Genomic DNA, 144,179 nt, shown 5'->3' with positions numbered 1-144,179 from the left:
TAATTATGTTATGCATTGTTGTGTTTTTATGCAGGTGACTCCCCACTTATCTTGGGGTTACGTTCCGGGCCCCCTCATGCTTAAGTGAAATCACATAAGGTGGGGAGCACCCTTTAAACTCCCTCTCTGCCACTCTCTCTTCAACCCATACCAAAAATACTGTGTCCAAAAATATCCACAACTAGAATTGAAGCTCTGGGGTGGGCAGGAGGCTGGAGGACGTGTGGAAAAGTGACTGCTGCTGCTGCGCTGCCCCACACACCGTCTGTTAGGCAGGGAGGCTGAGCAGCCTAAACAAAGCCCCACTACACTTCTGGTATCTAAGGGGCTTCCTCTCTGGGCTCCGGGGATGGTCTACCCATGAGCCACAAGCACTCTCCAGCTCTCTCCCACCATTTCCTGGTTTGAATTGAATTATTTGATTATTTCCCAGCACTGCGTGTATACACAGTTGATTATATTGATCGTGTGTATGTGGAGGGGATGCCTGTACTGCAAATTGCCCCATAATCCTCAGCTGAAGGGCAGTCTAATAAATAAATAATAATGATTACAATACATTAGCTTATCTTCTTCTTTCTCTCCTCCAACCCAAGGCTGCAAGTGGAGTCGGGCACAGCAGCAGCAAGTGTGTTCGAATCCTGGCCAGGAGTTTTCATCCTTCCCAGGATCCCAGACTTAGTGACATTAGAGGGAAGGCAGGGGAACATTTGGCTCCACCCTATAGAGCACAGGTGGCCAACTCCCAAGAGACTGCGATCTACTCACAGAGTTAAAAACTGACAGTGATCTACCCCCTTTTTTAGGGTTCGGGTCAAAGTTATTGAGCTTTTTCAGGGAGGAGGTAAAATGTTGAGCTTGTTTTAGGGGAGCCACAATTGTTCAGCTTCTTTGGGGGGAGCCAGTGATCTACCAGTGATCTACTGCAGACATCCAATGATCTACCAGTAGATCACGATCTACCTGTTGGACATGCCTGCTATAGGGCAACGATTGACTGTTGGGTGGGACACCTCACTTGGCAATCACGTGGCATCATAATGAAGTCACACGATTGGTAGTTCTGCCAAGGTGCCTAAGTCACAACTTCAAGGAACATCACTGGGAGTAAGAAGTGGTTTTCACTGAATGGGGACTACTTCACCTTCCTTGAGCTAGGTGTGTGCCAACATCTGATCAGCTGCTGGACATTGGAAAGCAAACCTTCCTTGAGCAAAGGAATAATCAGGAGCCTGCTTTAATCTCGTAATAGTTCCTTTGAAACCGCACCCTTATCTGCCCCATAACTTATGCAAATATCACATCGTGTGTATGGTGGACAGGTGCAGCTTTTGCCGAAATGGTTTGAAGATCCCAATGGGAGCACCTGGAACACCACATTTGGCCCATATGTCAGAGATTCCCCATCCGTGTTCTAAAGGAAAAAGGTGACTACTACCCCACATACCTGGGAAAATACCTGGGAAAAAGTTTGCTCAATGTTCTCCATTTTCTGGGCATGTGTGTGAGAGAAAAGGTGCATTTTGTTTGTTTGTTTTTTAATAACCTTCTTGTCATATGACCCAATTTTGTATTTCTGTTTCTTTAACCTACCTCACATAGTTGTTGTGAGGGTGGAATGGGTAGTGGGGAGAACCATGCACAGCACCTTGTGCTCCTTGGAGGTAAGGTGGAATTTAACCCATCCAGTGCTTTTTTTTCTTGGAGTATACAGTGGTATGCATACTGCTAAACATTTTGTGAATCTAAGTTTGGCCTCGTTGAGGGGCAGTATTTCAATATGAGTAGGAAAATGAGAGTACTCCTAAACCTTTTTTTTTTTTAAGAAAAAAGCACTGACCACATCACCCTACAACTTGCCCTCATTCCCCAGGCAATTTGTAGAAGAACAAATCAAACCAATGACAGTTCGACAAAGGAAGAGCAGGATGGATCAACAAATTGCTTCATTCTCATAGTGTGAATTTTCTCTTCTTCAGACAGTCTTTGAAGGCCTCCTTGACCTTCTCATTCCTTAGACTATAAATAAAAGGATTCAGTAAAGGAGTAACTACCCCAGTAAGGACAGCAAGGCCCATCTGGACATCTTGGGAGTATCCCTGGCTGGGTAAAGAGTACATGATAATTGAGCTGCCATAAAAAATGGAGGCTACCGTGATGTGAGATGCACAGGTGGAAAAAGTCTTTTGTCGACCTTTGGTGGAATGCATGCGCAAGATGGTGCCAATGATGTAGACGTAAGAGAGAAGAGTGACAAACAAAGAGCCCAGGAGCATAACTGAGCACAAGATATTCTCCAGAGCCAGGAGGGCCTGCACATCACTGCAAGAAAGCTTTACAACTGGGGTGTAGTCACAGAAGAAATGGTCAATAATATTAGAGCCACAGAAGGATAGTGTGTAGAGTAAAATGATTGGGGCAACAGGAGCAAGGAAGCCACCGATCCAGCAGCCCAGGACCAAATCAATGCAGACCCATCCATTCATGATGATGGCATAGCGCAGTGGCTTGCAGATGGCGACATAGCGATCAAAGGCCATCACAGCAAGAAGGATGGTTTCACTGGCCCCAAAGAAGAAGTAGAAATAGCACTGGGCCACACAGGCCAAGAAAGAGATGGCTTTCTTCAGAGAAACCATGTCCACCAGCATCTTGGGGATAATAGACGTGACAAAGAAGACCTCCATGAGTGAGAGGTTGCAGAGGAAAAAGTACATGGGGGTTTGGAGGCGCTGGTCCAAGCATACCAGTGTGATGATGGTGATATTCCCAGATATTGTTATCAGGAAAACAACAAGAAGCACCACAAAAAGGAGGAGCTCCAAGTGCCTAGGAAGTTGGAAGCTAGTTAAGATGAACTCAGTCACCTGCTCCACGCTGCTCTGGTTCTTCAATCCCATGGCCAATGTGGAAGTATAGAACAATCAAGCAGTTGAAACATGTATGCTTTAGAGTTTGTGTGATTCAAGGCAGACTCTTTTCCCGCTCTTCTACTGTTCTGGGCACTAACAGGAGCTTCCTCGCTGACAAGAATTATCAAGGTGTTTTCTGTTGACACCACAACTAATTCTTTGTTCCTTTTGTTCTGTTGCTCATAAAAAAAAAATACAGAATGTTTTGTTTTCTTGCAAGCAATAGAAGTTTAGAACAGATAGCTCAAAGTAGGTTTTCCTCCAGATTATGATTCTGTAAAATTGTCATTGATTTTGTGGTACTCTGCACTTGGAAAATGACCAGCATTCTTCACTGTACATTGCATGTAAACATGTGTTGTTCAAGACGATCAGAACTTCACTGGACCTTATTGAAAGAAAGATAGCTGCTTTACCTTACCTCTAATTATGTGTTTGTTTTATTTCTATTGCTACTTTATAATATCATTTACAAGATAAAGTTGTTGATCACAAAGAGCCTTATTTCTCATCTATACCTTCTTCTCTTTTAAAAACAAACAAACAAACAAACCACAGCATCCTCAATCTTCCAACTAGGGATGGGGAAGAAATAGGAGAAATTTGCAATGAGATACTGACAATTTTTCAGGATGACTTAAACAACAACAACAACAACCACAATCCGATTTGAAAATGTGGAAAACCAAACTTCAGAATGTGAAAAGTGAGCAACAGAGAGAGATCAAAATTCACACAACCACTCATCCTTATTGTAACGGTTGTGAGGAGTTACTTGTGCGTAACCTTACTTCAGTTCAGTTAGTTTGCTTGCCCCAACCATGCCCAGGGTTGGAGCTTGCCCTCCGTGACCTGTTAGTCACTTGCAGAATCTGAGAGTGGGCGTCTCTTGAACCTCTTCCAGCATAAAAGCTGTTTGACCCCGAGTCTCCTTCTATGTTCTCTGCGCGGAACGCGTCTGCGCAAGTAAGGGGAAGGCAGGGGCGTCCCAGCGCTCTCTCCACTAGTGTCAGGGGAAGGGTCTTGGAGCCCTGTCACCAATTCCTCCATCTCCCTCTCTTCTCTATGGGTGTTACGCTGAAATCCTTCCCCCCTGCTCGTCCCCTCTCCGGCATCGCTGGGTAGCCCTGCCTCCGTTTCTCACTCTGATGGCAGTTCCCTGACACTTATATCCAACCAAATACAAAAAAATTAGCATTTGTACATGGAGCATTAAGGCTGCAATCCTATTCCCATTTTCCTAGGATTAAACCTTGTTGAACTCTAGGAGACAAACTTCTAAGAAGACTTTATACGATTTCATGGTATATCCCTTCCTGAAGAAATACACCCAGCCTCATATGTATAATTAAATAAAGACTTTGATAGTTAGATCCATAATATTAACAGTAATAGATTTGTGGTTCCATTTCCAACTGCTTTGTAGATTATTCTTTTGCGTTTTATTCTAACTTTATTGCCTATTTAATGATTTAATTATGTAGAAGTATAGTGTATTTATTTTCGGACAATGACTTGTAGAGTAGGTAGGAAGAAAACAGAATGCACAAAACACAAAATAATGTATTTATACTGCACTAGATGTCTTTCACACAAAAGATAGTCATGTTCAGCCCATAATAAAAAAATCTATAAATACATTTATAAAGAAAGCAAATCAGTATAATATTCTGTAATATGCCTGGCATAGCCATGGTGAAATTATATTTCATGTAGATTTCTAAATCCTATAATCTTACCACAGCTGATTGTCTTCATTCTGTTGACATAATATCAGTTGAGCAAGCTTTATTTAAAGATGCCTTTGGAGGATGGTCACAATGCTTGAATCAGCCTTCTACAATCTGTGCTCTTGTTATGTTTGGATTACAATTCCCAATAGGTCCTGCTCAGTTCAAACCATCCAAACATCAACCATCACAGACCCTCCAAGTGCCCCTATTTTCCAGGGACAACCCTGATTTTGAGAAGCCATCCTGGTTTCTGATTTGATCCCGGAATGTCCCACTTTTCCTTAGGATGTCCCTATTTTCGTTAGAGAAATGTTGGAGGATAGGGAGTTATCCAACCCCTAGGCCATTTTAAAGCAATCTGGTATAGGTAAGTTTTTTTTTTATAAAAAAATATGTTTAATGTTTTATTATATTTTTATATATGTTGGAAGCTGCCTAGAGTGGCTGGGGCATCCCAGTAAGATGTGTGGGGTATAAATAGTAAAATTATCTTTCTGGGATGGGATGTCCCCATTTTCAACAGAGAAATGTTGGAGAAAAATGGAACTGCCTTAAATAACCTGGAAGAGTTACCTCGAGTTGAGAACTTTGTCCCAGGATGAGAATGGAAATCGTGTGCTGGCGGCACAGCGTCAGCAAGAGGCCCCATTAGTGAAAGCACACCTCTAGTTAAGAACAGTTTCAGGTTAAGAACAGACCTCCGGAGCGAATTACGTTCATAATTAGAGGTACCACTGTATTCAGAAGCATGATGCTTCTGGTCCTGGAGATAGCATACAGTCATTATGGTGAGTGCTATCATTGGCTAGTAGTCATTGGCTAGTGGCCAATGGGTGGTGCAGTGGTCAGAGGGCCAGACTAGGACCCGGAAGATGAAATCACTAGGTGACTTTGGATCAGTCACTCTCTTTTCCTCGAACCCGCCTTGCAGGATTCTTGTGAGGATAAACAAATGCTAATTGATTTCCCCTTCCAAACCAACCTCATTATCTGCTTCCCCTAATGTACCAAGAGAACAAAAAGTTTGCTACTAACTCTTCAAAACTTTGTTGCCTGATTAAGTCCCATGCCTATAGATTAATTTTGTTCACATTTCTGCAGGATACCCCCCAAAGGCCTGCAAAACTTATTGAATTAATTAAAGTGTTCTACAATCTGAAACTTCTGCCAAGGGAGATGATCAAAAGGAATTTTCTCCTGCTATAAAAAGGTTTTTCTCCTGCTATAAAATTATACATATATAATGTTTGTTTGTGTGTGTGTGTGTGTGTGTACATATCAGGTGCTTTAGGATGTTTGATTTCATGTGCTCATCCTAACTTAGACCCCATCTGCGCTATGCATTTCAAACTGTATCATACCACTTTAAGCAGCCATGGCTTCCCCAAAAGCATCCTGGGAACTGTAGTTTGTTAAGGGCAAGGAGAGTTGTTAGGTGACTCCTATTCCCCTTTCTGGACTACAGTTCTCAGAGTGACTTAACGATCAAGTCCTCTTCCCAGGAGCTACGTCTCCTAAGAGCCTTGTCAAGCCTTTGGTCTCCACTGCACCAGGTAACAAGAAGAATTGGGCCAAACATTCAAAAGTAAAGTCCAATCCAGTTCATCTCCCTCCCTCCCTCCCTCCCTCCCTCACAGACACACACATACACACACTTCAAGTTGGGAAAGGGGACAACACAAAGGAAGGAGTAATTCTGAATTGCCACCAGTCTTCATAATGGTACAGCTCCAACCTATGTCCAAAGTTAGAACTGCACAACCTGAGGCACTCAATAGAGGCTAGCTGCTCTAAAAGTTGTTTCTAGGGGAAGGTTCAGGTTGAATTAGGCCTCATCAGATTTTGGTTGTGGAGCTGATTTTCCACACTAAGATTTGCCTTCAAAACATGACATACTTGTTGTGTGTCCCAGAAAAAAATGGGACATGCTTTTTTTCTCCGTGCAAGATCACAACAGCAATTTTGCGTGCTGTGAACTCTCGCTGTCTCACCCCCCAAAAAAGCACTTTTATCAGAGTAGAGTGAGCCCCCCCCTGATTTATAGCAGTAGCAGGAGACAAGTTTCTCAAAGTTGTAAAAGGGAATTGCAGGCTGGGAGCAAATGTTACACTGACCCTACATATTACAGAATACAATCAAGCTGCAAAAACACTAATTAAGAGTTGGTAAATAGTAAGATTTATTGTTTAACAGAAAATAATACCATGTGCCTCCCATCAGACTCTAGCCATATTTTGAAGCTGTTTTTACTGAGTTCCTTTTTTACTTTGCAAAGGCCTTTTCTTCTAAAAAGCTATCTATGTTATGTATGAGATTTGTTGGCTTAATGTAATTATTCAAAGGATTTAGAAAGTAAGAAATGTTAGATTCGTATGTTAGATTCTTATTTCATTGGTGGTGTGTGAGAATGTGAACCCAAGATCTCTGTTTAGATAGAATTTAATACCATGAGCCATTTGTTTTAGCCATTTGTTTTGGAATGCAGGGGCAACAGGGGAAAAGGTGATCTGGTAATTAAGGTGCCTTGTCGAGGCAAATGTAAGATATATGGCTACTTGTCTGCCATTTATGGATAGAAGGAAATATAGCTCTTTGTCTCCCATAAAAGGTAATAGGAAATGGGTGTATCTTTTATGATTGGTTCTAGCAAACAGCCAATAGGATTGGACAGAGGCAGCCAAAAGAGGAGCAAGGGGGCTGGGCTGAGGAAATATAAGTGCTGGCCATAATGGCTGGAGGGACAGAGCTTTGGTAACCATATACCACTGTGCCTATCATTTATTTGTCTGACAAATAAATTATTATTTTAATTTCTCTATTGCTGCGTTGAATATTTCATTGCAGCTAAGCGTTAACCACAAGCAGGGTGCTACAAAACCTTTGCAGAACTGCAATTCCCAGCACCCTCAGTAAACTGCAGTTCCCAGAAATTTTGGGGAAAGCCATGGTTTTTAAAGTGGTATAGGAGTGCATTAAATGTATGGTATAGGTGTGGCTAGGGACTTGTAACCACCCTGGCAGAATATATGAACAGGGGCACAGGCTTCCTGCCTCAGACAGTTGTTGTGCTGACAAAACTGCATAGCATTTCCTTATATTTGCTGCCCCCTGGGACGCAGGTGGCGCTGTGGGTTAAAGCCTCAGCGCCTAGGACTTGCCGATCGAAAGGTCGGCGGTTCGAATCCCTGTGGCGGGGTGTGCTCCCGCTGCTCGGTCCCAGCGCCTGCCAACCTAGCAGTTCGAAAGCACCTCCGGGTGCAAGTAGATAAATAGGGACCGCTTACCAGCGGGAAGGTAAACGGCGTTTCCGTGTGCAGCTCTGGCTCGCCAGAGCAGCGATGTCACACTGGCCATGTGACCCGGAAGTGTCTCCGGACAGCGCTGGCCCCTGGCCTCTTAAGTGAGATGGGCGCACAACCCCAGAGTCTGTCAAGACTGGCCCATACGGGCAGGGGTACCTTTACCTTTACCTTTAGTGGCACTTAAAGGGTTATTTAATATTCTAGAGTAAAGAGTTCTTCCTTGAAAAAGATACAGTGATTGGTATGTGTGAAAGGAATAAAAACACAATTTCCTCAAAAAAGCTTAAGTTTCCTTAGAACAAACATACTGGGAGTAAGAGAGATTACCAGTATCCAGTTATGTAGAACAGAGTTTTCTGTTGCTTGAAATTCAAGAGACACACATGATATGCCAAGTTCATTGACTTTTGGAAACCATTGATTATTTTAAAAGAAATTGGTTTATTTGGGCTTCAGATACACCACAAAATGCTTCATGAGTCAGTTCACTTTTCCCCTTCCTCCTGTTGTTTCAAACTCCAAGAACTTAAAATCATGTTTTCAGTCAAAGGCATATTTCAAAGCATCTTTCACCTGCTTGTTCCACAAAGCTGTACACAGAAGTGGTCATAAGAGGACAAACCACATTGTTGAAAATGGCCACAGCCTTATTGAAAGGCTGTACCGCTCTGGTTTCATGTACATAGAGATGCAGCTTCCATCGGAGCAAGGTGCTAAAGTGTTGTGGTGAATGCTTCCTACCATGAATGGCCACATATGTTCCAGGTTGGCTTGCTCTAGATTTCCAGCCCTGGATGCAGATTTGGCCTACAAGGCCTCAAACCAGGTTTTTTTATACATATAAATAATAATAATAAATTTTTATTTATATCCCGCCCTCCCCGGCCAAAGCTGGACTCAGAGTGGCTAACAACAAGTAAAAATAGTACAGTGTACATAAAATCACACAGTCAATTAATTAAAATACATACTAAAATGAGTTCAGAATCAAATTAATGGCAACCATTGGGTTAGAGTTCTATGAGGATTACAGAAGGAGAGAGGGGGATAGACTGTGCCTTGGCCAAAGGCCTGATGGTACAGCTCCGTCTTGCAGGCCCTGAAGAAAGATGTCAAGTCAGGCAGGGCCCTAGTCTCTTGTGACAGAGCATTCCACTAGATATGGGCCATGGCCGAAAAAGCCCTGGCTCTGGGCAAGGCCAGCCTAACCTCCCTGTGGCCCGGGATCTCCAAGATGCTTTTATTTAAAGACTTAAAGGTCCTCTGTGGGACATACAAGGAGAGGTGGTCCCATAGGTATGAGGGTCCTTGTCATCAAAACTCAGTTCTGGCACCTCTCAGGTAGGCACCATTGCCATTATAAGAGAGCAAGGGAAAGGTTCATGGTGAGTTCTGGCATCTCTTTTTATAGAAAAATAACACTGCCTAAAACTATGATTCTATGTTCTTCTGACTATGAAATAAGGGTCTGGTGATAATTCAGAGGTTTTCCACATCAGTGAAGGCTTTGTTTTAATGAGAAAACTATTTATTTGGACTTCTGAAACACCATAAGAAGTATCATGGGTCTATTTTAACCAGTTCATAAATCCCCTTCCTTCCATCATTTCAAACTGCATGAGTTTCTCTGCATTTTATTAAATACATACCTGCAGTCAAAAGCATTTTTCAAAGCATCTTGGACCTGCCTGTTCCTCAGGCTGTACACAAAGGGGGTCATTAGAGGACAAACCACATTGTTAAGAATGGCCACAACCTTGTTGAAGTTTTGCCCACCATCTTGTTCAGGTATGACGTACATAGAGATGCAGCTTCCATAGGTGACAGTGACAATGGTGATGTGGGAAGCACAGGTGGAAAAGGCCTTCTGCCTCCCTGCAGCACTTGGGATGTGGAGAACAGTTGAGATTATATTCACGTAGGACACAATGGTGATAGCTAAAGTCCCCAGTAGCGTAAACACCGAAAGAATAAAATCGGAGAGCTCCAAGAAATGTGTGTCACCACAGAGAAGATGGAGTAATGGTTTGCTGTCACAGAAAAAATGGTCAATGATGTTTGAGCCACAAAATGGAAATTGAACGAACAGCATACTTTGGGCCAAAATCACAGCAAGCGACCCAATCCAAGAGAACAGCACCAAAAGTGTGCAGAACTTCTCATTCATGATGGTGGTGTACCTTAGGGGGTTGCAGATGGCCACATATCGGTCAAAGGACATCACGGTCAGCAGGAAGAAATCTGTGGTGCCCAGGAAGAAATAGAAAAATGATTGGGTCATACATCCAGCATACGAGATTGTTTTCCTGCCAGATGCAAGGTTGAACAACGCCTTGGGGATGGCAGCAGTGGTGTATCCAATTTCCAAGATGGCATAATTCCGGAGGAAGAAATACATGGGTGTCCTGAGGCGGAAATCCATGAGAGTGATGGTGATAATGATCATGTTTCCCATTACAGTCATCAGGTACATGGTTAAGAAAAGGACAAAGAAAAATATCTCTATTTTGCTATTCTCAGTGAATCCCAGCAGTAAAAACTCTTTGATCTTTGTTTTGTTCTCCATAAAGTCTTGGCTTTCATGAGTTATCCGCTGGCAAAAGATGAGTATAGATAAGTATCATCATCCTCATCATCATTCAGTAAAAACTCATTGATCTTTGTTTGGCTGATTATGAAGTTAAGCCAAGCCTGCCTGGATCAGACCAGGTTCAGCCTCCTGTTTCATACATTGGCTCAGAGTCGGAGTCATAGAATCATGAAGTTGAAAGGGACCACAAGGGTCATCTAGTCCAGTGTTTCCCAACCTTGTGCCTCCAGCTGTTTTTGAACTACAACTCCCATCATCCCTGACTAGCAAGACCAGTGGCAAGGGATGATGGGAATTGTAGTCCAAAACCAGCTGGAGGCACAAAGTTGGGAAACACTGATCTAGTCAAACACTGATCTAGTTCAAGTGTGGGACTTGAACCCCAAGACCCTAAGATTAAGTATAGGTGGTTTCTGTAGCTGGAGGGAAGGTGACATCATGCCCTTTGCCTCAGGCTCCATAATACCTCATCTCACCATGTGTATTACATAATTTTGACTGCCTCTGTCCTCAAGGAGTGTCTGACTTCACTGTGACAATGGTTGGATTACCAAAAGCACAAGCTGAGCCAATGGGATTGTGGCAGGAAATTGCCACAACAGCTTTGCCAACCATCACAGAGCTTAGGTCAGAAAATTTCCATGTACGACATCTGTGGCTTGAAGTCAGAGTTCATAGAAGCTTTGATGCCCAAGATGGTTGTGAGGCAATTCTAAGATTTCAAAAAGTGTGTAACTGGAGTCCAGCCACAGTTCCTAAAGGACCACAGGGGGGAATACTATGAATATAACAGCAAAAGTGGTCAAATTCTGCTATAAATAATAATAATAATAATAATAATAATAATAATAATAATAATAATAATAATTATACCCCACCCAACTGACTGGGTTTTCCCAGCCAGTCTGGGTCACTTACAGCATATATAAAAATTGTAAAACATCAGACATTAAAAATTTCCTGATACAGGGCTGCCTTCAGCTGTCTTCCTTCAAAAGAGCATAGCTAGCATTCACCCCTCAAGCCTTTCCCCTTCAATCTGAGGGTGTGGTTTTTTTTTGGGGGGGAGGGGAGTATTATAGATGTACTATATGTAATTGAAATAGGAACAAGGAGATCTATTGATTTTGGCTCAAATCTCATTCACATGCCTTAATTCTGTTTCTACATCTATTTGATCCTTTAATAATAATAGTCCTGCCAAACAGATAAACACAGATATATAGATATGCTCTCACACACTGATGAAGCGCTTATTATGCAGTTAAATGTGTGTATTCCTGATATTTATACAGAGCTGGACAGATACCTGTTCATGACATCAGTTGTGCCCCAGAAAAGGCATGGTTTATGAGTGACTTTTTAGGGTAGGAAAATACATGTTGGGTGGATGGCAGGTTTACCATTCCATTCCAAATTGCTAAGGATTTCTGCCATAATTTTGTTTCTTTGGGCAGGCGGGGGTTGTAAAAGAAATAAGTTGATAGGGGAAAGAGGAAATTTTTAGCCACCACTCTGCTTTCTGGGTGCTGCTGCACTCAGGTCCTACATACAGCTTTCCTGTAGGCATATAACAGGTTGTAGGTTGCCTTGATATTGCCAGTTGGAAGATGGGATCTATATTTTTGTACCTAAGGAAAGGGCCATCAACCTACTACAAACATTGCTGCCACTAATTCTACTAATGCCCTACAGCCTCCCTAATTTGCCAGCCACTTTGTAAAAAAAGACCACACGTGTTCAGATTTCCTCATCTTCAGATAGTCTTTGAAGGCTTCATTGACCTTCTCATTCCTTAGACTATAAAAGGGTTCAGAAATGGTGTAACCACTCCAGTAAGGACTGCAACTCCCTTCTGGACATCCCAAGATGGGCAAGGAGTACATGAATATTGCACTGCCATAAAAGATGGACGTGGTTCTGCTGTGAGAAGCGCAGGTTGGAAATGTCTTTTGCCGACCTTTTATGGAGTACATGTGCAAGATGGTGGCAATGATGTAGACATCAGAGAGACCCATGACAGACAAGGAGATGACAAACACCAGTCCAGACAGAATGCCCTCCAGAGCCAGAAGGAGCTGCACCTGATTTCAAGGAAGTTTTATCATTGGAGCATAGTTGCAGAAAAAAATGGACTATGACATTATCACCACAGAAAGACAACCAAGTCAGCAAAAGCGTGCGAGCAAAGTTGTTAAGGAAAGCGTCAACATTCTTCACACTACATTATTGTTAAATGTGTGTTGTTGAAGGCTTTCAAAACTTCCTAATAATGCTAATAACACATAAACAGGGGGGGGGGGGGAGTGTCATTTTTCAAAAATTTCAGTTCTCGAAATTTTGGAATGCTGTTCTCCGGCCAAGTAGTGGGTGCAGATGTGCATATACTAGGATAAAAAGTCCTAAAAAATGCACACATTGGTGACAATAACATGTCAAATTTCATTATATTATGATAAATTGCTTAAAAAAAACATGTAGATTAGGAAGATATGTGCACATAAGGGGAATTTTTTTTCATGAAGACTTAAAAAAATAAGTAAATACAAGCTGATTTGCCAAAATTTTGTACTAGTTAACTATTTAATCATATAGCTTGGCACTGATACTACCCTAGATATCTCTCTCAGAAATAGGAATAATTGACATGTTTGCCCATAATGAAAATAAGAAAACTCTGAATACCTTTATAAAGCAAAGCAGTATAATATGCTATAATATGCCTCACCTTGGTATGATGCAGCTTTCAGCACCATATCTATAATATAGAGTTCCTGTGTCACTTAAATCTTATCATGGCTGGCTGTCTTCCATCATCTTCTCCATAGAATACTAGTGAGACAAGCTTTATTTAAGGGTCCCTTGGGAGGAAGATGTTCATTCTTAAGTGGAACAAAGCTGTCTTAATTTGCACAGATTAGCCTTCTCCAACCCATGCTCTCCACATGTTTGGACCACAGCTCCCAGAAGCCACTACCAGACTCAAAGGGTCCCAAATTCAATCTCCAGGTTAGGAGCTGATGATTATTCCAGACTTTCCCAGGCCTATCTGAAGTTGGTAGCAATTGAACCCAGGACTTTCTGTGTGCAAATCAAATGCTCTACCATTCAGGCCTCACTGCCCCCCACAGTGGAATATGTTGCATACATAAGGACAGGAAACAATTGGCCAAGTGCAGGAAGTCCCCAATTGTTTTACACACACACACACACACACACACACACACACACACACACACTAGACCTGTCAGCATGTTGAGCAAAGCAAGAAAACAACTAGAAAGAGTGGTTATATATGTTGCCCAAGGACCCTTTTAGAAGATGGCAAAAATGTATCATTCGATCTCTGTACATCAGTGTTGGTTAACTTTGGTAGGACCACAGGTTAGCTCCCCTTGCTCTGTCTATAGACATCACCCCTCTCCTTTGCCTGTTTAAGTGACGGTCTGCAGTGATTAAAAATGGGTCCATTTTCTACACACCTTCCTCCCAAATAAATGCTTTGCAGATATTTAATTTATTTAAATGAACTGTACACTTCCTTACAGTGGAGTTTACAGTTTTATGGTGAGTGTTTCCGTCCCCTGAAATAGCTGTTTTCCAGTTCTTCATGCTTGCAGTGGCCTGACCGCCATCAATGGATGCTAACTTTTCCTTGTAGTCCATCTCTCCTCTCCTCTCATTCCTTGAATGCTTTCCAAAAGTACTTTATAAGTATCTAAATGTGCACTCACCCAGATATGGCTAGCTGGTATCACTGAGAGCAATAGTAGGGAAGTGAGGGTGCCGACAAGTGGAGTTTAATTTTAATTTTAATTTTCTCCAGAATACTGAAAAGGTTGTCATAAAAGTGATTTTGTCAAAGTGGAAAGTGTTTGTTCATTTCTAAAGAGAGCTGCTTTTTTTCAGAAATGAATACAAATGACAAGAGTTTTGCAAAGGAGTGCTGATTTAAAAGGTATATCATTTTACATTGATGTTTAAGTTAGGGGACTTGGTTTGTTAAAAAACCAGCCATCCCAGTATTCATAGACTATCTAAAAGTACTGCAGGAAACTTTGCTATATAATAAACTTTAAACTTTATTATATATTTTCCTAAGCTCCAAGTCTACTCATTAACTTCTTAATAATAATAGTAGTAGTATCTATGCTGAAATACCTCTATGAATCAAGGTGTGCTTCTTATTCATTTTCTGGGTGGTAATTAATTCTCTAGGGATATGAATACAAGGAACAAATTTATTAAACTGTGACAGAATACTTTCTAACCTCCAGGACCTTAGTTGATTCTAGCAGATCAGAGTCCCTTACAGCCACCCAGATTTGACTGGTTGGCATAACTGAGGGCAATTGTGAGGAACTGAGAGTGTGGGCAAGTGGTGGGAATTTAAGCAAAAAAAGAGATTTTTTTTTTGCACAGTTAAAGTTGCCATAAGAGTGATTTTGACAGAGCTGGAAGTGGTTGTGAAATGCCATGAGTAGTTTCACCTCAACTCTAATCATGACATTCTACCTGTCAGAAGGAGGACCTTTGTCAAAGCATGTTGATTTTAAATATACAGTATGTCCTTTTACACTGATGTTAAATTACACTTTTACACAGGACTTTTAAAAATCTAGTTTTCATAGGCCTTTTCATAGAACATTGCTAGAAACTTGGCAGATAATTAATTTGAAAACTTTTTTAAACAGCTGATTAGTTCCCAAGCTCCAGTATACTTATTAACTTCTTAATAATTAAACCATCTAAGTTGAGATGCCTCCAAGGATCAAAACTTGCCTCTCACTTTAGGTTAATTAATTCTCTAAGGGATGATTGCTAGGAACAAACTTCTTAAACTTTTTTTAAAATAATAATGATGATGATGTTGACCTCTAGTAACCTTGGTTGATACCAGGAAATCAGAAAACAACTGAATGAATACCAGGTCTCCTTCTCATAGACCAGCATGTAGACAGTGGTGAAGTGGTCAGTTCTAAAGTGCAGGAACCTATCAGGACAGCCCACACCCCAACACGGGAGTCCACAAAAGTGGGCAAGTGTGGACTATATACATCAGTGGTAGCCAAAACGGTGCCCTCCACATGAAGTTGGACTGTTGATACTGCTGTCCCTGACCAATAGCTATACATGCTAAGGCTGATGGGATTTGTAGTCCAACAACTTCTGAGGGGCATCTTATTGGTAATCCATGATCTGCATACAGGCACATAGACATGAGGCAAAGGACACAGAATATATTATCCAATGTATGAGGGTCAGAAAGACTGCAATTCAATGAGAGCCAGTGTGGTGTAGTGGTTAAGAGCGGTAGTGTCGTAATCTGGGGAACCGGGTTCGCGTCTCCGCTCCTCCACATGCAGCTGCTGGGTGACCTTGGGCCAGTCACACTTCTTTGAAGTCTCTCAGCCCCACTCACCTCACAGAGTGTTTGTTGTGGGGGAGGAAGGGAAAGGAGATTGTTAACCGCTTTGAGACTCCTTAAAGGGAGTGAAAGGTGGGATATGAAATCCAAATCCAATGCACGGTTTCCTGGAAAGGAGCCAGGAGTGGTTCATCCAATGGGGCAGATTGCAACAGTGAGATCACTGCCACATACCAGGAGGGAGGGCAGATGATGATGGTGGAACTGTGTGGCCCCACCATTAGGGTCAATACAGCTCTCCTGCCATTGCACACATGCAGCCTTGACCTGACGGCCACCTTGCTCTTCCTCTTCTGGTAAATGACAGAGAGGCTATGATCAGCTCCACCTTACCAGGTCAGATGTTTGAGGAGTTAACTCCATAGGAATGAGCAGTCCTTACTTCTGACAGCTGTGGTTCAATGGTTCTGAAATGAAGGGAAAGAGAGGCAAGCAACTAGGCCTTGGCCCAGCCATGCCACATAGGCCCGTACTGTGTGCTTCCATTGGTTCCGGGCTCTGATATGACTCCTAGAAACATGCCAGTTGACCCAATAAAGAAGGAAGTTGTTTATTGGACAATAAACTAGTGTGATTTCATCTTCCTTCAGACTTATAAGTATGTTATGTACTTTTCATTTTTCTGGACAAAAGTACAGTGGTACCTCAGGTTAATTTGTTCCGGAGATCTGTTCTTAACCTGAAACTGTTCTTAACCTGAAGCACCACTTTAGCTAATGGGGCCTCCTGCTGCCGCTGCGCCGCCGCTGCACGATTTCTGTTCTCATCCTGAAGCAAAGACCTTGACCCGAGGTAATATTTCTGGGTTAGCGGAGTCTGTAACCTGAAGCGTATATAACCTGAATCATATGTAACCCGAGGTACCACTGTACAAAGATTCACAAAATGATTAGGGTTATGCGTAACCTTGTGTCCCCCCAGAAAAAAGAACTGGTAATGATGATGTTTCAAGATGGAGTGTAAGACTAATTTTTCTAGGAAGAACTTCTGCAAAGATGGATACTTCTGAAGAATAATATAATGCCCATTTCCTTTCACAGTCTCTTTTCAGATGATCTCTTTTCACAGTTCCTTTTCAGATGGTCCCTGGTCCCTTAGCAATGGTTTTGAGTTGCCCAAACAAATTTTTCAAGGCCTCCTGAACCTGTCTGTTTCTCAAGCTGTAGATGAAAGGGTTGAGCAAAGGGGACACAACAGTATTGAGGACGGCCACCATTTTGCCAAACTCCACTTTGCTGCTCTGTGTTGGTTTGATATAAAGGAAGATGCAGCTCCCATAGGTGATGGACACCACAATGAAGTGAGAGGCACAAGTGGAAAAGGCCTTCTGTCTCCCTGTGGCAGTGGGGAAATGTAAGATGGTTTGGATTATCTTGACATATGACATTACTGTAATTGTCAAGCTTCCCAGCACAGAAAGCACAGCAGTGATGAACCCAAAGAATTCCAAAAGTGATGTGTCCCCACAAACGAGTTTGATCAACGGTGTATTGTCACAGAAGAAGTGGTCAAGGACGTTGGACTTGCATATTGGAAACTGTAGGAAAAGCACCCATGGACCAATGATCAGGAGAAAACTGCCAACCCAACAAAACACAACCAGTGTGATGCATAAGTAATGGTTCATGATGGCTGGATATCGCAAGGGATTGCAGATGGCTACATATCGATCGTAGGACATGACAGCTAAGAGGAAGAACTCAGTAGTTCCCAGTTGGAAATATAAGAAGGACTGTATCATGCAACCAATGTAAGTGATGTTTTTATTGCCGGTTGAAAGATGGACCAAGGTTTGGGGAATTATTGCTGTGGTGAAGCCAATTTCTAAGAAAGAGAAATTCTGGAGGAAGAAATACATAGGAGTGTGTAGCCGGTGATCTATTTGAGCAACCGTGATAATCACAGCATTGCCTAGGATGGCCAGAAGGTAGGAAAAGAGAAGGGTGGTGAATAACAAGAGCTGCAGTTTCCGGATGTCGGTGAAGCCCAGAAGGATAAACTCACTGACTGTTGTTTGGTTGTACTTCATGCCTTCTTTAGAACTGGAGATGGGGTGGGAGAAGAAAGTGATGGACAGAAATAAATAACATTGAAATAAATAAATAATGTTGTGAACCACCCTGTGATCTTTGGATGAATGGCGTGATAAATATAAGCCAACACATAAATGAATAAATGTTCATAATCATTTTAGTCACTACAGAGCTGTCGACAATTGCATGTGCAACCCCCAAGTTAAAATATGCCAATTGAAATTACTTAATGGTGTTGATGTTGAGGATTGAGTTCAGTCAAGATAACCATTATCTCTACTGCTGGGCTATGGCCCCTACAAAACATGAGGAAAACACACAAAGTAGGTGACAAGTGGTGTTTAATTTTAATTTTTCCCAGAATACTGAAAAGGTTGCCATAAAAGTGATTTTGACAGAGTAGAAAGTGTTTGTGAAATACAGTGAGCAGCTTCACTTCATTTCTAAAGAGCTGCTTTTTTCAGAAATGAATACAAAGGGCAACAATTTTCATAGACTATCTAAAAGTACTGCAGGAAAGTTTGCTATATAATAAACTTTAAACTTTATTATATATTTTCCTAAGCTCCAAGTCTACTCATTAACTAACTAAATAATAACAAATAAACAAATAAACAAATAAATAATAATAATAGTATCTATGCTGAAGTACCTCTATGAATCAAGGTGTGCTTCTTATTCATTTTCCAGGAAGTAATTAATTCTCTAGGGAATGAATTTAAGGAACAAAATTATTAAATTGTGACAGAATAATTTTGACCTCTAGTAACCTTAGTTGATTCTAGCAGATCAGAGTCCAAGAAAATGAATTCTAGATCTTCTCCTCATAGACTAACACATAGTCAGTGGTATGGTGGTCAGTTCTGACCATCCCTGACCACTGGTCCTGTTAGCTAGGGATGATGGGAGTTGTAGTCCCAAAACATCTGGAGGGCTGAGTTTGTCTATGCCTGGGCTAGATCATGGCCTGGCAATGCCACACAGGATCATAGTGTGAAGAAGTTACAAAGTTGGTTCCTTCCATTGGTTCTGGACCCTGATAAGACTCCTAGAAACACGTCAGTTACCCAAAAAAAGCAGGACAGTACCCACCTTGCTGGACAGTATAGTGGTGTGATTTCCTTTTCCTTTTAGACTTATTTGTGTGTAATGCACTTTTTTAATCCCCTATATTATGATCTGGGAGACAAGGGCTCAAATCCTCACTCAACTTTGCAGCAGGTGACACAACTATGATTTAGAATGGAGTGCAGGAGCCGCTGAATTCTAGCATCGCACAGGGTGCCACTGAGATGTGAGACCCCAAGGTCTGCTACCGGTTGTTGTGAGGATAAAATGGGAAGAATGATATACAGTGGTACCTCTGGTTATGAACTTAATTCATTCTGGAGGTCCATTCTTAACCTGAAACCGTTCTTAACCTGAGGTACCACTTTAGCTAATGGGGCCTTCCGCTGCCACCGCACGATTTCTACTCTCATCCTTGGACAAAGTTCTTACCTGAGGTACTACTTCCGGGTAACCAGAAGTGTTTGTTACTCAACGTGTTTGTAACCCAAGGTACAACTGTACACCACAATGAGCTCCTTGAAGGAATGATGGGGTATTCATTCAATGAAAAATAAAACTAACAAAATGTCATTCACAGATTTTCTCTATAACTAAATAATATTTAGTTATAAATATTGTTTTTCAAACTGATTTAAGCCACTACTCATATCTCATCGTAGCTCTCTCTCTGCTAATGGCAAATATCAAGAACTTCAATGCCATAAGGCTTTACAAAGATATATATAATTTTTGCACCATCCCATTCATTTTCTACATCATTCACTCTGCTTGTTTTATATTGACCCTGCAGTTGCCCCCTGCCAGAGAGGGGAGAAGAGCCTCAAATTATTTCGACTCATTCCACCTCCTTAAACAGTCTTTTAAGGCCTCTTTGACCTTCTGATTCCTTAGAGTATAAATATTTTTTTTTTAAAAAAAAAAATTTTTATTGTGTTTCTTTTCATGATTTTATGCATTCCAAACGGTACAGAAAAAAGAAATACAAGAAACATTTTTTTTTTTTAACCAAAGAAAGAAAATACCCAAAAAGATTATAAATACTTAACAATTCAACTGTCCTTGAATCCCTTTTGGACTTCCCCACACCTTCCAGATCTGCGTTCTTTAAATTAACAATGTCAGCAAATTGTTACCTTATTTCAGACCTTATTGTAACTTCCAATCATTATGTCTTCAAATTCAATATGTTGTAACTCGATTTTTAACACCTTTATAATAAACATAATGTTTTAGTTCAGATTGTCTCCTTTTCTCTTTTATGACTTATTTTACCATTTACTTAGTCCTATTTGCTAAAGCATAACATTTCCTAATCGTGCACTAACTTAAGCTTCATACAACATATAATATTTCTGCAGATAATCTTTAAATTTTTTCCAATCCACCTCAATTGTTTCTTCTTCCAAATCTCGGATTCTGCCAGTCATTTCGGCTAATTCCATATAGTCCATCAACTGCGTCTGCCATTCCTCCAGCGTGGGTAAATCTTGAGTCTTCCAGTTCTTTGCAATGAGTATTCTTGCTGCTGTGCTAGCATACATAAAGAAAGTTCTATCCTTCTTTAACACTTTCTGGTCTACCATACCCAGCAGGAAGGCCTCCGGTTTCTTAGGAAAGGTATACCTAAATACCTTTTTCAATTCATTATAAATCATTTCCCAGAAGGCCTTCACTTTTGGGCAGGTCCACCAGAGATGAAAAAATGTCCCTTCTGCCTCCTTACATTTCCAACATTTGTTATCAGACAGGTGATATATCTTAGCTAACTTGACTGGGGTCATGTACCACCGGTATATCATTTTCATAATGTTTTCCTTCAAGGCACTACATGCCGTAAATTTCATTCCGGTGTTCCATAACCTTTCCCAGTCTTCGAACATAATGTTATGTCCAACATCCTGTGCCCATTTTATCATGGCAGATTTAACTATCTCATCCTGTGTATTCCACTTAAGCAGCAAGTTATACATTCTCGATAATGTCTTGGTCTTTGGTTCTAACAATTCTGTCTCCAATTTCGATTTTTCCACCTGGAAACCAACTTTTTTATCTATTTTAAAAACCTCTTGAATTTGAGCATAGTGTAACCAGTCCCGCACCTTATTTTTTAATTTCTCCAGGCTCTGCAACCTCCAATTGTCTCCAATTTTTTCAATTATTTCCCAATATTTCGGCCAGTAGGCCTCCATATTGAGTCTTTTTCGAGCCTTAGCCTCCATCGGTGATAACCACCTCGGGGTTTTACTCTCTAATAAGTCTTTGTATTTCAACCAGACTGCAAAAATTGCTTTTCTAACAATATGGTTTTTGAACAATTTATGAACTTTAACCTTGTCGTACCATAAATATGCATGCCAACCAAAAGCATTGTCAAAACCTTCCAGATCTAGGACATCAGTGTTTTCCAACAGAAACCAATCTTTCAACCAACAGAAGGCTGCAGATTCATAATATAACCTCAGGTCCGGCAGGGCAAACCCCCCTCTTTCTTTCGAATCGGTTAAAATTTTAAACTTTATTCGGGGCTTTTTGCCCTGCCAGACAAACCTAGATATATCCTTCTGCCATTTTCCAAAACATTCCACTCTGTCCACAATCTGTAGGGTTTGAAACAAAAATAACATTTTCGGCAATACATTCATTTTTATAGCTGCAATTCTACCCAACAAGGAAAGTTTCAATCTTGACCAAATTTCCAAGTCCTTTTTAATTTCCAACCAACATTTTTCATAATTATCTTTAAATAAATTCAAATTTTTGGAGGATAAATAGATCCCTAGGTATTTCACTTTTTTCACCACACTTAATTCTGTTTCTCTCTGAAACCCCTCTGCTTCTGTAGATGTCAAATTTTTAGTCAAAACCTTAGTTTTTTGTTTGTTCAACTTAAATCCCGCAACCCGACCAAACTCAGATATAAGTTCTAAAACTCTTTTTGTGCTGGGTTCTGGCTCCTGTAATGTCAAGACTAAGTCATCTGCAAAGGCTTTCAGTTTATATTGTTTCACTCCGACCTCTATCTCTTGTACCAACCGGTCCTCCCTAATCATGTTCAGTAGCACCTCCAGGACTGAAATAAATAAAAGAGGGGATAGAGGGCACCCCTGTCTTGTCCCTTTTTCAATTTTAAATTCCTCCGTCACCACATTGTTCACTATTAATTTGGCTTTTTGCTCTGAATAAATTGCTTCTATTCCATTTTCAAACCCCCGTCCCACTCCCATCCCTTCCAAGTTTTTCTTCATAAACCTCCAAGATATGTTGTCAAATGCTTTCTCCGCATCAATAAAAATTAACACCGCTCTTGTATTCCTGTTGGTTTGCAAAAGTTCCAAAATGTCGATGATGTTCCTAGTATTTTCATACAAATGTCTACCAGGGAGAAAGCCTGCTTGGTCCTTGTGAATTACTTCATTTAGTACCTTTTTAAATCTGCTTGCCAAAATGTCTGCAAATATTTTGTAATCCACATTCAGGAGTGAGATGGGACGGTAGTTCTTAAGCTGAGTCTTTTCAGATTCTAACTTAGGTATCAATGTGATGAATGCTTCTTTCCACGTTTCCGGTGCCCTCTTCCCTTCCATAATCTGGTTGCATACCTCCATCAAAGGTTGTATCAAATAGTCCTTCAAAGTCTTATAATATTTGGAGGTAAGCCCATCCGGGCCTGGAGATTTGCCGAGTTGCATATTCTGAATGGCACCCTCAATTTCCTGTGAAGTTATTTTACAGTTCAAGATTGATCTTTTATCTTGAGTTATTTTTGATAGTCCATTTGTCTTTAAGAATTGGTCTATCTCAAACTCTTTCTGAGGCCCCTGTGCATAAAGTTCTTTAAAGTATCTGTGGAAGCACTTCCTAATTTCCTCTGGTTTCTGAACCATTCTTCCTTCAATCTCTAGGTTTGTAACTGTATTTAACTTTTGTCTTTTTTTCAGCTGCCATGCTAGCAGCTTTCCACATTTATTTGCTGATTCAAACGATCTTTGCTTCATTTGTTTAATTTTTCATTCAATCTCTTGATTTATCAGTTTAGAATATTGTGCTTGATGGAATTTGATTTCTCTCAGCACCTCCTTTGACTTTGGTTTGGTTCTCAATTTTTTCTCTCCTTGATGTATTTTCTCCAATATTTTCTCCTTCTTGCTATTCCAGAGTTTTTTCTTAATTGTGTTTTGTTGTATCAGAAACCCTCTCATGACTGCTTTACTGGCGTCCCAGATCGTTCTTTTTTCTACTGTGGTGTTCAAATTTATCTCAAAGTAGTCCTTTAACGTTTTTTGGGCCTTTTTCACAATCTCTTGATCTCTTAGTAAGGTGTCATTCATTCTCCATCTGAAGGAACCGGTTTGAGTAAGTCTAAATTCTACTTTCAAAGCGTTGTGGTCGGAGCATGTTTTTGGGCAGATTTCCACCTTTCTGGTCTTAGGTGCCAGCCCTCTAGATGTCCATATTTGGTCGATCCTTGTCCATGACAGGTGGGCCTCAGAGAAGAAAGTTCCTTCTTTACCTAGGGGGTTCTTTGTCCTCCATATATCGATCAAGTCCATATTGTCAGTCAATTCGAAAAAAGTTTTAGGCAGTCTACCATCTGTTGTTAGATTTTGATTTTGAGACTTATCCATATATGTCGACACCACTCCATTCATATCTCCCATCATTATGATGTTGGCATAGTCCATGTAGTCCAGCAAAATCTCGTGCAGCTTCTTAAAAAATTCTGATTTCCCATCATTTGGCGCATATATTCCTAATATCAAAATTTTTTCTCCTTGTGTCTGGATTTCAATCGCCATGATTCTTCCTTGGTCATCCTTAAATAAAAATTTCGGTGACAGGTTCTCCTTAGCATATATCACCACGCCTCTTTTCTTTACCTTGTCTGATGAAATAAATTCTTGGCCTAGTCTTTTGTTGATTAAAACTTTCCTGTGGAGCCTAGTCACGTGGGTTTCTTGTAAACAAATAATGTCCAATTGTTCTTTCTTCAATATATGAAATATTCTCTTTCTTTTTTCCGGGGAATTTCCGCCATTTATATTCCAACTGAGTAGCTGCAGAGACATCCTGTACTATTTTGTTAGTTCTAGAGTGGTGTATCTTCTTTATCCTCTGGTCCCGAGGGTATAGGCGTTAATCCGCCTCCAGACGGTGTAGATTGAGGTAGAGGCCAAGATGCTGCTGCTCCTTTTTGGAGATCTTCTCCGTGGTCGTGCAGGAACTTTTGTAGGTCCTCTAATGTTCTTATTTTAACCTTCTTTTGTTTGTAGGTAAATGATAGTCCTTGTGGGAACTCCCACCTATAAGGAATTGCGTTATGTCTCAACAATTTTGCCAATTCTGAATAGGTGGCTCTCAAGTCCAATAGCTGTTTCGGAATATCCCGGTAAATTTCCACCCTTTTGTCCTGTATTTCCAATGAATTTTTAAAATGAAGGCCTAATATTTTGTCTCTCTCTTCCCTTGATCTCAAAATTATCAAACAGTCCCTGGATCTGTCCTTCCTTACCAATCTTCCCAGTCGGAAAGCCGATACTATTTTGAAATCACTTTCTTCTTTTATGTCCCAGAACTTTGAAAATTCTGTTGTCAAAAAACCAATCAAATCCCCTTGTTCAAGTTCTGGAATTGCTCTCAATCTAAGATTATTCTCGCGATTTTTCAATTCCACCATAGAGAGATAGGCTTGTTGTTCCCCTATCTGTTTGTGCAGAGGCTTGACTTCTTCTTTGACTTCCTCGACCTCTTTCTTCGCTAACTGTGCTATTTGAATGGCTTCCCCCGCAAGTTTACGATTTTCTTCTGTTGCACCCTGCAATTTTTCAATAGCTAGTGTATGCTGGGAAACCTGATCTGTCAATTTCTGGATCGAGGATGTAGCTTGGTCAATTTTTAATGATTGAGTATCTACCTTTTGATTTAAGGTTGCCAATTGATCCAAAATTTGTTTCAAGACTGCCTCAGATCCTCCTGCTGCCATATCTCCCTCTGCAAACTTGTCAGGCTTTTCGACTTCTACCTTTTGTGCCACTAGCACAGCTGGAACGGATGATCTGCGTCCTTGAGTCAAAGTTGTTTGTACAAGCTGTGCCTGCTTTTTTTCTTTTTCCTTTTCTTTAGCCTCCTTGGCTTTAGCTGCTCTTGTCTTTCCTGTGCCACTCATTACATATCAAACAATGTTCAAGGTCAAATTATTTGTTGTCCCATGGGAAAGACAGATCCAGTTTAAAAACAATCCTGAGAGAGAAGGTAAACATAAAAGCTGTTCCCAGGCCTTTATATTCCCAAAGTCCTCTAGGGGGAGTGCCACCAAAACTCAGAAAAAAGAAGGAAACTTTTCCGCCATTAAAGTCCCTGTTGTTCCAATTTAAAAACACAATAGTCCCAAAACAGTAAAATAAAGAGTCCTCCGGAGCTCTTTTGGACTTAAACAAAGTTTCAGAACGGTGTCTGCAACAATATCCACTCCAACTTGTTTATGCTCCAAAGTATCACTTAAATAACCGAAAGTTTGTAACAGTTCCGCAGTTAAACAGTTTCCCCCAGGCAGCCGATGATTTGGTATTTAAGTCTCGATAGCCCCTAAACAGGAGGATTGATCCGACTTACGTTTAAGAGTCTCTTTTACTTGCGAGTAGTTCTCTTTAAAAGCCAGTTCTATGAGTACGCGAAAGTCCCACTTTAACGCTTCCCTTTTCAAGCGCTTTCCGCTTCTCAAATCCTTTGCTTTGATCTTAAAAGCAGTGCCGGAAGGCGGACTTCCTTTTTCTCGTCTCCCGGTTTCAGCCAAATTCAGTAAAATCTTTCCCGGATTTAACGTCCTTACTCACGGGTTTGTTGTTTCAGCTTGATGTTTTCAGGAAGAAAGGTCGGCGCTCATCTGTGACAGCCGCGCGGCTTCGCTTCCGCAGAAAGAGCGATACACTCACAGCACCGCTCCCCCTCCTTCACTCCGGAGCCCCTTACGGGGTCCCTTCTGCGATTTCGGGGTCGCTTCAGGTGCCCGCTGAGTCCCACGGCCACGGGCTCACTCTGCCCGTGGTTTTTCTTGATGGGTCGCCGCTGCGCCGTAGCGAAACGACCCTTTCCTGCGGAGCCCCTCTTCAAAGATCGAAGAGAGCCGCCATCACAGTTTCGCGCCGCCTCCGGAAGTCTGATTCCTTAGAGTATAAATAAATGGATTTAGTAATGGTGTCACCACTGAGGTAAGGACAGCAAGTGCCATCTGGACAACCTGAGAACGTCCCTGATGGGGCAAAGAGTACATAAAGATTGAACTGCCATAAAAGATGGAGGCAACAGTGATGTGAGACGCACAGGTAGAAAATGTCTTCTGCCAACCTTTGGTGGAATGCATGCATAAGATGGTTGCGATAATGTAGACATAAGAGACAACAGTGACCGTTAAAGAGACAAGGAGCACCACTGAGGACAGGGCAGTCTCCACAGCCAGGAGAGCATACACGTCAGTGCAGGAAAGTTTTATCATTGGGGCATAGTCACAGAAGAAATGGTCTATAACATTAGAGCCACAGTAGGAAAGGTAAGAGAGCAAAATGATTGGGGCAAGGATAGAAAGGAAGCCACTCATCCAGCACCCCAGGACCAAATAGGTGCAGACCCATCCATTCATGATGATGGCATAGCGAAGTGGTCTGCAGATGGCAACATAGCGATCAAAGGCCATCACGGCAATAAGGATGGTTTCCCTGGTTGCAAAGGAGAAGTAGAAATAGCACTGGGCCACACAGCCCAAGAAAGAGATAGCTTTGTTCAGAGAAACCATGTTCACCAGCATCTTGGGGATGATAGATATGACAAAGAAGACCTCCATGAGTGAGAGGTTACAGAGGAACAGGGGGTTTGGAGACGCTGGTCCAGACATACCAGTGTGATGATGGCGATATTCCCAGCTAACGTTAGCAGGAAACTGAGAAGAAGCACCACAAAAATGAAGGGCTCCAAGCACCTAGGAAGTTGGAAGCCAATCAAGATGAACTCTGTCACCTGCTCTGGTTTGCTATGATTTCTTGGCTCCAGATTGAGCTACAAAATGGTCAAGTGGGCACACAGACAAATTAAAAATGGTAGAGTTTGTAGCATTCAAGGCAGGCCACTTCCCCCCTTTCCTGGGGTTAAAAGGATACAAACGCCTCTCATCTTCACCTTAAACATTCATATAAAGTCATCTTCTGCAAGCCAGTGATTATTATTTTTTTTCAATTATGAGAATACTTCACTTCTCATAAAACATTTTTTGTTGCTCCTACTCTTTTTGCACTGGAAGATTCCAAGCAGATTGTCCCAGTTCAGCTCTTTCTCTGAAGACTGCCTAAGAAATCAGTGGTGGACTGTTGTAGTCCTGTGCTGCCAGCCATGACAGAGCTCAATGGAGGGAGAAGTCAGCCAACCAGCCAAGTCTCAGAGGGGTACGTGCCTGGAGGCAGAGTCCATATACAAGGTCCAATCAAGTCCTAAGGTCAGGAGTATCTCAGTTCATGTAGCCAGACGATCCAGGAGGTCAAGAAAGCCGAGGGTCCAAGGCTGCAAGAAGCAGCAAGGTCTGTTCAGGAATGACAAAAGTTGTGTCCAGCATGTGATTGAGGCTGGAAACCCTACTTAAGAAAGCTGGAGCCAGCTGGTTCTCTTCAGGAGCAAGAAGGCTGATCAGCAGCAGGTGTAGTCACTTCACCTTCTGCTCCTTCAGGCTGCTGCTCAGCAGGTGAAGCTGACTCCTGGCCCATGACAGACATAGGAGCCCCACCCAATAAAATAATTGAGGGGGCACCCCCCAAGTTGATGGACATTGCCATTCAAATGGTGTGTGTGCACCATGTCATGTGATCAGTTATGTGGGGTGGGGCTGACCTACCACCCCCTCAATATTTTCTTCAAGTTGGCACCCCTGGTGGTGGAGACATTGTTTAATTGCATTGAACCATCACACTATGTGTAACAGGAATATAAGAGGTATACATGAATGATTAAATTTAGAACCGCCTGATGTGTATGTGGGGGGATTGTTCTTCTTTTAATTTTAATTGAATACCCCCCTTTAAAGAATCCCCATTAGTCTTCATGTCAAATGTCCATGTGTATTGAATACTCTACAACAAATTGAACATACAACATGCTTGGTTGTAGCAATCTCCTTTGTTTATACTCACAGAACCCCATTTTACCTGGAAGGGCATTCAAACAGCAGACTGGACAAAGGGACAGATATTTTCAATTCCGCTTCCACTTGTCATCCACATGTGGATCCCTGAAATATTTGTCAGGTGTAGATACTCCACTGATTCAGAAAGCCTTCTGTAGGTTGATGAACGCAATTCATTACAGCCTCTGCCTTCTCTCCTGCAGTCAGTGTTAACATTTATTGGCCATATCAAGGTAATGAAATGCAATTGGTTCTTTTGGTTCTTGTCATGGCTTGGTATAGTGTCTTTCTCCTTTACACAGTATGAATTATCAGTAAGATGAAGCTTATATGAAGGCACTTGGGGATGATCATTACTGAGTGCCTAGAAGATTCAGCTTCATACCTAATGCCAGGGGAACCCAAGTCTCATACCAAGACCTTCTGATCTCACTGCCATTACCCAGATAACCAACAATACAATGAACATCCTCAGTGGCCTCAGAATGCTGCCAACTGTTGTGAGTGTCGAAGGAAAACCAGTTTGTGTGGCAGTGGCAGTGGAATGGTGCCTCTTGAAGAAAGGGCATGGCATTTTCACACTTCATGGGACTATTTGCACCCTGCATATACTTAGGTCCACCATCATCTGATGACCCACACCATCAGACTTTAGCTACAGACAGTAGGTGTCTCTCAAAAGCCAGTTTCTAATCATCAGTGGTAAGACTACAGTACATGTGAAGTAAAATGCAACAACCCCCTTTAGTCTTACAGGGATTGTTTTAAAAAGAAACAGCAGCCACAGAAGAGGTGGGGAGCATCAAATTTTGGGGCGTAGGACACAGTGATATTGTTAAGTTGTGGGTGAACATATCAGACGACACAGTGATTCTTTAAACAGCTCTTGTTTATTCACAGGCCAGGACAGAACTGAACTGAAGGGCTCAGTCAGCCTGCTTATATAGAGCTCCAGTACTACGTTACTGTAACAACTGTCTAAAACTATCCAATCACTGAACGTCACTTTCGATCCTTCATTTGCATAACTATCTACAGTATCCCCCTGCTGGCCCAGGGTGAGAACTTCAGTACATAACAGATATTTCAAATCCTTTCCTTCGTGGCTGTAGTCACAATGGAAATTACAGTAGAATAGGCCCTCTGTCTTCCAGTGGCAGAAGACATTTCAGATTATATTGGTGCAGGGCACTACGGTAATGCTCAAGCTGCCATGCAAAGAAAGCATGGTAATAATGAACCCAAGAAATCCCAAAAGCCACATGTCATCACAAAGGAACTTGATCAATGGTTTATTGTCATGGAATAAATGGTTGAGATTATATATCTGTCAATATAGCCTATACCGAGCTGGTTGGACCAATGGCCTGTCTCAGTATAAGACAAGTTCCTATATTTTTATTTTGGATAAATTTAAAAGAGGTTCCTAGACTGGTGGTATCCCTCCCAAAAACCCCAAAAGAAAAGATGCAGGCTCCAGGTGAAAATATAGTCCTTTATTGAAATACTAATGCACATAGGGACACCCTCAAAAATAAACAGGCTGCAAAGAAACACATCCAAATCAATGTTTCTTATACACTTCCAGATTACACATGTGATTTCTACCCAACACTCAAAGGATCAAGGCAATCTTAATAGCTGCATCCCAATGTCATCAACCTGAACCAAACAAGATCATTTGGGTCTTCAGATCAGCCCTCCTCATAATATCATATGTTTACATAAATCATTTTTCAAAGTCTTTATTAAGTCGTTGACTATTTTTATTTAGCAATTAAATTTGTATACCACCCTTCATCTGCAGGTCTCAGGGCAGTTCAGAACATAAGAATGCAATATGAAAGCACAAAATACATAATAAAAGCAAGAAGTAAAAAGCACAAACCAATAAAAACCCTCCCGCACCCTATTTTCCTATTCATTAAATTTCTCCCCATATCCTGTTCTATGGGACGTGGGTGGCGATGTGGGTTAAATCACAGAGCCTAGGACTTGCCGATCAGAAGGTCAGTGGTTCGAATCCCTGTGATGGGGTGAGCTCCCGTTGCTCGGTCCCCGCTCCTGCCAACCTAGCAGTTTGAAAGCAAGTCAAAGTGTAAGTAGATAAATAGGTACCGCTCCGGCAGGAAGGTAAACGGCGTTCTGTGCGCTGCTCTGGTTCGCCAGAAGCGGCTTAGTCATGCTGGCTACATGACCCAGAAGTTGTATGCCGGCTCCCTTGGCCAATAAAACGAGATGAGCACCGCAACCCCAGAGTCAGTCACAACTGGACCTAATGGTCAGGGGTCCCTTTACCTTTATCCTGTTCTATTTACAAAACAATCCAAGATTAATGACAATTGCCATGGCTTTATTAATGCAGACAATGGCTGTCATGGATCCCAACAGTTACCGTATTTTTCTGTGTATAAGACGCCCTCATGTATAAGACGCCCCCTGTTTGGGGGGACTCCAAATTAAGAAAACACCCCTCAGCAATACGTGTGTATAAGACGAGCCCCAATTTTAAACCTAATTTTTTGGTAAAAAAAGAACAACCAACCTAGTCTTATACACAGAAAAACATGGTAATCATTTCCAGTGTTTCAGGACGAACATTTGCTACAAGCAGTGCCTAAAAGCAACTAGTTCTGTACTGTAAAAGGTCTGGAAGGGCCTCCTCCTTTCACCATTTTATTTAGGGATTGATAAAAGGTGATGCCATTTTGACTTCCCTCTGAAAAGATAGGAGAAATGTCTCAAATGATTTCCACTCATTGTGGGAATGCCCACTTCCTCAGACAGTCTTTGAAGGCCTCCTTGACCTTCTCATTCCTTAGACTATAAATAAAAGGGTTTAGTAACGGTGTTACAATGGCAGTAAAAACTGCAACTACCTTCTGTACCTGCCGAGAAAATCCTTGGCTAGGTAAAGAGTACATGAAAATTGCACTGCCAAAAAAGATGGAGGCAACAGTGATATGAGCAGCACAGGTGGAAAAGGTCTTTTGTCGACCTTTGGCAGAGTGCATGCGCAAGATGGTGACAATGACGTAGATGTAAGAGACGACAGTGACAAACAAAGAGCTCAGGAGCACCACCGAGGACAAGACATTCTCCAGAGCCAATTGGAAATGTACATCATTGCAAGAAAGCTTTATCATTGGGGCATAATCACAGAAGAAATGGTCTATAGTGTTAGAGCCACAGAAGGATAGGTTGAAGAGCAAAATGATGGGGCCAAGTGTAGAGAGAAAACCACCAATCCAGCAACCCAAGACCAAATGGATGCAGACCCAACCATTCATGATGATGGTATAGCGAAGAGGTTTGCAGATGGCAGCATAGTGATCAAAGGCCATCACGGCAATAAGGATGGTTTCAGTGGTTCCAAGAAAGTAGAAGTAGCACTGAGACACGCAGCCCAAGAAAGAGATGGCTTTGTTCATGGAAAGGAGGTTCACCAGCATCTTGGGGGTGATTGACAAAACAAAGAGGACCTCCAGGAGGGAGAGGTTGCAAAGGAAAAATTACATGGGGGTTTGGAGGCGCTGGTTCAGACATACCAGTGCAATGATGGTGAAATTCCCAGCTACCGTTAACAGGAAAACAAGAAGCAACACCACAGAAAAAAATACCTCCAATGGCCTAGGAAGATGGAAGCCAATTAAGATGAACTCAGACACCTGGTCCACGCTGCTCTGATTCCTCAACCACAGTTTCAGCTGCAAAATCGGCAAGTGAAGACACATGCAAATTACACACGTTGGAGTTTGTGTGATTCAATGTTGCCACTTTCCCCTTCTTCTGAGATTTCAAATATACAAATAACCATTATCTCCACCCTAAAAAGTCTTCTCTTGTATTCCAGTTACTTCTTAATTTTGCGATACTTCCCTTTTCATAAATTCAGAACATTATTCTTATTCTTCTTATTATTATTACTCTCTTCCTAACAATGAGAGGTTTCATAAGATTGTCCTAGGTTTGCTTTTTCTCAGATCAATGCCTAACAAGTGGGTGATAGAAAAGTCGATTACTGTATTTTTCTGTTTATAAGACTAGGTTTTGTTGTTGTTGTTTTTTACAAAAAAAGGTTTAAAATTGGGGCTCGTCTTATACATGGGTAGTGCTGTGGGGTGTTTTCTCAATTTGGAGTCCCCCAAAATAGGGGGCGTCTTATACATGGGGGTGTCTTATACATGGAAAAATACTGTATCTGTACTGGAAAAAATCACCACCCCATGCATGAAACAAATGAGTGTAACAGTAGTATAGTAGGCATGTTTGAATGATTCAGTTTAGAGCTGTCTGATGTGAGGAGGAAGATGAACCAATTGTTTTTCTATTAACTTAATTCACATACCTCTTTAAAGAATCCCCATTATTCTTAAAACCCAATGTATGTTTATAGTGAATAATCTAAAATAAACAGCCAACATTATTTGGTTTTATCCAGTGGCTCCCACTGAGCCCTCTTCTTTTCAGGAGAGCATTGAGTCAGTAGATTGGAGAAGGGGGCATATTCCCTTTCCACATTGCAGACCCATATGCACCCTAAAATCTTACTCAAAAGGTGTTGCTGGGGTGGGGTCAGAGCAGTATGGAAAGTGGTGCCAATAGAAGGGGAAATTCGCAAAAAAAACTGTATCTTCTCCTACTCCAGCACCAAAGATTCCAAAGAATTAGAAAGTCACAGACAAAAATTATTATATCCTCTGAATTTTCTTATGTAGCTAGCGGCCAAATCAAGATAATAAAGAAATAAAGTGTTGGTTCATTGGCCCCCTAATCTTACCATGACTTAGTGTCGTGTCTTCATTCTTTCTACAGAATGTGCTGTCATTGAGACAGAGTTTATATGAAGTTACCTGGGAATGATTAATACCAAGTCCTAAAAGCTCCCAGCTGCATACCTAATGTCAGGGGAACCCAAGTCTCAAGAAAAGTCCTTCTCATCTCACTTTCATTGCCCAGAGAGCCAAAAGTACAGTGAGCATGCTCCGTAGACATGAAATGCTGCTAACTCACTGTTGAGGGTGATAGTGGTGGATATGTGATGGGAGGGGTAATGGAATGACCTATCTTGCAAAAAGGGCATGGCCAACTCATTGACACCTCCACACTTCAACTGCCACAAAAGCATCCTCCTCTGCTTTCATTTATGTCCACCGCCACAACACTCACTTTCAGACCTTAGCTACAGACAATAGGTGTCTCTCAAGGGCTATTTAGAAACTGTTATGTACTAAGCTTGGATCCTAGAACAATAGGCAAATAGGATCCTAGAATGCAACAACTGATTGGCTTGCAGGAAAAGACCAATCAGGCTCCAGGTGGAAGTTAACCAGCCTATTAGGCTGGTAGGATCGTAGAGTGCAACAACTGATTGGTCTGCAGGAAAAGACCAATCAGGCTCCAGAAGGGAAGCAGAATCAGCTGTTTTGCAAGCTGCAATAAAGAGCATGAAATCACTACAGGACTCTGAGTATGTTTCAGAAACCAACACAGGTCATCCAAAATGTGAAGTTAAATGTATCTCTCTAGGTTTACAGGAATCATTTAAAAAAGAAATAGTAGCCACAGGTCAGGGAGACATCAGGTTGGGGACTATAGGATACAAGGGTGTGGGGTGCTAACCTTTCCCTTCTGGCTTTGGTCACAATGACTCAGGGTCCATTCCATGATTCTATGAGTCTATGAAAATCCTCTCCCCCACCCGCCAGTCTCTATTGGCATTTAGAAGAAAGCTCCCATTTGAGTCAAAGAAAGGGGCTGGAGAGAGATTTGGGTAAATAGCTGGGAGGGAAATGGTTACAAATCTTCCATTCCCACCATAGTTGTGAGCTGAATCATCATCATCACATTATGATGCAAGCATTTTAATATTTTTAAAATATTAACAATGTTAACCCTGATTTTTTTTTATTAAAAATATATCACTTAGACCTCAGTTATGAATTTTATAGCATTGCTATTTAATTCTTACATTCTTATCTCACCATTCCATGAATAGTTCCTGCCCCCATTTTATCTTCACAACAGTGAAGGATGTTAAGCTGAGAGAGAGTACCTGGCCCAAGGCAAGTTTTTGAGTTCTCTGGGGATATGAACCTTGCCCTCCTGGGTTTAATCTCACCATGCCCTGCCCTAGACGCAACATGGCCTCTTCATTTCACTCCCCCATTTCAAGTACGGAGTCTGTAGAATCAAAACAAGAGAGGATTAAATTAGTCATCTGTTACTCAGAATACATAGATCTTCTGGGAACCTATAATGTTGTGGGAACCTATAATGAGCCACAAATCTGACAAAACTAGATCTCCGTTCGTCAATATTTCTATACAGCTTTCAAATATAAACAAGAAAGGAGATATTAGGGGGCTAATCATTCACAAATGTTGTCCACGGTCCTTTACACTGCAGTTGGCACAGCCACAATATGGAAGGCATGAAATAATTTGCAAGGTAAGCTTTAGGAAGGAGAGGTGGCTCATATCCTTCAACTCCCACACTGCTTGACCATTGGCCATGCTGGCTGGGGCTGGTGGGAGCTGGAATCCAACAACCTCTGGAAGAACCTAGGTCCACCAGCCATCTTAATTTAAAATGGACCCCTATCTTTCTACCCACGATTATCTGGATATACAATGCACATTGTAATGCTTCTGCAGTTTTCCCTGATAGCAGGAATGCCATTTGGAACCTGACAGCCTGACTTCATAGTTCCTGCAAAGAGCTTAAAATGGTGCACATGGTTCTCTTGTTCCCATTCTTCATCACAACAAACCTGAGAAGTTGATTAGGCCAAGGTTCATGATTGTGTCAGGATTTGAACTCAAGCTTCCCAGGCCCTAGTCCAACACACTAAACACTGCACCATGCTGGTTCTTTTCCAAAGGTGACACACTTTAGAGTTACTGCAAGGATGCGGAGAAAAGATTTTCAGTAGCTTAGAATTTTATACCTATCCACCAAGATAAAAAGCAAACACAGGCTTAGATTCCTCCCTTTCTCCTCTTCCATCCACCTCTGCCTTTCTTATGCTTTACTCTTCTAGCCATATGTATGTGTGTGTGTGTTTGTTTGTCTGTCCGTCTGTCTAAATATAGTAAAGGTCGGCATCAATTTTCCTACTTTGTGTGTTTTCCTCATTATTTTGTAGGGGCCATAGCCCAGCAGTAGAGATAATGGTTATATTGACTGAACTCAATCCTCAACATCAACATCATTAAGTAATTTCGATTGGCATATTTTAACTTGGCGGTTGCACATGCAATTGTCGACAGCTCTGTAGTGACTAAAATGATTATGAACATTTATTCATTTATGTGTTAGCTTATATTTATCACACCATTCATCCAAAGATCACAGGGTGGTTCACAACAATATTTATTTATTTCAATGTTATTTATTTCTGTCCATCACTTTCTTCTCCCACCCCATCTCCAGTTCTAGAGAAGGCATGAAGTACAACCAAACAACAGTCAGTGAGTTTATCCTTCTGGGCTTCACCGACATCCGGAAACTGCAGCTCTTGTTATTCACCACCCTTCTCTTTTCCTACCTTCTGGCCATCCTAGGCAATGCTGTGATTATCACGGTTGCTCAAATAGATCACCGGCTACACACTCCTATGTATTTCTTCCTCCAGAATTTCTCTTTCTTAGAAATTGGCTTCACCACAGCAATAATTCCCCAAACCTTGGTCCATCTTTCAACCGGCAATAAAAACATCACTTACATTGGTTGCATGATACAGTCCTTCTTATATTTCCAACTGGGAACTACTGAGTTCTTCCTCTTAGCTGTCATGTCCTACGATCGATATGTAGCCATCTGCAATCCCTTGCGATATCCAGCCATCATGAACCATTACTTATGCATCACACTGGTTGTGTTTTGTTGGGTTGGCAGTTTTCTCCTGATCATTGGTCCAGCAGTGCTTTTCCTACAGTTTCCAATATGCAAGTCCAACGTCCTTGACCACTTCTTCTGTGACAATACACCATTGATCAAACTCGTTTGTGGGGACACATCACTTTTGGAATTCTTTGGGTTCATCACTGCTGTGCTTTCTGTGCTGGGAAGCTTGACAATTACAGTAATGTCATACGTCAATATAATCCAAACCATCTTACATTTCCCCACTGCCACAGGGAGACAGAAGGCCTTTTCCACTTGTGCCTCTCACTTCATTGTGGTGTCCATCACCTATGGGAGCTGCATCTTCCTTTATATCAAACCAACACAGAGCAGCAAAGTGGAGTTTGGCAAAATGGTGGCCGTCCTCAATACTGTTGTGTCCCCTTTGCTCAACCCTTTCATCTACAGCTTGAGAAACAAACAGGTCCAGGAGGCCTTGAAAAATTTGTTTGGGCAACTCAAAACCATTGCTAAGGGACCAGGGACCATCTGAAAAAGAACTGTGAAAAGAGATCATCTGAAAAGAGACTGTGAAAGGAAATGGGCATTATATTATTCTTCAGAAGTATCCATCTTTGCAGAAGCTCTGCCTAGAAAAATTAGTGTTACACTCCATCTTGAAACATCATCATTACTAGTTCTTTTTTCTGGGGTGGACACAAGGTTGCGCATAACCCTAATCATTTTGTGAATCTTTGTACAGTGGTACCTCGGGTTACATATGCTTCAGGTTACATACACTTCAGGTTACAGACTCCGCTAACCCAGAAATATTACCTTGGGTTAAAGACTTTGCTTCAGGATGAGAATAGAAATCGTGCAGCGGCGGCACAGCGGCAGCAGGAGGCCCCATTAGCTAAAGTGGTGCTTCGGGTTAAGAGCAGTTTCAGGTTAAGAACAGGTCTCCAGAACAAATTAAGTACTTAACCTGAGGTACCACTGTACTTTTGTCCATTTGCCGTATTTATTTTTCCCAATTTGAACTATAAAATGGTGATTTTCTTGAGTCAAAGCAAGAGTACCCCTAAACATTTTTAGGAACAAAAAAACACTGATCATTACTATTATTGTTCTTTAATTCTGTTAAATAAATGTATTATTTAATTTAATTTCATTAAACAAACAAACATATCCATATACTGCATACTGTTCTGGAAGATGTATTATATATTATCTTATATAGCAGAAGTTTTACTTTGAATTAGGCTTTGCCAGCATCCTGTAGTTGAGATGGTTTTTCATGCAATTCCATAATTTGAGATTGAGGAAAGTAACATTTCCCACACCTGCCAATGCCAAATGATGTGCTTGTTCCCTGCCACCAACCCCAAAGCTGATGGTTTTGAACATAGCTCTTCTCATTTGCAAATTTGGTAAGGAAACAGGTGTTGTGAAAGCCACCCATCATGAGTTGGTTCAGATGCTCTTGCTCTGGACTTCCTGAATTGAACAAGGATTTGTATTATTTGGCCTAAAAGGTATAAAGAGAGGTTTTGTGAACAAAGGAAGGTTTTCTTTTCCCCCTTTTTCCTTTTTCAAAACTTTTTTGACAGTTTTTGACATGCCACAAGAAGTATCACGGGCCTATTTGAGTTGGTTCACACTTATCCCTCCTCTCTTTCTTTTGAACTACACCAGTTTATTTGTCCTTTATTAAATAAATGTCTGCAGTCAAAAAGCACCTTTCAAAGCATCTTTAACTTGCCTGTTCCTCAGGCTGTACACAAAGGGGGTCATAAGAGGACACAACACACAGTTAAGAAATGGCACTACTTTGTTGAAATTATGCCTATCACCCTGATCTGGTATGATGTACTTAGAGATGCAGCTTCCATAGGTGACAGTGACAACAGTGATGTGGAAAGCACAGGTGGAAAAGGCCTTCTGCCTCCCTGCAGCAGTTGGGATGTGGAGAACAGTTGAGATTATATTCACATAGGACACAACAGTGATAGGTAAAGTCCCCAGTAGTGTAAACACTGAAAGAATAAAGGCGGAGAGCTCCAGAAAATGTGTGTCACCACAGAGAAGATGGAGTAATGCTTTGCTGTCGCAGAAGAAATGGTCAATGATGTTTGAGTCACAAAAAGGAAATTGAACGAATAGCATAGTTGGGGCCAAATCACAGCAAGTGACCCAATCCAAGAGAACAGCACCAAAAGTTGCAGAACTTCTTGTTCATGATGGTGGTGTATTTTAGGGGATTTCAGAGGGCCACATATCGGTCAAAGGACATCACAGAGCGTGTTCTCCCTAACAGAGAGCACGTGTTGCGGTTGGGGGAACAGGCCACTGTGTCATGACTAGGCAAATTTGGGAACCCAAACCTGTAAAGGGTTAATTGGGTTGCTGGGGATTTTTGAGTGTTGCCAATTCGGAGGAGGGGTCAGAATCTATAAATATTGGAGCCGGACGATGGGAAGTCCTCTTGGCTGTTTTGCAACGGATCAAGGAGCAGCTTGTGCTTGAGACGGTTGTATTGTGCCTTATTAATTTATTTCTTAACCTTGCTTTCTCATCCCTAGTTCTCCTCTCTTTTCCCCTTTATTCTTCCCCTCCTGTTTATTCCTCTTGTACCTTTCCTTATTCCCTTTCTCGCTTGATATTCACCCCCCCCCCATTTTATTAAAAGGCTATCGGGCAGAGGAGGACAAGGCTGTGGGTGGGGTCCCCCCCCGGCCTGGGGTCCCCCCCCGGCCTGGGGGAGGCTTGGCTTCCCTGCTTCTTGAGCCCCAAAATACAGTGGGAGCCCAGTGATCAGTCGGCGGCTAGGGAGTGTCCGCGCGGTTGCGCTAGGCCTGCTTGTGCCCCGCACCCCCCCTCTTTTGGTGATCGTTCTGCTGCTCCGCGGCTGCGGAGCGCGGCTGGAGACCCCCCTGTCCCCCCCTCCCGCACCCCCCATTTGGACTCACCTGTAAGGGGCTTGATTCCCCCGGCCCTCGGCGTTGCCGCGGCCTCCGTGGCGCTCCTGGTGCTCCGTTTCGGCTGCGGGGAAAAAAGCGGGGCCTTTTGGTGGTAGCGCGGCTGGTGCCTACTCTTCCTGGCCCTGGGGAGCGCGTACTGTGGAGGGGGTGCTGTCGGAGGGTAGCGGGGGGCGCGCGAGGCCTGCGCAGGCCTCCTAGGCCTTGGCACGGCCTTTGTTTCCTTACATAAATTTTCGCCGACTCACTGGGGCCCTCCATTTTGTCTGCACGTGGAGTGTTGGAAAGTGCTGGATATTCATTATTTTGTTTGCCGGCCCTCTAGTGGCCGTTAGGTGTTATTGCAGCTTGTTTGCTCACGAGCTCCCCCAGTGGCTCAGTCGGTATTGCAGCTTCCCCTGCTTTACTGGCTGGGCCTTGCAGAGCCACCTGCTGGTTGGCCAGAGTTGTGCACCTTTACTTATTACTGTTTGAGAAACATTTAATTCTGCCTTTTTTGTTGACTTTGTTTTTTCCTATTGGGCTTTTGGTTCACTGGTGTCTCAGCATAGTACTGCACCTCCTCTAATTGAACCTATACTGCTGACCCCTTCCTGTTGACTGTTGGTTGGCTGGGGGAGATACATTGAATTTATTACTCAAGGTTTTTTAGTTAGTTAGATATTGTTCTTTCTTTAACCATTTGGTAATTTAATTAAGTTGTTAATTGGGTAATAGTCATTTTTACCCAGTTGGTTCATTTCTGAGGTACCCATTGGAGCGACAGCAGCTCTTTTGTGGGGAAGGTGATTGGTCAGCTACTTCCGCTGCAGTTTTTACAGCCTTCTCCTTATTCTTTGGATTTAGTGCATTTCATTTGACTTTCGATTTTGCCTCCAATATAGCAGGTATGGCTCCAAAGAAGGATGCAGCCCGCCCTGGCACGTCTACCTCTGCAAAATGGCCAATCCGAGGTCCATCTCAGGCGCTGCGCTCACCTACTTCGATTCAGCCAGTGGGGCGGGTGCAGTCCTTGGTAGCAAGCATGGCTGGCGATCCAGTAGCTCTGTCTCGCTTTGCGGCCCAGATGGACGGTTTTCTGCAACAGTGCTCCAGTCAGCCGTCCACGTCTGCAGGGCCGCCTCATTCAGTGGGAGCGTCGTCGCCGGTCTTATCGTCATCTACTGATGATGGGGGAGAAGGATTGGCAGCTGGGGGTGGGGAGAATGAATCCCAGTTGACCCAGCAACATTTCTTACCTGCTGCTCGCGGTAGGGCACGGAGGTCACGTTATGCCTCCCGGAGAGCTTCTGGGAGAAGGGCCCATTCGGTGCCTTCTCCCAGACGGGGTGGGGTTGTGCTGCCTCCGGTGAATGCAGCGTCTGTTTCTGGCCTCTCACGTGTTGTTTCTTCTCCGTCAGCCCCAGGTCCTTCGAGCCAAATCATGATTCTGAGTCTTCTATTGAGGACAGCTTACCAGTTCCGACCAGGAAGTCTTCGGGCGGAAGGCGTCGCCGCAGGAGATCTTCCCGAAGGCATGCCAAGCGAAGGAAGGATGACTCTTCTACCTCCTTTACCGGTACGTCATCTTCCAGTTCTGACGATGAGGCAGGTAGTGCGCTGGAACTTTACTGGGGCTTTGGAGAAGCGGATTCGGGGCTTCCTAAGTGGGCTTGGGAGCGTAGGTCCAATACACATCGGGCCAGATATGGCGCCGTTCAAGAGTGTAGGGACGGCGTTTTGGTACCTGACATTAAGGTCTCCACCAATTCCGCCAGAGACGTCATTCCTGGGCTGCATTTGCCTTCCAAATTGCAGTCTAGGATATTAAATGGCCGTTATGTGGATATGTTTAAGTTAGCTCCGCCTTCGGAAGACCTGGAGAGAGGTGCCCCCTCCAAAAAACGCCCTGCTGCTTCCGCTACAGACAGAACTTTCGAACTTTGGCTCGATTGTTTCCAGATCTTTGCTGGAGTGATCATGGCGGCTTATCCTAGGAGATCTCTTCATTTAATGGTTTATTTATCCATTGTTCGCTTTGCATTCACCAAAGCTGGGGAAAAAGCTGCGTTGAAGTACGATGAGAACTTCAGGCGCCGTGCGGCCAGGATTCCCTCGGCACGCTGGGATCGTAAGGATCTTGACGTGTGGACCACCTACGTGGCCCCACTCATAGATTAAAAAGGTGCCGGAGCAGCAAAAGACCAAGTTAGGGGCTTTTAAATCCGGCCATTGCTTGTTGTGCTGGGACTTTAACAAAGGCTCCTGCCAGCGACCGGGGTGCAAGTTTGCTCACATGTGTGAGAGGTGCAATGGCCTGCATCCTGCTTCCTCGTGTTTTGCAGGTCGGCGGCCCTTTCGTGGTGGAAAAGGGGGTTCTCAGCAACCCCCCAAGCCCACCCCTCCCGCCTTGACCTCAGGAACGGGAAAATAGCACATTGACCTCATTAGCTTTTACTCCTGTTCGCCTGCAGGTTTTGAAGTTTTGGTTGCAGTCTTACCCCAATAGGGATGCTGCATGTTATTTGAGTAACGGTTTTTCATTTGGTTTTAGGATTCCGGTAGCCATGCCCCCTGTGGCACGGAATCCCGCTAATCAAAAATCAGTTTGTGAGCTGCCTCAGATTGCTCGCAAGAAGATTGCAAAAGAGGTGGCCATGCAGCGTATGGCTGGTCCTTTTGACACCCCCCTTTTCCTAATTTGCATGTATCCCCATTGGGTATCGTGCCGAAGAAAGCGCCAGGTGAATTTCGTTTGATTCATAATTTGTCACATCCCATGGGCACGTCAGTCAATGACGTTATTCCTTCAGAGCTTTGCTCTGTGAAGTACGCATCTCTTGATCAGGCGATCAAGATGATCCGGAAATTTGGCAAGGCTGCCTTACTGGCAAAATGCGATATTGAATCAGCCTTTCGCCTTCTGCCAATTCACCCAGAAGATTTTTGGCTGATGGGTTTTCAGTTTGAGGGCAAGTATTATTTTGACAAAGCTATGCCCATGGGATGTTCAATTGCTTGTGCCGCCTTCGAATCATTTAGTACCTTTTTGGAGTGGGCCCTCAAGTCTGACTGGTCTGGGCGGAGTCACTCATTATTTGGATGATTTTTTACTGGCCTCGGCCTGTGACACTGGTGAGTGCGCGGTGCTGCTGCAAGCATTCGCCGACCTCACCCAGGAGCTGGGAGTTCCGCTGGCCACGGACAAGACCGAGGGTCCTTCAACTAGGCTTACTTACCTGGGTATCCTTTTGGATACGGTTTCTCAAACTTCCAGCTTGCCAAGTGACAAGCTGTTAGCCTTGAAGAAGGTGATAGAGGAATTACTTCCTCTGAGGAAGGTGTCTCTTAGGCAGCTACAGTCACTATTGGGACACTTGAATTTTGCCTGTAAGGTGGTGGCGCCAGGGCGCCCCTTTTGTTCTCGCCTGGCCCGGCTCACGTCAGGGTTGAAGGCCCCGCATCATAGGGTGCGCCTTTCTAGTGAGGTAAGGGCCGACCTGTCCATTTGGTTGGAATTCCTTGAGGAATTCAATGGGGTTTCATTATGGCAAGACACACTGAATTTGCATAATGACTTTCAGGTGCAGTCAGATGCTGCGGGTTCCCTTGGCTTTGGGCTCTATTGGAAAGGTCGTTGGTGTGCAGAGCGTTGGCCGTTGGAATGGCAGGGGGAATGGCAGGGGGGAGAGATTACGAGTTTTTTCCCATTGCAGTGGCAGTGCATTTGTGGGTCGAGGAGTTCAGGAACCGTCGTGTCTGCTTCTGGACTGATAACCAGGCTGTGGTGACAGTGTTGGCCAAGCTGTCGTCACGCTCCCCCTGGGTGTCGGCTCTTTTGAGGGCTTTTGTGTTGCACTGTTTACGTTTTAATATAGTCTTTTCAGCTTGTTTTATTCCCGGGGTGTCTAACGAAATTGCTGATGCTCTGTCCCGTTTTCAGATGGAGCGGTTCAGACTCCTGGTTCCAGAGGCTCGGATACGTCCGGAATATTTCCCGGAACATCTCTGGAACCTTGGCAGCAATTAGTTTTGCAGGGAGTAGCGGCATCGGTATCCCCCTCTACCCTAAGATCATACACAAAAGTATGGGACGATTTTGTAGCATTTATGCGGCAGTCTGCTGGCGTAGGGAGTGGGGTTCCACCCACATCTTCGCAGGTGCTGAAATATTTAGCACATTTATTTCAATTGGGCAGGGCAGCTAGGACGATTCGGATGCAAGCTGCCGCTATAGCATTTTTCTGCAAGGTATTCTTCGATAAGGATCCTTGTGCAAAATTTATTGTTCGCAAAGCCCTGGAAGGTTGGAGTAGACTCTGTCCTTCCCAGCCAGGAAATCGACAGCCCATATCTTTTGACATGTTGTGCGAAATGCGCAAAAAGCTACGGGTGGTATGTTGGTCCGGGTATGAGGCTCGCCTTTTCTCGGCTGCCTTCTCGATTGCCTTTTTTGGTGCCCTAAGAGTGGGAGAAATAGTGGTGGAAAGTCATAAGGATGGCCGTATTCAAGGTCTTTTGATACAGGATGTGCAGTTGTCTACTGACGAACTACAAATCACTATTAGGCATTCTAAGACTGATCAAAAAGGTAGAGGTGCCCTCATTAGGCTCCCGGCTACGGGTGAAGCGGGCCCTTGCCCTGTAAAGGATGTCAGGAGGTACCTGGCTTTGCGCACCCACGGGGATGGGCCTTTGCTTAAGCATGAGGATGGGTCCCCCCTTTCTAGGCAACAGTTTGCGAAGGTAATGCGTAAAGCAATTCTGGCGGGTGGCGGCATGCCAACTGACTTTGCTCCCCACTCATTCAGGATTGGGCTGCCACAACGGCAGCACACTGGGGTTTGTCAGCAGCCAGAATAAAGGATTTGGGCCGCTGGAAATCGGACGTGTTCCGAAGTTATATTCGCTAGCTGGGTTCTGATATTGTTTTGTTTACCCATCTCAGGTTTAGCGGCTGTACGCATATGGATGGTGGGACACAGCATCGTCCACTGGGCTGGTGTCGCAGCACGGCAGTCGGGATTGGGTCCAGGTCTCGGCCTTCCTCGGCATATTCAGCTGTCTTGGCTGTCCAGAAGGGGAATGCGCTGGTCGGAGCTCCTGCCTCGGATTCGGAGGCAGTTGCTGTGGGAAGGTCCCCCATCAGCCATTGTGGTGCAGCTGGGCGAGAATGACCTGGCTACTATGGACTGTTTTTCCCTGTGTGCTGCAATTTTGTTGGACTTGGAGATGCTGCAGGCAATGGTGCCAACAGCTAAGATTTTTTGGTCCAGGCTGCTACAGAGGCGTGCTTGGAGGGGCAGTCGTTGCCCAGCCGCCACGGAGAGAGCCAGGAAACGCATTAACTCCGCAGTGTCGAAAAAGATCGCGGAGCTGGGCGGAGATGTGATTTTTCATACTGAGATTTCTTCTCAGAAGCCATCCTTTTTCCGAGTTGATGGCGTGCACCTCTCTGCTTCGGGTAATGAGGCATGGCTAGGTGCGGTGGTGTCCAAGCTGAGGTCTTGGCTGGGGCTGTGAGTGGTTTGGCGGTGAGCTGGAGTGCTCCTTGGCGGTTAGGCATTGGTTAATTGGTTCTTGGAGGGGTAAGTGCCTATCCCTCCAAATGATGCGGAAAGGGAATTCCGTTAAAGGAATCCAGGGGCTTGCCATTCTTTCGTCCTTGTCCGTGGTGCCGGACTTGGGCCGTGCAAGCCCCACCGGAACATGAGGGTGAGAAGTGTTGGACTGATTCCCGGCCTCATTTCTCTCCCAATACTTGTTTCCCATGCTGGCTTCCGGTGGTGTCCGGAAGGGACCAGCTCTGTCCTTGGGGGGCAAGGACAGATAGTCAAACCAATGCCTAAGCAACCACTCACATTTTTTGTATTGAAATAAAGTTGTGGCCAAAATTATGCCAAAAACCTAAACAAAAATTGAAGTGTGAAGTGTGAATTTTTGGGGGGTGGCACTGTGGGACTCAACACGCAATCAGCAGGAAGAAATCTGTGGTTCCCAGGAAGAAATAGAAAAACAATTGACTTATACATCCAGCATACGAGATTGTTTTCCTGCCAGTTGGAAAGTTGAACAACACTTTAGGGATGGCAGCAGTGGGTGTGTCCAATTTCCAAGATGGTACAATTCTGAAGGCATTGGCAGAATACCTGTGAATGTAATTTGGTTTATTTTATTTTTGCTTTAATGGCTATCCCACTTGTCCTCCAACCCCGATGCCGTATATAGTTCTGCCTTCTCTATTTCATCCATACAACCATTCTCTGAGGTAGGTAAAGCTGATACATTTTGAATGGCTCAATTTCATCCAGTGAGCCTCGAGACTGAGCAAGGATTTGAGCCCTCATCTCCCAGATCCTAGTCCAAAAAATGTCAAAGAAAAATGAAAAGTCCATTACAAACTTATAAGTCTGAAGGAAGAGGAAATCACACTAGTTCACTGTCCAATAATCAGCTTCCTGCTTTATTGGGTCAACTGGAATGTTTCTAGGAGTCATATCAGAGCCCGGAACCAATGGAAGCACACAGTACTTGCCTCTGTGGCATGGCTGGGCCAAGGCCTAGTTGCTTGCCTCTCTTTCCCTTCATTTCAGAACCATTGAACCACAGCTGTCAGAAGGAAGCACTGCTCATTCCTATGGAGTTAACTCCTCAAACATCTGACCTGGTAAGGTGGAGCTGAGCATAGCCTCTCTGTCATTTACCAGAAGAGGAAGAGCAAGGTGGCAGTCAGGTCACGGCTGCATGTGTGAAATGGCAGGAGAGCTCTATTGACCCTGATGGTGGGGCCCCACAGCCCCACCATCATCACCTGCCCTCCCTCCTGGTATGTGGCAGTGATCTCACTGTTGCAATCTGCCCCACTGGATGAACCACTCATGGCTCCTTTTCAGGAAACCGTCCATTGAATTACAATCTTTCTGACCTTCATACATTGGATAATATATTCTGTGTCCTTTGCCTCAGGTGTATGTTCCTGTATGCAGATCATGGATTACCAATAAGATGCCCCTCAGAAGTTGTCAGACTACAAATCCCATCAGCCTCAGCATGTATAGCTAGTGGTCAGGGACAGCAGTATCAACAGTCCAACTTCATGTGGAGGGCACCGTTTTGCCTACCACTGATGTATATAGTCCACACCTGCCCACTTTTGTGGACTCCCGTGTTGGGGTGGGGGCTGTCCTGATAGGTTCCTGCACTTTAGAACTGACCACTTCACCACTGTCTACATGCTGGTCTATGAGAAGGAGACCTGGTATTCATTCAGTTGTTTTCTGATTTCCTGGTATCAACCAAGGTTACTAGAGGTCAACATCATCATCATTATTATTTTAAAAAAAGTTTAAGAAGTTTGTTCCTAGCAATCATTCCCTAGAGAATTAATTACCCTAAAGTGAGAGGCAAGTTTTGATCCTTGGAAGCATCTCAACTTAGATGGTTAAATTTTTAAGAAGTTAATAAGTAGACTGGAGCTTGGGAACTAATCAGCTGTTTAAAAAAGTTTTGAAATTAATTATCTGCCAAGTTTCTAGCAATGCTCTATGAAAAGGCCTATGAGAACTAGATTTTTAAAAGTCATGTGTAAAAGAGTAATTTAACATCAGTGTAAAAAGACATACTGTATATTTAAAATCAACATGCTTTTGACAAAGGTCCTCCTTATGACAGGTAGAATGTCATGTTTAGAGTTTCACAACCACTTCCAGCTCTGTCAAAATCACTCTTATGGTAAATTTTTCTGTGCACAAAAAATAAAAATAATTTTTTTGTTTGTTTAAATTCCCACCACTTGCCCACACTCTCAGTTCCTAACAATTGCCCTCAGTTATGCCAACCGGTCAAATCTGGGTGGCTGTAAGGGACTCTGATCTGCTAGAATCAACTAAGGTTGCTTAAGTCCCCTAACTTAAACATCAATGTAAAATGATATACCTTTTAAATCAGCACTCCTTTGCAAAACTGTTGTCATTTGTATTCATTTCTGAAAAAAGCAGCTCTCTTTAGAAATGAACAAACACTTTCCACTTTGACAAAATCACTTTAATGACAACCTTTTCAGTATTCTGGAGAAAAGTAAAATTAAAATTAAACACCACTTGTTGGCACCCTCAGTTCCCTACCTTTGCTCTCAGTGATACCAGATCTGGGTGAGTGCACATTTAGATACTTATAAAGTACTTTTGGAAAGCATTCAAGGAATGAGAGGAGAGGAGAGATGGGCTACAAGTAAAAGTTAGCATCCATTGATGGCAGTCAGGCCACTGCAAGCATGAAGAACTGGAAAACAGCTGTTTCAGAAGACTGGAACACTCACCATAAAACTGTAAACTCCACTGTAAGGAAGTGTACAGTTCATTTAAATAAATTAATTATCTGCAAAGCATTTCTTTGGGAGAAAGGTGTGTAGAAAATGGACCCATTTTTAATCACTGCAGACCGTCACTTAAACAGGCAAAGGAGAGAGGTGATGCCTATAGGCAGAGCAAGGGTAGCTAACCTGTGGTCCTACCAAAGTTAACCACCACTGATCTTCTAAAAGGGTCCTTGGGCAACATATATAACATATATTCTAGTTGTTTTCTTGCTTTGCTCAACATGCTGACAGGTGTAGTGTGTATGTTTTTATATGTATAAATAACAATTGGGGACTTCCTGTACTTGGCCAATTGTCTCATGTCCTTAGTTATGGATGCAACACATTCCACTGTGGGGGGCAGCGAGGGCTGAGTGGTAAAGCATCTGATTTGCATGCAGAAAGTCCTGGGTTCAATTGCTACCAACTTCAGATAGGCCTGGGAAAGACTGGAATAATCATCAGCTCCTAACCTGGAGATTGAATTTGGGACCCTCTGAGTCTGGCAATGGCTGCTGGGAGCTGTGGTCCAAACATGTGGAGAGCATGGGTTGGAGAAGGCTAATCTATGCAAATTAAAACAGCTTTGTTCCACTTAAGATTGAACGTCCTCCTCCCAAGAGACCTTTAAATAAAGCTTATCACTAGTATTCTATGGAGAAGATGATGGAAGACAGCCAGCCATGATAAGATTTAAGTGACACAGGAACTCTATATTATAGATCTGGTGCTGAAAGCTGCATCATACCAAGGTGAGGCATATTATAGCACATTATACTGCTTTGCTTTATAAAGGTATTCAGAATTTTCTTATTTTCATTATGGGCAAACACGTCAATTATTCCTATTTCTGAGAGAGATATCTAGGATAGTATCAGTGCCAAGCTATATGATTAAGTAGTTATTGGCAATGATGCCCACCTGAGAGGTGCCAGAGTTTTGATGAACTTTGGCTGACAAGGACCCTCGTACCTACAGGACCATCTCTCCTGGTATGTCCCACAGAGGACCTTTCAGTCTTCAAATAAAAGCATCTTGGAGATGCCCGGCCACAGGGAGGTTAGGCTGGCCTTGACCAGAGCCAGGGCTTTTTCGGCCATGGCCCATATCTGGTGGAATGCTCTGTCACAAGAGACTAGGGCCCTGCCGGACTTGATTATACTGCTTTGCTTTATAAAGGTATTCAGAGTTTTGTTTTATTTTCATTATGGGCAAACACATCAATTATTCCTGTTTCTGAGAGAGATATCTAGGGTAGTATCAGTGCCAAGCTATATGATTAAATAGTTAACTGGTACAAAATTTTGGCAAATCATCAAGTCTTCATGAAAAAAATTCTCCTAATGTGCACATTTCTTCCTAATCTACATGTTTTTTTAAAAACAATTTATCATAATATAATGAAGTCTGTCATGGGTCTCTCTGATGTCTACATCATTGCCACCATCTTGCAGATGTACTCCATAAAAGGTCAGCAAAAGACGTTTCCAACCTGCGCTTCTCACAGCAGAACCACATCTATCTTTTATGGCAGTGCAATATTCAGGTACTCCTTGCCCAGCCAGGGATCATGTTGGTATGTCCAGAAGGGAGTTGCAGTACTTACTGGAGTGGTTACACCATTTCTGAACCCTTTTATAGTCTAAGGCAGTGTTTCCCAACCTTGTGCCTCCAGCTGTTTTTGAACTACAACTCCCATCATCCGTGACTAGCAAGACCAGTGGCAAGGGATGATGGGAATTGTAGTCCAAAAACAGCTGGAGGCACAAGGTTGGGAAACACTGGTCTAAGGAATGAGAAGGTCAATGAAGCCTTCAAAGACTATCTGAAGAGGAGGAGGAGGAGGAGGAGGAGAAGAGGAGGAGGAGTTTGGATTTGATATCCCGCCTTTCACTCCCTCTAAGGCGTCTCAAAGCGGCTAACAATCTCCTTTCCCTTCCTCCCCCACAACAAACACTCTGTGAGGTGAGTGGGGCTGAGAGACTTCAAAGAAGTGTGACTGGCCCAAGGTCACCCAGCAGCTGCATGTGGAGGAGCGGAGATGCGAACCCGGTTCCCCAGATTACGAGACTACCACTCTTAACCACTACACCACACTGGCTCTGAACGCGTGTGGTCTTTTTTTACATAGTGGCTGGCAAATTAGGGAGGCTATAGGGTGGTGAATTAGTGGCAGCAATTTTTATAATATGATGGCCCTTTCCTTTGGTACAAAGATACCGATCCCATCTTCCAACTGGCAATATCAAGGCAACCTACAACCTGTTATATGCCTACAGGAAAGCTGTATGTAGGACCTGAGTGCAGCAGCACCCAGAAAGCAGAATGGTGGCTAAAAATTTCCTCTCTCCCCTTTCAACTTATTTCTTTTACAACCCCCCCCCCCAAAAAAAAGCATTTTTATGGCAGAAATCCTTAGCAATTTGGAATGGAATAGTAAACCTGCCATCCACCCAACATGCCTTTACCTACCCTAAAAAGTCACTCATAAATCCTGCCTTTTCTGGGGAACAACTGATCTCATGAACAGGTATGTGTCCAGCCCTGTATAAATATCAGGAATACACACATTTAACTGCATAATAAGGGATTTATCAGTGTGTGAGAGCATATCTATATATCTGTGTTTATTTGTTTGGCAGGACTATTATTTTTAAAGGATCAAATTGCTGTAGAAACAGAATTAAGGCATGTGAATGAGATGTGAGCCAAAATCCTATTTCGATTACATATAGTACATCTATAATACTCCCCTTCCCCCCAAAAAAACACACCCTCAGATTGAAGGGGGAAGACTTGAGGGGTGAATGCCAGCTATGCTCTTTTGAAGGAAGACAGCTGAAGGCAGCCTTGTATCAGGAAATTTTTAATGTCTGATGTTTTACAATATTTATATATGCTGTAAGTGACCCAGAGTGGCTGGGGAAACCCAGCCAGATGGGTGGGGTATAATTTTTTTTTTTTGTTATTATTATTGTTACTATTACTATTTATAGCAGAATTTGACCACTTTTGCCATTATATTCATAGTATTCCCCCCTTTCCGCCTGTGGTCCTTTAGGCACTGTGGCTGGACTCCAATTACACACTTTTTGAAATTTTAGAGCTCTCTCACAGCCATTTTGGGCAGGAAGGCTTCTATGAACTCTGACTTCAAGCCACAAACGCCATACATGGTAATTTTCTGATCTGAGCTCCGTGATGGTTAGCAAAGCTGTTGTAGCAATTTCCTGCCACAATCCCTTTGGCTCAGCTTGTGATTTTGGTAATCCAACCATTGTCACAGTGAAGTCAGACTCTCTTTCAGGGCAGAGGCAGTCACAATACAATGGACTTGGTGAGATGAGGTATTACGGAGCATAAGGCAAAGGGCATGATGTCACCTTCCCTCCAGCTACAGAAACTGTCTATACTGTGGCATCTGACACTTACATCAACACTGGTGACACAGTGAAGTCCTCTGCCAAACTTTAGCTGAAGGAATATATGGCAGGGCTTGTGGTGTCCACAACTCTGTCCTCAACACTGCAGTAATACAGTTCATCTTCTGTTCCATAAGGTACGTAACTGCATCACTCAGCCTAAGTTAGGACCGACCATGATGATGTGCAAATTCAGTAACTGTCTTTCTCACAAACACTGTTATTAAGTCTTCATTAAGTGGAAGTACTAACCATTTGTGAAAATGTCAATTACCAATAAATATTGGTGGTCCCAATTAATTTCTTTGTAGATACGTTGTCAGACAAGGACTTTGCAAGTGATCAGTTCAGTGTTTGCATGTGTGCTTGACTCTTTGCATGTTATGTTATTCATGTACATCGTTTAATTTCTGGGAGTTAAGAATAGGACTAGGATAAATTGTGTTTGCTGTACCCGTATTTTATACAGTTTGTATATGATGTTTGTTTGTTAATGTGTGGTGTGATATGCCTAATAAAGGATTTTGAATTGAATTGACTCTTTGCATGTGTGCTTTGGATAAAAATGGCACTTGTAAATGGACATTTCCCCCCTATCTTTGCAGGTATGGTCAGTTGAATCCAGTTGTGTGAATTTCCACAGATTATTTAGCTCAGCTGGAAGAGCATGAGACTCTTAATGTTAGGGTCTTGGGTTCAGGTCAAACACTGGGCAAAAGGATTCTTGCATTGCAGGTGTTTTGACTAGATGATGACTAGATGACTAGATGACCCTTGTGGTCCCTTTCATATGACTCCGATTCTGAGTCAATGTATGAAACAGGAGGCTGAACTATATGATTCTGTGGTCTGATCCAGGCAGGCTTGGCTGAACTTCATAATGATATTGTTAATGATAATAATGCTAATTATCTATACTCATCTTTTGCCAGAAGCTAAGTCAAGACAAAACTTTATGGAGAACCAAACAAAGATAAATGAATTTCTACTGCTGGGATTCACTGAGAATGGCAAACTAGAGATATTTTTCTTTGTCCTTTTCTTAATCATGTACCTGATGGCTGTAATGGGAAACATGATGATTATCACCATCACTCTCATGGATTTCCGCCTCAGGACACCCATGTATTTCTTCCTCCGGAATTATGCCATCTTGGAAATTGGATACACCACTGCTGCCATCCCAAAGGCGTTGTTCAACCTTGCATCTGGCAGGAAAACAATCTCGTATGCTGGATGTATAAGCCAATTGTTTTTCTACTTCTTCCTGGGCACCACAGACTTCTTCCTGCTGACTGTGATGTCCTTTGACCGATATGTGGCCATCTGCAACCCCCTAAGGTACACCACCATCATGAACGAGAAGTTCTGCACACTTTTGGTGCTCTTCTCTTGGATAGGGTCGCTTGCTGTGATTTTGGCTCAAACTCTGCTATATGTTCAATTTCCTATTTGTGGCTCCAACATCATTGACCATTTCTTCTGCGACAGCAAAGCATTACTCCATCTTCTCTGTGGTGACACACATTTCCTACAGCTCTCCAGCTTTATTCTTTCGGTGTTTACGCTACTGGGGACTTTAGCTATCACCGTTGTGTCCTATGTGAATATAATCTCAACTGTTCTCCACATCCCAAGTGCTGCAGGGAGGCAGAAGGCCTTTTCCACCTGTGCTTCCCACATCACCATTGTCACTGTCACCTATGGAAGCTGCATCTCTATGTACGTCACACCTGAGCGGGATGGTGGGCAAAACTTCAACAAGGTTGTGGCCATTCTTAACAATGTGGTTTGTCCTCTAATGACCCCCTTTGTGTACAGCCTGAGGAACAGGCAGGTCCAAGATGCTTTGAAAACTGCTTTTGCCTGCAAGCATGTATTTAATAAAATGCAGAGAAACTCATGCAGTTTGAAATGATGGAAGGAAGGGAGAGTTATGAACTGGTTGAAATAGACCCATGATACTTCTTATGGTGTTTCAGAAGCCGAAATAAATAGTTTTCTCATTAAAACAAAAACCTGTGAATTATCACCAGATCCTTATTTCATAGTCAGAAAATCATAGAACCATAGTTTTAGGCAGTGTTATTTTTCTATAAAAATTAATGCCAGAACTCACCATGAACCTCTCCCTTGCTCTCTTATAATGGCAATGGTGCCCACCTGAGAGGTGCCAGAACTGAGTTTTGATGAACTTTGGCTGACAAGGACCCTCGTACCTACGCGACCACCTCTCCTGGCATGTCCCACAGAGGACCTTTCAGTCTTCAAATAAAAACATCTTGGAGATCCCGGGCCACAGGGAGGTTAGGCTGGCCTCGACCAGAGCCAGGGCTTTTCGGCCATGGCCCATATCTGGTGGAATGCTCTGTCACAACAGACTTGACATCTTTCTGCAGGGCCTGCAAGAAGGAGCTGTACCACCAGGCCTTTGGCCAAGGCACAGTCTATCCCCCTCTCTCCTTCTGTAATCCTCATAGAACTCTAACCCAATGGTTGCCATTAATTTGATTCTGAATTCATTTTAGAATGTATTTTAATTAATTGACTATGTGATTTTATGTACACTGTACTATTTTTACTTGTTGTTACCCACTCTGAGCCCAGCTTTGGCTTAAGCTTTTTGTGGAAATTGTGTTTTTATTCCTTTCACACATACCAATCATTGTATCTTTTTCAAGGAAGAACTTTTTACTGTAGAAGATTAAATACGGTAACCCTTTAAGTGCCACTAGGGGGCAGCAAATATAAGCAAACGCTATGCAGTTTTGTCAGCACAACAACCACCTGAGGCAGGAAGCCTGTGCCCCTGTTCATATATTCTGCCAGGGTGGTTACAAGTCCCTGGTCACACCCATACCATACATTTAATGCACTCCTATAGCACTTTAAAAACTATGGCTTTCCTCAAAGATTTCTGGGACCTGCAGTTTACTAAGGGTGCTGGGAATTGCAGCTCTGCAAAGGTTTTACTAGCAACCCTCATGCAACCTCCGTTCTGGGCTTCTGGTTGGAATACCCTATTGTGAAAAGTCCAATTTGTGAGAGAAACAAATCACATAAAATGGGTCACCATGTGCTTCTAATGCATACACATTTTTGCCAGCATCTACACAACATTGTTGGCATTCAGAATCCCCCACCCCCATTCAATCTGGATTTACCTTTTCAGGGGGAATTCTAATAAACCACACACAAACACACTTGCAATATCTGAACAACTCCTTTTGCAATACTAAGAGTTGTCTTCAAAGTTGGTCCTACTCAGAGTAGACCCATTGAAATTAATATAGCTGCCAATGTAGACCAATTAATTTCAGGGTAGAACTTAGTTGGCTACAGCCCTAAGCTCACATCCGCAGGAACCCAAAAGAGGCTCCTATCAGGTATCCTGGTGAAAAAATAGTAAAAATGGCTGATCTGTTGCTAGATATGGTTGCTTGTTACAATCTGCTTCATTGGGTCAACGCTGGAGAAACTTGATGAGCCTTTCTCCCTCTCATAGTTTTCTCATGAAATCTGCCAGTGATAGCTACTGTGTGAAAAATCAGCTATGGATGGGGAAAAGGCACTGGGAGGATGCAAGAAAACCACTCTGATGTCATACCCTCCAAATTTTGGAGATCTGATACCAGGACGTGTGTCTTTTGGGATGCACTCCCAGGCAAGTCATGTGACCCATGCCTCACTCTACTCTGATAAAAGTGCTTTTTTGGGGGGTGAGACGGCGAGAGTTCGCAGCACGCAAAATGGCTGTTGTGATCTTGCATGGGGGGGGGGGTGTCCCATTTTTCCTGGGACACACAACCGGTATGTGATGTTCCGAAGGTAAATCTTAACGTGGAAAACCAGCTCCACAATCAAAATTTGATGAGGCCTAATTCAAACTGAACCTTCTGCTACAAACAACTTTGAGAGCAGCTAGCCTCTATTGAGTGCCTCAGCTTGTGCAGTCCTAACTGTGAACATAGGATGGAGCTGTGCCATTATGAAGATTGGGGGCAATTCAGAATTACTCCTTCCTTTGTGTTGTCCCCTTTTCCATCTTGAAAAGTGTGTGTGTGTGTGTGTGTGTGTGTGTGAGAGAGAGAGAGAGAGAGAGAGAGAGAGAGAGAGAGAGAGAGAGAGAGAGATATGAACTGGATTGGACTTTACTTTTGAATGTTTGGCCCAATTCTTCTTGTTACCTGGTGCAGTGGAGACCAAAGGCTTGGAGAGGCTCTTAGGTGACGTAGCTCCTGGGAAGAGGGATTGATTGTTAAGCCACTCTGAGAACTGTAGTCCAGAATGGGGAATAGGAGTCACCTAACAACTGTGGGTAAAACCTCAGCGCCTCGGACTTGCTGATCTCATGGTCGGTGGTTCGAATCCCCGGGTGAGCTCCCGTCGTTTGGTCCCAGTGCCTGCCAACCTAGCAGTTCGAAAGCACCCCCAGGTGCAAGAAGATAAATAGGGACCGCTTACCAGCGGAAAGGTAAATGGTGTTCCATGTGCTGCGCTGGCTCGCCAGATGCAGCTTGTCACGCTGGCCACGTGACCCGGCCTATAGAGTGAGATGAGCGCACAATCCTAGAGTCTGGCAAGACTGGCCCGTACGGGCAGGGATACCTTTACCTTTAACAACTCTCCTTGCCCTTAACAAGCTACAGTTCCCAGGATGCTTTTGGGGGAGCCATGACTGCTTAAAGTGGTATGATACTGTTTTAAATGCATAGTGCAGATGGGGTCTAAGTTAGGATCAGCACATCAAATCAAACATCCTAAAGCTCTTGATATGTGTACACACACACACACACACACACACATTATATATGTATAATTTTATAGCAGGAAAAAAAACCTGTTACTGCATTTACAGTGAGAGAAAAGTTAGCAAAATCCTTTTGATCATCTCCCTTGGCAGAAGTTTCAGACTGTAGAACACTTTAATTAATTCAATAAGTTTTGCAGGCCTTTGGGGGTATCCTGCAGAAATGTGAACAAAATTAATCTATAGGCATGGGACTTAATCAGGCAACAAGGTTTCGAAGAGTTAGTAGCAAACTTTTTGTTCTCTTGGTACATTAGGGGAAGCAGATAATGAGGTTGGTTTGGAAGGGGAAATCAATTAGCATTTGTTTTGCTAGCTGCACACTCATCAGAGAATGAGGCAGAAAAGTTTTGTGTGTGTTTGTTTGTTTTTAATTGAAAAGCAACAGACTTAGATTGTCCATCAAGAGTCAAGTGGTAAAGTGGAACATCAAACTAATTCATTTGTGATAAAAAGAATATACCCCCCCACAAACAAAACCCAATGATTTAACATTCACATAGGTAAAATCTTATTCTGTTTATTTTATTGTAAACATTATTGCATTTTATATCCCACATTTCCTCCAAGGAGCTCATTATTCTCCCCCTCCCCCTTTTATCCTCACAAGAATCCTGTGAAGCGGGTTTGAGGAAAAGAAAGTGACTGATCTAAAGTCTCCCAGTGATTTGGTCTTCCGGGTCCTAGTCTGGCCCTCTGACCACTGCACCACCCATTGGCCACTAGCCCATGACTACTAGCCAATGATAGCACTCACCATAATGACTGTATGCTATCTCCAGGACCAGAAGCATCATGCTTCTGAATACAGTAGTACCTCTAATTATGAACGTAATTCGCTCCGGAGGTCTGTTCTTAACCTGAAACTGTTCTTAACTATTGATGTGCTTTCACTAATGGGGCCTCTTGCTGCAGCTGTGCCGCCGGCACAAGATTTCCGTTCTAATCCTGAGGCAAAGTTCTCAACTCAAGGTAACTCTTCCAGGTTAGCGGATTCTGTAACCTGAAGCATTTGTAACATGAGGAGTTTGTAACTCAAGGTACCACTGTACCAGACATGGGGAGTCAACTCTGAGAGAGGAATCATGGGCTTCAGAAATGAGTTGACCACTGTGAGGAAGAGGAGGCTGGAACAGATGGACCTTTGGTTCTGATGCAGTGGAGCTCTTTTTGTGTTCTTATGAATTCTCAAACATTACTAGAGAGAAGGATGCTTAAGTCTTACTCACTGAAGGGCCTATTTTTTAAAAAAACAAAACAAAACAATGGATAGCATACTTCTCTAGCAAATAGCTGAAATTTGGTTCTTCACACATAGTGCAAGATACACATAATCCTCCTGAGGAAAGCTTATGATGAATATTGCTGTAAAAAAAAAAAAACACATTGGAGAGGTAAAGTCAGTAACCATGCAATGGGAAAGAGGAATTAATTGACCATAGGACCTGAGATTCCTAATCTGAAAACTGCCCAAGCCACGTGAGCAACTGAATGGCTACAATCCACAGGGAATATTTTCGCTTTCCACTGCAGGAGGCAATACACCTCTGATTCCCAGACACTGGGAATCACAACTGGGGAGCAGGGGTGCCCTACTTCTGCATCCAAGCCTTCCCCCCCCCCCCATAAAGGCTGCCTCGCTTGCTAGCTGTGGAGGGCGGAGCTGAACTCCTTCTCTTTCAGAGGCAATACTGCTGCCATCTGCTGCCTTTTCTCATTGACTTTGTGGGTGCCTGGCCCCCACAATTATATTATTGTGGGTGCCCAAGCACCCCTGGCTCCCTGGATTTGGCTCCTATGTTGAGGAGAGTGCTGTTGTACTCAGGTCCTGTTTGGCGGCTCCCTGTGGGCACTTGTTTGGTCACTAGGAGTACTGGGCTAGATGGGCCATTGACCTGGTCCATCAGGTCTCTTCTTATGTTCCTTTTCGTACATAGCAATAGTTCTCAGATTGGTGGGGGTGACAAAGCAAGGGTAGGTGACATAGACTTTACATGTATGGAATGGCAACTGCGTTTTCTATAAATACAAACACTGAAACACAGAAGTAACTTCCATGAATTCTGGTTATGGCCACTGTTTTGGGTGGCTTCAATAGTGTTTTAGACAAATCCATGGAGGATAAATTATATTAATGGCTGCTGGGTCAATAAGAGCCAAATTTCCAGAGCTAGTGTGCCTTCATTGTTATGTTCTTGTGGGTCTCCTTGAGCCAACTCATTGGCCATTGAGGAATGTAGAATGCTGGAGCAGATGGATATTTGGGCTTGATCCATCAGAGCTCTTATGTTCTCATAGAATCTGTCCAGGTTAGGGGAACTTCACCTTGCCATTGACCCACTTGCTCTGTGCACCCAGTGACAATGTTGTACAGATGCAACAGCTGACAGTGTACTGTAGAAGCAAAGGACTCACAAAAAGATATTAGATAACAGGAATGGAAAATATGAAAGGTGATCCTCCATTGAGAAGCATCAAAATTGAGCCTGCATTGGGCTAAATGACCTCCAAGATCCCTTCCAATATGTCAGTGTCTTGTATTTTTCACTAATCTGAAAATGTCATTAGCTTCAGTCTTTGTTTGCTCTCTAAAAATATGAGATCATCATCAACAACAGGTTTCTGCAATCTGCTTTACAAGATACCATTTTGAGGCTCTCGGGCTTATTTTCAGACCATGTGGTTGCCGTTCTGAAACAACCACCTGTGGTTCTACACCAGCTTCCACTTCATTTGAATGCTGAATGCCGGAAGAATGGTAGCAGCTGAAACTGAGAAGCTTTGAAGCGTGGCCACCCATGAATGTTCAGCAAAGTGGCAAACCCCCACCTAAACTTGCAGATGTCATCTGGCTTGTTTGGAGCACTGGATGTAATGACTTAATTTTAGAAAAACGCAAGGTAGCCCTCTTGATAGAGAATGCAGTGAAAAGCTACACTGAATCCAGAGAGGCAGGAGGGAGTTGGGGGTTTCAAAGAAAGACCTGCAGACATCTGGTCTAATTGCAAATGCACTCTATGTGGAGCTACCCTTGAAAACTGCCTGGAAGCTGCAGCTGGGGCAGAATGCTTCTGTTGGGGCTTTTCAGGAGAATGGGACAATTTATCACAGGTCCTTCAAGCAGTACACTTCTATGTACTAATGGGCCTATTAAAAGTTTCGATACTAGAGTTCAAAGCCCCAAATGGGTCAGGGCCCAAGTTCCCAGCCCTTGATGTACAAAGCCCCTAACAAGTTGGGTCCAGGATAGCTTTAGGACCACCTGAACCCTTCACTCAAACATATATCACTGAGATATGTTTAAGGAATACTGTTAACTGAATGTGGCATCCTTGAAAAACCGAGCATCTAGCATAGCTGGCCCAGCAATGCGGAATGTCTTCCTGATGGCAATCTTCCAGGCACCCTCATTTGATACTTCCAGGTGCCTTCTGAAGACATCCATGTGTCTACAGCTCTTTTGAGCTGCATGGATTCTATGTGAATGGCTGGTGCCTTCCAATTCCCTCCATTGCTTTTATATTGTTCTTATTGAGTTAATTATTTATTGCATTTATGTCCTATCTTCTTGTCCAAGGAGCTCAAAGCAGCTTACATAATCCTCATCCTCTTCATTTAATTCTCACAATAATCCTGAGAGGTAGGTTAAGCTGAGAGGAAGTGGCTAGCCCAAGGTCACCCAGTGAATTTCATGGATGAGTGGGGATTTGAACCCTGCTCTCTCATGTCCTAATCCAGCTCTCTAACTACTGCACAACATTGTCTCTTTTTATATTTGCCATACACCACTTAAATATTTTCTGTATGAGGTCGTGGTATATAAATATTTGTAAAAGTAAAAAGTAATACTCTCCAACCCCTACTTTGATATATACCAGTCTATTCTGTGTTGGTCAGACCACACCTGAAGTACCGTGTCCAGTTCTGGGTGCCACAATTTAAGGAGGATATTGATAAGCTTTAACATGTGCAGAGGAGGGCAACCAAGATGATCAAGGGTCTGGAAACCAAGCTTATGAGGAACGGTTAAAGGAGCTGGGACAAGAGGAGACAAAGAGGAGATACGACAGCCATCTTCCAATATCTTAAAGGGTTGTCACATGGAAGAGGGAACAATATTGTTTTCTCTTGTTAGAGAGGGTAGGACCTGAACCAATGGCTTCAAGTTAGAAGAAAGGAGATTCAGAATAAACATTAGGAAGAGCTTTCTGACAGTAAGAGCTATTTGACTGTAGAGCAGACTCCATCAGAAGGTGGTGGACTCTCCTTGGAGGTTTTTAAGCAAAGGTTGGATGGCCATCTGTCATGGATGTGTCATCTGAGATTCAGTTGAAGGTTGACATTGATGCTGAAATTCAGCATTGCCTGAGCTCTGCAAATGCAGCTTTCTCCTGACTGAAGTGCAGAGTGTTTGAGGACCGGGATATTCACAGGGAAACCGAACTGCTTGTTTACAAAGGTATTGTACTACCAACCTTACTGTATGCTTGTGAAACATGGACCACTTATAAACACCATCTCGTAAGATTCCATCAACAGTGTCTCCGAAAAATTTTACACGTCACTTTAGAAGACAGGTGAACTAATGCCAGTGTACTGGAAGAAGCAAAAATCACCAGTGTAGAAGCAAGGATTCTTCAACATCAACTTCATTGGATTGGCCATGTTGTGCAGATGCCTGGTTATTGTCTTCCAAAGCAACTACTCTATTCCGAACTTAAAAATGGAAAGCGTAATGCTGGTGGTCAACAAAAGAGGTTTAAAGACTCTCTCAAGGCAAATCTAAAAAAAGTAGTATAAACACTGACAACTGGGAAACACTGGCCTGTGAGTGCTCCAATTGGAGTATAGCCTTTACCAAAGGTTTCATGGGCTTTGAAGATGCTCGAACTCAGGATGAAAGGGAGAAATGAGCTTGGCAAACCCTCACCGTGATCCACTCCTGCCCGGAAGCCTATGTCCCCACTGTGGAAGGACGTGTGGATCTAGAATTAACCTCCACAGTCACTTACGGACTCATTGTTAAAACCGTGTTTACGAAAGACAATCTTACTCGACTATGAGTGATCACCAAAGAAGAAGAAGTTGAGATTTCTGCATTGCAGGGAATTGAACTTAGAGGACCATTTGAGGTCCCTTCCAACTCTACGTTTCTATCATTCTATCTGTAGGGGAGGCTAATGGACAGTGACTCACAACAGGGCCTTCTCCATGATCACACTACATTAATGGCACTCTGTTCCCAGGTAATGCATCTGTCTATTACACTAAGGCCTGTTTGTTTATCCAGCCCTTTAAGATGTGAATGTCTATTGCAATCTCAGCAGCTGCAGTTAGGATATATTCTGAATTTTTTTGTTTGTTTGTTTTGCTGCTTGCTGGCCTGGTCTCCCATGAGAGGAAAAGCAAGCTAAATATGAAATTCATGCTAGTTCACAGTTAAAGGGGCTAAATTATGCAATTTTTGGTAATTGTAAGAGGGGAAAGCAAAAAAAACAGTTGTTTCAATCACAGCAATAAGCAGCAATAAAGCTATTATAGGGTTTAAAAGAGGAACCATAGAAAATGCGTTCTTAAAAAATATGCCAATTTTTGTTTGTTTGTTTGTTTTGCTTCTGTAATTTAATCTTGACTATGGCTATATACATATTAACACCTTGAAATGCCTCATGTTGTTTTCCCTATTGCTTTTCAAGTAACTTTTTAATGTTGTGGTTCATACGAGAAAAGGGGCAAGGTGGTATTCACCTGATGTCCATCAGCTGATTTGCTTCGAATTCACTGAAATTGTCATGTCCTATGTGAGTGCCTGAAGGCGGTTGGAGGATGGATGGCAGCTAACAGATTGAGGTTGAATCCTGACAAGACGGAAGTACTGTTTTTGGGGGGACAGGGGGCGGGCAGGTGTGGAGGACTCCCTGGTCCTGAATGGGGTAACTCTGCCCCTGAAGGACCAGGTGAACAGCCTGGGACTCATTTTGGACTCACAGCTGTCCATGGAGGTGCAGGTCAGTTCTGTATCCAGGGCAGCTGTACCAGCTCCATCTGGTACACAATCTGATTCCCTACCTGCCCGCAGACTGTCTCTCCAGAGTAGTGCATGCTCTAGTTATCTCCTGCTTGGACTACTGCAACACGCTTTATCTGGAGCTAACTTTGAAGGTGACCCAGAAACTACAACTAATCCAGAATGTGGCAGCTATACTGGTGACTGGGAGTGGCCGCCAAGACCATATAGCACTGGTCCTGAAACACCTACATTGGCTCCCAGTACATTTCTGAGCATCAGATGTCAAGGAAATAAACATCTATCTGACTTTTAGAAGACATCTGAAGGCAGCCCTGTTTTAGGGAACTTTTTAATCTTTGATATTTTATTGTACATTTAATACAATAAAGTGGCTGAGGAAACCCAGCCAGATGGGCGGGGTATTATTATTATTATTATTATTATTTACAATGGCTGCCTGACACATCTCAGTTCTACCATGGCTTCTGTTTTCTAATCAGATGGAAGCTAGTTGGAGAGTAAGGGGTCTTTCTAAAGGAACTACATAATACTGAACAATTGTGGTGAATGTCATGTGCACTTGGCTTCAAACACCAGTGGTTCGAGTATTTTATTATTAATCTGCACCTTCCCAGATACATGCAACCTCTAGCACACAAAATGGAGTCCCTGCATCCAACTTCTAGCATAGTCACCCTACTAACAAAATGGAGAATCCCAGAAATTGTAGCAAAACAACTTTACCACCATTACACTATGTTACAAATTGTTTTCCTGGATCATTGCCTTTCTCTGTGTATCCCCCCCCCACTTTCAAGCTCATTTGCAAGGATATACTAAAAATGGCCTTCAGTCTCTCGGTCACTGCTTTCAAGTGCAGTCACAATCGGCAGATGTTTTCGGAGCAAAGGAAACCAAACTGAATCATGTGCATCTAGGCTTGCATCTGTGGTCGCTTCCTGCCTGAAGCTCTATAGAGGGCTGACACCCCAGGCTGGAGAGAGAAATGATTAATAAAATTAAATGCCTTGAGAAAGACATTAAAAAATAAATGAGTGGCAATCCTTCTAGATGTGAGATGAGCAAATATTTGAAAGACATTCACAGGTCACTTCTCCTAATCTTTCTTTCTTTCTTTCTTTCTTTCTTTCTTTCTTTCTTTCTTTCTTTCTTTCTTTCTTTCTTTCTTTCTTTCACAAATCCCACTCTTCGTGGGAAACTGGTCTCATGAAGCAGCTTTTGCATCTCTAAAACACATGAAAATACCTTTACAAAATGCACGAAGAAGAAGAAGAAGAAGAAGAAGAAGAAGAAGAAGAAGAAGAAGAAGAAGAAGAAGAAGAAGAAGTTGTTGTTACAATTACAAATTTTGCAATGTGTAGCTGCTTTGGGGGGGAAATTGGATCTGATTTCAAAAATCTGAATTCCTCAATTAGTGTAGTGGTTTGAGTGTTGAACTAGGCCCTAAGAGACCAGGGTTCAAATATCCGCGTGGCCATGAAGCTCAATGGGTGAACCTGTCTCTTGGCCTATCCCACCTCACAGGGTTGAGGTGGGAATTAAATGAGGGGCAGGAGAAGGGTGTAAGCTCAATTGAGAAAAGATGGGATAAAAATGCAATTAATTAATTAATTTGTAACTCTCCCATGTCAACATCTACATTGTATTATGATTATTGAAGAGAAGCCCCTGGCACCAAGTGGCTGCTCATAGTTCCAACTGCTCAGGGATTCAAAAGGGAAAGAAAGTTGTCCACAGAGAAATAGCTTTGTGGGGCGGGCTGAGCACTGGGAAGCATTGCCAAGTTGCAGATATGCTAAGGGAGGCAAAGTTCCTAAAAACAAGGTGCTAGGAGAAAAGGTGTTCGGTGGGATTGGTAGGAACAAACAGAAATTTAGCCTAGCTAGAAGAGAAGGAACACAGAAGCAATGACTTTGAGACACAGTGGCTATGCCTTTGCTGCGAATCATGAGTGGGGAGAAGGCTGCTGCACTCAGGTCCTGCTTTCAGGCTTCTCATGGGCATCTGGTTGACCTATAGGCATCTGGAGGGTTCTGTCATGAGGCAGATTGAAGCGGTTACTTCAGTCAGAAGAAGCCCCCAAGATGGCAGCCCCATCGACATTCTGGGCATATCTTGTGGGGCACTTTCAGTGAGATCTCATCCAAAATTAGTGCTGATATTAGTGTTCTTTCTCGGCCAGCAGCAGAGACAGCAGGGTGGGGAAACAGTGCTGGTGGCTGCAGGCACAGTTGCTGCAAATCACCAGTGGGAAGAACACTGTAGCACTTGAGTCCTGCTTTGGGGCATCTCATACGCATCTGGTTAGCCACTTATTACTTTTTTAAATGCCATTGAATTACTTATTTAGAGAATTGTTGGCTTGAGTTTCTATTTTGTTTTGTTAAGCACACAGGAAGAGCCTGCAGGCCCATGACCATTCTAGTCCTGTATCCTGTTCTTTGTTTGGCCAACCAGATGCCTGTGGCAAGTAGGACCCAAGCACAAGAGCACTCACCCCTCCTCCACTTTCCAGGCATTCAGAAACATTACTGCCTCTAACCACGGAGGCTAGTAGTTTTTTATTGCCTTCGCTTCCATGGATTTATCAAATATCCCTTCAAAGCATCCAGGTTCTACATTGGCTCCCAGTACGTTTCTGAGCACAATTCAAAGTGTTGGTGCTGACCTCTAACGCCCTAAATGGCCTTGGCCCAGTATAGCTGAAGGAGCATCTCCACCCCTATCATTCTGCCCGGACACTGAGGTCCAGCTCTGAGGGTCTTCTGGTGGTTCCCTCACTGCAAGAAATGAGGTTACAGGGAACCAGGCAGAAGGTAGTGGCACCCGCCCTGTGTAACGCCCTCCCTTCAGATGTCAAGGAAAGAAACAACTATCTGACTTTTAGAAAACAACTGAAAGCAGCCCTGCTTAGGGACTTTTTAAATGTTTGATGTTTTGCGCGTCGAGGTCCCCAAGACACCCCCTCAAAGAAAAACAAAATTGACACTTAATTTTTGTTTAAGGTTTTTGGCATAATTTTGGCCACAACTTTATTCAAATTACAGCAATGTGAGTGTTTGCTTAGGCATTGGTAGCACTAACTGACCCCGCCCGGGGACAGCTCTGTCATTCGCACCCCCCGCGAAGTCAGCAAGGGTAAGTCACCTGGGGAGAGAGACGGGACTGGGAACCATGCCTCACCTCTCCCCAGAATGCTCCCAGGGGCTTGAGTGGCCCTAGCCCCTTGCCAGGGGGTTTCGGACAAAAGCATGGGGAGCCCCTGGGTTCCTTTAACGGAAAACCCTTGAAGCAGCAGCTGCAGCAGCATTTTGGAGGGGCAGGCACAGCCGAATCCATTCCCCTCCACCAACCAATTCCAAGACCATTGCCTAACCCCCAACTGAGCACTGAAGCTCACCGCCAAACCACTCACAAATGCAACCCTTCCTTCAATCCCAAAGCAACCGCATCCAGCCAGGTGTCATTCCCCATAGGGGAAAGATGCACCCCATCTGCCCTAAAGAGGGCAACAGCCTTGAAGGAAATAGCAGGGTGCAATATCACAGAACCACCTAAAGCAAGGACCTATTTTATTTTATTTTATTTGTTATTTTATTTTATTTTATTTTAATTAATTTATTTTTATTTTTATTTTTATTTTTATTTTTATTTTTATTTTTATTTTTATTTTTATTTTTATTTTTATTTTTATTTTTATTTTTATTTTATTTTAATTAATTTATTTATTTTTATTTTATTTTATTTTATTTTATTTTATTTTCCACCGCCTTATTAATATGCTTTCTGTGTGTGTATATATATATATATATATATGTTAGTTTTCCAATACAAAACAAAATTATACACTCCATACATCCTAATTACATCTTACTTCTCTTTTTTTGACTTCCCCCAATTTGTCTGCAAATCCTTCATATTTTTACTTTTTACACATTTCTACCAATTATTTACGTTTTTACTATAAACTTCATTCCATTTCTTAATACTTATTTTGACATTCTCCCATCACAGAGCTTCATTAAAACTTACAAACGTAATCTGGTTATCACTCAGTTTTTGCAAATATTGAATAAACTTTTCCCAATCTTCTGAAAATCTTTGATCTCGTCGATTCTGGATCCTTCCTGTCATTCTATCCAGTTCTGCATAGTCCATCATTTTAGTTCTCCATTCTTCTATCGTAGGTAGCTCCTCCTGTTTCCATTTCTGGGCCATCAATATTCTTGCTGCTGTCACTGCATATAGAAATATGTGAACTGCTACTACAATGGGGAAAAACTCAAGAAAAGTTAGGTCACATAATTGCTTCATCACACCGGGCTTGAGGCCATGGCTTTGCACACCAGCGGCCCCTGAAATAAAAAAAAACCAAAGGGCAAAGATCCAGCAGCATCAGCATGAACCTGAAAATCCCTGTGCAGGTTCAAGGTATCCTGCCATGACGAACTACTATTACATTCATTTAGGAATTGCAAACCATCGCATGAGATCTGCCTTGGTAAGCGTACATGAAGGTAAGGGGACCTCAGGCCGCAGGCAGCCTGGCCTAGCGGGAATGAAAGGGGCAGCCTGGGGCAACACTCTGCATGCAAGATTAATTAAATGACCCAGCAAGATGGGATCTGATGACGCATCACTTGCTTCAGTATTACAAAATAACTTCCTTCAAGGCAGACAGCTTCTCCATAGGCAAGTGGTATGTTTTAGCAATGATATCCATCTGGATCCCTAAATAAATGTGATTGGCTTGCCTTGCCAGGCTCAAGGTTGGTGTACATGATGATGAAGGGACCCCGGGCCATGAGACAACCTGGCCAAGCAGGAATGGAAGGGGCAGCTTGGGGCAACCACCCTGCATGCAAAATATAACTGACCTAGCAAATGAAAGGATCTGACAAGGCAACACTTGCTTCAGAGGAAGTATAACAAGAATAACTTCCTTCAAGGCAAACAGCTTCACCACAGCAAGCAGATGTTTGAGCAACAATATCAAGCTAACCCCCAAATACATTAAAAGGGGCAGTAGGACCCACTGTCCTCTATCCACTGCCAACAGAACACCCAGCTCCCAGAGGGAACAAAGGGTGTCCAGAAAACCTACGAAAAGGCTGGTGTCACATGAACCAGCCAGTAAAATAATCCAAATAATGGTACCCCCAATTAATGAGTCTTGACTCACACTGTTCAATCCAGAAAGGCGCTAAAGGACTTGAGTGCTGCACAGTATGTTGTGCAACCCATTGGCATCGCCTTATCAATATAAGGAGCTCCATCCAAATTAAAGCCCAACCACTTAAAATCTTGAGGGTGAACCGGCAGCAGCCTAACATCCGATTGAATATTGCATATTGGCAACAAGGCACCTCTTCCAATTTGTTGGTAAGCTCAACCACCTGATCCAGAGACGCGTATTTCACTAAACAATTCCGGAAGGATAGCGTCATTCACTGAGGTGCCTTTGGGATGCGATAAATGAGGATCAGATGGAATTATATGGAGCTTTCTTAGGAACAATCCCCGATGGGGATAAATGAAGATCAGGAATAGAAGGAGGATCAAAGGGGATCCCACCATACATCTCAATGCAAGCTCCTTCCTAACCTTCTTTCAGGCTACCTCAGGTAGCTCTCTAACTGACTTTTGATTTGCTGTATTCCAAGCCACTGGCTGAAGAGCCAGAGGAATCCTAAACCTTGAGAAAACCCTTTCCATAAGCACAAAGCTGCGATCCCAGCAAGCTGTGGGAATGATGGCAGCCCTGCGTCTAACATTCTAAAATACAGTAAGGCATCAGACATTAAAAGCTTCCCTAAACAGGGCTGCCTTCAGATGTCTTCTAGAAGTCTGGCAGTTGACATCTGGTGGAGGGTGTTTCACAGGAAGGGTGCCACCACCGAAAAGGCCCTCTGCCTGGCACCCTGCAATTTTGCTTCTCGCAGTGAGGTAACCACCAGAATGCCCTCGGTGCTGGACCTCATTGTCCAGTTAGAACAATGGGGGAGCATGCAGCTGTCCCATACAGGGACCAATCCTACAACCTAGACATTACTAGCACCACGCGCTGACCAGCTGAGCTATCCAGGATGATCCTTAAAGACCTGGAACAGCTTCACCCTGACCCCCGTAGAGGTCCAAGGTGATGTATGAATCCTCATCAGAGCCCAGGGATGATGTACCTGCGCAAGTAGTCCGCATGTCCCCATCCCTGCGAAGAAGTGTAAGCATCATCCCTGCTCCTCTTTGCCCTCCTCCTGGATTGCCACCTCCGAAGAGCTTCCTTCTGGAAGAAGGCACCTGGGGCATCAGCAAGTCATCCTCTGCAGGAGAGGCAAGCTCTGGATGCATCTGCAAAGGCCCTGCCATAGTCTGCAAAAAACTAAACAATGTGAGGAACCGGTGAAACCAATGCTTCGTGCACCACTTGGGGACGCTGTTCAGGCCAGAATCGCTGCACGAGGCCATTGAATTCTAGGGCAAAGCGAGCAAAGCCTTAGGATCACCTGCTAGGCCAGACATAAATAATTCCAATGAAATAACAAACTCGAGGTAGCCGACCGCCTGAACAGGTTGTTAGTTTGTTTGGGCAGCTCCGGCCCATCTGGAGCTGACACTATGGCTCATCTTGCTTTGAGCCCAGCAGAGCAGAATTCCAGTCCGCAGAACGAAAGGATAAGAAGGTATTGTGCTACATGCTAAGTTTTATTTACACTCTATGCTGAGAGAATACAAACATCCATCCTGCCTCTGTGAGAGCAGAGAAGCAACTCCCCTCAGAAACAAAGAACACCGAGAGAACACTGAAAAACAGGAAACCAGTATACGTCACATCCAGTCTCCCATTCCCGTGGGAACCCAACAGTAACTCTGACTGTGGAATGTAAACAATTGTCTTGTGACAAGCATTTTGCTGCTCAGTGAGGGAAATAGAACCCAACATCCTCCCCCATTCTGTGAACATCACTGGGCAGCATGTTCGTACAATATCAGTACAAACCCAACTTCTGCACATAGGTACAGTGTTGATCCCTTGATACAATCTTGGACAATACATCAGCAGGAATTTCATTACCTGGCATATAGGACACCGTTACGAGTCCCTTCTGAACACATTCTCTAGCATGTTGCAGTTTCAATTGCAAATGCTTCGTGCTTTGCTTACAACCTTCAAAATTCAGCAAAGCCAAACATGCTTTGTTGTCTTGATAAACCTGGATTGGACATTTGACAGGAATTTTCATGTCTTTTCACAATTGTAACAACCATTCACAATCTTTAAGTGAATAAGACAGTGCATTCAGTTCAGCTTCACAAGTGCTTAAGCTAACTGTTATTTGCTTCTTGCATGACCAATCAAATAGACCCTGATTGTACATGTAGCAAACTCCAGACGTACTTTCCCTGTCTGTAGTGTCACTTCCAAAACTTGCATCTGCAAATATCTCAAGACCTCCAGACTTCTGATTGTTAAATCTCAGTCTGTAATGCATAGTGCCTTTCAAATAGCGAGCTATGCGTTTCAGAGCTTTCCAATCCTTAACAGTAGGATTGTTGACTTGTCTGCTTAGCAAATTACAGCTAACAGCAATGTCTGGTCTTGAACATCTGGCAATGAAGTTTAGTTTGCCTAGCACACTTCTGTACAGTGTAGTATCAGAAAATGCTCCTTCAGTGTCATCTACCTGATAACCTGTTGTCATCGGTGTGTCTACAGGGTTAATAATAATAATAATAATAATAATAATAATAATAATTTATTATTTGTACCCCGCCCATCTGGCTGGGTTTCCCCAGCCACTCTGTGCGGCTTCCATAGAAACCAGAAAACACTAAAATATCATACATTAAAAACTTCCCTGAACAGGGCTGCCTTAAGATGTCTTCTGAATGTCAAGTAGTTGTTTATCGTTTTGACATCTGATGGGAGGGCGTTCCACAGGGCGGGCGCCACTACCGAAAAGGCCCTCTGCCTGGTTCCCTGTAGCTTTGCTTCTCGCAATGAGGGAACCGCCAGAAGGCCCTCGGCACTGGACCTCAGCGTCCGGGCAGAACAATGGGGGTGGAGACGCTCCTTCAGGTATACTGGGCCGAGGCTGTTTAGGGCTTTAAAGGTCAACACCAACACTTTGAATTGTGCTCGGAAACGTACTGGGAGCCAATGTAGGTCTTTCAAGACCGGTGTTATGTGGTCTCGGCGGCTGCCCCCAGTCACCAGTCTAGCTGCCGCATTCTGGATTAGCTGTAGTTTCCGAGTCACCTTCAAAGGTAGCCCCACGTAGAGCGCATTGCAGTAGTCCAAGCGGGAGATAACTAGAGCCTGCACCACTCTGGCGAGACAGTCCACGGGCAGGTAGGGTCTCAGCCTGCGTAACAGGTGGAGTTGGTAGACAGCTGCCCTGGATACAGAATTGACCTGCGCCTCCATGGACAGCTGTGAGTCCAAAATGACTCCCAGGCTACGCACCTGGTCCTTCAGGGGCACAGTTACCCTGTTCAGGACCAGGGAGTCCTCCACACCAGCCCGCCCCCTGTCCCCCAAAAACAGTACTTCTGTCTTGTCAGGATTCAGCTTCAATCCATTAGCCGCCATCCATCCTCCAACCGCCTCCAGGCACTCACACAGGACCTTCACCGCCTTCACTGGTTCTGATTTGAAAGAGAGGTAGAGCTGGGTATCATCTGCATATTGATGGACACCCAGTCCAAACCCCCTGATGATCTCTCCCAGCGGCTTCATATAGATGTTAAAAAGCATGGGGGAGAGGACGGAACCCTGAGGTACCCCACAAGTGAAGGCCCAAGGGTCTGAACACTCATCCCCCACCACCACTTTCTGAACACGGCCCAGGAGGAAGGAGCGAAACCACTGTATAACAGTGCCCCCAGCTCCCAGCCCCTCTAGACGGTCCAGAAGGATGTTATGGTCAATTGTATCAAAGGCCGCTGAGAGATCCAGCAGAACTAGGAAACAACTCTCACCTTTGTCCCTAGCTCGCTGGAGATCATCAACCAGTGTGACCAAGGCAGTTTCAGTCCCATGATGAGGCCTGAACCCCGATTGGAAGGGATCCAAATGGTCCGCATCCTCCAGGCGTGCCTGGAGTTGTTCAGCAACCACACGCTCAATCACCTTGCCCAAGAATGGAAGATTTGAGACTGGGCGATAATTGGCCATACTGGCCGGGTCTAAAGATGGTTTTTTAAGAAGCGGTTTAATCACCGCCTCTTTCAGCGGATCTGGGAATGTTCCCTCACAGAGGGAAGCATTCACCACCCCGCAGAGCCCATCGCCCAGCCCTTCCCGGCTTGCTTTTATTAGCCAGGATGGGCAAGGATCAAGGAGACAGGTGGTTGGTTTCACGCGTCCAAGCAGCCTGTCCACATCCTCGGGGGTAACGGATTGAAACTGATTCCATGCAACTTGACCAGACAGGGCTCTAGCACTCTCCCGCCCCAGCCCTGCTCCCACGGTGGTGTCTAGCTCCTTCCGAATATGAGTGATTTTATCTGCAAAAAACTTTGCAAAATCGTTGCAGGAGATCTTGGGGTCTTTACAAGGCCCCGGTGGTAAAGGTGGTTCCGTTAAATTGCGGACCACCTGAAAGAGTCTCCTGCTACTATTTTCTGCAGATGCAATAGAGGCGGTGAAGAAAGTCTTCTTCGCCGTCGCTATCGCCACTTGGTAGGCTCGACGTTGAGCTCTAACCTGTGTCCGGTCAGATTCGGAGCGAGTTTTCTGCCACTGACACTCTAGCCGTCTCAGCGATTGTTTCATCGCCCTCAGCTCCGAAGAAAACCACGGGGCTGTCCGGGCTCCATGCAATCGGAGAGGGCGCTTCGGAGCCAGACAGTCAATAGCCCTGGTTAACTCCGCATTCCAGCGGGCCACCAGGGAATCAGCTGAAAGGCCATCAACATGGGATAAAGCATCCCCTACCACTCTCTGGAAACCATTTGGATCCATTAAGTGGCAGGGGCGGACCATCCGAATTGGTCCCACCTCCCTGCAGAGGGGAAGGGTCGCGGAGAAGTCCAGTTGCACCAGGAAGTGATCTGACCATGGCACTTCTTTGGTTTCGCTTTTACTTAGTGTCAGATCACCCACGTCACTAGAGGTGAATACCAGGTCTAAGGCATGTTCATGACTATGAGTTGGGCCCAACTTATTCAGGGACAGCCCCATGGAGGCCATGCTTTCCACGAAGTCCCAAGCGGCCCCTTGTAAGGTCGTGTCGGCATGGATGTTAAAATCCCCTAGGACAACCAAGCTAGGTGTCTCCAGGAGAACATCCGCCACGACCTGAAGCAGCTCGGACAGGGAATCCTTGGTGCAGCGGGGAGGTCGGTACACCAAAAGGAATCCTGTACTGCCCCTATTGCCCAACTTCCAGAACATGCACTCAGAAAACTGGGTCTTCCCAGTAGGACGCCTGATGCAAACTAATGACTTCCTAAAAATCACTGCAACCCCCCCTCCCCGCCCACATGACCTGGGTTGCTGTGCGTAAGAGAAACCCGGTGGGCAAACAGCAGCAAGGACAGGCCCATCTGCTTCCTCCAACCAGGTCTCTGTCACACATGCCAGGTCAAATCCTCCATCCACAATCAGGTCGTGGATGGCAGTGGTTTTATTCATCATTGACCTGGCATTACACAGCAACACCTTCAGGTCATGTGGGTTTCCCCTGTTGATTCCAGTATCCATCCGGTCAAGGCCAGACCCGGAGGCAGGGATAGTCTTCAAACAACGACTAAACCTGCCTCCTCGGTAATGACACGGTCTGGTCTTAGCGTAACTCCGCCTCCTGCCCATGATCACCGAGATCGGATGTCCCAGTGCTTCCGCCCCTGTGGAACTTGTCCCAGCCATCGTGTTGGCTGGGGCCCCACTCCCAGGCAGCCCTGATCCCGCCCCTTAAAAACAAAATACAAACTATACAGAACCAATAAAACAACAGAAAACAAAAACAGAACAATTATACTAAAATTATCCCCAACCAAATATCCATATCAAATATCCAAAATATCCAAAATATTCTTTTGCCCTTCCTCTTTGACAAATACACATGGATCAGCTTTCCCTTGCTGAAAACCTAGAGAAAACAATACTTCAGTGAGTTTAGTGTGCCAGCACCGTGCACTTTGTTTTAGACCATAAAGGGACTTCTTCAGAGCACAAACAAATCCCTGTTTTACCTGTACGCCATCAGGTGGAAGCATAAAAAGTGATTCACCTAGAGATCTGTACGAAAACGCTGTATTCACATCGTGGTGACTAACGTGTAGATTCTCTTCTGCAGCAAGGTTGAGCATAAGCCTAATGCTCTCATACCTCACGGTGGGTGAGTAGGTCTCGTGATAGTCTTCACCTGGTACCTGTGAAAAACCTCTGGCTACCAATCTGGCTTTTTATCTGACGTGCCATTTTGATCTGTCTTCGCTTTGAAGACCCATTTGCTTCCAAGCAATTTCATTCCTGGAACTACTGGAACTAGCTCCCATGTTTTGTTCCTCTCTAAGGAATCAAGCTCAGCCTTCATGGCATTTAACCATGGCTCAGCATCCTTTGAATCCAAATCCTGGATTTCTTGGAAACTTGAAGGTTCAAATACCTTCTTGGAGCTTTTAACAGCTGCTACTGCTGTCTTAGCAAACTCATCAGCAAATCTCTTTGGAGGTCTGCCTTTTGTGGCTCTTTGTGACCTGCAAATTAGCCTTAGGTCTTCAACACTCTCCTCTTCTTTCTTATGAGAAAAGCGACCTATTGTGAACAAGGGTTCCTCCAATTCTTGATCAGAGCTTTCAGAAGGTCGTATAGAGGCTTTCGCACTCTTGAAATCCTCTGAATCATCTGATTCAGTCTCAGACTCAGGATCAGAACCTTTATCAGTGGGTGTGGGTTGCTGCGGCAGTTGTGGTTGTTGCTGCTGCTGTTGCTGTGGCTGTTGCCTATCCTCAGTCTCATCACTGTCATCAGGATAACATTGGAAAATTCCCACATTCTCCCCCCCACTTGGCATTGTACTCAACACTTCTTGTGAGCCTAATTGTTTTAGAGTCAGTCATCATTATTCTGTAAGAACCTTTCTGATAACCTAGAAAGATACCATGCAATCCACGCTTGCCTTACTTGGAGCTTTGTGGTGTGTGAACCCACATGTCAGAACCAAAAATTCTCATGTGTTTGATGTATGGTTTCTTGCCAAACATCTTTTCATAGGGGGTACAACAAATTGCTGAAGATAACCTGTGATTATAACTGTAAACAAAACAGGAGAGAGATTCGGCCCAATAACTCTCTGGAAGATTGGCATCATGCAGTAAGATTTTTAACCCTTGAAGCAATGTTTGATTTTCTCTCTCACAAAGTCCGTTCTGCCATGGCAAACGAGGACTAGACAAATCATGTTGAATTCCTTTCTCAGTTAGAAAAGCTTCAAACTGCTGAGAAGTGAATTCCCCCCGCAATCAGTGAAAAGAGTCTTTATCTTCTTACCATGCACATTTTCCAACCAAGCACAGAATTCCTTGAACCTTGGAAAAGCCTCTGATTTCTGCTCAAGATTGTACACATAAATATATCTGGAAAATGCATCAATGAGAACCATGAAGTACCTGTTTCCACCCAAAGAGGGCACTACCTGGTATGGTTCTGTAGCTTGTCTACTAGACACCTTACCTTTCACAGCCATTTTCACCTTGTTTGCTGTGCATGCCTTACACTTCATGTGGTACCTGCAGGGTTTAATAGTCATACCTTCAACCAAGCCAGGCATTTTAGATACTGCCTCAAAATGTAAATGACCAAATTTCCTGTGAAAATCATGAATACATCCTGCATGCAAACTTTTGTTAGAACCTGCAATGCAACAAGTTTCATTCTGCACAACATCATCAAAATACAGAACAAACAAACAATCCACATATTCAGCATACAATACATAATCGTTTTTCTTTGTGATGGTGCACTTCTTGTTCTTGAATGAAATGTCAATGTTCTGTTCAATCAGCTGTGCAATGCTGAGTAGATTGTGTGCAGCATCTGGAACGTAGAGAACATTGTGTATCGACAAGTCCAAACTGTGAAGAACAACAGTTCCGTAGCCTTGACTGGAGATCGTGTGGTCATCCGCCTGGTGAATCACACCTTCCTGCGGTGTAAAAGACACGAACAGTCGCTTGTTGTTGCATATGTGCCGGGTCACTCCTGAATCAATCACGAAGAACGATCTAGATGTCTTCTGGACTTTTGCAACCTTTGAAGTGAAGCGTGAGAGCATTGCCTTGTGCTGTGTTGTCCTGGACACCGGACCTTTGCCTTTGCCTTTTCCACGTGTTGAGCTTTCACTGTGCTGCTCTGTCTTGGCCCTGGGAAATCTGCATTCCCTCTTCATATGGCCTAGACGTCCACATGAGTAGCATTTCACTGCCTTCAAAGCTTTGGCACCATCTGGTGGTTCCACTGCTTGCCCTTTTAGAGGGAAGCACCTCCTCAAGAAACCCAAATTTCTTTTCATTTCCTTTCTTCTTTTTTTTTGGGGGGGGAGCAATGAAATCACAAATGGGCCCAACAACCCAGAAACATAATAGTCCAAAAGGAGCAGTTTGTTTTGTTATAACAATGGCTAAGAGGGGGAAATGAACCCTGTCTCCCAGGACCTAGTCCTGTACTCTAGCCACTAAGCCACAAATCATCTCTAAAATGGTGGGAGCCACTATCAGGGCAAAACAAACTTGAAGAAAACAAACTTGTTCAGAAACAGCATAGTTAAAGAGCATACACAGAGTGCTCATAGTCATTGGAGGCACAGAGACACTGGCTCCACTCTGTCTGCCCCAAATATACAATAGCAACTGAGCCTGCAAGCAAAAGATACATTCTTAGAGAGAGAATGAGTCACATGTCACAGAGACTTCACAATTTACTGCTAACTGTAGCAGGCTTAGGCCTGAATGTAGGCCTCACTGCTTCTGCTCTTAAAAATCTTTGACTGATTGCAATATTAAAGGAAGCTCAAAATTGTGCTCCTGCCCAAGGCTAGATTAAAATTCGGCCAACAGTGCTGCACACACCCAAAATAAAGCCACCTTTGGGGATACAAAAAAAGAAAGTGATTCCAGCTAAGCTGGGAATAGTCCTGACTAGCCCCACAATTAACAAACAGGCAAAATGAGGGAAACCTTTCTGCAAAAGAAAGCCCCTAATGGGGGGCTCTCTCCCTATTGGAAAAGGCAAGCCAATGAGGATTATGCACAGGCAGCGCTCACAGGTACAGGGAGAATCTTCCCAAATGGCAGGGTAAGGGGTGGGGTGGGAAATCAAAGAGGAAAGGAAAGGGGGTGGAATTAAATTAATTAAGGGACTAGAGAGGATTAAAGAGAAGGGGGAAATAAAGAAATGTAACCAGACAATGAGAAGAACTCCACTGTCCTCCAGACGGTCCAAGTGCTCCAGGTGATCCGAAGTAAGCAGCGAAAAGAGGAAGTTCCTCGCTGCGAGCATTGTATTTAACAAATATGGCTGTCAATCAACATCCTAGATTTCCGCAGTAACAGCCCACCCCTGCTTAAAGGATGGCCAAACCATTTGCCTAGTAACAGTGAGGTGTCTTGTCAGCCCCGCCCGCAACCTGTGCTCTCCATGAGCGGGAACACACTTTATCGTGTTTTTAATATTCTGTTGGGAGCTGCTCAGAGTGGCTGGAAAAACCTAGTCAAATGGACAGGGTATAAATAATAAGTTGTTGCTGCTATTATTATTATTACTACTACTACTACTACTACTACTACTACCATTACTACTACTGTTACTACTATTGTCACTATCACTGCCTCCTGTGGAAACAGGTTCCATAGTTTAACTGTGAAAAAATACGTTATTTTATCTGTCCTTAATCTTACAACATTCAGCTTTATTGCACCAGCTACAACACTCAGCTAAAATTTCCAGAGTGTTTTAACAACCAATCCTTCTGCCCAGGGGACTCTGGGAATTGTTGTGTTCCAAGGAAGGAGAATATGGGTCTCCTAACAACTCAGTGTACCCTTAATAAATGACAATTGCCATGATTCTCTGAGGAAGCCATGACCATTTAATGAATATTGTAGTTGGGGCCTAATACCAAACAGTAGGTTTATTTTCCCAATGTATCATTCTATTGTCTATTTCTTTTTTTAAAAGGGTGGTGCTTGAGAACACAACTTGTACAGCTGGGATTCTCACAAACCTCTTTCGAAGCTTAAACCTCATCTTTCATTACAGTGACAGAAAGCATTGCTAAAAACTCAAACACACATGTACCAAAGAAATACCCTGATTAGCACATTTGTGGTTGGTGGCTGTTGGCTCATGTTATCACCTCTGAAATATTTTTGTCTAGGTATTTCTCAGAATCCTGACATCTGGGTATTTCAGTAGTGGCCACTGCATGTCATTTGAAAGCTCCATCAAGAACAAACTGGTTGAGATAATGAAGTTATGAGAAAGCAGAGTTACAAATTACTGTTATTCAGGGACTGGTGAGGAGGAGGTAGTTTTGGTTTCTTGGTGAAATATGCCTAGTTCAGAAATAGGTTTAACTTTGGACAGTTTTAACATTTTTTTTTCTTAATCAGGCACCTGTTCCTTTTGGGGAAATATGTGTAGTTGTAATAATTTATTACCTTGACACAATAAAGTTGAACATGATAGTCTAATGATAAATTGCATACAATAGTAACTGAAAATATTATCTTGTTGGCATCCATCTGTTTAAAGAGACAATGGAGTGAGCCTCTGAGGGTGAAGTCAAACCAATATATTAGCAGCACCAAAGTGACATTCCTGGAGTGCAAGCCTGGACAGTGTGTATGGAGGTTCTGAGCTGCCCAGACAAGACCACCCCCTCAGCCTGGCTGATGTGGTCCAAAGGAAAGCAGAGCAATACGTTTGGCACCAGCTTGGCTTCAGGAGTCGCCAGAAGGAGGCGTACAAGGCACCATCCAACCCTCTAGGGCAGGCATGGCCAAACTTGACCCTCCAGCTGCTTTGGGACTACAATTCCCATCATTCCTGACCACTGGTCCTGGTAGGGATGATGGGAGTTGTAGTTCCAAAACAGCTGGAGGACCAAGTTTGGCCATGCCTGATCTAAGGACTCCGCTCCAGAGTTGTGTAGGGTTTACTCCTTAGATAGGGTTGCCATATTTAAAACACTGATGAGCTTTTTTCTGCCAAATCACATTAAAAAATGATGTTTTAAGCTATTTTTTATGGAAAATCAGCAGAAACTACACTGCCGACATGAGTTGCGAAATGTCCAGATTTCCCGGGACATTTTGCTGATTTCCGCCCAGACACTGCTACCAACCGCAGTATACTGGATATGTCTGGGAAATTCCAGACATATGGCAACTCTGCCTTAGGTTTTTCTTCTCCCAAAGATATCCCACAAAACAACAGTGGTGGGAGCCATGTTAGTGTGCAAAAAACACTACAGTTTGTTGATACACTGAGGTCCAGCACCGAGGGCCTTCTGGCGGTTCCCTCACTGTGAGAAGCCAAGTTACAGGGAACCAGGCAGAGGTCCTTCTCGGTAGTGGCGCCCTCCCTGTGTAATTGGATGTCAAAGAGAACAACAACTACCAGACTTTTAGAAGACATCTGAAGGCGGCCCTGTTTAGGGAGGCTTTTAATGTTTGATGTAGTACAGTATTTTAATATATATATTTTTGGAAGCCGCCCAGAGTGGCTGGGGAAGCCCAGCCAGATGGGCGGGGTATAAATAATAAATAATAAATTATTATTATTATTATTATTATTATTATTATTATTATTATTATACAAGACATTTTATGGCAGCGTAAGCTTTAACCTTGCATCTAAGTGACCTCTGATCCAAACAAAGCTTTTACCATAACGTGTGGGTTAGGTTGCATTCATACAGAAGTTTATTCAAATTCATGGATGTTTCCCTGTGGAGATTATGTTTTTGCTGATAAAGAGTTAAATCCAACTTTGAACTGTGTGATTTAGTGATTTACTGACTGGCATGCTCTGAGACAATTGGGATGGGTAGCTATGGGGTGCTGGTTTGTGGGGCTTTTAGATGCCCAATTATTCTACTTTCTTGTGTCTGGGCTAGAGCGACAGAACATTCCATGTCCATCAACTAGACTTGCAGATGATGATGATGATGATGATGATGATGATGATTATTATTAAGATGGCAAATCCATGTCCTTCCAGATGTTGCTGGACTTTAGCTCTCATCATGATGGTCTGGGGGTAATGGGAGTTGGAGTCCAATACTGGGAGATCTAGATGTTTCTCATCCCTTCATGGCTTTCCAGTTTCACAGACATAATCTAATTATTAAATGAAGGGCTTCAGGTAGGGATAACAATGAGATGTAAATGCTGGTCGCCATTTATGATGGTCATTTTTTTTAAAAAAATCCTCAATTATTTAATAAGGAAACATATTTTATTCTCCAAAGCAAAGGTATCAGACTGCTATTTTGCCACTAGGAAAGAGCAGGTGACAGTTTCAGATGTATTGGGAAGTACCAAGTCTTTTAGGTTTTGAGTTTCATTCTAAGTGCAGAAATATGAAACTGAGAAGCAGAACTAATGATGAATGTTTGAAACAGTTGTAGTTGTACCAGGTGTGTGAGAGAGAAGAGCAGAGAGAGAATGTCAGGTATAGGATGGGGACATTTCATGGCCCTCATTCTTTAATTATTTGAGCATCATGTTTAACTCATTTATCCTCCCAGTGTCATGGCTTCATCCACTTAACAAACACATGCATTTCTCTCTTTCTTAATGTATATACATAGACATTATGTATGGAGTATGTAGACAAGAGCGAAAGAGAGGGAAGCAGAATTCAATAAATGCACACAACTGATGAAGCACTTCTTCAGTTTACACAAATCTTTGCAGTCCTATAACTTTTTTTCCCTTAACTTCAGGTCTACAAAATCCTATTCCAATTTTCACTATGGGTGAATTAATTTTGACAGGTCGTTGGCCCAGTGTCACTGTTCAAATCTCACTTTAATGCAACGTCTCTCTGAAATATTTCATACTTCATCCTCATGCTACTTCTTCATTCCTCGTCTCTTTGTGTGCTGAGATTAACCCAGGAAGTCTTCCATTAACCCTAGTTAACTGTTCCATCTGAACCAATAAACTATCATTATAAGATTCGGAATAAGCTAAGATCTTAAACTATGGTTTAGAATTGGTTTAAATCTTGGTTTGCCCTGATCCTGGTGAACCTAGCCTGTTGCTTCATAATCCAGACTTCCTGGATTAATCCAGCACACTAAGAATATGGAGAGAAAGGGCATAAAGCTTGTGCATATTTCAGTTCAATAAAATGAGTTACATATGTTTGAATCAGATCATTAATTGTGATAAAGACACCACAGAATACACGAAGGGCAGCTCATAAATAAAAGTATGTGTATGTTTAAAGTACTATGGATCTACATATGTACCCAGACAGCAGTGAGAATGGAGGCAAAGATTTCATCCAATCATCAACATTATTTTATTTCATTGCATATTAATCCCACCACAAACCAGTAATTTGAGGGACGGCCTTCTCTTCTTCAGAACACCCAAGTCAATGTGTTATTCTTAGGCTGCCACCAAGTCTGGGAGGACTTACAAACACTGTTCTTGTTCAAGTAAGGTTCCAGACTTACTTGTTATGTGGTCAAAGATGCTCATAATTTATGAAGTGCAAAGGTCTTCCTTCCTAATGCTCTTTGTGAAGCATCTTTGACCTCATTATTCCTGATGGTGTATATGAAAGGTGGAGAAGGCCCTCTGCTGTCAATGATGTTGGAGATGCAGAGGGAAATCAACATTGCCACCACAACAATCATTGTTGATGTGCCTCTATAACAAACTCTGTGTCCACAATACCTGCCCCCTCCCAAAGCTGTACATGGAAGGGTGTTGATTTTCTTTTCTTTGCTTAGGTAAAGAAGGGCAGAGGTAAAACCATGTTTCCTTCAACAGTGCCCACCTTAAAGGAGATCTAACCAACTTTCCCTGTAAAAGATATTTAATTGATAGTCTAATTGCACTTCTGATTCACACATGAAAGGGATATCTCATCTACACCCTGCAAAGCCCTTCTTATGAATCATACAACACTAATGAAAAGTTATTTCACCTTCTCCAAAAGTTCTGGGATTCTGTCTCTAGGGCTGTGCCCCTTTGTGATTTCCAATCAGAAACACCCAAAGCTGAAGGTTGGATCAGGTAATGTTGAGTGAGCCAGGCCCACATGTGTTGATGTTCCATAAAGAATTGAATGTTTTATTTGTCATCCTTCACATATTCTAAAAGTCTACATTTTCTCATGTATTTTTTCCTGGAATTTCCTTTCGAGTAATGTATGGAAGCAAGAATTCAATCATGCAATATTTTACCACAGGTTTCATGGCTGTATAAGGTTCAAAGATTGACTACAGTAGCCCAGGAGTGAGATCCTTTTTCAACTTGTGTCTCATTCCCTACATGGCAGTGATGTGCTTAGAGCTTAGAAACTGCAAAGGTCTTACTTCCTAAGGCTTATTTTAAAGCACCTTTGACTTCATTATTATGCATTGGTATTGTGGAAATCCATATGGTATTTCTTCTTTGAGATGAAAAGCTGTTTAGAAATCATTTAATAAAAGAAAACTTTGTCTTCCTGGCCACACTATCTTATTACAGCTGGGGTGAGGAATCTGTGGCCTACTAGAGGCTGTTAGACTTTAAAACCCAAATTGAGTCCCAGTCATAACAGCCAATGTGCAAGGATGATGGGAGTTGTAGTCCAGCAACATTTGGAGGGCCACAGTTTCTTTATTCCCATAGCATCTTCTGAAGGTGCCACCAAGTCTGACAGAACTTCCAGACACCGCTCTTTGGTGTCCCCAGACTGATAGGCTATGTAGTCAAAGCTGCTTCAAAGCAGGGCCTGGAAATGGACAAGACACCCAAAGAAAGTGGATGAAGCCAGGAATTGGCTTTTCTGAGACATTAGAGAAGTGTTCTCAGGTTCAGTCCCCATCATCCACAGGTAGGACTGGGGAAAACCTTTGTCTGCAAGCCAGTATTGGTCCTGCCAGTCAGTGTGGACATATCTGACCTAGATGGACCAAGGGTCTGATTCAAAGAAGGCCACTTAATCAGCTATCTCTTGCCATTATCTGGTAAGTGGGGACATAGGTAGGTAGATTACTCTTTCTATACCCATCAATCCATCCATCCATCCATCTCCTCTAATCATCACTAAATTGATTGGCAATGGCACCATTTCAGAATAGAATCAGAGCTGTGGTAAACTTGGATTCAGAGGAGCATAGGGTAAAATTACAGGGGATGGTGATGATGATATATTTATATACTGTCCATCTGACTGGGTTGCTGGGATGCAGGTCTCTCTGAGCACTGAGTTAGACTGCAGTCCTTTCCAACCCAAGTCAGTGCTTAGAACTTAGAAACTGCAAATTTCTTCCTTCCTAAGACTTTTCGTAAAGCATCTTTGACTTCATTATTCCTGATTGTGTATATGAAAGGGTTCAGCACTGGGGTGACAATCATGTTCAATACAGACACAGCTCTGACCACACCTAAAGGAGAGCCCTTGACAGAAGGTCTCATATAGATGAAAAGGACTGACCCATACAAGATGCTGACCACAGTCAAATGGGAGGCACAGGTGGAGAAAGCCTTCCGCTGTCCACTGGATGAAGTGATACGGAGGATTGTGGAGATGATGAAGATGTAAATTACAACCGTCAAAAGCAGAGAGCTCAGGATCACAGACACAGACACAGCAAAGCCAAGGGCTTCAATGATTTTTGTGTCCCCCCCTGCAATCTTTAGCAAAGCTCCAACATCACAGAAAAAATGATGTACAATGTTGGAGCTACAGAAAGGAAGCCTCACAGCCTTCAACACCTGGAAAATAACTGAGAAAAAGCCTGCAAGCCAGGCAGCCAGTGCAAGCTTAAGGCAAACCTGAGAGGTCATGAGGGTAGGGTACCTCAATGGATGGCAGATGGCTAAGTATCTATCAAAGGACATGATAGAAAGAATGAAAAACTCTGTGACACCAAAGAGGAAGTAGAAGAACGACTGTGCCATGCAACAGTGGAAGCAGATCATCTTCTTTGCCGACAGGAAGTTGACTAGCATCTTCGGCATAAACACAGTAGTGTGTCCAATCTCAATAATAGAGAAGTTGCTAAGGAAGAAGTACATTGGCTTCTGGAGCCGATGGTCCACAGTCACAATGAGAATGACGAGACCATTCCCTGTAATGCTCAGAAGGTACAGCAGGAGGATCACCACAAACAAAAAGATATCCATGCCCTGAAAATGGGGGAATCCCAGAAGGATGAATTCTGTCACTCTTGAGCAATTTGTTAAGTCCATCCTTTGAGTCTGCAAGTAGACAGGAGAGAAAAAGAGCTAATGAGGAAAATAGGAAGCTGCCTTCTGGTGAGTCAGACAATAGGGTCATCTAGCTCAGAGTGGTCTATCACACAGCTCGAGGGCTACATGCTTGATCTTGTAAAAGCTTGACCTTGCAACCGTTGTTACAGTTGTGCAGTAACAACAGTTGTGCAGCCCATAAGCATCCCACAATGACCACTCACAGATGGTACGGCAGCAGAAAGCAGACTTAGCATTAGCTCCAGGCATGCTAGCATGGACAAGCCAGGGCAAACCAAGTAGTGAAAAATCTGCACATTTTGGTTCTCCAATTTTACCTCCTTCCAATTTTAAAATCCATTAGCTCTTTGCTACAAATTTCTCCCAATCACCACATTTACATATGCAGTTTGGGTTAATATACAATCTCTACAAGCTTCCTTGCATCTATATGGTTTTTTTAAAAGTAATAAATGCCCTTTCCCCTGCCCTTTCCCCTAGTATAGCTATGCTGCATTGGAAGATTGGGTTGATTTGATTAACATCCTATGCCCTTTTAAAATGTGTTGGGGAAGGGGTTACTGGGTTGTTGTTTTTATTTTGATTATGTGTTTTGTGGTTTTATATTCTGATTTTATTCTGTGAAATGCCCTGAGGCCTGTGGGTATAAGGTGGTATATAAATTGAAATGATGATGATGATGATGATAATCTGCATTGGAAGTGTGGATTTAGAACAGGGGTCAGCAAGGTTTACCTTGCCTGGGCCGGTTCACTCCAGTGGAGATCCCTCTGTGGGCCGGATCACGGGCACGTGTGAGAGCGTGTGTCTGTGATTTCTGGATGCCTGCACAGATGAAATTTTTTACATCTGTGCAGACTTAATTTCCGGCATCTGCACATGCACAGACACGAATTCCAGTGCCGCGGAAGCGAGTCCCTGCGCCATGCTATGCCAGTTTAGTGCAGCGTGCAAGGACTTGCTGAGCCGGCGGCTCATTTCAGGGCGGTTCATGGGCGGGTTAAACGACCCCCGTGGGCTGCTTGCGGCCATGGGCCTTAGGTTGCCGATGCCTGATTTAGAAGGATAGCTTAGCTATGCTTGAGCCATGTATTGCTTTGGAGAATGCTAATTAGAAAGGCTTGCCTTTAAATGTGAATTGAATCAAATTTCTACTCTTACTTCCTACTTAGTCTGTGCAATTTTGTACACATTACTTGGCACAGACATGCAGAGACACGAATTCCAGTGCCGCGGAAGCGAGTCCCTGCGCCATGCTATGCCAGTTTAGTGCAGCGTGCAAGGACTTGCTGAGCCGGCGGCTCATTTCAGGGCGGTTCATGGGCGGGTTAAACGACCCCCGTGGGCTGCTTGCGGCCATGGGCCTTAGGTTGCCGATGCCTGATTTAGAAGGATAGCTTAGCTATGCTTGAGCCATGTATTGCTTTGGAGAATGCTAATTAGAAAGGCTTGCCTTTAAATGTGAATTGAATCAAATTTCTACTCTTACTTCCTACTTAGTCTGTGCAATTTTGTACACATTACTTGGCTGAAAAAGTGCATTGAAAAATTCAGAGAGGTGCAAATTTCAAGGGATGACTATGTTTGGGTTTGTGCATTGCACCAGAATGTGATAATTATGTAGGTTAAGTGAGAAATGAATTAGATTTCTCCTGCATTTCTAATTTTAAAGCACGGGATAGCAGGTGGGATGGGATAAAAAGAGTGTAAGGATGGTCATAGGAAGGAGAAGAGAAATTATGTCCATTCTCCGTATATTAGATCTCACCCAATACATATCTCCAGTCTTATTCTCATTTCCAAATATATTGTAGATCCCTGAGTTTGATATTTCTAATTTCCAGAAACAATGAATTTAATAAACTCATTTGAATATATGCTTGAACCTAACTTTAAACAGTACAACTTAGTGGGGAGGGGGAGGAGGAGAACATTCCCAGTACAGGAAAAGAATGAATTCAATGTCACTTAAAACATCAACATACCTGAAAAATAATTAGCGTATTTTCACCACCACCGCGATGATCAATGTATTCCCATAAAAAGCTGGATTTCCATGATACCTGTTTCCATAAAAAGATGTACAGCGGGAGAGTGCTGACTTTCCTTCTCTTGTTTAGCTAGAGAACCAAGGGGGAAGATGGAGAAATGTTTCCTTCAAGACTATCCACATTTCAAATATTACTATCCAAGTTTCATTGTAAAAGGTATTTCACTGATGTTCTAAACCTACTTCTGAGCCATAAATGAAATGAATATTTCATCTACACCATATGAAGCCTTTTTCACAAATCATGAAGCTCTGTCCTCATCTTCTGTAAAACGTCTGGGATTTTGTCTCTGAGGATATGTTGCATTGTGATTTTCCATAAGCAACACCCAAAGGTGATGTTAGGAGCAGGTGATGTTGAATCAACCTGGTTTATGTGTTGATATCACTGGGAAACAATTTTTTTGATGCACTGACACCTGCAGTTGTTCTAACCTAATTTCGACGTGCTGATTTCATATCTGAAGTTGGTTTGGTTCTGTAAGCTCTAGTTTTTTTGGCAATTCATGTTTTTCACTTTTCACCATAATCTTTGTTTTTCACAATTCAAGAATTCAATATTTTATTAAACACATAGCCATAGTAGTACAATATGAATATAAATGTAAGTGACTTATATAGCATTGAACATGACATGTATAGCATTGAAAATGACATGTACAGTTGGAGGTATGCAAAAAATGTATTCCCTTGGGATACACAGTATACTGGGGAACAATTTTTTTTCATTTTCTGTTGCATGAGGTTTTTCAACTGTTCTTATATGTTCTTTCAATGCTGATTTTAAATCTGAAATCAATTTTTGTGTACGTACTGTGAGTTATCTTTCAATTTCCGACTTTTGCCGATATGTCATATTTACACTGGGGATAAGTGTACATTGACACGTTGATCTACCCTAACCACATGGTAATTGTTGTTTTGCAGACTTAATTTTTCTTTATTTTTATAGTTTTGTAATCTAGATATTTGTATTTTTCAGATCGGACCACGGCTTCTTCAAATAGACAAAAATGTGTAAATATGTGGGTTGTCAAAAGCAACTGAAACAAATTTGTCATCCTTCATATATTCTAAGGAAAAAAGTGTACATTTCCCCATGTACTTTTTCATGATGTTTCTCCAGTTTCATTTATACACACTTATAATTCACCTGTGCAATACTTTACCCAGATGGTATAGCTGTCAATCAATCTAAGGCCAACAACCTTTGAAGTAATGAATGCCAGCGGTGGGGATTGCCAAACACTTATGGTCTACAGAGATCCTCTCTCTCTCTCTCTCTGTCTCTCTCCAGCCACTCTGTCCATTTAGGGGAATATAGAATTTGTGTTCCTGGCATTGGGTAATCAGGACAGATTAGGGATTCTGCTGGTTTTCTATGAAGGCTGTGTGTTTTTTGTTTTTTTTTTTTTTAAAAAACACTCTAAACCAGAAACAGTTAAAAACATTCCCTTAACCAGTGATCTAAGGAACAGGGGGTAAATGGAAGTGTTTTCAAATTTCTCCGAAAAGTGAATACTGATGGAGATGGCTACACCTCTCTAAAGAGGGCATTCCATAAATGGGGAACCACCACTGAGCAGACCCTATCATTGGTCTACACCAGCCAGGCTTCCCTAGTTGTTGCACCACCAACAAGGCCTCACTGGATGATCTCAGGGCCTGAGATAATTGATATCTTTTTCTGTACTTGGGCCACAAGCCTTTTTAATGGCTTTATATGATAGCACCAACAGCTTGAATTGGGCCCACCAGCTTATTGGCAGCCAGAGTTTACAGGACAGTGACATGTGGTTCCATTGGACTATCCATGTGTCTGGTGAAACACAGTATCATTAGTGCTGTCTACATGCACAAGGTTTGCAGAAATATGCTTTAGAAAAAATGTAAGCAAGGGAACCCCAGCATAATGCAATGAGGGCTCATCATATTCAGTGGCCACAGAATTCTGAGTGTCCATTGTGTGCGTGTGTAGGAGGGAGAGAAAACATTTCGGGGGATCATGGAATGGTGTATTTCAGAAAAGAGCATGGCTGACTGACTGGAACTTTGAATTCTGCAATATCCTACTGCAGATCTCACTTGTAATACATTGATTTCATTTGAAAAGCCTACCTTCCCAATATGCCTAATCCAGTCCATTACAGATTGAGCAGTCTGTGGCTTCAACTTTTATCATGTTAATAGGCAAGGAACCATTAAATTGGCTTTAGATGTTGTAATAATATGGAATATGGAATTAAGCCTGCTGTGCCTTTCACATTCTTTAAGGGCTATGAAGAAGTCCTAAGAACATATGAGAATCCTGCTGGATCAGGCCATTGCCCATCTAGTCCAGAATCTGGTTCTTACAGTAGCCAATCAGATGCCATGGGGAAGACCAGAAGTAGGACCTGAGTGCAACAGCTAGTTAAGAAATAAGTGCTTAATTCAAAAGCAAATTATTTCTTAGTTAGGTGAATTCAAAACTATTTGTAATGCAGAATGTTGATTTCCCTTATGGGAAATTACAGGGCTTATCATTAGAGAGCGAATCCAAAAACATTACGCAGAAGATCCATAGATAGCTCCTCATTTGCACCGTATAATTTGTGGGAAAGTTTTTAAACACTGCAGATAAATTTAAACACATACACCAAATTGCAGACACATTATTGTGCATCTTGATGTTTCAACACATGCTTTGCAGGTTCGGGGAGCAATAATCTCTAGGCAACCTTCAGCAGGGCTGGTAGATAGAGACAGGAGATCAATCAGAACAGATATAGCTATGTAGCTGACACTAAGGGAAAGGACAGGATAGAATGGCAGCTGGATAAAACTCCAAGACTTCTGAAGAAGAAAATCCATAGGATTTCGTTTCAGTAGGATGATACGTTTGGAATATGACTGGCAAAAACATATAATTGGCTATCTGATTGTTGCCCTGAACATGTACTATTGGCACGTTTGTGATGGATCCAATAGCTATAATGTGAGTATATAATCCCCCACCCACCCCTTTTTAGAAAATATGCTTTGTAGTCTTAAAGCAAATACTCATTAGTTTTCAGTCATGCGTTCATTTCCTGCAGAAGCACCCTCTTGCCTTGCTTTGTATCATTTCTCAGATTCTACAAACCTAGAGCTGAAAACAGCACTTATTTGAAATGTTTATTCTGCTAAAAGACTCTGTATTCTGCTAAAAAACAACAAACCTCTCCCTCTCTTCACTTCCCTGCTGACTTCATCTGTGCTTTCTTTTCAAAATTGTGTTGATCGAAGCAGAAAGTAGATATATATTTTTTGTGTTTTACTGGGGGCTTCTTGTCTCACTCCGCCACCCATTATGAGAACTCTTGCCACTTTGTATTCAGAGGAATATTAGAAGTACAACATAGCTATAGTGGTTAATATATGTAGAAACTTGTATGTGTGCCCAGCTGGATCTCACCAAAGGCCCATAGAGTCCAGCATCCTCTTCTCATAGTGACCCACCAGATGCCCTTTAGGAAGCCCATGAGCATGATCTAAGTGCAACAGCAGCTCTATCCCCACCTGTGATCCCCAGGCTTCAGGGAATTGGCTTCCTCCCCCTCCTCCTTTGACAGTAGATAAGCAGAACAAAGGAAAAGGAGTCTCCTCACCAGTTAGAAACTTTAATGACCACAGAGAGAGAACAAAGAATCCATTTCCTAGGAATGAAGGTGCTCCCAATTAAGGGTTCCACCCATTTCCTCCCTAGTCATGCACATCTCTACTGCGGCTTGCAACCTAAGCTCGTAACCACTGTGCTTCTGTGCAGGCACCTTAACTGTTCTTCTTAACGTTGGGCTGAGCAGATGGATGCTTTCCAGACAGTTAATCTCTCTCTCCCCCAGTGCTTCTTCTCCATCCAGAATTTCCCAGCTTCTGCCTTCTGAACTATGCCCTTCTGCAAACCACTGGTCCAAATCTATACTGTCCTCCTGCTCCTGGGAAGCTTCAGGATGTTGATCAGGAGCAGGGGGAGGGGGAGTCTTCCCACCATTTCTCCTCAGTGCTGGGTCCCTGACAGCAAGTGGCATTCAGAGGCATACTGCCTCCAACAGCAGAAGAGGAATACAGCCAGTGCAGCTAGTAGCTATTAACTAATGCATGTAAATGGTACTTTTAAAACAAGAGAGGACCACCTGCAACTCTCCAGCTGTTTTTGGTCTTCAGATCACATCAGCCCCCAATCAGCATGGCTTATGATCAGAGATGATGGGAAATGATGTCCAGCAACATTTGAAGGCTCATTGGTTCCCCACTCCTGGAACATATAAGTGTTTAAATTAAAAATGTTTTCAAGAGCTACATTGTTCATTTATTTTAAATATTCTGTGGCTGCCTTTTCAAGGCCAAAGCTTCCACAAGGCAGTCCATTAGAAAAATGGAGGTTGGTAAAAACATAATTCCAATATATACAGTGATTTTAAATGAGCAGTTAAGTTAAGTTCAAACATTGTACAGTAATACCTCCGTGAATGTCTGCCTCGTCTAGCTTCCATTCCGGTGAATGTCCACAGCAAACCCAGAAGTACCAGAATGGGTTACTTCTGGGTTTTCTGCTCGTGCATGTGCAGAAGCACTAAATCGTGCTCCACGCATGTGTGCAGATGTGACACTTTGCCCTGCGTCCTTTTCGGCTAATGGATCCCGGTCACAAAACATTGTACGACTGTACAGGCGGGCCAGAACCACACTCATATAAAATAAATGTAAGATCAATAGGAAGGAGCATGTTAAAGTCAATGTGATAAAAGAAAAACAGCAATGAAAGTAATTAAAAGCAAGCAGTATTGCATCTCGACTGAAAGAAGAAGTCTAGAATAGGGTTTCATAGCTCATTTCAAAGCCAGCACAGATGTATCTCCCTCGGGAGGAATTTCCACAAATGTGGCTTGAGAACAAAGCCAAAAATCCTGGATCCAAGTTTGGATTCAGTTAAGTTCTAAAAATCCAAACTAAATCAAATTCAGTCTCCATTTCTAATGCCAGTATTTCCTTCCAATAAATTCCATCAGCCTACAGAGGGAGGGAAGAGAACTAGGTGTATCTTATTGCCTCTGCTGAAATACTGTCACCTGGCAGCAGGCATTCCCATCAGGCTACTGAACCTATTTCTATCCTAGTGACTTTAAAAACAGGTCTCTGACCTTGATTTTTCACTCCTCACTCCTTATCCCCATTTCTTTGTGTGTCATGAATTTTAGATTGTGTGAAGAAATAGACTATCTTCTGCCTGGTCTTGCATGAACCTGTGGGAGCCTCTTTTTATGTTTTTATTTTGCTAAAGAGTGGGATAGACATGCTTTAGCTAAACCCATTAAAATAACACGGGGATATGGGAAATTCAATGAAATAAGAAGAGAAAATGTATTCTGCTCTCCATTTTAGTGCAGGATGAATTGAATATCCAAATCATAATTTTTAAAGTTTCCATCACCTCTCTCTTATCCATCTTGGTGAGCCCAGTTATGGATTTGACCAATTGCACAAGAGTGTCAGATTTCATCTTGCTTGGATTCCCACATATTTGGGGAATGAACATCACCTTGTTCCTCGTGGTCCTCCTGCTCTACATTTTGTCAGTTGCAGGGAATGGTCTCATTATTGTCATGGTGAGAGTGGACCGTCGGCTCCAGAAGCCCATGTACTTCTTCCTTAGCAACCTTTCTTTCTTGGAGATGTGGTACACGACTGCCGTTGTTCCCATGATGTTGACCAACCTCCTGTCGGCAAAGACCACCATCTGCTTCTATTGTTGCATGGCCCAGTCCTACTTCCACTTCCTCTTTGGCATCACGGAGTTTTACATCCTCACGGTCATGTCCTTTGATAGGTACTTAGCCATCTGTCAGCCGCTCAGGTACACCACCATCATGACCTCCAATGTCTGCCTTCAACTTTCGCTGGTTACATGGCTAGGGGGCTTCTGCACCATCCTTCTGCAGACAGTGCTGGTCGTAAGGCTTCCCTTCTGTGGCTCCAATGTTGTCAACCATTTCTATTGCGATATTGGGCCCATGTTGAAGATCGCTGGTGGAGACACGCATCTTATTGAAGCCCTCGGCTTCCTGATTGCTGTGGCTGTGATCCTGGGCTCCCTGATGCTAACGGTGGTATCTTACATCTTCATCATCTCCACGATTCTGCGCATCCCATCAGCCAGCGGACAACGGAGGGCCTTCTCCACCTGTGCCTCCCACCTGACTGTGGTCAGCATCCTGTATGGGGCAGTCCTTTTTATCTACTTAAGACCTTCTGCCAAACACTCATCTTTCAGCCTCAACAAAGCCATCTCTGTGCTGAACACTGTGATCACTCCAGTGCTAAATCCTTTCATATACACCATCAGGAACAATGAAGTCAAGGAGGCTTTACGGAAAGCCTTAGGAAAGAAGGTGCAGAATCCACTTATACTGTGAGATTTGGACTGTATTGGGAAAACCTACAGAGCAATCTAATGCTAGGGATAAAGAAGGTTTCCATGTGGTCCACATTTTTAACCAAACCGCCCAAATTTGCACCTCTAAGACTAACAGGTGAGTCAGAAGAACATCTCACTTCTCCAAATTTCTTGGCTTATTTTTTTAAAAAAGGTACCCAAATGTCCCAAGTGCACTATGTACCCAAGTGCATAATCTATAAATGTGTATATTGTGTTCAAATATGTCCATTGTGACAATAAGACTTGGCTGTGTTTAGATTAATTTCTAAGATAGAGGTATCCCAAGATGGAGACAAATAATTAAATACAGATCAAAGATAGAAATGGATTAATTGAAACCACAAAGAGTAGACAGAAGTCAACAAACCAACAAAGGGACTAAATCCTATAGGAGGGGCTTTTTGAGTAGAATACCAGTAGAATACCCTGGTACTGGTTTGAATGAATTAAATCTTGCTTTTTGTTTAATAGGTCATTTTAGTTTTGTTAATTTTTTTGGTTTTGTCGTTGTGCAATTTTCTCCCCCCCTCCTTTTCTCTCTCTCTTTTTACTTCTCTGATATAATACACATTTATTTTGGATTCTTGACAATTCAATTGTATATGCTGTAATAACTATCTAGAAATATCTAGTGTATAATTAGTTTTTTTTTTTGCTTTTTTGTATGTTATGCTTGTAATATTTGTTTATTTTTTTTAAAAAAAAGGAAGATATAGACTGCAGTTTGCGGATTCCTGCATTGCAGGGGGCCGGACTAGATGACCCTCTACAGTTCTGATTCCCTGAGTCAGAAGAGGGATCATAGTTTTTCAGGGAAGGACTATATTGCTCATGATTCTCTGACTCCTGCTGTGGAAATGCATGGTGAAAGTGATACTAACAGTGCAACCCTGAAGGACTGATGCTAACCAGTGTGGACAATTTGGATTGGACCATTGTTGTGACCCCAGTATAAAGCAGCTTCATCTGCTCCTATGAGTAGTACACAATTCTGAAATACGGGAGCTTACCATCACAGTCACTCATAGCCACACATCCCCATGGAGAATCCAAAAATGCAGGCAGCTTTGCTGATCTTATAGTGAGCTGACAATTGATGGTATAGTGGTTAGCATGGTGGACTTAGGCTTGAAGACTGGGATCCACAACCCTGATCATCTGTGACATTCACTAAGCGACCTTGGGGCAGTCCCTGATTGATCCTGGTCTATCCCACAGTCAGCATAAAGTGAGGTGACCCAACCCTTTTTCTGTGCCACTCTGGTGTCAGTGGAAAGTGGAACACAAATGTGAACTCTATTAAAGCACCATGTGGTCCATAGGCTGCCATTTCTCATGATGGCTTGGTTTGAATGGGAGAACAATTGCTTAGTGCTCTACCATATAGTGAATGCAATGAAAGTGTCTTTTAAAATAGCCAAGCAAGTCTTTTGCCAGGTTAACTAATGAAAACAGAACTTGTTTAACAACCCTGCTCTTCACTGCCACCAAGTTCACAATACTGGAAAATATCACTCCTGTTAATCCACTCTGAGAATTGTAATTCTGGGGAGGGCAGAGGAGTAACAAACCATACTTCTCATTATTATTTGAGGGGAGCTTAAAGTGGTGCCTAGGGGACGCAGGTGGCGCTGTGGGTTAAAGCCTCAGCACCTAGGACTTGCCGATCGAAAGGTCGGCGGTTCGAATCCCTGCGGCGGGGTGCGCTCCCGCTGCTCGGTCCCAGCGCCTGCCAACCTAGCAGTTCGAAAGCACCTCCGGGTGCAAGTAGATAAATAGGGACCGCTTACCAGCGGGAAGGTAAACGGCGTTTCCGTGTGTGGCTCTGGCTCGCCAGAGCAGCGATGTCACACTGGCCACGTGACCCGGAAGTGTCTTCGGACAGCGCTGGCCCCTGGCCTCTTAAGTGAGATGGGCGCACAACCCCAGAGTCTGTCAAGACTGGCCCGTACGGGCAGGGGTACCTTTACCTTTTACCTAAAGTGGTGCCTGGAACACCTAAGCTGTAACAATTGCTTGTACCGCCTCACAATTACATTTTGTACTCCAGAAGCTGGAAAGAAATTTCATACACTTTTCTACAAGATGCCTGTTGCACTTCACAAGTGTTGTCACGACACCTAGTGGCCAGACCCAAACAAAACACAAACCTTAAATTAGACGCAAGCATTATGCTATAAGCAATACAGTGGTACCTCAGGTTACATACGCTTCAGGTTACAGACTCCGCTAATCCAGAAATCGTGCTTCAGGTTAAGAACTTTGCTTCAGGATGAGAACAGAAATTGTGCTCTGGCGGTGCGGCAGCAGCAGGAGGCCCCATTAGCTAAAGTGGTGCTTCAGGTTAAGAACAGTTTCAGGTTAAGAATGGACCTCGGGAACAAATTAAGTACTTAACCCGAGGTACCACTGTATCTTCTTCTTCTTCTTCTTCTTCTTCTTCTTCTTCTTCTTCTTCTTCTTCTTCTTCTTCTTCTTCTTCCTGCTGCTGCTGCTGCTGCTGCTGCTGCTGCTTTCTTAACCACCCTTCAACATGTCCCAGGATGGGCTACAACAATTTAAAAATACAATATTAAAATTAGTTAAAGCAAGTTAATGTCAAGTTGGAACTAAAATATATAATTCAGGCATCAAGGGCAAAAGTCAATTGGATGCAATTTCATCATACAACAAGCAATTGTAGGGTATCCCACAGATTTGGGGCTGTCACAGAAGATATCATCATCATCATCATCATCATCATCATATAATGAGAGATGCAAACTAAGGTCAATTTTTAAAATGCACCACAGCAATACATAAAAAAAGGGTAAATAGTTGGTCTGGTTAAAAAAATGCATTGCCACAAGAGGGCAGTAAACAATTTAATAGCACATTGGAATATAATAAGAAAAAAAAGTGTTGAAACACCCTCCAAAAACTGAAGAGAGTGCTTAGGAACAGAGTCCCATGATCTTGGGTGCTGCTCACATACCAGGTGTGAACACCAGCCTTGCTGAAGATTGTCAGAACAATTCATTCCTTTGCTTGCCATCACATCCACCATAGTCAATAACATCACATTCATAGCATACATTTAAAGCACTTTGACAGTCATAGGGAATCCTGGGAGCTGTACTTTGTTAAGGCATAGCTTCCAACATGCCGCAGAAGAAAATCAGGATTTTCATCTTTTGGGGCCATGCTCCCGAGTGAATCATATGACTCCCACGAGATGGCACGCACTCCTCCCCAAATGTGCTTATTCCAGGATTTCTCTCTTGTGGGAGCCAGCTGACTCATGCAAGAGTGCGGCCTCCCAAAATGTGCTTCTTTCAGAGCAGTGCTCTTGCGGCAGCCAAAACGGAACATCCCAGGATCCAATCAGAAGACAGGATGGCTTCTGTAACTCTAGGATGTCCTGCTCAAAACAGGACAGTTGAGAGGTATGGTTTAGGATGCTGGAAGTTGCAGCTCTGGGAAATTAGCACCATTAACAGCCTACAGTTCCCAGAATTAGACATGACTGTTAAAGTGGTATAGCAGTGCTTTAAGTGCTCATCTGCACCTATATTAACCCTGTTAGGTTTCCCCAGGGAAACAACCAGTCTTTAGCACTGAATCAGAATGTATGACAATTGGATTTTCGATGGATGGCTAAAGAGCAGGTTTTCTGGGGGAAAGCAGTGGGGCAAAGGCAAAACCACTCCGGCTCATGCTTAGATAGCACGGGACAAGTAGAAAACCACTCAGATCTGTGCTTTGTGAGCACAGGGGAAGCAGAAGTGTGGACAAGCCCAAAATGTATGGTATGGGTGTGACCTCAATTGAGAAAATGAACCCAGGAGGATCACATTGGTGGCCAAACACTTGAGAGTAGCAGAGGCAATCAATACATAAAAGGTAAAGGTAAAGGTACCCCTGCCTGTCAGGGCCAGTCGTGACCGACTCTAGGGTTGCGCGCCCATCTCGCTCAAGAGGCCGGGAGCCGGCGCTGTCCAAAGACACAGGGGCAATACATAGGGGCAATCAATTGCTCTCAGATTCACCAGTCAATAATTAGAATAAGAAAAAGGATTGCACTGGAAGCCACATGGGCAAATATCTAATCTTAAAATTAGCCTCTTGGGGGCAGCAAAGGCCTAGAAATTAGAGGTAGCCGTATTGTTTTCTAGTTCTTGTGTGTGAAAACCACAGAAAGTTTCATATAACTTGTTGAGCCATACTTTTCTTCACCACCACCACAGCTGCTACGTTGGGGTTTTATAAATGAATTGCAGACTCTGTTTTTTTATTGTTGGTGGGGGAGAAGCTGCTGTTTGCTTGCAGCACTGTGGGTGGCGATGTGGCTCCATGGAAGGCAAAAAAGTTAAGGTGAGGTTTGCAGAAAAGTGGCTTTTGGCAAACAATGAGTAGAAAGTGGTTTCCTTTTTATTGCTAAGAGGAAGGGTAAGGGGGGGGATGCTGATTTTAGGATGCCTACTCCTACAAAAGTATTATTATTATTATTATTATTATTATTATTATTATTATTATTATACCCCCCACACACATCTGGCTGGGTTTCCCCAGCCACTCTGGGCAGCTCCCAACAGAATATTAAAAGCGCAATAAAACATCAAACATTAAAAATGTCCCTAAACAGGTCTGCCTTCAGGTGTCTTCTAAAATGTTCTCGGCAGCCACTCCCAGTATGGTTTCAGGGGGTACTGAAGAGTGGATACCTTTAACTGTCTCCTTTGCAAAGTTCCCCATGCTAAAACCATTTCTCCACACCTGGGTTTCAGTTATTCTGTGTTGTGAATCTTCCAGAATAAACGAAGAATACTAGAAGAGTCCTATTAAATCAGAACAACAGCCCACCCAGTCTAGCATTATGTTCTCAAAAAAGCCCAGTTGCCTCTAGGAAGCCCTTAAGCAAACAGAGGAAGTTTTTTCTTCCCTGGACACACAGCAAAAACATGAACCAGCATCTTTAGAACTGATATAATTCACTAATGAGCCATAAAGAAAGGGTTTTCCAAGTTAAGGAATTTTGTGGAGTTGTCCTATTTTCTGAAGGTCCTGAAAGTCCTGCTTCTAATTAGCTTTGGCTTGAATTAAGTTTGTGGAACTTGTGGCCCTGCAAATGATTTGGACTCCAACTTCCATCAGTCCTAGGCTCCATGGCCAGAGACCTTGAGAGTTGTAGTCCAATAGGGTCTGAGAAATGAAGCTTCCTAGGATTCTCCATCACTGCTAAAGTTCCATGGAGAATCCAGAGAATTGTACTTTTTTGAGCATGCTGGGAGTTACAGCTCTGGGAGACTATCACACTGAACAAACTCTAGTTTTCAGGATCCTCCTTGACTTTTAAAGTCAATACAAGGGTGGTTTCAATGTATAATGCAGATGCCACCTAGAAAATGATCACTTTGATGGCCAACTACTTAGGGGCAGAAAACATACATGAACAGAAAGGCAATCCATTATGCTCACATCCACCACAGTCTACAATTAGAATAAGAAAATGAGCTAAGCTGAAGCACATTGGAGGAGGACCACTTGAGGCAAGATCTCATCTAACACTGATGACAATTCTCTTGGGGGCAGCAAAGCAGTACTAATTAGAGGCAGCTGTCTTATTTTGTAGTTTCCGTTGTGAAAACCACAGAAAGTTTCTATATAACTTGTTGAGCCACATTTTCACCTACCAGCACTCCAGCTGTTACTGTTGGGTTTCACAAATTAGTTGCGTTTCACAAATTAGACTCTGTTTTTTTATTGTTGTTGCTGTTGATGGGAGAGGCACTGTTTTGTCACATGGCTGTTGGTGGCACTGTGGCTCCATGGAAGGCAAAAAGTTTAAGTTGAGGTTGCAGGAAAATCACTTTTGAACAACAAGAAGAAAGTGGTTTTCTTTTTCTATTGCTAAGAGAAATGAGAATGACAACTGTGGGCAGTATAGTCCTACGAAAATACAGTTTCAGGCAACAGCAAGGAGTGGAAACATTTCCCTGCAAAGTTTCCCAAGCTAAGACATAACTGTGTTTCAGTTCATAGAATCATAGAATCATAGAGTTGGAAGAGACCACAAGGGCCACCGAGTCCAACCCCCTGCCAAGCAGGAAACACCATCAGAGCACTCCTGACATTAGGTTGTCAAGCCTCTGCTTAAAGACCTCCAAAGAAGGAGACTCCACCACACTCCTTGGCAGCAAATTCCACTGTCGAACAGTGGAAGTTCTTCCTAATGTTTAGGTGGAATCTTCTTTCTTGTAGTTTGGATCCATTGCTCCGTGTCTGCTTCTCTGGAGCAGCAGAAAACAACCTTTCTCCACCTCTATGTGACATCCTTTTATATATTTGAACATGGCTATCATATCACCCCTTAACCTCCTCTTCTCCAGGCTAAACATGCCCAGCTCCCTTAGCCGTTCCTCATAAGGCATCGTTTCCAGGCCTTTGACCATTTTGGTTGCCCTCCTCTAGACACGTTCCAGTTTGAACGTGTCTACAGTCATCTGACTGTGAAGCCTCCAGACTAAACTCAGAATATAAGAAGAGTCCTACTGGCTCAGACCCAAAACCTACCTAGTCAAGGATTCTGTTCTCACAATGGCCATTCAGATGTGACCAGAAAACAAAGCTAAACGATCGAGCTCTGTAACTGACTAAGGCAGCAACCCAATGCACAAGAAGCTGGCATAAAGGTACACCAGATCCAAGCCTTGTTCACAGTGGGGTTATAGCCACTTTCCTCTTAAGGCTGGCAAAGGAAAAACAAGCATTTAAAATAGTGTTCTATGCCAAGTTGCCAAGTCATATGGCTGAGTTGAACTGGCTTAAGGTGAAGCCTACCTGCCCTCCACAAAAAAATAAAAAATAAAAATTCTGATACTACCATGCCCCTGGAAAGCTGGTGTATCTTCAACAAGGTATGCATGTGTATCTTCAGCTGAACTAGGGTTGGGGACTTAATGCTGTCTGAGCCAAGATGAACAAAGAACCAGCCATCTGAGTGGGAGATCTGCTGCATCCAATGAATCTTGGTGAATCTTGCCATAGGATTGCACTTTAAGGAGCCATAAAAACAGTCCACAAGGATGGGTTTTTCCATTGGCTAAGGGATTTTGCAGAGCTGTCCTGCTTTCCTAAAGGTACACAGCATTGGCCCCCCTCCCCCCCACACCCCAGTGGCTGATGGAATGTGCAGTATGGTTGTGATGATGTACAGGTGAAAACCAAAGTTATCAGGAGAGAACCCAGTACTGTAACTGCACTTGACATGAAGCTCAAGGAAAGTGGTGTCTTTACAGACTAGATTCAGCACTAGGATGATATCACAGAAGTAGTGGTCAATTACATTTGGACCACAGAATGGGAGTTGAGAAAGGATCATTATTGACGGAAGAACAGGTGGAAGGGCTCCAAGCCAAGTTCTAACTGCAAGCTGCAATGTCAACCAAGCACTCATGATGATGGATTAGCTCAATAGGTTATAGATGGGTACATACTGATTGAAGGCCATTACAGTCTCCAGAATGTAACCACAAGTTCCCAAGAAGAAATAGAAGTATATTTGAATGATGCAGCCAATGACAGAAATCACTTTAGTATCTGTTATCATGTCCATCATCAGGGGAGAGTGCTATTGTGCTCAGTCCTGCTTGCAGGATTCCCATAGACAACTGGTTGGTCACTGTGATAACAAAATACTGGACTACATGGGCCATGGGCCTAAGGCAACAGGTTTTTATTTTGATAGCTTGCCCTTAGCTTTCTGTCACAGCACTATTTACAGTACCTTATTTATCTATGATTAACATCCTAGAAAAGAAACTGGTTACCAGCTGCTGTTAGTGGAAGAATATGTGTAGCTGTATAGAGGTGATGTCAGGGAATAAATGAAGGAGCACTTTTGAAATGCAAACTAGCTTTGCTTCCTCCGGAATATATAAAAACACATTGATGATGATGCCTAGTATACCCAGGGCAAATAGATGACACACGGCTGCTGAACCCAAGGCAAGGATTACTCTGGTGTGATGAAGTTCTTTGGTTGCATTTGCTCTGCCCTGTGGCTCTTCTTGGCTGGTGAGTAGCAGTGGCAAAACCTTTGTTAAAACTTCTCTAATTGGCATTATTCCCATTATCTCATACCTGTATGTCAATGTTCAGTATTTTATTTCACCATCTGTGCTTCATTTGTAGAATCTTCTGGATCTGTCACTTTGACACAACCCGGGTCAGTAATGGCATCCCCTGGGGGCTCTGTAACGCTGGACTGTGTAGTATCTGGATACAATATTGATGATCACCACATGTATTGGTTCCGTCAACCCCCTGGGAAAGGCCTCGTCATCATAGCAGGCTTCCGAACTGGATATACTGCAGACATTGCCAATGAATTTAAAGGACGTGTGACACCTTCTACCAGTGGTTCAACAGCAAAGCTAGCAATGAGTGCCCTGACCATTTCAGATGCTTGTGTCTACTATTGTGCCAGATCGGCCACACTAGTGTAGGTCAGGCTTGTCATTGTACAATATCCTCTAGAGGAGCCCAAACATATTGCTCAGTGCATCTTTTTGATTGGTTTCCATTCCTTGTTTCAATGAGCAAAGATTTAAGAGAAAGTGGTTTTACTTATTCCTATGGGAGTCAGAAAGAGGAAGTTTGTTAGTCTAACTATTTAGCTGATACATATGTTTCCTGCCATCCTAATATATAAAAAGAAGCAAAAAACCCAAAAACCAACCAACACCACTCAGGCTGTTTTACAATACCATACCACAGTGCATACCATTGCAATTCAGTATAATAATATAAAAGAACTGAGTGATGGTGACAGAAGATGGGGTCAGCACTTAAAAATCATAAATCATTTTCAAAATGATACAACAACAACCCTGGTTCTCAAATAGATCCACAACCGAAGTGATAGATATCCTTGGTGGGGGGACATTTTTTTGTGATTTTGGGAATGAGGCTCTGGAAAATGATCAGCTGCCCTTGCCCACCCCTGAACAAAATTATTTCAGCAAAAATGTACAAAACTTGTAATAAATGTTGGAGATGTAAGGAGAAGGAAGGTACATTTATGCATATGTGGTGGGATTGTAAGAAAGTAAGGGGGTTCTGGGAGATGATATATAATGAACTAAAGAAAATGCTAAAATATAGCTTTGTTAAGAAACCAGAAACCTTTTTGTTGGGAATAACAAGAATGGATATAAATAGGAGAGACTGTAAACTTTTTCAGTATGCAATCACCGCAGCAAGGACATTGTTGGCCCAAAAATGGAAACAAGAAGAAGTTCCGACTTTGGAAGAATGGAGGATAAAATTAACAGATTACGCAGAACTGGATAAACTAACTGGGAAAATCAGATACCAAAAGGATTATAGGTTTTTTGAGGACTGGGGGAAATTTACGGAGTATTTGAAAACTGTATGTGAGGATTGTACAACGCTAGTGTGTTTTAAAGAAGCTTTGTGAAAACATAAGGAATATTGCTAGAAGGCAAACAAGGACAGAAATATAATTTCTACGAATGATTGTCAGAGAAGTTGAGGGAGGTCCAATAAGTTAAAATATGTGATATGTAAATGGATATGATTGGAGTTGTTTTATGGAAAAACTTTAATAAAATTTTTTATAAAAAAGAACAAAATTATTTCAAGGAAAACACACAGTTTAAACTAAAACTGAACAAAACATTGTCAGCCTCATGAAATAAAAGCTTGCCAGAAGGTCCTCATCAACCGGGAAGGTCGTCACCAATGCTAGCTCTACTCACAGCAGACCTGTTGAAATGAATGGATCTTCTTCTTCTCTGCACCTCACCTCCATCTTTGGATATACACCTCTTCAGGTTCTCTGCAGTGTTCTCTGTTTGCTGTCTGCACCCACATAAGCCCTGCTGTTAGTTTTAGACCATCTACCCACCACATAAATTGTTGTCCCCTGGGTCTTTTAAAATTATTACTTCCTTAGCCACATTTACTATCCTAACTATTCTGATTCTTTTACCAATTTTTTTTTTAAAATCCACATATTATAATGTTGCTTGAGAATTGCCTTTATCCCCCTGCTCTACAGCTTTTAGCCTCTTGGAGTGGCTTAATGTATACTATATAGCAATTGCTGTATAATTGTCCATTGGAGCAGTTAACCCCCTGGGAAGATAGGAGCTGATATGCCAACCATCCCTCCCTTGAACCTTCCATGCACAATGTCCCTGTACATTGGTTGCCTCCATGTACCCATGAATTTTATCCATAGTCATTCAAGACTGCGATTTGGCTCCAGGGACCACACTTTCGCTCCATAAGACGCACAGACATTTCCCCTTACTTTTTAGGAGGGAAAAAGTGCGTCCTATGGAGCGAAAAATACGGTATGCTAAGATAACGTAATTGGAAAAGCTTGCAAATAAATAGATAGGCTTAGGATTTAAATATGTAAGGATAAGATTTAAGCTGTTTAAAGTCATACTAGAAAAAATGAAAGCTGTTAAGTGACCATGTTAATTTTTGAGAAAATCGATTTTGGAAAACTCTTAAAATGAGATATAATGAATTTCAACCAAGGGGATTTGAGGAAGTCACTTAATAATGTTGCCAAGACTTAAACAGGATGTTTGTTTGTGTGTTTTGAATTTGTGAAAACCATTTTTTTTAAAACAAAAAAAATTCCTTCCAGTAGCACCTTAAAGACCAACTAAGTTAGTTCTTGGTATGAGCTTTCGTGTGCATGCACACTTCTTCAGATACACACACTTTTTTTAAATTTTTTTTTTTTGACTATGGCAGACCAACACGGCTACCTATCTGTAACATTTTTTTTAAGAAAAAGAAGAAATAAGGAATTGGTGGTAGAGAAAAGGTAGGATACAAATGTGGTAGAACCCAAAGGTCATATGGCTACCTATAATTTTTAAATGTGATGCACAGCTTTATGTTTATGTACTATTTGCACCGTCATTTCAAGCAAGGCCAACTCCAACTTTATTTTCTTATTATAAATTTCATAAGAACCTAGCTACTGATTAGGCCAAAGCCCTTCTAGTCCAGCATCCAGCTCTCACGATGGCCATTCCAGATGCCTTGGGAAGCCCACAAGAAATACATGAGCTCAGTAGCAGCAGCTGTTACTCAGTGGCATATTGCCTCTGACACTGCAGGTAGTACACAGCCGTTATGACTAGTGGTCATCAATAGACCTGTCCTCCAAAGGTAGCTCTCTGCCATCATGTACCTTAAGAAATATCCCCCAACAATATTTGAAACTTGAGTGGCTATGGATGAAAGGATTCCTCCATGAAAAAGGTTTGTTGTTAATTGCTATGGAGGAGCTTAGAAGAACTGCCTCAATGAAAAGAACTCAGAGATAATGATAATAAATGCCTTCTCCTGGAGTCCAGTTCATTTGTCTATCATATTATAATGTCTCTTATTAAAACTATCCTCTGCAATCCCATTTTGCTGAAACTCAAGCTGAGCCAAAAATTGCCAGTGGAAAATGTAAATGTACAGTACTATCGAGTTGTTGTTTTTGTCATGGGAGGTGCAGTAGACTTGAAAATTCCATGATAATTGTTGTTGATTATGCAAATTCTTCAAAGTATGCACTCAAATTCCAAATGGAAGAAGACATCAAGCATTAATCGGAACAAATTAATAAGAAGCATGCAATGATACAGGCCCAACAGAGACAAGTCTCTGTGGGATCCCTTAAACTGTGGAACTCCCTCCCTACAAATAGTTGTCTTGCACCTTTATTATACAATTTTTGCCATATGAACCCCAAGGTACTCAATATCTACTTCTGTTACCCTTGCATTTTTTTAAAAAAAGTGTTTTTATTAAAGATTTTCTTGAGTTAAAAAAGTATGTACATCGCCTCTGTTTTCTGGTCCTAAAGCCTGTTTACAGATCAATTATATTCAAAGTGAGACTTTGATGGTGTTTACAGTATAAGATTGGGGGTGGGAAGAGAAGTGGGGAGAGAGGGGGGGAATAGAATGGGGAGAAGGGGATAGAAAACTTTAATTCTTTTACCAGAAAGAGGGAGACCCTTGGCTGCACCAGACCTAAGTAGGCAAGGCCACGCCCCCCCCTGCGCCAGCCAATTGGCTGGCTCGGGGTATGACGCATCCGAGGATTCCCTGCTATCGCAGGGGCTGAAGCCAGCCCCCACAAGTGTGGGGAGGGGTGTGAAGCCCGCAACCCCACCTCCTCTCTAGCTCGGAAGTGGCTTTCTTTTACAAGACATGGCAAGCATCCACAATATAAAAAAATACTGCTCCATAATCCCACAAGCTCCTCTCTCCATCATTAATAACAGAAAACCTATTCTGCCCTGGAGACCTGAGTCTCTCAATAGTGGTGGAGTTGGGTACTATGGTGTCCTGGTGTGAGGCCAAAATTTGGCGCCCCACGCACAGTCCTTGCACTAACTCCCACCTCTTTCCCAAAGCTGGAAAAGTGCTAACTAAGGTTTGGGAAGGAGGCTTGAGGGCTCTAGGACCTTGTCAGAGCCTCTCACCTGCTTTCCATAGCCTAATGCTTCTCTTCCCTGGTTCTGGGATGGTGCCCCCCTTGATTCCAGTGTGCACCTCTTGGACAGCCCTAAATCCACCCCTGCTCTCAACCAAACTATTTTTCAAGAACTTAAGAGACTTATAGTTGGAACAGAGCAAAAACCCATCTTAGTATAGCATATGCTATGCACCGGGGGCCTTCTGCTGGTTCCCTCACTGTGAGAAGTGAAGCTACTGGAAACCAGGTAGAGGGCCTTCTCAGCAGTGGCACCCACTCTGTGGAACGCTCTCCCTCCAGATGTCAAGGAGATAAGTAACTAAATAACCCTTCGTATTTTCAAGGCATAGGAGGACGTTCACACGTTATGGTCTATTTTTTTATTAATCACTGAATTCAAAACACAATGCTGGAAGAGCTAAAAAAACCCCCTCCTTTTTGCTTTTTTCCGCAGGGCTGCTTTGAAATCTTTGTTTCGGATTGTGTAAATGAAAGGGTTTAACAAGGGAATGAGACTAGTGTGCACAATAGATACTGCTTTGTTGACTTGTATGTTACCATGGGTTGAAGGCCTTAAGTACATGACCATGAGCACCAGGTAGAACATGGTGATGACTATAAGATGGGAGGCACAAGTGACAAATGCTTTTGATCGTCCAGTGGCTGAAGGGATTTGAATAATAGTGGCTATAATACATGTATAAGAGATCAGTGAAAGGCCAAAGGAACCCCACATGATGGCTGCACCATATATGAGACCTAACAGCTCCATTAAACTGGTGTCGGCACAGGCCAGTTTCAGAACCGGTCCAACATCACAAAAGAAGTGGTCTATGACAATGTTTGCGTGGCGATACCCGCCCCCTCCCACAGATGAAATAAATAAAGACACCGGAGACCAGAATTAAGGTTGATGGGCGAAAATGGCCACAACTTTATTGATTACAGGTAAGAGCGGTATTGGCCTTAGGCATTGGCCCCTAACAGACTAACTGGTCTAACCGGGGAGGGTTAATCACCAACAGGGGGAGCCCCCCAGATGTACATCCGTAGGCGCTCCCCAAGGGGTTACCGCTCGGGAGCGCGCTTTAGGCCCTAGCCTCCGTAGGTTTCGGACGAGGCGACGCCCCCCGGAGTCCTTTAACGAACTACCCTCCAAGCATTGGGGAGGTGATGGCGATCCTCCCCCCCGACCTCATTTGCATAACAATACCCTGGCCAATGCCTAACCGCCACACGAGCCCAGCTCGCCGCCAATACCCTCAAACCTGTAACCAATCCCTGATTCCATGGAAAATGTCAGCCAACCAAATGTCGTTACCCACGTCAGAAAGGTGCACGCCATCCCCCCGATAAAGCGCTTCATTGCTAAACTGGATGCACGGGTGTTCTATGACCCGCCCACCCATAGCAACCACTCTACGAGCCACCGAGCGCTCCAGGATCCTCCTGGCTCTATTCACAGCCACCGGTTTTGCTGCATCCCTCCAGCATCACCTCTGGAGCAGAGATGACCAGATTATTGTAATATTAGGATGTAAAACCCGCAACTCCTCCAAATCATTGACAATGTTCCACATCAAGTCCAGTCCTTTTCTATAAGCCAGATCGTTCTCGCCCAGTTGGATGACCAACGCATCAGGTGGGCCTTCGGCTGCGAATCTTTTTGATACCGCTGGGAAAAATTCGACCCAACGCATACCAGGATACTTTGACATTTCTAGGGAGTTGCAGGCCCCCAGACCAGCCTCTGGAAAATGCACGTTGTCTTGCCCAATGCACAATACTGTGGCCAACGATCCAGAGGCGCACCAAACCAATACCTGAAAAGAGAGAATAAGAAAGCCGGGTCAGGGAGATCGCAGGGAGAAGGGGGAATTAACGTGATTTCCGGATGTAACCCCTGTATGCATTAGACTTCCACCGCCCCAGGTCCATAATCCTCTCGGCCGGTAAACCCATGTGGACAGCGGTGGTTGCCGCCCCAATGCGGAAGGAGTGCGCGGCATACTCCTCTGGTGGGAGTCCAATGGCCGCGATTGCCTTACGCATAACCCTTGTGAACTGATGCTTTGACAAGTGAGAGCCATCAGCGTGTACGAAGAACGGGCCATTAACTTTTGGTCTTAAGCACGTAAATTTCTTAACGTCCTTTACTGGGCAAGGGCCTGACCTCTGAGTTGCTTGCAAGCGAATTAGGGCCCCTCTACCAAGTTGATCGGTTTTGGAGCTGCGGATTTTTAAAATCACCTCAGAGCTCCCCAAGGTTACGTCCTCCAGCAGGAGTCCCCTAATGATGGAAGATGGCTGGTCCTCGCACACCACCTCGCCTATGCGCAAGGCGCCGGAAAAGGCGAAGGAAAATGCTGTGGAGAATAGCCTAGCTTCGTATTTGGACCAGCAGATAACCCTGAGCTTTTTCCGAATCTGCGTGAGAATGTCAAAAGTTATAGGCCTTCTGCTGTCAAAGCTAGGGGGGCGGGACCTGCGCCAACCCTCGAGCATCTTCCGCACCACGAAATGAGAACAGGGGTCGACAGAGAACAGGGCTTTTGAGAAGAAGGATATTGCCGCCGAATGAATATTGAGGGTTTTTGGGGCCCGACCTAGGTCACGGAGATGCACCAGGTATTCTATGACCTCAGGCTTCGATGGGGGCCTGCCTGGTTTCAGCTGCCCTTTCTTTTGGCGAAACGAAGTGAAATCTAACCAGGCCTTATTGTACGATCTTAAGGTTGAAGGTGCTACTGCGGACAATACTCCCTTTATTGCTTCTCGTTGCCAATACTCAAGAGGTGCTCCGGAAACGGCTGCGGCAGCTGCTGCGCATCCGGCGCCAATGAGCGAAAGCGATCCATCTGGAAACGAGATAGAGCATCCGCAATGTTGTTATCAACGCCTGGAACAAATCTAGCAGAGGCGTACAAGTTTAGCCGGAGGCATGAGAGAACGAAATACCGCAGCAACGATGCTACTCTGGGCGAACATGCTGATTGCCTATTTAGGACCGACACTACAGCTTGGTTGTCTGTCTAAAAACATATCCTACGGTCTTTTAAATGCTCAGCCCAAATGTGAATAGCGACCACGATGGGGAAAAATTCTAAGAATGTTAAGTCACGCAGTATGGGTTTTCCCTGCCATGATGCGGGCCATCGCTGTGCACACCACTGACCTCTGAAGTAAACGCCGAATCCCAAGGAACCTGCGGCGTCAGAATGTACCTGGAAATCCGCCTGCAAGGCCATGCTGTCTTGCCAGAGTGAAATACCATTATAATCCTCCAAGAATTGCAGCCAAACCTGTAGATCTGATTTCACTGCCTTCGAGAGACGCACTCTATGATGTGGGGAACGCAAACCCGCTGCTAGTTTTCCCAGCCACCCACAGAAGGGGCGACCAGGGGACACCACGCGACATGCAAAGTTGAGGTGACCCAAGAGTGATTGGATTTGTTTTAAGGTGACCTTCCTTAGGGGCAAAGTCTGCTCGATAAGCCCTTTTAGGGCAACCAACTTATCTGCGGGTAGGCGGGAAGTTTGGGCTAGCGTGTCGAGTTCAATGCCCAGATAAGTCATTATGGTGACGGGGCCCTCCGTCTTGTCGTTCGCTAGAGGATACTTTAGCTGAGGTTCCTGCATTGCAGGGCATTGGACTAGTCCTTTCCAAATCTAAGATTCTATGATTCTATATGGTCTACGATTCTACAACTGTTACCACCTTTTCATTGCAATATAGGAAGTATTCTCACATACCTTCTTAGTAGTATTCCATGTGTTCCAGAAACAGCATTGGCTATGAAAGACCCAAAAGTTCTGGTGCATTTGATTTTGTAAGCTTTTTAAATTATTTTCTTCCTTGGAACATGCTGACACCCTAAGGCTTCCAAAATAAGGAGAAGCCTTGGGAGACTTCAGAGATATCCCATGCCAATTAAGCGGCTAATTACTATCAAGGCACCTTTTTCGAAGAACAAGATTAGACTATTCAACAACACTAATTGATTCACTTGTACACATTTTAGCATCATTTTAACATTAAGACTATTTTCATATTTTAATTTATTTTTAATTATTTGAACCCTTTTATCAATATTCTTCCAATATCTCTTCATTGTTTGACTTAAACAATTTGGCAAAAATCCAACAGTCAACTATTCTATATTTGAATATAAAGTGTATTTTTTAATATCTCTCTTACATTCATAAACATAAAATATCATTTTTTGTATAAAAAAAGAACCCATCAAAAATAATAAAATAAGAGAAAAGAGACAAAACAACAACAGTAACAAATGACTTCCTGAATGAGATAGGTTTGTGATAACTCTCTCTTCATATTGATGAAATTACAGTTCACTAATTACACATGTTAGGGTTTGTTGCAGTCAGCCAAGTAAGCTAAAAAAGAAAGACGGTCCACACACAAGAAAAAAAAATTCAGTATTGTTCTACTGTGTATGAAATAGGGAATAATATTGATGTTGGTGTATTGCCCCAATTCCCCTGGCATTGAGCCCAAAGACTTGTAGCTGAACATCTAATAATTTATATTAAAAAAAAATTTTTGACACAGAGCCCAGATGTCTTGGGAATATGCCTAGAAGAGGGAAATGAGAAAAAGCAGGAGGTGAAGAAGAAAAAGTAGATATTATTTCAATACAGAACAAGATCAGAACATGATATATTGATATTTATTTATTTATTTATTTATTTATTTATGCTATAAATCATTCACTATGATTTTATATATGCTGGAAGCTATCCAGAATGGCTGGGGCAACCCAGTCAGATGGACGGGCTACAAATTATTATTATTATTATTATTATTAGTAGTAGTAGTAGTAGTAGTAAGTCAGCAGACTTCCTTCTTTCATTTGTCATGGCCAGCACAAGGACTGTTTCAAGAATGTTAGGAGATTCAAATTTGTGAGTTTGATCCTTCACTTCAATACAAAAAGTTGCTGGAAAAGTCATGTAATAGTTTAACTCTGCACCCTGCACCTTATTCAGTCCATGAAATTCATTATATCCCAGAAGAATAAACTCAGTGATGATTGTAGCATTTCCCATCTCCCTTTGTCCTGAAATAATAGCAAAATGTATGCAAACATCATAATTTGGTACATGAAAAAGGGTCAGCTTATCCTGGAAGCAGGATATAGTGTTATATTTGTGATAACCATAAGGCAGTGGCAAGACTAACTGGGTTCCACTTCTTTATCTTAATTCCCCTACTGCGCAGTGGAGCAGAACTCAGACATTCAGGGCATGAGGTCCATCTCCACAAAAGTATTCTGGGAATTGCTATAACACCATTTTCCTTCTCAGAGATTTCCTTAGGGCTGCTTTGAAGTCTTTGTTCCGGATTGTGTAGATGAAAGGGTTCAACATGGGAATGAGACTTGTGCGCACAAGAGATACCACTTTGTTGACTCGGGTGTCACCTTGGGTTGTAGGTCTCAGGTACATAAACATATCTGCCGTGTAGAAGATGATAACAACAGTTAGATGAGAGGCACATGTGAAGAATGCCTTGGATCGGCCTGTGGCAGAAGACATCCGAATGATGGTGACTATGATGTATGTATAAGAAATTAATGAGATACCCAAGGAACCCCACATGAAAATAGCACCATAAATGAGACCTATCAGCTCCATCAAAGTTGTATCAGCACAGGCCAGTTTCAAAACAGGCCCAACATCACAGAAATAATGATCAATGACATTTTGTCCACAATATGGGAAAGTCCACACTACAGCTGATTGCGGGAAAATGATAACAAATCCACTAACCCAAGCCAACAAAGTCAGAAAGAGGCAGAGGTTGTTGGTCATAATGGTTTTATAGAGCAAAGGTTTGCAAATGGCTACATAGCGGTCAAAAGACATGAGGGTAAGAGTGATGAATTCAACAGACCCCATTGTGAAGACAACAAAACCTTGTAACATGCAACATGCAAAGGAAATGTTGGTTTTGCCTGAGAAGGCATTGACCAGCATCTTCGGGATCTCAGCTGTGGTGGAGCAGATCTCAGCTGTGGAGAAGTTGACAAGGAAGAAGTACATTGGAGTATGGAGCATGGACTCCATGAAAACAACTAAGATGATTAAGCTGTGTCCCGTTAAGGAGAGAAGATACATCAGTAGGAGAATGGTGTAAAATGCCATGTTCATTTCTTGAATTTCTGGAAATCCTAGAAGAATAAACTCAGTGACAAATGTTGCATTAGCCATCTCCACCGCTCCTTCCTTCTTTCCTGAAAGCACAGCAATAATATATGGGAACAGTATTATATTTAACTATTCATGGGAATTGTTGATATAAAACGGGCAAGTGACCCTGGTGAGGGGGACATATTTTATATTCTCCCCAGAAAGAAAATTTTGTAAAATTCACAGTATTGTCTGAGCAGAAGCATATTGGCTGGATTTGTAAACTTCTAGATTTTTCAAGTAATGGTAAATACTTTGTCCTGCAATATATAATTAACAAAAGGAATTCAATTGAAGAAATTAAAGTGACCACTCATCTTTTTTTAACTTCAAAATTATGCTTCAGTATCATCATTTAATCACATTGGTATAATAGCGTCATCTGATCACTGCATTATAAAAGTTGCTATCTAATCTGAAAACTGAAATATTTTCACTGGTCCTCAGTGAGGTAATTCATTAAAGAAACCCAGATCTCATTTGCACTACACAGTTAAAGAAGCAAAACCAATCCTTTGAATTGTAGGTTTCTGGGTTTTTTAAGAGAGTTCTGAAGTTGATAGAAGACCCCAATGCCCCTCACAAAGCTATAGCGCTTAGAGTGGTTGAACTCACAATCTCTCTTTCTAAGGAACTCTAAAGTCCAGGTATTAAATTTCTATTTGTGGGTGGAGAGAGAGCAGTAATAGAAACATCTTTAACAGCTCATACCATCCAACATTCGGAACAAAAGTGTGTTATATTAGGGACTACTTTTAAAATATGAGCGTGTTACTGAGAACTGCATGCAAGAATGCAATGAATAGGTGGAAACTGAGATGAAAAGTGACAATTTTTCATGGCAGTTTTAACCCACAAATTTCTGCAGAAGTGTTAAGAACTGAATTTCAGATGGGGGGGGGGAATGAGAGAGGAGGAATCCATCCCTACCCTCAGTGCCGAAACTGAAAAATCCTTCAAGCCCTACTGTGAACAATAACAGTAGACAATAGAAAAGAAAATCAAATTTCGTAAGAGACTTCCCTTGAAAAAGGAACTGTCTCCTCATCTTTGCAAATGAAAGGGCCATTTTGCATGAACTGGAAAGTCCAGAATGACCTATCACATTTCACCAGGAAGTGGCTATACAGTGGTACCTCGGGTTAAGTACTTAATTCGTTCCAGAGGTCTGTTCTGAACCGGAAACTGTTCTTAATCTGAAGCACCACTTTAGCTAATGGGGTCTCCTGCTGCTGCTGCGCAGGAAGCAAAGTTCTCATCCTGAAGCAAAGTTCTTAACCCGAGGTACTATTTCTGGGTTAGCGGAGTCTGTAACCTGAAGCATATGTAACCTGAAGCGTATGTAACCTGAGGTACCACTGTACCTAGGTGGAGCATCTCTTTACATGCAGTAAGTCTAAAGTCCAATCCCAAGCACTTTTCAGTAGAGCTGTCCCCTGTCTGAAATCCTGGAGAGCCACTGCTAGTCAGTGAAGAGCTTCGAGTCAGTACAAGGCAGTTTTCTATTATCAGACACCCCCTTTCTCTCTCTTACCTACCTTAAACCATCTCTGTAACAGAGAGCTTAGAGGGGGTAACCGCAGCCTTGAGGGCTGTGTATGTGGGGGACATAATGGACCACCTTTAAAATTGATCCATCAGTCAGCTGCATGCAGATAATTCACTTAAAGTGAAGGTGAGCTGAGAGAATTGTCCCCATGACATTCAAATGAAATTATTAAACGCAGGACTATTCATTCACAAAACACCTCAGAAGCATACAGACAAAGGTAAAAAGAAAGAAAGAGTAAAGGTAAAGGACCCCAAGACGGTTAAGTCCAGTCAAAGGTGACTATGGGGTTGTGGTGCTCATCTTGCTTTCAGGCCGAGGGAGCCAGGATTCCAGGTCATGAGGCCAGCATAACTAAACTTCTACTCGCGCAATGGAACACCTTGACGGAAGCCAATGATGGAAGCCAGAGTGCACAGAAATGCCGTTTACCTTCCCACCACAGCGGAACCTATTTATCTATTTGCACTAGTGTGCTTTTGAACTGCTAGGTTGGCAGGAGCTGGGGCAGAGCAACGGGAACTCACTCCGTTGCAGGGATTTGAACCACCAACATTCAGATTGGCAAGCCCAAGAGGCTCAGTGGTTTAGACCACAGCACAACCCGCGTCCCTTCTGACAAAAGTGCATTCCGAAAAGGCACAACCCAGGTGCTGCTTTACTGAGAATCATGTCAAAGACATTCATATATCCAAGGTCTATAAAGACACATTCCCCCAAGACCCTCGTGCACCTTCACATGTAGTCAGGAAGCAATATCCACAAGGAATGGCCAAGATCTCAATTCTGTTCCTTAAGACTGTGTGAGCATATTCTTTCCCCTCCCACATTTTGTATCTTCTTTGTCTCACAAGAGAAGGAGACTTCCCACATCTTCTCAAGCCAATTAAGAAAACTAATTAATGTTGAGTAAGTTTTCTTTTTTAAAAAAAGATGAGATGAAACTTCAGGGTAATTCCATGAGCGACTAACTTAACACCTGTAAGATTATTTCCATAATAGTTTGTAGCTGGCATCTGTCTGTTTCAAGAGACAATGGAGGAGTGAGCCTTTAGGGGTGAGGCCAAGTTGCTGGAAGGTTACAGCGCCTGCTGTGGCTGTAGAGAGTGATATGGGAGAGACATGTTTCATTGCAGCTGGGACACATGAAAGTGTCTGGTTGTGCTGCTGCAGGTTTTCTTCTCTCTGCACTTCTCCCAGCAGTTATTCCTCCTCTGGTCACTGCTATGGATGCACAACCTGACTGTCAGGAATGAGCCACCTCCTAGTGGAACAGGAAGAGGATGAAGCTGATCAAAGAAGTCCGAAGAGTTGGTGAATGGGAAGGCAGCTAGACAGGAAGCAAAACAAGAGACATAAGGGGTGACAGTTCAACATATTCTGTAGGAACCGGAAGAAGTCTTCAGAAGGGTCATGTTGAGTGATAATGCCAGCGGCTTTGTTAGAGCTGTCCAGAACTATCTGTTTGTTTTTGCAATAAATCCTCCTTTTAATTACCTACACTTACTGTGTTATCAAGCTGGGCTCCTGGGCTCCTGACACTGATTGTCTGACTCCAGGCACTGTGGTTGTCTGCAAGAGATCCCACATGGCAGGGTTGATGTTGTCAGCCTTCGTGTCACTTTTTGCAGAGATCTTTGTAACACAGAGTTGGTCTGCCAATGGGCCTGGTGCCTGAAGCCAGCTCCCTGTGGAGCACATCCTTGGGGATCCTGCCATCTTTCATTGTGTGGACATGTAGATGTCCCTAAGACATATTTGGGGAAAATCTATGGGATAAATGTTTTCTGGCAAGTGACATTTGGCCAATGTAACATGGCCAACATAATGTGTGACAATTCATTGATAGACACCCAGAAATAAATGCTCCAGACCAAAACGCTATGCACATGATGCTTTACTGTGCATTCACAAGTTTCAGGTCACCATGCAATCTTTGTGGGAAGTTGTAATGCCCGTGGGAATTTACTCATAGCTGTGGCCATACCCTAATGACTTCTTTCGTTTCAAAACAATATTTATCATCATTTGCAGGGAAGACAAATGTCACAGAATTCCATTTTTAAGAAGAGGATTCCATATTAATGACCTATCCAAACCAAAATAATCTTGTGTGAGACCTCTGAAGAAGAACCCAACCATCCATTTCCAATCATAGACCAATACAATTAATTCAAGTACTGTAATTAGAGCCCAATACCCATTTTACTTGCCCAGGAGATTTAATGGCACAATATAATTGCAATTAAGTATTGCTTCATTGCTGCCAGGAGGAGAAAGAGAGGGAGAGGAATTGCAAACATTTCCATCTTAGTGCATAATTGTTTACAAGACATTGGGGGCGGGGGTCCTATAGTAAGAACTGGTTTGGTTGCAGCAGATCTCCATCTTAGCTGGCTGCTTCTTGACTCAGGTGGCTTGAGCTGGTCTTAAGTACCCAACCCAGGTTCAGTTGAAGGTTCAGTTGAAGATACACAGGTATAACTTGTCGTCCTGACTACTTATAAATTCTGCAAAAGGGGTTTCTGGGGGGTGTAGCAGAGACAGGACCAAAGGGGTGGTGGGTGGCTTAGGCTGGATCCCAACCTGTTTAGCTTGATCAGGTGACCTGGCAACCTGGCATTGAACCTTATTTTAAAGGCTTGTTCTACCTTTGTCGGGTGGAGCAGCAGCAGCACCCTTGAGGCTGAACAGGGTTGGGATTTGATGCAACTATACACCAGCTTAATTTACAACAATTTGCTTTTCACCAACTTTTTCTGCATAGGATAGCTCCCTGAAATTTAATTCAGTGCAGATTGCAAGGTTATTGCTATTTATTTTAGGTCTCCCCAAGTTGAGAGGTTTGATTATGAGCCCGGGGTAATATATTCATTTATTTAAGTGAACTCTGCCCTTCCAACAAACACCCACTTATAAAAAGTACAATATCAAAGAGCATGGAAATTTTATGAAATAAGTAAAATATTTCCATTACTCTATATACAAATCCTGCTTGCATCACCTTCCTGTGCATAAACAAAAGGGGTAAAGCTGCAAATAGTAAGTTACCATATATGTGATTTAGCAAACAAGCTTAATATGGAAACATACACAGTTTTTCTGTTTTTAGAACAAATTTTCATTCAGTTGCAATTCCTGGTGTCCAGGTACAAGTCTGTGAACATGAATGAACAAAGGGTGGGGTGGGCAGCAGGGTGAAAAGGGGACAAATCTTCTCCATCTTTGATAGTTCTTTTGGGAAGGGAATTTCAACAGATGTCACGTAATCTGCACTAATGCAAGTGTGGAGACAGTGTTTTTAGGGAGAGCATTCCATGACTGAAGCGGCAATACAGTGGTACCTTGGTTCTCAAACTTAATCCATTCCAGACTTTAAAAGACAACTCCTAAAAAGCAATTTAACATGAATTTTGCTATCTAGCAAGACCATTGATCCATAAAATGAAAGCAATAAACAATGTCCTGTAGTCACACAATCAATCAATCTGTAGCTGAACTGGGTTCCGCACAGTCACAAAAACAAAACAAAAAGTTGCAAAACAAAAAACGCAAAATAAATAGCAAAAACAGACAGACCGCAGCGTAACACTCAAAACGGAAGTGTGGCACTCAAAATGGAGCATGTTCAGCTTCCAAAAAAAGTTTGCAAACCGGAACACTTACTTCCAGGTTTGCAGTGTTGGGGTTCCAAGTCGTTTGAGAACCAAGGCATTTGAGAACCAATGTATCACTGTACTGAGACTACTCTCTTACCAAGAATATACACATATTTCCCCAATAACCAACCACCCCACCCCTCATAAGTATATTGTGTGGTTACTAGATGATTCACATGATTCAGGCCAGTCATCTCAAGCAAAGAGTCCATACAGAGAGTCCTGGAGTTGAATTTTTCCCTCATCTCTTCTCTTGAAAAGGATGGTAGAGTAGAACAGTCATTTCAATGTCAGTCCCATTTCAAGGAAGGCAGACACAATCTTATCTTGTGCTTGTGACCATAACAAGGGGGCAGGCAAAGCTGTCCAATCCCCACTGAAAACACCATGCAAACAGAAGTAAAACATGTTACTACTAAAATCATTCTGGAAATACAGTACCACAGCTGGAAAATATATCACAATACTGCCACCAGCTACTCCCTGCAACACTTCACTTTGTTATAGCTTTCCACAAGGCAGATTTCACCTCTTTATTCCGTATGGTGTATATGAAAGGGTTCAGCAATGGGGTTAATACCGTGTTGAGAACAGAGACCACTTTGTTGCTGTGGACAGAGGAGTGTGCCGTGGGCTTCAAGTACATGAAGAGAACAGCTCCATAAAATATGGTGACCACCGTGAGATGGGAAGCGCAAGTGGAGAAGGCTTTCTGTCGTCCCTTGCTGGAAGGAATCCTCAATATGGTTGAGATGATATAGATGTAGGAGACCACAGTGAAGAGAAAGGAACTTGGGATTATGCTGGCTGTCCCCAACACACCAAGGAATTCAATGAGGCTGGTGTCTGCACAGGCCAATTTCAAAATGGGGCCAACGTCGCAGTAGTAATGGTCAATGGTGTTGCCAGCACAAAATGGCAATTTCAGTATCAAAGCTGCCTGACTGAAGATAACTACAAATCCCAGTGACCAGGAACCCAGTGTCAACAGTAAGCAGAGGTTTTTGGTCATAATTGTGGTGTAATGTAAAGGTTTGCATATGGCAATGTATCTATCAAAGGACATGATGGAGAGGATGAGAAATTCAGTGATGCCAAGGAAGAAGTGGAAGAAGGACTGTACCACGCAACAATGGAGGCAGATAGTGGTCCTGGCTATCAAGAAGGTCTCCAGCATTTTAGGGATGACAGTGGTTGTGTACCAGATCTCAAGGAAAGAAAGATTGCTCAGAAAGAAATACATTGGGGTCTGGAGCTGCTTGCTGACTCTCACGATGATGATGATGAGGCCGTTCCCTGCCAAGGTGAGAATGTATATGACAAGGATGAGTACAAACAGTGACAGGTGCCACCGCCGAAGAGTTGGGAAGCCCAGAAGAACGAACTCATGCACTGATGTGTCATTTGCCATATTTGACTCATGTCTTAGGAAGAAAAACATGTGAATGAACAAATGAAAGAGCAAAAGGATTAGGCAATTTTTAAAACTAACAAAAGTACTCCTACAAGAATGCAGAGGGAGAGCAAGAAGATGGACACAGGGTTCATTGACATGATTAAGCTCAGTAGATTTGAGCAGGAGCAATCCATATTTATTAAATTTATATAGCACCTTTCATCACAAGATCTCAGAAGGCTGACAGAATAAGATACAAGATAAAACACATGTAAATAATTAAGAAAAAAACCAACAACTAAATAGTAATCCAAGTTTGTTCCAGGGTACAGTTTTTGAGCTTTCAATGGATGAATCAATGGCAGTCATATTCAAAAGAAGTAAATGTGCAGTGTGACATCAAAACATTAATGGTGGGATTCATCCAATGGATTTTGTGAGTGGGAGCCCAGCACAATAGGTTGTTTTCCCCTCCCCTCTCCTCATGAGTCCTCCCCACTATGCCTCAGTCTGAAAGTGACTCTGGGAACAGTTCGGACATCCCCCAGAACAGCACACAAGAGGAGCAGGGGTCATTTTATCTGGCAAACTTATATGCTTGCACAGACTGAACATTTGTAATAGTGTGTTGAATTCTACGCTACCTGCCATTTAAAAATGCCCATGGTGAGTAGAGTAAAAATAACCTGCATTTTGGATTCTTTGAGTCGAAAACCTTGTTGGGAATATGGAGAAGTTATGTATATTGAGGTGGGAGGGTGTGGGAGTTGTATCTTTTGGGAAACATTGAGTGAAACATTTTGGGAAAATTGAAGTCCAATAAATATGCCAATATTTGGAGATGACTTGCCTGAAACCTTTTGCTAGGTGGAGTCATTTGCAATCTACTGTATGAACTATCCTAGCTGATAGTTTTTCATGTCATCTTGTGAAGGTAAATGACATTCCCTGAACTATTGGGTTGGATCCTGGAAAAAGGTTTTAGATGCACCAGTATGGTTGCATGGCTTATTACAAGTAGTATTAGTATTAGTGTTAACATTAGTATTAGCCCAGGGTAGCAAGCAAGAAAACATGCAATTAAAGAAATGCTAAATATCTAAAACCATTAAAACTTAATCCAAATTTATCTGAATATTCAGCCCCCTCAAGCTGTCAGACATAAAGAACATCCTAAATCTGCTCCATGTTCCATATAATGCATTTCAGTTAATATAATGACAACAATTAATGTGGATCACCCACAAAGCAGGAGAGAATACTCACATCCCTTTTTGTACTTAGCTTTTCTTCTTCTTTAAGAATCTTTCAGATGTCCAAGGCAAAGAAAACTTGTGTAAGACCTCAGAAGAATAACCCATCAAGTGATTCGCAATGTTTTAAGTAACTGATCAAGCAATATAGTTATTACTTCAGCTAATTAAAGCTGAATCTATGTTTTACTTAACCCAGGGGATTAGCACAATTAGCTACTGCTTCACTGGGTTGGGTTTTTTTAATAATAATAATTAAAACACCAAGTGAGTGTAAGTTCCGACCCAGGTCAATGTGTAGGTTTTCCAGGGTTGCACACAGTGTAATCAGGAGCAGACATGCAGTATATTAAAAGGAAATGGTTCCATTCAGTTTTATGAATGACAAACGCCCTCATGGCTAGCAAAAAGGCCCACAACCAATGTTGTGAAGGCTGCCAAAGAAATTCAAAATGAATGCCTGTTTGGCTTCAGCCACAATAGGGAATATAATGAGTTACTAATCAACAATAGTTCACTGCAACCTAATGAGGCAGAAAGGAGTATGGCCAATCCTCCATTCTTTGGGCAGAAGCAAGTTGTTGTTTTATTATTTGTGATGGGGTTTTTTGGCTTAATATTCCTTGGCAATGCCATGCTTCTGATTGAAGGAAGAATCTTAAGCGTGTTCAGCCCTAGACTTGCCCTGACATCCCTCCCCATTTGAGATTTGTAGCACATGAATATATGCAGGGATTCCCAAACTTTTTGGGACCCATGGACATACTGGGAAAACTAAGAAACTGTCTTGGGTGCTACAAAATATCACTTTCACAGAATAGAAGATAGTGATTCCAGGAATATCATTCCCCCCACAACAGAAAAAAAACCACACCTATGAAGTCCCCACATCCATACCTAAACATACAATAAATCAGGAACTCGCCCACCAAGAAAAATAATAATTGGATGCCCACTCAACAAACAAAAAGGCATCAACAGCAATGGAAATATCAGGAGGAGCAAGAGGCATCAGTGAGTTACAAGGAAGATGTCTCTGGGTGTTATGGTGTCCACAAGTGCCAGAGGGAATGTTGATTCCAATTTCCATATGCAGTCTTTTTCAGCAACCATTGACAAAGCATGATTAGCTACTTCATAGTAGAATCAGATACAAGCATACATAAATCAGCATTTATGATATGGCTGATAAGGCTATGTTAAGGCTACCCTTGTTTGAAACCCTGGATAGCTGCTGATAATAAGCAATACTGAGCTCAACGGGAAAGTGGTCTGACAGGGTATGAGGAAGCTCTACAGAAATCATCTCCATGGGAAATAAGCTTGCAGAGTGTGGTTGAATCATTTTTTTAAGCATAACTGGGAGGGATAAGGAGGCCACTGGAGAACATGACTATCTATTCTATCAGAAGACTCCATTCAGAACCCATTTTTAAGATTGGTAGAATAGCTCAATTCAGCTTGGGCTAATTTGGAGGCTACTCAGTTTGGCTCAAGGGTCTTGGTCTGCTTCACTCCCCCTAAGACACACTTGCATCAGAATAAGTTAAATTGGAAACAATGGCTCTTAGTTTTGAGTTGACATAAGTAGCATTGTACTATTGAATTGTCTTATTTTTGCACAAGATAAATGAGTCTAAAACAGAACTTACTTTGCTTTAAAGAAGAGTGACTACCTATTGAGTATTGCTACTGTACCTCTCCAATCTTATTATAAGGTGCAAAAGAGTAACTACAGCAGATATTAAACGGTAGGTGAATTTTTTGGGGGGATGGGGGCTACAATCAAATCTTGAATATATGCTCAGAGTGCCTTGCTGAGAATTTTGTAAGTGGACATAGAAATTGCTTTGCCCCAATCCACCTGAAACCTGAAATGATGGCTCTGCATAAATGTGTCTCGGTGTTTGACATGTCACATCAGGAAAGTTGCCTACCAACCTTTTATTTTGTTGATTTATTAATAATAGGCTTTATATAGACACAAAACTAAAAAGCAAGCATAAATCTGCAACCACCACACCATAAATGTACATAGTTTGGAATATATATATTTTAAAAGTCACCCTTGAGAAATCGTCTTCTCTTGTGGATTGCGCTCCGGACTGCCTCTTTGACCTCTGTGTTCCTGATTGTGTATATGAAAGGGTTCAGCATTGGAGTGAGGGTAGTGTTCAGTACCGCCACTACCCTTGTTAGACGAGATGAGGAATGAACGTTGGGTCTCACGTACATGAAGACAAGGGCTCCATACAACATGGACACTACAATCAGGTGAGACGTGCAAGTGGAGAACGCCTTCTTACGCCCTGTGGCTGAAGGTATGCGGAGGATGGTGGAGATGATGAAGACGTAAGACACTGCAGTGAGGATCAAGGTCATGATGACAATCAGGATGGAGCTCAACAGTCCCAGAGATTCAATCAAGTGGGTATCTGTACAGGCTAGGCTTAAGATGGGACCGATATCACAGTAGAAATGGTCAACAATGTTGGACCCACAGAAAGGCAGCCTCCACACAACGATGGACTGAGGAAACATAATTATGAATGCTACATACCAGGTGGCAAAAGACATCTGAATGCAAACATGCTTTGTCATAATCATTGGGTACTGAAGTGGCCTGCATATGGCCAAATAGCGGTCAAAAGCCATAGCTGTGAGGATGAAAAGCTCTGTGCTGCCCAGGATGAAGTGGAAAAATCCCTGGGCCATACAGCAAGCAAAACTAATAGCAGTCTTTTTTTGTAAAAGTGTTTGCAGCATTTTTGGTACAACGGTTGTTGTGTAGCAGATTTCCAGAAATGCAAGACTGCACAGGAAAATGTACATTGGGGTTTGAAGTCTTGGCTCAATGGTGACAATGATGAGGATGAACCCATTGCCTACAATGGCTATGATGTACAGGAATAAACCAATTACAAAAAACACTCCATGTAATTCATGCAGAAAAGGGATCCCCAGCAGAATAAATTCAGTCACTGTCGATGCATTCATCACCTCCATGTTAGCAAACACAAATGCACACAGCCCAAATAATCTACTAGTATGGCTCTGAAGATATCCAATGTTTTTAAAATCCACAAAGAAGCCTTCTTCAGAACAACTGGCATGGAAACTGGGGGTGTAGGAAAAAACAAACAAATACATATTCAGATATTTTGGAGTGCACTTCTATTTATCAGGATGCCCTCGCTTTTCTACAGTTAATGCTGTTGTATCAACTGGAGCTTTTCAGTTAACATATAATCAAATTTAGGAATGGCCAAAATACGCCCCAGCCCACAATAAAGTATTTAAATCAATCAGATTTGTTCATGACTGCTTTAAAAGTAATATTGGGGAGGTAGGAAGTGTTTGATGGAAACAGTGCCGGTGGAAGTGCAAAGCCTGAATGTCGCCCCCAACCCAGTACTGTATTGTTGCATTTTTCAGATTGTTAATTCAATTCACCCCTTTTTCTATCTCCCCGGCCTCCTTCCCTTCCTTCCTTCTACTGTAATTTTGGTTTAGAGTAAACCTCATTGAACTATGTGAGACTTCAGAGAAAATTTACATATTATTATTCTGCATATCCTACTCTATCTCTTCCTCTCTCACATATCAGCTTGGATGGAGGCAAAACCCACAAGAATTTGAGGCTGTTGATCAGAATGGAAGGAGGGAAATGAGAAGATCACAACAAAATGGGGGGGGGAGAGAGGAGGTAGAAAGAGGGGAGAAGATCGAAAAGGGGAAGAAGGGGGGGAAATGGAAAAAATGGAAAAGGGAGCAAGAAATAGGAGAGGCAAATAAATAAGGAGAAAGCAATGTGAAAGGAAAGCACCTGCTAGAAAGCTGAACAGAAAGGGACGGCATTAAAAAAAGACAGACAGCATGCTTGGCAGCCAGCATCCTGCTTGAAAAGGACATAGTCTTACCTTTTGCTAAAATTCTGTAGTGAAAATGACAACACAGTGAAGATGCTTTGCCTTAATCCACAATATCCCAGAGGTCAAAAGCTTGTTCAATCTCATTCAACTACAAAAGAAATCTGGTGTCTATTCTGCTCTGTCTCTTAGCTGGATGCGGAATCTTCTTGGTAAACATGACTTCTGGAGGGATCGTTATTGTATTCAATATTACAAATGCCCTATTTGTTCACTTTCCAAGAATTTCTCATGGGATATTACACCCCCAAGAACCTATTGATTGCTTAAGGCCATAGGCATTAATATCGCTATAGTGTGATATTTCTGCCCTTCCATTCCCCTCCATTCCCTTCTCCCCACAGAAATCTTGATATAAATAATTAATATTATTAATTAATAAATAATTAATTCTAATGAGAATGACTTCTTTAAAGGTAAACAACCCTTCCTCTAGGACAGTGATCCCCAAATGGATGTCCTTCAGATGTTTTGGATTATTATTCTGCAGAGCCCTTCTGCAAATGGAAGGAGCCATTTTTTTATCTGCTCTGTTTTATTATATATTTTTTTCCTTGGGTTTCTACAAATTTCTTTTTTATGTTCTTCTGACACACATATGCTCTGTTGTGTGTGTGTGTGTTGTGTGTGTGCGTGTGTGCATCTGTTGCTTTTTCCTCTCTTTTAGAAGATATCTGAAGGCAGCCCTGTTAGGGAAGCTTTTAATGTTTAATAGATTATTGCATTTTAATATTTTGTTGGAAGCCGCCCAGAGTGGCTGGGGAAACCCAGCCAGATGGGCGGGGTATAAATTATTATTATTATTATTATTATTATTATTATTATTATTATTATTATTATTATTATTCCAAGCTCCAGCTTTAATTCACTTGGTTAAAATTTCATGCTCCTTTCTTTAGCATCTCTCTTCCCTCTATACATCTGGTACCCCCCCACCTCCACTCAACTGAACCTGCCTTTCAATCAAGGAAGATCTCAGCTGTGATGCCCATTGGCAGCCTATTATTACTCCTTTACCCTGGGGTATCTCCTACACATCACCAGTTTTCGGAATGATTCCCCACAAAACTCTAGGTTAACCCAGTTGGGACTGGGAGGACGACCCTTTTCTGAACCCTGGAGAGCTGCTGCCAGTGGAGACAGTTGTGAGCTAGATGGCCTGACTTAGTGTAAGGCACCTTCCTCCTTTCCATAGGGTTCTGTTTCTAGTCTCCCTATTCCCTCCCTCTCCCACAATAGTTCTAATGTTAGGGCTTATCTACTCTTCTTTTTTGTTGGGCCTTGTCCAAGCAGTTTGCCTCTTTCTAGGCATGGGTCTGAACAGTTTTGCCTTTGTCCCAATTGCTCTCCCCTGGAAAAAATCTGCTCTTTAGTGCTATACCAGAACAAACTGCAATCTGCAGAAAACCCTATTGTTCTTTGTTCCGATTCAGCACTAAAGAAATTGGGTTTCCCCAGGGGGAAGGTGGCAAAGCAAAAGGAGGTGTGTATAAGCCGCTAGTCTGTTCCTTTCTCAATTTGCATAAGAGTGGAGGCAAATCTATTCAAAATGAATTTACTCATGGCATTCGGTGGCTCCGACTCTATCAAGCTTTGCTTGTCTTGGACCATTTCTTAATATCAAGTGTCCACTTGCACCCAAAATACTTCTGCATTGTCATTTTTAAACACCCACCCACCCCTTAAGACTAATTATATGGCAATTTATACACAAAAATCAATACGTTGCACACATAATACAAATAATATGCTGTGCTATATTTATTATTCATAACTGAATAAACATATTAATGCCTATTTTTTTCATATAGCTATAGACATTGTTGTATATAATTTTGGTGCTGTTTTTATAGTGTGTGTGTAATATACAGTATACATAATGTCATTCATATAAAAATATTTGTAACAACACATATACTTTTCAGGATTTGTTTGTATTTTTAGCAGAGCTAGGAGGGAGGAAAAACCTCACTTGCTTTCCCTTCTGCAGTGACCAAAGGCAGATTCTCACATTCTCCATATCAAGCCCATCTGTGTGCCTGCAACCAAGAAGTACCTTCTTCAGCGGAACATATTCTCTTAGATTGCTCTCTACACAGTAGACCTCGCCAACTGATGCTGAGCAAAATGTTGGCGCTCCGGTCAATAACTCCAAGAAGAAGCCAAACGAGGTTTTTCCTGGCAAATCGGGACAAAGATACCACTGCTTTAGTAGCTTCCTTTTTAGCCAAAATTTTACCTTAAAGGGTTCCTAACAAACCATCCTTTCAGGGAACAGACAGGGCGAAGCAGAATATATAAGTGCACATGATCACAGTGTGACCTTATGATCTTCAATTCAGGTAGGTAGCCATGTTGGTCTGACACAGCCAATATAGATACCTGAAGAAGTTTGCATGCACACGAAAGCTTATACCAAGAACAAACTTGGTCTCTGAGGTGCTATTGGACAATTTCTTAAAATTTTTTATATGTTTCTTATGATCTTTGACAGCTTCACCCTTGTCCTTTTAATTATCCCAGTGATTTTAAATGTTTTACACTGTGATGCCAAAAAAGGTATTTGATTTGAACCTCACTTCTCATTGAGATTAATGAGAGAAATAGGAATGAGGAGGAACCCATATGCATAATTCCATCAGTAATCTGAACTTCACCAATTCTTCCCTTTGGAATGCATTTTAAATGCCTTCTTTCAGGGTCCACCTCTTTTTATGGATTGCACTCCTGACAGCCTCTTTCACTTCTGTGTTCCTTATGGTATATATGAAAGGATTCAACATTGGGGTGAGGATAGTGTTCAAGACTGCTACAACCCTAGTTCCTGGGGATGGGTGCAGGACGCTGGGCCTCACATACACAAAGATTAGAGCACCGTACAAAATAGACACCACAATCAGATGAGACACACAGGTGGAGAATGCCTTCTTGCGCCCTAATGCAGAGGGTATGCGAAGTATGGTTGAGATAATAAAGACATAAGACAGAATGTTTAAAGAGAAGGTTGAGAGAATAAATAGGATGGAGCTCAACAGTTCCAGCAACTGACTGGGGGTGGTATCGGCACAAGCTATGCTTAGCATGGGGCCAAAATCACAGTAGAAGTGGTCAATGACATTAGAACTGCAAAATGGCAACGTCCACAAGATGGGTAGCTGAAAAATCATAATAATAAATCCCCCATACCAGGTGGCCAGGGACATTTGAATACAAACATTGTTGGTCATAATCATTGGGTACCGAAGTGGCTTGCATATGGCTAAATAGCGGTCAAATGACATGGCTGTGATGATAAAAAGCTCCGTAGTTCCCAGCGTGAAGTGGAAGAAGTTCTGGGCCATGCAACAATAGAAGCAAATAGTGGTCCGTGTTTCTAAAAGGGCCTGCAGCAACTTAGGTACAACTGTAGTGGTGTAGCACATCTCCAGAAAGGCAAGGTTGCTCAAGAAGATGTACATTGGTGTCTGAAGCCTTGGTATGAAGGCCACAATGATGGGGATGCAGCCATTCCCAATGATGGCTACAATATACATGAATAAACCCACAACGAAGAAGATTCTGTGAAGATCAGGTAGTAAAGGAAACCCCAGAAGGATAAATTCAGTCACTGTTGATGTATTCATCACTGGAAATTACCATCAAATAATCCTCAGATGTGTCTTGGAGGACATCCCAAATGTCCATGTATAAGAAGGACCCTGAGTTCCCATCTAGGAGAAGGACAACTCTGATCCTAAACCCCCATTGCCTTGCAGGATATCTTCAGGAGCAGAAAATACTAAGGAGAAAACACCACACAAACCCAGAGTGGAGTCCCTAAAATGGTTGGGTGGCACCTTGTACATCATCTTCTGGCAACTAGTGCAGGCATCTGGTGCCAAACATATCACTCTGCTTTCCTTTGGACCACATCAGTGAGGCTGAGAAGGGGGTCTTGTCATCTGGGCAGTCCAGGACCTCCATACACACTGCCTAAACTTGTGCTCCACGGAGCTCACTTTGGTGCAGCTAACACAGTGATAGATGGATGCAAGCAACAAGAATTAGGCTGCCTAGGGATGCTGGCTGGTGGGTGGGTGGTAATGGCATATCTGTAGTGGAAGTTCTTTATTATTATAAACAAATTAATAACCTAACTATGAACCACCAGTTAAAAGTCATTTAAACAGAGGATGATCAAAATAGCAGTAGAACTTCTAAAATCGATTCAATGTGATTCATTTTAATTAAATCTCGAAAGGAGCATTAGAAAGAAGGGAAAGAATGAACAAATGAACTCATGAAGGAAGGCTTCCTTGGAAGTACCAACAGTATATATCAAGCAAAATTGTAGATTTATTGGACTTTCAAAGATGCAGCAGCTCAAGATGTTATTGTTTTCATATTTAGACAGCAGACTTTTTGACTAGGGAAAAATAGAAGAGAAAGAAAGGAAGTAAGGAAGGAAGGAAGGAAGGAAGAGAAAGAATGTTAACCAAATAATAAAGAACATTTAAAGCAAATATGTTGCTTATGGGTACCTTATGGTTTGCTTTGAAAATTCAGGATATAAATTTAATAAATACACAAATAATAAATACCCACTTACATAATTTACAAAACCTTAAAACAGTGGTGGTGAATGTTTTAAAACCATATTTGATGTTTATGGTCTGTAGACCAACTAAAGTGACAACTTCTGTCATCCCTGGCTATTGGTAATGCTGGGTGGTGGAGAGTAACCTGAGTCCAGGTTACTTGCTAAAAACACTTCTAGACACAAGGGAAGTTAAAAAAACATTTTCAGCAATTAAGGGGATATTTGGGGTTAAGGCCATGACATTAAATTTACACCAAAATTTTGAAGTTCTCTGACACTTTTCGTGTTAGTGAAATATTCACATGATTTGCATACACTGAAAATATCACCACTTACTGTTAGGTGGATAATTACCCACTTATTTCAATAATGGGAAGTTCCTCATGATTTTGAATTAGGAGAAGAAATGTGCTGCAAAAGAAGGAAAAATACAATGCAACCAGCCATTAACGAATAAATAAATGGAAAAAGGATTGATAACCAAAACACTAAAAGGCAAACTTCAGCAAATTTCAAACGGGCTTCCACACTGAAATTTTGTAAAATTAGCCACACTTAAATAATTGCGATTCCACTCACCCCTAAGTGTTTTTGCTGTACATCTTCAATTCTCTGTTTTTAGAGACATTTCGGATGGGGATAAATGATTCAAATGCAGGTTTTTCCTAAAATGTTTGAATGTTACCGTTTGTACAGTCAGTTTGTAACAAGCTGTCCTTCTTGACAACTTATCCAGAATATACCTTCTTTTCTATCAAGGGCAGCTTTGGTTGGGGGTTATTTGCTCACTTTTGTCTTCCAAGCAATTGATTGTTCCATTTGTCCACTTTCTAACGAGAAGCACTTGTCCAAATCTCTGAACATGGGACTTAAAATACATTTTATTAAGTATGTCTTGGAACACAGGAGTCTTCATGTTTCTCAAGGGACATGGCAAACTTCCAATAATGCAGGGTTCTCCAATGGCTATTAACAAGATTCATTAACAGGTAGAAAGTTTTCTGCAGATTGAACTTTGCAAACTCACATGAGAAAGGCAGATGGGAAGGTGGCTTGCTCATCTGCTGAATACCCATTTGAGGAATTTCAAGACTTCCTTAATAAAGGCCAACTAATACTTTAGAATAGCTTTCCCAGATCTGGTCCCCTTGGCTATGTCTCCCATTATCCCTGATCATCAGCCATGCTGACTGGGGCTGTTGAAAGTTGTAGTGCAAAACATCTGGAAAGCACATGTTTGTTGAGTGAGATGATTTAGATGAAGAAAGAACAATAGAAAAATAATTACTGATGGAAATTTCCACGTGGATAAAATAGAAGACTTATGGAAGCAGTGTTTGGTCAGAAATAGCTGCAGTGAATTTGTGTCCAGATCTTCACTTTTTGAAATATGGCAACCCTAATGAAAAGGGGCATTTTAGGGGCATGGTGGGATCAGAGAGAAGGGGAGGTTTTCCACCAATGCTATTTCCACCCACCAGCCCCTGAGTTAATTAGTAGCAATAAGGTTTAGTTTTCAGAGCTGTTGTTTCTTTTTATAAAAACAATCCATAAGTCATGACTAAATAAAAGTGTCACTTTCGTGATTTAATAAGGATCTTTCAACAAATCATGTTGTCCCATAATTCTATCCAACAACAAGCAACAATTGAATAATTTGGGTCGCACAAACACACACATTCTTTAATCAGTTTACATACATTTGCACTGCACTGTTCAAGTCTAAAAGGTTTTTCAGATCATACAAAAATATAAAAACAGATTTAAAATAAATGTCATCACTTTAGAGCATGAAACAATAGAAGATGAGTAACTCTCAGTGATAAAACTACTTGAAGACTTCACTTGGTAACATGAACCAAACATCAGAATATTGGTGTGGGACTGAAATTCTAAGGAGATGTTGATTGATGTTTTAAGTGTTTGTTTGTTTGTTTGTTTGTTTGTTTGTTTAGGGCAGCCTTCTTCTTGCCCTAGTGAGCAACCTGGCTGCTAAATTCTGTACCAGCTGAAGTTTCTGAGCTGTCTTCAGAGGCAGGTGCACATATAATGTATAGCAGTAATGTAACCTAGAGGCTTCCAGAGCAGACAACAGAAGTTAGGCTGGGCCACCAGCCGAAACTGATGGAAGGCACTCCGAGCCACTGAGGCTACCTGAGTTTCAAGCAACAGCAATGGATCCAGAGGTACAGCAAAGCAGAATGCTAGTTCTGCTTAGAGTACACCCGCTGAAGTTAATGAATCTAAGTTAGTCATGTTCATTAACCTTAATGGGTCTCCTCTTAGTAGAACTAGCCTTGGATACAACCCAATAATAACAACGACATAATAGCACAACCACTGGCAATCATAGTTAGTAATAACTGTAATATGGCTGGCATTAGTGAAAGATCTATACTGCAGCAAATTCTATTATAATATTACCATTATTGTGCATTATATTTTTGAACATATCCTACAGTGTGCCTTTAACACTAAGCTAAGATTTTCTTTGCCCCTAGCATTGCACTCAGCATCCATGTCAAATACTAATGTCTCAATCTTCAGGATTCTCACAAGACAACTGTTACCAGCCAGTTTTTTGAAGCACATTTTAAAAATCATTTTTTGAGGGCCACACTCTTTTTATGGATAGCGCTCCTGACAGCAGCTTTCACGTCTGCATTCCTAATTGTATATATGAAAGGATTTAGCATTGGAATTAGGACAGTGTTCAAGACTGCTACTACTCTGCTCAGGCGAGATTGGGCAAGGACATTAGACCTGACATAAATGAAGATCAAGGCTCCATACAGTATAGAAACAACAATCAGGTGAGATGTACAGGTGGAGAATGCCTTTTTGCGACCCCTGACTGAAGGTATCCGAAGGATAGAGGAAATGATGAAGATGTAGGACACTGTGTTGAAGATCAAGGTCATGATGACAAACACAATGGAACTGATAAATCCCAGTAACTGACTGACGCTGGTGTCAGAACAGGCTAGTTTTAACAATGGGCCAAAATCACAGTAGAAGTGGTCAATGATATTGGACTTACAGTAAGGCAACGTCCACATAATAGCACACTGAAGAAACATAATGATGAATGATCCATACCAGGTAGCCAAGGACATCTGAATACAAACATTCTTGGTCATAATCATGGGGTACTGAAGAGGCTTGCATATGGCCAAATAGCGGTCAAAGGACATCACCGTGAGGATTAAAAGCTCTGTACCACCAAAAATAAAATGGAACAGATTCTGAGTCATGCAGCAATAGAAACAAATAGTGGTTTGTGCTTTTATTAGTGTTTGTAGTAACTTAGGGACAACTGTTGTGGAGTAGCAGATCTCCAGAAAAGCAAGATTGCTCAGGAATTTGTACATCGGTGTCTGAAGCTTTTGTTCAATGACTACAATGATGGGAATGAACCCATTTCCTAGGATAGTTATAATGTACATACATAAACCTACTACAAAGAAGATACTGTGTAGCTCATGGAAGAAAGGAATTCCCAGTAGAATAAATTCATCTACAGTTGAGGTATTTGATATGGTCATCACAGCAGAACAACTCCAATAATCCTCTGAGGTGGTTCAAAGTATGTCCAAAACTTCACACACACACATAATGATTTTTTCCAGATTGACAGAATTAAACTGGCCTAGGCTGCAAAAGAAGACAAATGGAAAGCCACATGAAGAGTCAAAAATAGTAAACTATGGAGAAAATAGCAATTCATCCTGAATATAATAGGCAGAAACACTGAAGGAAAATAAACTTACCATCAATGAAGATAGATCCTTATGGAATTTTGTTTTAAAGTTCTGTCATCACTTTTACGCCATCAGCTAAGAAATCCTCTATCATTTTTCCTGGTTATTCAACGATAGCTCATGGTAGCTCCTTTTACATGGTGTTGGAAGTCTTGGCAGGTCTTTCCCTACAATCCCCAACAAAAATGCCTCGGGTCTTTTTAACAAATGTTAAAAACAAAAGTTGAAAAACATCTTAATGTATGCGACAACGGCCGCGAGAGATCTGGTAGCACAAGGATGGAAGACTGAAGAAACTCCGATTAAAGAATCATGGCAAGAAAAATTGATGGACTATGCAGGACTGGCAAAACTGACACATAAACTACGAAATAAGGATAACTGTGACTTTAAGGATGAATGGGAACCTTTCACAAAGTATTTGAAGATGCAACAAAGCGAACTGGACTCCTTGGCAGGTTTTGAATAAACATTCACAATTTCTTTACTGATAATAATAAGCTAAACAGTTGGAGGATCTATACAACTCTGTAACATGCAGAAAATAGCATTATTGGAGAAACCAAAGACTGGAACTGAGGGAAGTCAGGGGTGGGGTGGGGGATGGGTTTTATGGGGGAATAAGTATATGTTTTTGGAAAATATGTTTTGTTATAATTTTGAATAAAATTTATTTTTTTGAAAAGGAAGTTTTTAGTAGTGCATAACACTTTATGAATAACCAGGACAGTATATGCAATATATTAGAAATGTCACTACTCTACTTATTTTTAAAAGATTTATTACATGTTTACTCCAATTGTGGGAAAGAATGTCTCATGTTTCTGGAGAGGAAAGCAATTGAGAGATACAAAATAAAGGAAAGTCTTCAACACATTCAACAGGCTGAAACTCTCTAAGAATAACACCCGCTGCAATGCCTCTTGGCTTTTTTAGACCCCATCTTGCACCTATTTTCACCATCACATGACAAAGTTGTGTTCTACATGAATGCTTCAACTTGATTAAATTGCTATGATAACACAATGCTTATCCTTACTACAGTTCCACAGGAATGGAGAATCTTCATTAGAAAGGACGGCTTTTGAGCAGGTCATTTATTTTCTTTGATCTTCCAAGCAACCAATTTGTCCACATGCCAAGCATTTCTCATGAGAGGCTATTTCGTCAAGTCTCTCAACATAATATAACACATGGTTTTGTTGGATATGCATGATTTCTCATGAGAATGATGTCCAAGAGGGAAGGGTTGTCTCATGAGTATTCTCACTATTTATGAATCTAGATCAAACTAGAGTTATGTAGAGTTTTCTCTAGATAAAATATGTCAGGCAGAAGCCTGGTGAAGCTGGTTTGTGTGTGCATGTGTGCGTTTCTGTATTCTTCAGATGGGCAAATATCCATATTTGGAATCTCAGCTGGCTTAATAAACAACCATCTACAGTTTGACATAATATTCAGAATGCCTAAAATGTGAAGTTGGTCATGTTGGTTCATAAGAGTGTGTGGAGGAGAAGAGAGTCCACAGCTGGTCACTATCTTTAGTAGACACAAGCAAAATGTCACCAAGCTGTGAGAATCGTTTGAGATCTCAACATATTTTCATCAGACAAGATGTTGCGTGTTCAGACCTTTAAACCTCCCCCTTAAATAAATTCAGACAAGACTCAAATTTTGGTTTGGTTTTTGGCAGAATTTAGGCCACACTTTATTGATTACAGCAAGTGAGTGGTTGCATAGGCTCTGGTTCGACTAGCTCTCTGCACCGTTGCAGATAGCGCTGACCCAGGGCACCAGCATAGGTGAGTCTAGGGTGAAAACCCGGATAGGCAGAAAGCCGGGAACAGGCTATGTCCACCACCTAGATGTCCGCCTGGACTCCAGCACAGGCACAACCCCCTCACAGGGTTGACCAAACCCCTGAGTCCCTGGATTCCTTTAATGAAATAATACCCTTCACATAGGGATGGTGGGAGCGTTCCCCCATCCCTATCACCTGAACCAGAGCCTTTCCACACCCTTACAAGCTGTGACGATTTGCTACGTGGCATGCGAAACCCAAATGGCACCAGCCAATCAGCCAAGTGGGGAAATTCCTTCAGTGCCCCTGTCCCAACGATAGATGACAGACGATGGCATAACAAGGTCAAGCACACAGCCATGGAAAATAGGGAGAGGTGGGCGGGTGTTCTGGTCCACGCACCGAAAGAGGAAGCTCTGGGTCATGTGCATAGGTATATATATATATATATATATATATATAGGTCCCTTGATCCATTTTGGCTTCCTCCCATTGGCCTGATCAAACCCTGCATCAAGGAACCTACCAATCGGGTGTTGTGGCTATCCAATCGTACCCACCCACAACACAGGGTTTGGTTGCCAGGCCTCACTGCAACACGTGCCCTCTTTAAGGGAGGACCCGATTTACACAAAGTGTCTGTTAGGGGAATTAAAAGAAATGTGGCTCTGCCCCACCACACTGACTGCTACTGATAACCCCAGTCTGAAACCCTGGAGAGCTGCAGCCAGTGTAGACAATACTGATCTCAATAGACCTGTAGTCTGACTCATTGTAATGCATCTTCCAACATCCCTATCAAGTGTTTGATGGTTTAATAAGGGCCATTAGACAAATCAGCTGATCCTTTCCCTCCCTCTTTTCAGCAAGACTGTATGCCTGTTAAATATTCGATCATATGAAATTCACCCTAGTGCACAACTTACAGAGGTGGGCTATATAAACATCAGAACAAGACTGCATCAGGTGTGTGTGTGTGGCTTTTCTTGTCTAAGATCTGGAAACACAGAATGATCCATGGAAACCATTGTTCTCAGAAGTGTACATGGACAACATAAGGCCACACTTGGGCAAAACTAAACATTTCATTCGTTTAAAGAGGAGGAATTCAATAAGGGGTTTAACTTCCCCATTTGCAAAAATCAAGCAATCAATTTCCTATTTTTGCAATCCTAGTTTTGTACACATGATCACTTACTTCTTGTCCACATTGTACTTAAGTCAGGTCTGTTCATCTGAAACAGCTGTTGTGCATGCATAGGTGAGCATCTATGTGCAGAAGGCAGTTTCATGAATAGGAGTTCCAGCATGGGAGTGTGTGTGGCAAAGATAGGGAAACCAAACAGGCAATTCATGTTGGGTGAAGATATCTTCACTCCATCTTGGATGTGTACATGAAAATGCAGCTTGAAAGAGACCTCACTGCATTTTAAGCCTCTAAACTGAATACAGAGGGTCTTAGAGTACACAAAGAGCAGCCACAGTGGCTTGCAGTAGTAACTGACAATTCCAATAGCAAAGCCACAAGTTTGAAGGAATTAAATGGTATTCACTAAATGACATGTACACAAAGGTGTAAATCATTCCACAAATGAAAGGAAACTACTTGACATTTGTGCATGATGTAAAAAACTGACCTTAATAAACAATTAACAACAACAACACACTGCCATTTTGAAAATTCACTGCAGCTCTAACCATGCCTACTCAGATGTTATTCACATGGAATGTAGTGAGGCTTGCTCCTAGGTAAATGGGGTTGGGATTGCAGCTTTAATATTATATGTGCCCCAAATACATCATCCAAAAAATATTTCTCAGAATCCTCCTCTAAAAAGGTAACCCACATCTCACCTTCTCTTTCACTGGAGAAGTTAGTAGTAGCACAAAGTAAGTTAAAAGGTAAAGGAACCCTGGACAGTTAAGTTCAGTCAAAGGCGACTATGGGATGGGGTGCTCATCTTGTTTTCAGGCCGAGGGAGCTGGTGTTTGTAGTAGTACTATTTTTTAATTGAACTTATATACTGCCCTATACTCAGAAGGTCTCAGGGTGGTTCACAGAGCAAAATCAACATAAAAACCACCATATATATAATCAATATGAAAACAACAACCCAATAACCCCTCAACAAAAAAACACCAAACAAACACATTTTAAAAGGGCATAGTCTGTCAGTCGGATCAACCAAAGGCTGATGAAAAAAGGAACATATTTGCCTGGCGCCTAAAGGTGTATAATGAAGGTTCCAGGTGAACTTCCCTGGGGAGAGTATTCCATAGATGGGGGGGCCACTACAGAGAAGGCCCCCCGTTCTTGTGCTACTAGTAGCAATGGGTAGGAAGCATCACACTTGCAATTTTAAACACATTTTTTCAAGAACTTCTTTAAGGAACTCTGTCTTCTTCAATATCACACACTTCCAATTTCAGCATTGGCATGAGGGCAATGTTTAAGACTGCCACTATCCAGCTTATGCAGGACTAGGGGTGAAAACTGGGTCTCACATACATGAAGAGACCAAATCTCTCTCTCTCTCTCTCTCTCTCTCTCTCTCTCTCTCTCTCTCTCTCTCTCTCTCTCTCTCATCCTGGCTACTTTTCCTAGGAATAGCTGTACTGGCAAATCAGCTCTATAACATACTATATTTGATGGAAACCAGCTCTTAACCCTAACCTGCTTAATCCAAATTGTTAAAAGCTAGGCCAAACAAGAATTTGAGGGTTTCTGGAGTATTTTGATGTGTCTGTAGCAAAATGGTGTTCTGGAGATGTGGAGCTAACAATGCAAAACCTTGCATTATATTGATTGTGAGTCAAACAGATAGCTTACTAAATGCTGGATGCTGCGTATACAGCATATTTAAAGCACATGGTATCTCCTCTCAAAATCCTGAGAACTGTAGTTTGTTAAGGGTTCTGGGAATTATAGCTCTGTGAGGTGTAACACTTTAATGGAAGTCATGTGCTTTAAATGTATGGTAGTCCTGTATGATCTTAAATCTCATGGTATACTGTAACTCCCAAAATGTACAGTCCTATGCATGTCCAGTGAAATAAGTTCAATTGAGATCAGTTGTACATATTCCCAGGTAAATGTGTTTAAAGTGATGCTCCAAAGGTGTTGAGCTCTAAAGTCCAAAAGATTATTCCCAGTCCTTAACTTCCTTACATGGGAAGAAATGGCACACAAGCCTGAATCAGGAAACCACCTCCTTAGAGCAAAATGTCCTGCTTAGGGCTTCCCTCAAAACTTCTTTGACCTTCTCATTCCTGAGGCTGTATATGAAAGGGTTCAAAAGAGGAGTCACCACTGTGGTCAGGATGGCAGCAACCTTATCAAAAGCCAGAGAGTAGCTTTGATTTGGACGGACATACATGAAGATGGAACTCCCATAAGCGATGGTGACCACAGTGATGTGAGAGGCGCAGGTGGAGAAGGCCTTTTGCCTCCCTTGGACAGATGGGATTTTCAGGATGGTGGAGATGATATAGCTGTAAGAGACCACAGTGAGCACCAATGAGCTGAGGACCACCAAAGAAGACAGAAGGAAGTTAAGGAGCTCAATGAAGTGAGTGTCTACGCAGGCTACTTCCAGCAGAGGTGCAATGTCGCAAAAGAAGTGGTTGATGTTGCGGCGGCAGTATGGAAGTCTGGAGACAACAACTGTAGGGCAAAGAACTGAGAGGAAAGCCCCTACCCAACAGCCCAGAACCAGAAGGAAGCACACATGTCCGTTCATAATGATGGTGTACCTTAATGGATTGCATATGGCCACGTACCGATCAAAGGACATGACTGCTAAGAGGATAAACTCCACCGTTCCCAGGAAGAAATAAAAATATGTCTGAGTGATGCAGCCTGTGAACAAAATGGTTTTCTTTTCAGCCAGGAGGCTGGACAGCATTTTGGGGGCAATCACGGTAGTGAATAGGATGTCCAGAAAAGACAAATTACTGAGGAAGAAGTACATAGGAGTATGGAGTCTCAGGTCAGTCCATATAATGGAGAGGATGACCACGTTTCCCATGAGGGTGAGCAGGTATGTGAAAAGCAGGACCACAAAGGAGAAGATCTGAAGCTCACGGTGGGCTGGGAAAGACAGGAAAACAAATTCCTTCACTGATGACTGGTTGTTGGTCTCTGGATCCATTCTTTGCCCTCTGCAATGGAACATACTTTTTAAACAACAACAAACTGAAGCTGAGCTCTTGCTGCATCATCAGAACCACACGTTATTCTAGCAAATATATTTTAAGACCTTCATTTGATGAACACAGCTGATAAAGGTAGTTGCCCCCAGGAATGCTCATGCACAATTTTTTTTTTTAGTCTTCTAAGGCTGTTTAGCCTTTTCACAGAATCATAGAAACATAGAGACGGAAAGGACTCTGGTGGTCATCTATTCCAAGCCCCTGTAATACAGGAATCCTGCTCACAGCCATTCCTGGATGGGCTCGAACCACCAACCTTCTGGTTAGCAGGTAGTTTTTACTGAATACTATTTAGAAAACAACTCACCTTAGTAGGACTGACTGACATCCTACTAAGCTGACGTGGCTCTCCTTGGCTTGTTGATTGATGTGATCAACTTCAAACCTAGTAAGTCATAATGACTGCTAGTAAATGAGTGGTGCTAACAAAAGATTCAGAGAAGCTTCTTAGAGTCCCATAGATTCACAAATGGAAAAAGGATCAAGAAAAAAGGGAAGCAGAGAGATGAACATCTTCCACTTTGTTAGATATTTTAAATGCTGCTATTTCTAAATGGAGTGAAACCCCCTTTTCTTTCGCATTTGTTCTGGACCCTCTCATGTGACTGCAAGAGACACTTCTCTCACACACCCCAATATTTAATGGGAACTAGGTGTCCTTTTAATGGTATTTGCCATACTGCTCGAAACTGGATGTTCAAATGCTTCCTTAATTTAACTTGAATTTAATTTATATATTGTATCGCTTTTTTCTGCTTTTTTAAAAAGGGTTGTGAAGCCCCTCAGAAATTATGGCTAAAAGTCAGGTTATCAATGCATTGATAAATAAATACATACTAATAGGCTGGAACAGCAGAGGCATAAACAATAGATATGAAGTATTTTTTGGTTTTGGTTTTACAATCAAATGGTAAATAAATTTTAAGAAATAAAATAATTAAGTAATACCAGATTGCCTTAGATGTAGTTGGCTCTACCAATTAAATCTGAAGCAAAACATCCAGATACCTTTGAGGGACAAGAGCTTTCAATGCAAATAATCTCCACCCTAAAAGTAACTAAGGATCTTGTTTTTTTTTTTTTTTTGAAGTACGGATAAGTTATCTCCAGTTAGTCAGTAATTATGAAATATTGAGTTTAAGAGTTGCTTTCTTGTCTAGGTCACTTCTCTCTCTTCAAATTGTCCATTCAGACACAAACATCCACTCTCAGTGGTTTTGGAACTGTCAAGTGCATCTTAGGGCAATTTCAGATTCTTGTCAAACCCAAGAGATTTAGAAACCTTAAGAGCTTTCATAATCATCAAGGGGCCAATTTGTGGAAGATTTCTAGCTCTCAGAGCTTTTTCAATAGCATAAGTCTTCAAGATGGAAATATAGTGAAGACTTTCTCTGTTCCACAAAGCAGAAAATTAATGCAGAAATTAATCAACAAGGGCATGTTATCTGTGAAGGATCAACTCTTTTGAAGAAGAAAACAAACTCATCCAAAGTACTCCAGACACAATTAACTCCTTTGATGATTTATTTATTTTACCTTATTTATTTCATAAAAAGAAAAAAACCCCAAAGCAGCTAAAATACTTTAGTGGATTAGAGGACTTTCTTTGCAATCTCATTAGCTTCCCATTTTTGCTGATCTTTGCCTATATGCTCTATTTACAGGATGAGGACCAAAAACCCATTCAGACGTTCCCATCATGTGAAGTATTTCATAAGTTAAGGCAGGCACCATCAAACACCTCTGATATAATTGTCTGACATCCTCATTGCTATTAGCTTTTAGGAATCACCTGGTGAACTCTGATCTGATCTTGTAGGCTTTTACTACTAATCAGGAAATACACAAATGCACACATTTTCTAGTTTTCTTGCTGCAATATACACATCATGAATTAGAGAAGCATCATTTAATACTTTGGAATTGACTTGTGGCAAACCTGCCCAAATATCCCATGACCACATTAGACTACACAAGTCCTCATATCCAACACTGAAGCCTTGCCAGGGCCACTCTATGGCTATGTTACAACTGTCACATTCACACAAGCACTCCCTTAGTGCAGGGGGGAAACTGCAACATTCTATAAAAGATTTTCATTTTTTTTATTTTATTCATTTACAGCATTTACACCCTACCATTTAGTTTTAAAAAAAAATGTTTTCAGAGCAGATTACAGAGTAAGTTCTAAGATGGTTCCTCCATTAGGTTCACAAACTAAAAAGACATGACACATAAGGAAACAGGAAAGGGGAGGGAGGAGAGAGAATCTAGCTCAAGCACAATTCCTTAAAGTTATAGTCCTTAATGTTACATCTGGTGTTGGTGATCATTCCAGTTGTCTTTCCTTTGATAAAGAGCAATCCATCTCTGGAAGCATATATACCTCTCCTTCTAGATAAGATTTAGGAGGTGACAACTTCCAGGCATCTCCTGTCACACAGATCTTCCCTTATTCATGTCATTTTATGGAAAAGAATTCAACCTAATATGTTCTATTTTATTTATTTCACTTAAAAAAAAAGTTGTAAAAAATGCATGAAAACAACCATAGCACAAAAGTAAATAATCATTCACAATAAGAAAGCCAAAGTTGAATTTGCCCACAGTCGTATATGCTTTGTGTGTGACATGATCTATCAATAAAGAAGTAAAAATGCTTTATGTGATCTTTGTAGGCCATTTTTTCCATTCATCTTCCAAAGAATGCAACAATAATTTGACAATCCAACACAATTTGATGATTTCTTTTTTTAAAAAATAATAATCCAACTGTACATGAAAATTTGAACTATTCCTTACTGCCACAAATTTATTCTGCCCACATTTTGTCAGCTCCCAACATCTTTAATTTCTCACCCAGTTTCGAAACATATCTATAAAGTAAGTCCCCATTTCATGAAAAGGGACCATGCTGAGCTATGAGTGAGTTGCCCAATGCCACCTAACTGAGTTCATAGTCACAGTGGGTATGTATATGAAGGTGCTAAGATCTAATGTCCCATTTCTCAGGCATAGCACATGTGTATTCCCCCCCCCCCCAGTAATAGGTAATAGTATATTCCCTAAACCTCAGGTGCCTACTGTTCATTATCCATTTCTTGTCCATTATAAACTGACACCTCCATACCTGGGGAAAATAGCACAAGTATCTGGGTTGATCAGATGCGATTTCTGAGTTCTGTACATCTCCCAGTGAAAAGTTCCACTAGACCCAATCCCATCCACATTGTGCATAATCCTCCTTTCATTTACCATTTGTTGTCCTCAAATACTTTATTCCTGGTGAATCCCTTTTTCAGGGCATCTTTCACTTCCTTGTTCCTGAGTGTATATATGAAAGGGTTCAGCAGTGGAGTGACTAGGGTGTTTAGGAGGGATACCAGCTTGTTCCAACCCAAAGAGGCATGTCCGCTTGGCCTGACGTAGATAAAGATGATTGCCCCATACAGCATGATGACAACCATCAAGTGAGCAATGCAAGTGGAGAAAGCTTTCTGCCTCCCAGAGGCTGACGGGATTCTCATCACGGTGGAGATGATGAAGATGTACGAAACCACCGTCATCAGGGAATTGCAGAAGACCACAATGGTGGCCACGATGAAGACGATCCACTCTATGGGGCGAGTGTCGGTGCAAGCCAGCTTCAGCAGTGGTCCAACATCGCAGTAGAAGTGATTGATGATATTGGGGCCACAGAAAGGCAGGCGGAACACTAGAATCGTCTGCACCAAGACCGTCATCAAGCCACCAAGCCAAGAGCCACAAGCCAGCTGAACACAAACCTTACTGCTCATGATGGCATGGTAGTGGAGAGGGTGGCAAATAGCCATGTAGCGATCATACGCCATGGCGGTGAGAAGGAAGAATTCAGTGGCCCCCAGGAAAAAATGGGAGAATGCTTGAGCTTTGCAACCAGCTAGGCTGATTGATTTCTTGATTGAAAGTAAGTTGGCCAGCAGTTTGGGTATGGTCGCGGTCACATAGATGATTCCTAAGAATGAAAGGTTTCCAAGGAAGAAGTACATTGGCTTATGTAGACTGGTGTCATGGACTACAGTGCCCACGATGACAATATTCCCTGTGACAGTCAAGGTGTAGATCACCAAGACACCCACAAACACTAGAATTCGCACCTTTTGGATGCTGGGGAAGCCCAGTAAAATAAATTCAACCACAACTGTTTGGTTTTCCATCATCACCTGCATTAAAACATAGGAAAGAGTTACAAAACCGAGTCAGAGAGATGCTCTATCTAGAAGGTGATTCTATTAAGGATGGGTGAATCTGTCAACTTCTGGTTCTCTCTGTTTCTCATTTATCTAGCCTCTTCACATTTCAAAACCAATTTTGCATGCTTTTTAAAGATATAAATTTTCATGCTCACTTCTCCCCACTATATGCATTATTGTATGTTTTACTTGACTGGAGAATGGCATTGCTAAATTGGGAGAAACACAGATTATGAAGGACGGCTGTGTTTTGGGTCAGGTACTGTTTCAGAAAGTGTAGTAAGCTTGCATTTTAACATGAACTGAATTGGGTTGCTTCCCTATCCCTAGATTCTATCTATTGGCACAAACCCAATTCACAGATCTTAAAGGCCAATAGAAATGCTCATAAGCAGATGCAATGGCAATATCCACCCATGCTATTAGTCTCCAAAGAAAAATTGTCCTCTGTAACTATCCATATATACAGCACAAAGAAATAATTACATTCTCTGGAAAAGAGTCAGGGTTCCTGCATTGCTGAGTGCTGGACTAATAACCCTTCTGGTGCCTTCCAACACTACAATTTTATGAATCTATGATCATAAGCCCTGTCTCTCTATACCACTTTAGCCTTCCTTCTAAGGAGAACAAAACTCTTAATTCTCAATACGTTCTTTACACCTCCACACATATAGATAATTGAACTATATGATTTCACTTTAAAGTGAACTTTAGGGATTTAGAAATTAAAATTTAAAATGTCAGATTTGGACTGAAAATAAAAAAGGTCAAATCCAGATTGCAAATTGCATTTCAGATTTAGTTTTGCAATTTGGACAGAAAACCGTATATGGCTCTGTAAAAAAAAAAAAATCATTTAATGATCTGGAGTAAGTGTATACTTTATTATTATTATTATTAATGATAATAGTAATGAAAGGTGTGAGATTGTGGCTCTGAAGACACGGTGCTGTTTAGAACCTCAAAACATTCACACATAAAAGTCACAACAATAGACAGAGATGAACTGAAGCATATACTTTATTCCTTTTGTTTTCTGCTGTAAGATTTTCGAACATTGCCACTCGGTTCCTTTAGTGGCATGACTGGACTATCAATTGAGTAAAGCTTTTGCAGTTGACCAATAACTTTGTACAATCAATGAAAATATGGGTCACTGGTTCACCACCCACCCCATTGTGCCACAACCACCTTGTTGGTTCAATAACAAATGGCACTTGATTGACGTAGAAAAAGAAACCACACATTATCATATGATTGAAAAAGAAAGAGGGTACTCACAATTTTACACATCCCGACTGGTTCTCAGAGTAAACATTTTCTGTTTGTTTCCTGGAAAACATTGTCACATATTCTAGTATTTGTACAGTATCCACTATTTTCAAAGCACTTATAATAATGAGAAAAACAAGATATGCAATATAGAGCATGATACTTAATAGCAGCTAAAGATGCTATCGAACTATAACACTGTCTGCCTCTTGCTCTGATGCCTGTATATGCACAGATGAGCACAGAAATGAGGAGAAAAAGAACAAATACTTCAGGCATATATCTTTTTGCATTCTGCTTCCTGTAGAGCACAATGAAGTTCTTTGGTGCAGGTTTACAAGAGGAGTTTAAATATATGGGAAAGAGTACTTCAGTCCTAACCATTCCCACTAGGTAAATTAAACCACCCGAGAGAGGCAGAGAAGCACTTTGGGGAACTTAAGATGTGTTTTCCTTGGCAAGTGCCTGGACAAAGACGGAGGGTTTGAATGCTGTGGAGCTGCTGCTGCTGGACTGCTAGCATCATATACTCAGAGAATGCATAACACATTATTAAAATATGGAACTTGCTTGCACAGGAAACAGTGGATGGCTTTACAAGGGGCTTAGGCATATTATTGGAGGAAAAGGCTATCAGCAGCTACTAGCCATGGCGGCTGAGTTCTACCTCCACTGCCAGAGGCAGTAGGCCTGTGAATATCAGTTCTTGGGAAACGCAGGTGGGCAGAGTACTGTTGCACTCCTGTCTAGCTTGCAGACTTCCCATAGGCATCTGTGAGAACAGAGTGAGGCATCTGATCAAGATCTGTATTATGAGGCATCTGATCAAGGCCTGTATTTTAAAATGAGCTTAAAAATATATACATTTGCAGATGCTTGTGTGTTTTAATGCCAGGCAGAAGACCAGCTGTCTAAAAGACTGGCAGATGTTTATCTTCCTGGACAAGGCCCCCCTTGATTTATTGCAGGAGACGAGTACCTCAGCGTTGTAAAAAGGGAATTACAGGCTGGGAGCAAAAAGTCACACTGACCATACAAATTACAGAATACAATCAAGCTGCAAAAGCACTCATTGTTTAACAAAATAAAATACCATGTGTCTTCCATTAGAGACTTGAGCCACAGGGTAAACGACAATAGCTAGTGGAAACAGCAGATGGCTAGGGAAAGATGCTTCTCTCTGAAGCTGCTTTGAAGCTTCAGAGAACTTAGAGAATTTAGCTTTTACTAAGTTCCCTTTTTACATAGAAAAGGCCTTTGCTTCTAAATTTATATATGTTAATGTATGAAATATATTGGCTTAAATGTAATTATGCAAAGGATTTAGAAAGTAAGAAATGTTAGATTCTTATGTTAGATTCTTATTTCATAGAATCATATAGTTGGAAGAGACCACAGGGGCCATCGAGCCCAGCCCCCTGCCAGGCAGGAAACACCATCAGAGCACTCCTGACATATGGTTGTCAGGCCTCTGCTTAAAGACCTCCAAAGAAGGAGATCTTTCATTGATGATGCGTGAGAATGTGAACCCAAGATCTCTGACATCTGTTTAAAATAAAAATTTAAAAACATTAACCATCTGTTTTGGAGGGCAATAGGGCAAGGAGGGCAACAGGTGAGCTGGTAATTAAGGTGCCTTGTTGAGGCAAATGTAAGATATAGGACTATTTATTTGCCATTTATAGATAGAAGGAAATATAGTTCTTTGTCTCCCATAAAAGGTAATAGGAAATGGGTGTCTCTTTTATAATTGGTTCTAGCAAACAGCCAATAGGAATTTCAACCAGGCTGATTGGACACAGGCAGCCAAAGGAGGAGCAAGGGGGCTGAGCTGAGGAAATATAAGTGCTGGCCATCAGGGCTGGAGTGGGCAGAGCTTTGGTAATCATATACCACTGTGTCTCTCATTTATTTGTCTGACAAATAAATTATTATTTTAATTTCTCTATTGCTGCGTTGAATATTTCATTCCAGCTAAGTGTTAACCACAAGCAGGGTCCTACAAGAGTACTGGACTAGATGGGAGATGAGTAAAAGCTGGAAGACCACAAAATGCATCTCTAGATCGGAGCAGCAGAAAAGGGGGGGCATCCCGCTTCCAAAAACTGCTAACCAGATGCTTCCTGCCTTGATCATACATGCAAGGCAGGAACACAACGGCTTTGCCCCCCCCCCCAACATTAAAAACCCTCTTTCTTGTTGCC

The 144,179-nt window shown here is 42.4% G+C and overlaps 12 protein-coding genes across 12 annotated transcripts; 2 read left to right on the top strand and 10 right to left on the bottom strand.

The window, feature by feature from the left end:
• Positions 1 to 1,892: 1,892 nt before the first annotated feature.
• Positions 1,893 to 3,255, bottom strand: LOC309354945 (olfactory receptor 6M1-like). Its single transcript, XM_081885257.1, has one exon. The coding sequence runs from the start codon at positions 2,898 to 2,900 to the stop codon at positions 1,953 to 1,955; it is 948 nt and encodes a 315-aa protein (XP_081741383.1). The 5' UTR covers positions 2,901 to 3,255; the 3' UTR covers positions 1,893 to 1,952.
• Positions 3,256 to 6,113: 2,858 nt separating this feature from the next.
• On the bottom strand, positions 6,114 to 12,555 carry LOC309354684 (olfactory receptor 6E1-like; the record flags this gene model as incomplete). Its single annotated transcript, XM_081884948.1, has 3 exons — positions 6,114 to 6,189; positions 9,597 to 10,540; positions 12,274 to 12,555. The coding sequence occupies 3 exons, from the start codon at positions 12,553 to 12,555 to the stop codon at positions 6,114 to 6,116; spliced, it is 1,302 nt and encodes a 433-aa protein (XP_081741074.1).
• A 4,485-nt stretch (positions 12,556 to 17,040) lies between these two features.
• LOC309354683 (olfactory receptor 6E1-like) lies at positions 17,041 to 17,994 on the bottom strand (the record flags this gene model as incomplete). Its single annotated transcript, XM_081884947.1, has 1 exon — positions 17,041 to 17,994. The coding sequence occupies one exon, from the start codon at positions 17,992 to 17,994 to the stop codon at positions 17,041 to 17,043; it is 954 nt and encodes a 317-aa protein (XP_081741073.1).
• Positions 17,995 to 35,676: 17,682 nt separating this feature from the next.
• LOC309354682 (olfactory receptor 6E1-like) lies at positions 35,677 to 36,630 on the top strand (the record flags this gene model as incomplete). Its single annotated transcript, XM_081884946.1, has 1 exon — positions 35,677 to 36,630. One exon carries the CDS (start codon positions 35,677 to 35,679, stop codon positions 36,628 to 36,630), a length of 954 nt encoding a protein of 317 aa, XP_081741072.1.
• A 45,501-nt stretch (positions 36,631 to 82,131) lies between these two features.
• Positions 82,132 to 83,016, bottom strand: LOC309356173 (olfactory receptor 6X1-like; the record flags this gene model as incomplete). The annotated part of the gene is made up of 1 exon (XM_081887348.1): positions 82,132 to 83,016. One exon carries the CDS (start codon positions 83,014 to 83,016, stop codon positions 82,132 to 82,134), a length of 885 nt encoding a protein of 294 aa, XP_081743474.1.
• Positions 83,017 to 90,702: 7,686 nt separating this feature from the next.
• On the top strand, positions 90,703 to 91,587 carry LOC309356172 (olfactory receptor 6X1-like; the record flags this gene model as incomplete). The annotated part of the gene is made up of 1 exon (XM_081887347.1): positions 90,703 to 91,587. The coding sequence occupies one exon, from the start codon at positions 90,703 to 90,705 to the stop codon at positions 91,585 to 91,587; it is 885 nt and encodes a 294-aa protein (XP_081743473.1).
• A 17,833-nt stretch (positions 91,588 to 109,420) lies between these two features.
• Positions 109,421 to 110,350, bottom strand: LOC309356171 (olfactory receptor 6X1-like; the record flags this gene model as incomplete). The annotated part of the gene is made up of 1 exon (XM_081887346.1): positions 109,421 to 110,350. The coding sequence occupies one exon, from the start codon at positions 110,348 to 110,350 to the stop codon at positions 109,421 to 109,423; it is 930 nt and encodes a 309-aa protein (XP_081743472.1).
• A 5,680-nt stretch (positions 110,351 to 116,030) lies between these two features.
• Positions 116,031 to 116,948, bottom strand: LOC309354955 (olfactory receptor 6X1-like; the record flags this gene model as incomplete). The annotated part of the gene is made up of 1 exon (XM_081885270.1): positions 116,031 to 116,948. One exon carries the CDS (start codon positions 116,946 to 116,948, stop codon positions 116,031 to 116,033), a length of 918 nt encoding a protein of 305 aa, XP_081741396.1.
• A 3,293-nt stretch (positions 116,949 to 120,241) lies between these two features.
• On the bottom strand, positions 120,242 to 121,192 carry LOC309356170 (olfactory receptor 6X1-like; the record flags this gene model as incomplete). The annotated part of the gene is made up of 1 exon (XM_081887345.1): positions 120,242 to 121,192. The coding sequence occupies one exon, from the start codon at positions 121,190 to 121,192 to the stop codon at positions 120,242 to 120,244; it is 951 nt and encodes a 316-aa protein (XP_081743471.1).
• A 3,486-nt stretch (positions 121,193 to 124,678) lies between these two features.
• Positions 124,679 to 125,738, bottom strand: LOC309354947 (olfactory receptor 6X1-like; the record flags this gene model as incomplete). Its single annotated transcript, XM_081885259.1, has 1 exon — positions 124,679 to 125,738. One exon carries the CDS (start codon positions 125,736 to 125,738, stop codon positions 124,797 to 124,799), a length of 942 nt encoding a protein of 313 aa, XP_081741385.1. The 3' UTR covers positions 124,679 to 124,796.
• Positions 125,739 to 129,090: 3,352 nt separating this feature from the next.
• Positions 129,091 to 131,039, bottom strand: LOC309354946 (olfactory receptor 6X1-like). The gene is made up of 2 exons (XM_081885258.1): positions 130,465 to 131,039; positions 129,091 to 130,348 (listed from the first exon to the last, which is right to left on the bottom strand). The coding sequence occupies exon 2, from the start codon at positions 130,237 to 130,239 to the stop codon at positions 129,295 to 129,297; it is 945 nt and encodes a 314-aa protein (XP_081741384.1). The 5' UTR covers positions 130,240 to 130,348; positions 130,465 to 131,039; the 3' UTR covers positions 129,091 to 129,294.
• Positions 131,040 to 135,453: 4,414 nt separating this feature from the next.
• LOC309356169 (uncharacterized protein) lies at positions 135,454 to 140,676 on the bottom strand (the record flags this gene model as incomplete). The annotated part of the gene is made up of 3 exons (XM_081887344.1): positions 135,454 to 136,417; positions 136,776 to 136,853; positions 139,724 to 140,676. The coding sequence occupies 3 exons, from the start codon at positions 140,674 to 140,676 to the stop codon at positions 135,454 to 135,456; spliced, it is 1,995 nt and encodes a 664-aa protein (XP_081743470.1).
• Positions 140,677 to 144,179: the final 3,503 nt, after the last annotated feature.

Source organism: Podarcis melisellensis (genome assembly GCF_964234715.1).
Source record: "Podarcis melisellensis genome assembly, chromosome: 13".
NCBI classification, from domain to species: Eukaryota; Metazoa; Chordata; class Lepidosauria; order Squamata; family Lacertidae; genus Podarcis; species Podarcis melisellensis.
Note: the sequence above shows the minus strand (reverse complement) of the source record. Positions and strands in the feature narration are given on the sequence as shown.

What these genes read in the sequence shown, in the direction of transcription:
- LOC309354945 (XM_081885257.1), bottom strand. Translation starts at nt 2,900, where the DNA reads ATGGGATTGAAGAACCAGAGCAGCGTGGAGCAGGTGACTGAGTTCATC.
- LOC309354946 (XM_081885258.1), bottom strand. Translation starts at nt 130,239, where the DNA reads ATGACCATATCAAATACCTCAACTGTAGATGAATTTATTCTACTGGGA.